The sequence below is a fragment of the Amborella trichopoda genome, chromosome 13 (assembly GCF_054954075.1).
Source record: "Amborella trichopoda isolate Santa Cruz 75 chromosome 13, AtrichopodaSantaCruz75HAP2 v2.0, whole genome shotgun sequence".
Lineage (NCBI taxonomy): Eukaryota > Viridiplantae > Streptophyta > Magnoliopsida > Amborellales > Amborellaceae > Amborella > Amborella trichopoda.
The window spans coordinates 44719763-44863941 of record NC_142348.1 but is presented as its reverse complement, the minus strand read 5'-3'; the positions used below and the strand labels follow the sequence as shown (position 1 = coordinate 44863941).

The window sequence follows — 144179 nt, the reverse complement described above, 5'->3', positions numbered from 1 at the left end:
ATAGTGCGTTAATTTGATACACTCACTTTCTTTTTTAAACTTCTCCCTTGTTTTTTGGATAATGGTATGGATGTAGACTTATGTTTCCGGGGCATGTTTTTTAATATATAGCTGTGGAATTCATTAAATAGAAAAATTGAAAACTATAGTACTCGTTTGTTTGGTTTTATGTAAAAAAAAAATTAGCACTCTTTTGTGTTTTGGATAATGATGAAAAACTGAAAATACAAACCGCTCCAGATGGACTTCCCTCCGTAAAGGTGGTGATGTTTGTTTTGGGGACAGTTTTGAAAACCGCCACACGAGGAATGAATGAGTCGAGTTAGGAGTAGCCCGAGTCATGTGTGTGAGAATGGGGTGGTTACTGTTTAATTCCACCCCAAAAGGTGTATAAAAGGGTCCTTTATGCGCCCTCTTCATATCACCTATCACATCTTTTCTCTCTTTTCATTCTTTTCTTTTGGGTCGAAAAATCTTTCCCTAAAAGGTTTGGATTACAAAGGGTTTGATGTTTTCATGCTTTCCACAGGCTTTCTTGAACATAGTAACTCAGACGGGCCTTCTCCGAATGTATCGAAGAAGCAATTTTGAGTGACATGTTCAAAAAATCTGTGGAGAAACATGGAAACAATCATAAAGCCACATTGCATGTTTAAAAGTGAAGGCAATTTTATCAGAATATCGGCCATAGACAGTTGTTAACTACATGAATTGAAGGTATTTATCTATGCGGCCTGTTGGCGATTCAAAGGTATTATGATCGCCGGATTGGTTGCACGGTAATGTGTGGTGTGTGTCTGTGCGCATTTGTCGTCTGTTACCATCAAAATCAAAAGAAAGGGAGGGCAGGGTGGTACATAACATGCAACAGTGGCTCTGGTATTTTATGGATACATGCGTGAGTTCTTCAAAAATTAGGGATTGATTCATAATTCATGCATGGGTGCTTTTGTTGGTTGGCGCTTTTCTTTATATAAAAAAAAACCATATATCGAGATTTAATTTCAAGAATATGTGAAAAGAGTAAATTTTGATGAACATGGTGATTCCAGGAGTCACATAAAGTTACAAGGCATTCTTGTAGAATTATTTATTTTCACTTAAGTTTTTATTTTGTAATCTCAATATTGGATTTGTTATAAATATGGTTGGGGTTAAAATTTATATGTAGCACCTACCATCTTTATTTCGAAAAAAAATAACATATGTATTTAATTGGGAAATTTACTTAATTGGCATGGGTTTCATTTTTCTTGTAAGATAATTATACTTAGGGCCAGTTTTCATGGACTAATTACTTATTAAACATTGGTCCGTTTTGCCCTTTTTCAATAGATGGCATAGTTGTGGCTTTTAGTGATAGGCTTGGACTTTTGCTTCTTTTGGTAAGCAATAAAAGTAGTTTGGATGGCTTAGGTGGTTGTTCTATTTTGTTCAGTAACGAGGAAGAAAGAGCTTTTTTTTTTATTTTAATTTATTTTTTATTTTTTATTTTTTTATTTATTTTTGTGTGTATCTTTTTTACATTAGATGAAACAGCTGTGGTTTTCTACGATAAAGTTAAAATGTTTACTTGTTTTGGTAACTAAGAGAAACTATGGTTGCTGAATTTCGATCGATTAATTTGAGTTGAAAATAGGAAGAAGTTTACTGTAATCTCAGAACCTCCATGGCCATGTGGGACGTCATAGACGAACCCAGAAGACCCAAAGCGTATCGTCATAACAAAAGGCAAATTGTAAAGAAGCCCCTGAAGACAGCTTTGGGGACCCTCATAGACGAACCCAGAAGACCCAAAAACAACTTCACTCCAGAGTGTCGTGTTGTTTCGATATAGTTTGCTTTGAGCTATTTTGGCCCCTTTGTCTGGTTAAAGATCGAAAAAGACTAGCATTTTACAAATTTTGGATGAAAATTGACGGAGTTTTGATGATTTAACCCTGGAATGCACAATTTTGAGTTCTAACCACAAATGCATAAACCCAATTATTATGTCTTGGCATCTTTTATCATTAAGATGAGAGATTCTCTACAAAGAGATCATATATCTTTTGTATATGAAGATCACATTATCTCCATTCATTAGATCTCAAATTTGACGGATTTGGGTGAGTCACAAAATCAAAGAATGCACATCCATGCATGGGACAAGCCATAGATGCCATTAAAGGCATACTATATGTCATCTTTTTCTACAAAGGGGCAATTTGGAAATTTTGCACTCTACACACTATCCAGGTCATAACTTTCTACAAGAGGGTCCAATTGAAATGATTTTTTATCCATTTGAAACATCTTAGAGTGCTATTCAATTCGATATCCAATTTATCGTACTTGGAATTTGAATCTAAAAACGCTGCAAATTTTCAAGCATAAGAGTGTCAATCCGGAGTCTAAACTAGTGTTTTTTTTTTTTATGGAGAAGCTTTCTATACTTTCCTTACTATATAAAAGTTATATTCTTTTCCTTATCCAGCAGTCTGATCTGAATAGACCGTTGAGTTGGACCCAATCATAATATTACACTTCTCCAGTATTTTCTTTTTAATTTTTTCTAGAAAACATTTTGACACCAAAATTTAGGTGTCTACTCCTCTCTTAAACTCACATACCATAAAATAAAATAACCAAAATGCCCTTAAAAATTTGAGAAGTATTTTGGTCATTTTACTTTATCGAAAATATTTTTTTAAGGTGTGCCCCATTGAGATGATGATACATACCAAATTTCATATTTATATGATTTGTAGAAAAATAATTAAGACTAAATACTCGAAGGTATCAGATCTAGATCAAATGATCAGGCTGGATTGGGAGAGTAGTATATAACTTCTATACAGTAACAGAAGAATAGACTTTTCTTATTATATAAAGGGCATTTTGGTTTAAATAAGATAAATAGGGTTTTCTTTATTTTAGGGCCAAAATTGGCACTAGAACATTAAAATTGAAATGGGGATGGATGAAATTATATTTTGGATCTCATTCTTTGTGGCACAAAAGTTTTTCTGCCCTAAACCTAGGTTCTAAGGATACTAGTGGATCTACAAGCGTTGCACCAAGAAACATAAGACTATTAAATTTTTTGAAATTTGGCTGTAAATCAAGGCAGTAAAAATCTCATGATAAAAAATATTTGTATATTTATATACTAATATCTCGTTACAACATAGCAAAATGAGTCATAAAAAATTCAATATTTAAAATATAAAGTATTTATAACTAGTTTTATATTTTAATTCCATATAACAGAGAATAGATAGCAATATAAAAAGACGAAAACATAATAAAAATATATAGGAAGTAATTTACAAAGAAATATAAAGCATATCCCTTTATGCTAATATAAATTAAGTACATAAAATGCTAATATAAATTAAGTCCATATAATAAATTAAGCACATAAAGCTTTGTAGTTAAATTCGTTCTCCAAAGAATAACAAAAAAGAATAACGTTGGTTTTCTTTTTTGTAGTCATGACAACAATTATTCTTATTAATTATTATGATAAGTATTAATATCATAATCAATAATATTCTCATATCAGAATATTGTGAGGAGAAAGAGTATCATAATTTATTAATAAGTATGATTAATAACAATAATGTCACCAAGGGTGTGGTTTGTATAGAGCCGAGGCTCTAAACAATGAAAGTAAAGCACACCTTCAAATGGTGTCAAGAAATGTGGTTTCAATACCAGAAATCTTTGTGAACGCCTTAAAATATAATTTCATCTTTAATTATAAAATTTAAAGCTTCAAAAATAGTGTAGATTGAATAGATCTATGAAAACTTGAAAATCTTGAAAATTAGCCGTCCAAAAATACATTACAAGATACACTTTTTCAAAACTTAAAATCCATTTCTTCCTCATGCCCATGCATCTTGATGTTGAGATGTTCAATTTGAGGATATTTGGGCATCAAAACAACCTCTTGTAGTGAAATTTTAGAGGTGGGCTCTAATTTGATTGTTTAGATCCTCGGCTCTTTATAAACTTTTTCCAAATTGTAATAGTTATGCTTATTATAATCATATCATTGTAAATTGTTATTACAATTATTAAATATTCTTATATTATTAATTAACTATTAATGTTAAAACTATAAGTATTAATTATTTAACTATATTAATAAATAAGGTTTGCTTACCAAAATAAAATAAAATAAACTCACATAATAGCATAAATCTCAATTACAAAGGAGAAAAATTTGTTTTTTAGTCAATAGGAAGCTATCTTATAGAAGAATCAATTCTTATATGAAAGTGAACAAAGAATAAAATAAATAAATAATATAAGATAATTTTTTTTTAAAATCATGGATAATCTGTACATTCCATCATGACCCAACTATTCAACATTAATAAAAAGGACCCGGTTTCTATGCGGCCAAGCCCGCATATGTAGAAATGAAGGTCTCTTAATAAATATTATTTTAAGATAGATTTTAGGACTTCATTTTTAAGGCATATAATCTCTAGATCACAAATAGTAAATAAATGCATAAATTTAAAAAACTAGAAATAATAATTATAGTAAGAAAACATTTGGACCATCAGTTTCCATTGTTTTTAGATAAAACACCTACTTGCATTCATCTTTAAGATCACCTACTTGCATCCACTTTAAGTGGGATGTTTTACACTTTCTGGACCGCATATATAGAAATGCACTCCAGTTTATTAGAAACTGGAATATTGTAGATAACTCTCTCTTTATTGATTAATAAAGAATATACAAGACCTGTATAAATCTAGGGCTAGTAACAGTTCTGGATAGACACCAACCGCTATTGATAATTACTGCTTAATCTTATCATAATCCTAGGCACCTAATTTTATCAAGAGATATATACCAATACAATTAAGAGATATATATACGCTAACACAACTGGCATAAAACAATTTTCCTAATAAAAAACGCCACCAAATATTACTTCAAAAATAAAAAAATCTTATGGGAAATTTTTAACATATGAAAATAAAAAATATACATTTCATTATAGTCCAACATAATAATTTTTAATGCATATATTAAATATCAATTAATTACTAACAATATAGAAATAATTAAAAAATAAACAGCACCCCTTGTAACCAACTTCAATATTAATTACAACCAGTAACTGCATATTGCATAAAAAAAACCAACCAGTTAGCATACAAAAAATCACAAACAAAGTTCATAAAAATCCAAGATAATGAACCGAATAATTTATCTTAAATATAAAATTTCAAATTAATGAGCCTTTGGCTCCCGAATCTTCAACTGGGCAATTGATTTCAACCAAAATTCAAGAAAAATATTTGGCAAAACTTTTAAATATGAACGAAATTAAAAATGGCATTGCATTAATAATACAGGGAAACGAATTTACAAAAGTTAAATGGTTTGATAGGCTTGCAGCCCTATCAAAGTAAACCATTACCTCATAACTCATTTGCAATTCAAGTATTGGAAAATCTTTATATCAATCATCTCAGTTTGCACATTATGGTTGTAAAAAAAATTAAATTTTCAAGATCCAAAAGTAGTGAATATTAGAGAACAAATTATCTAGACTATCCATCTCGTCCTAAAAATAAGTGTTTATAGCTCCATGAGATTTATACATTTTTTTAGTTTTAAAATTTGTTGGAGTGTTGGAATTAATTTTAAAACCATCATGGAGATTTCCATTGTCGAAAGTGTTTTTCGGATGAAGGAGGTGAAGCTTTATTTTGTTTTCATAAAGCTTAGGCCTTATCGAAACTTCATCCTTATGATAAAGACACGGTTTCTATGAGTCCACAGATTCACATGTAGAAATGCAGGCCCCTTAATAATTTATTTTTGAAATAGAATTTGATCTTAATATTTAGGGAATATATAATTTTTAACATAGAGATTATTTATAAGTACAAATAAATAAATTTTAAAAACTAAAATTGATACTTTTTGGAGAAAATATTTGAGCAGTTGATTTTACTTTTTTTTTGGAGGACTATTATTTACAAGCCCCGATTTTGGTGGACGATGTAGATCTCTACGCCCTTATAGTAATAGGTGTGGGTTTGGACGCACCAAACCATTTTCCTTAAGATAATGATCACTTTTAAACAAAAAATAATAATTAAGAAAACTTTGACCGGGTTTAGGAGACAAAAAGAAAAGGACAACTTGACAAGGTTTAGGAGATAAGAAGAAATAGAAATGGTTATTGACAAATTTGAAAACCGAAAGGTTCTCGAGAACCCTTAGCCTGCGGAATTGGGAATCCCAAACATCGAGATCTCACCCAAGATTGTGTATATGATTGACTAAAGACGAAGTAGATGAATACAACTATAAATTGATTGCGATAAATAAAACAAAGATAAAAAGCACATCACAACAACACAAGATTTATGTGATTTATCTCGTAGGGCTACATTCACGACCTGACCTCGGTAACTCGAAATCTACTATCACAACGAAGATTACAATTTTGGATTACAAGAGATAATACCTATTTCTAAACATCGGTAAAAGACTATCACCGATCTTCCCTTCTAAACCCGCTCTCTCGACCGAGCAACAAGCAACATCCTCTTTCCTACCGCAATACCGCTACTGGAAAGATCAACATCCTAGTTTGCACCGCAATACCGCTACTAGAACGGTAACCTCGAGAGTAACATAAAGATTTTTTTTCTCTAAAAGTGGAAGTTAACCAACCCAAAACTTATGGGAATACCGCTCCTCTCTCAGAGGCCATGTCTCTCTCTCTTGGAAACTCATCTCCACATTGGAAATCCATTCTAAAGGGGTGACCCTGAAAAGAGGGGTATTATTTCATCCTTCACTCTTTTATAAAGATATCACTTTCGTGGTTCTCAAAAAAATTAATTTTCTATTTTCCATAATACCCTAATCTTTAGAAGAAAATATGAGTAAGGTGATTTAGCTATCACCAACCCAACAAGAACAAACTTCTTAAGAAACATATATTTTCTTGATTTCAACCGCTTTTCATTGCCCCTCGACTTTCTTCTCTCCAAAAAAGTTAATGCCTAAGATGAAATTCTCCCGATCGGTATTTTGTCGTGGCCCCCATAGGAGGGCATTATGGAGCCCTGTCGTAGTTTTTCATGTTCCCTTTTGTGGGGGCCTTGAAATTCAGGTGAGTAGAGTCATATATTGGTTCTTGGGAAGAAGCTCTTTCACCCCCTCTTTCTTTGTTTTCTCTTCTCTTCTCTTCTCTTCATGTTAGTTCTATCTCGACTATCTCTCATTTTTTTCTCATTTCTTCTCTTCATGTTAGTTCTATCTCGACTATCTCTCATTTTTTTCTCATTTCTTCTCTTCATGTTAGTTCTATCTCGACTATCTCTCATTTTTTTCTCATTCCCTCCTGCTTCTCCTCTTACCAATCTCTTGTCCCTCTTTTTAGTCCTCTTTCATGCCGCCATGCTTCTCTTCTTATTCATATGGGCACCTTGTCAGCGTAGGCATTGCGCCGACCCAGACCCAAACCCAAACCCAGCCCTTGAGAGGTCAATGGTAGAGGACTTAGAGGTGCTTTGTGAGGTCAGGTCGAGTAAGAGCCTTCGAGCTTAATGTTAAGTTTGTGAGTCAAAGTGGATCATCCCTGAAAGTAGAGAGTATTACATGTATTTTTTTATTTCTTTCTCTCTTTATTTTTCTATTGTAATTATGGAGCTTTGCCTCTCTTTCTAATGAAACCACTTCGTCACCAATGAAAAAAAAAAAAAGGATATCCCGTTGGGATGATCCTCGACAATTTTGGGGCCAAATATTAAGAAGCATATAGCATGATCCCGTGCGAGCATAATATACAACAACTTCCTTGGGCAAAATGGGTAGTCCCAAAATTGGATTACTAGATTTTATTGTCAAGAAAAAACAAAAAAATAGATTTTGAGTTATTGAACTTCAAAATCGTTCCCTACAAAAATTGAATGGTTCTTGCTCAATCTTGGGACATCACTTTATTTGGATACATCGAGAGTGAGAATTATTTATTTATTTCCAAAAGTCAGTCCCTGTGTTCTAGAAATTACATACAAAAATTTGGGATCCAAAAAATATTCTCAATTTCAGTCTTGCACGAGGGAGCAAATAGAAAGTTTGCTCCGGTGGAAGCATAAAACCTTTTCACTGAGATAAAAAGAAATGTATGCAACAAGACTATTTGTTTTTAATCGAAGGAAGTCACAATTATTATTGACAGTTAGATTTGAAATCAGGTGTTTGAGGATGTGTCATTGTTTAGGAACAAAGTTCAGAATAAAAATTTTCGAATATTGTGACATATTTTTATCTATTAAATTATATATCCAATGACTAAAAATAATTGTGACTTCTTTGAATAAAAAATAACAGTTCCCGTACCATCCAAGATAAAAACCCTAGATTCCCACGGCCCCATAGTTGTCTTGTTGAGTCGTTCTTGACATGGGCAATTGGGTCTATCTGCTACTCTATGTGATTGTTGAAAAGCTGAAAAATAATGGGACGGAATCCATTTATTTCTTCTTTTATACGGCGGCCTGGCCCATCTATTGCTCTATATCAACGGGCCGTTATCATTTTGAGTCTCTTCCATAGCTTTTTGGGGACATTTTGTATCCACTTACATGAAATGCTTCTTTGTTTACTTGCTTTTCTTCTTAAAATTGTTCAATTTAATAGGTTAAATTATAGAGGGGGTTGTGATTTCATATCACCGTATTATTGTAATATAATGAAATCACAATTCTAAAAATTTATGTTTGTGGCATTTGTAGGACCCAAACTATACGCACTCTCTCTTCATCACAATAATCAACAAAAGAAAAATCAATTTTCACACTAGATATGGTCAAATAAGTTGCTCTCTAATAATGAATCATGACCATCAGTTTAGTGAATTTCAAGATCTAGGCTTGAAAGCTCAAAATCAAATTTGCCTTCTTTAACATTGTTCATCTAATGAAAATAAAGCCATCCAAAAATTTTGGATAGGGAAAAACTCATTTAAAGCCTAGATCTAAGCATCTAACCAAAATGGACAACCTATGTTAATTGGCTAACGAAGTTGTATTTTCAGAATTTGTTTTGTTTCTTTTTGTGATTGTTCATTAGAATGAAAAGAGTATATATTTATAAATTGAGGTAAAAAAAATGACCCTAACATAGGTTTTGAATATTATTTTTTTATATTACTATACAACCATTGGATGAAATTACTATCTAAATTAAATCTTATTTATTGCAAACCTTAATAGTGTTACGCCTGTAGACAGGGCTGGGTCCTAGTTAGATATAGGTCAATTGGACTTGGGCTCGATAGGTTGGGTCTAAATTAAAAAATAATGGTAACTAATGTATATTTTTTTTATATTTTATATATAATCTATGTATACATACTAGCTCAGGTTCTAGTCAAGGTCAACCCCAACTGAACCAGTATAATACACTTATATGCTGGGTTGGCGTCGACTCAAGCTCGATAACTCCCAACTCGATTAGGTACGATCTAGGCCAAACCCAGACCCAAATTGTCAGGTCTAAAGTTCAGTTCTAGACACGAACACGGGTTGGGTCGACCTTGACAACCTTGAGTAGTTTATACAATTTTAGAGCCCCGTATATTCGTTGGGTTTATGCTATTTAGCATGAAGAGACGTGAATCCGTACAACGTCTTATTTAGAAAGGAGAGTTTTTCATACTTCCTTTACGATATAAATAATATGCTCCCCCATCCAACCATCCAATTTAGATTAAGTGAGCCATTAATCATTTGATTTAGGTCCAACGCCTTCGAGTACTTTTTTTTTTTTAAAATTATAAATTATATGAATATAAATTTTGGTATGTGCCATCATCTCAATGAGGTGCACTTGCAAAAAGGTGCTAGTTCAAGAGAGGAGTGGATATTTAAATTTTGGTGTCAAAATGTTTTATAAAAAAAATTAAAAATAAAGTAGTGTAGAGGCATGACACTATGATTGGGTCCATCTCAACCATCCATTCAGAATGGACGGCTGAATAAGGGGAAATATATTACATCTATACAATAGGGGAAGTATAGAAAGCTTTCTCTTGAGAAAATCCTTCAAAAATATCTTCATGGTCTTGTGTGTTGACGTATGAAGGACAAAGGTGACTCACCTTTTAGAAAATAAAAAACTATATATATATATAGTAATGATCCTATAAGACCCTCCTCCATCTATGGTTATAGGACCTCTAAAAAGGTTATCACATAGGTGTGGGACTTGACTTTTCTATAAATCCATATCAAATTTAATGGCGATCTTTTGGGGTCCTACACACATGGGTGGGGGAGGTTACTATAAGATCATTTCTCATATATATATAAAAGCATTTTCAATGCCTATTGGTGAAAATGAACAGTGATTTTGTCTATGCTATAAGTACTTTCAATGCCTATTGGCAAAAATGAACAGTGATTTTGTCTATGCTCATCATCGTCCAAAATTCATTCGTACGGTCACTATTGTCCGGTAGTGTTTCATTTTTCAATTTTTTTTATTATAAATCAGAATGATCTGAAATTTGAAGCATGTGTACATCTTAGTGAGGCGCACCTAATAAAAATATAAAAAAAATATTTTACAAAATATAAATTAACCAAAATACTCCTGAAAATTTATGGGGGTATTTTGGTTAATTTATATTTTGAAAATTATTTTTTTATATTTTTATTATATTCTCATATTTTTGATAAACACACGCTCCAAAATTCAAATCATTCCAATTTGTAGAAAAAAAATGAAAATTAAAATACTACCGGACAATTGTGGTCGTGTGATGAACTTTGGACGGTGATGAGCATAGACGAAATCACTGTTCATTTTCGCCTATAGGTTATACGTAGTGTTTTCCTCTCTCTCTCTCTCTCTATATATATATATTAGATGTTTTTCACAATGAACCCACACCCTATTTTATATTTTTCTATTTTTTTGGATTTTCTGAAGCTTCTCGGACAGTAAAAATCATTTTTTTTCTAAATCCATATTTTATAAAATTTTCCAGCTCATATGAACGTGTTAGTTTTACATTGATCTTGGTTTGGTTTTTGTTTTACTATTTTATTTTATTTTAAATTATTTTTTATTTTTAAACCTTTGTTTTTCTCTGCACACTACTCGGGCCAATCCGCTGACTCAGTTTGAGCAATGGCCAAGGTTCGAACCGAACCTCGCTCCTAACTAGTTATCATATGCATGAGAGAGAGAGAGAGAGAGAGGGAGGGAGAGGTAGGGAGAGTATAGGCATGAACACTAGTTCTTTCAATGGAATGGAATGAATGAGCTAGGCATTGTCTCGTATGCATATGTGAATGAGAGGGAGAGAGTTAGTGTATTGTTTTCTGGGAATGGAGTGAATGAGCTAGGCATTGTCTCATATGCATATGAGAGAGAGAGCATACATATATATTAGACCATGCCGATATATTCTTGAGAACACCAATGTATGTATCATGTGCAAAGCCAGTGATGAAACTTTGCAACATCTTTTCTTTTTGTGCCCTTTTGTTATGCATATTTGAGATTGAGTTCGCTTTTTCCTCTCATGCCTATTGTGACTTATATTTGGGATTGGGCTCGCCATTTCTTTGGGATTGGACTCACCATATCTTTCGGATTGGACTCGCCAGTACTTCAATCTGTCATTACTTTTGCCCCAAAATATCAGAGCTCTTATTGACTAATGGATCGCACCCGATATTTCAAAGATGGGAACTATCTTTTGGAGATATATTTGGGTTAGTATTATTTGAAATGTGTGGAAGGAAAGAAATAGAAGAGTTTTGATAGTATAATTACAGATCTGTCTATATTAAAATCGAATATTTTGACACTTGCAGTTGATTGGTTCCTTGCACATAAAGATAGTGGCTTCATTCCTAAAAGTCTTATCATTAGCAATCCTTCGATAGTGGCGACTATGGGTGTTACCATCAACTCGCAGTGAAGTTGTTTGGATACCACCACTAGTGACTTCCTTCAAACTTAATTTTGATAGAAGTTCACTTGGCAATCCAGAGCTAGCCGGCTATAGTGGACTCATCAGAAATAACTTGGGACACATTATTTTTTCTTACTCGGGTCCTTCTGGTATCACAACAGCAAATGAGACGGAAGCACGAGGTTTATTAAAAGGTTTGATATTGCTATGCACTTTGGAAGGGGACAGAATTATCGAAAGAGAATCGGCAAATGTGGGATATTTTGTCAACCTCTATCGAAAGAGAATCGGCTAAGAGAAAGGCCAAAATCCCTTGGAGATTAAAGACTATTTTTCATCAAATTTGGGATATTTTGTCAACCTCTATGGTAACAGTACAACATTGTTATAGAGAGGCGAATGAAAATGCCGATATTCTTGCTAAATGAGGAGTCCATACCCTTCTCTATTGGTTACTTCTTTTCTATAATATTGTGTCATTGCTTGAACATCTTGTATTTTACACATGAATTAATAATAAGCTACCGTTAAAAAAAAAGGATATATTCTTTTGGAATGGAGTGAATGTGGGAGGGCGCCACCAAGTTAAGAATAATCAAGAGTGTTGTGAAAGTCATTAAGGTTCCTAAGGACAATTCTGATCCATCCTGTCATGGAAAATTAAGATCTCGCTCTATCTCTCTTCTACGCAACGACACGACGCACGTGCATCTGGGGCCGGTTTCGATGGACCACTAAACATGAACTATAATATTTTCCATCTCCGCTTGCGCAGAAGCACCACTGCAACCTGTTTATGTCTGTTGGTTTTGGAACCTTGCTTGTGTAGAAAATGCAGCAAAATAGTGGCTATTTGACAATAGTAGGAAGAATAGCCCTTGGGCTGAATTCCAAACTCGCCCGTTGTGTCTTAAGGAGAGCAACTACCAGTAATATGCTGTTTGGTTTGGGATCTTTTCAATTTATTGTTTAATTAAAGGCCAAAGCCAGAGCTGAATCCCCTCAAGCTGCACTTGCTCTTACTGTAATGAAATCTTCTTTGGTTTTCCAGGAGGTTTAGGGTTTAGGGTCAGCAGCATCTTTCTGCCATACAATCTGAACATGTTTGACAGCGAGAACAGCTGATGCATGTTTTACATGATCTTTCTAAGTCAATAGTTCTAAAAAATGTAAACATCAAGCATCCCTCCAAGATGAACCAATGATCGTAATATTACAATCCAGGATCTTGATAACATAATTATTGGATTTTTCTTAAGGTTCAATGCATCTGTTTGACTTTGTAGTGCACAATATGCTATATACAGTCGAAACAGATGTTTAAGATATTTAAACATTTATAAATTGTAATCACTCTTGTTTTTGTTTTTACTTTTTAAGTTTCACAAACTGTAGTTTTGTTTTTACTTTTTAAGTTTCACAAACTGCCTGCATCTTTCCAATTATCGTGACATAGACAATGTGCAGCATGTTCTTCAGCAACATGTGTGGTTATTCAAATTAGTGGGATTTAATGTAGTCAAAAGCAAGAGAAATATAATACACACTTCAATATTTCAACTTACTGTAATTAAATTTCATTTCAATAATTATTGACAAAAAAGGAATCCATATTTGATTAAATAGTTTGGATAAAAATGTGGTGTTTCTGTTCATTAGAGTAAATTAAAGATGCTTTTCTTTCATAGGAAAAATTCCTTTCCAGAACAGTATTGCAGCAGATGAAAAGATAAAGATTTATATTGTTATGTTTAGTGGGGTTTCCTTGTCAATTATATTTGGATCAGAGAGTACAGAAAGGATAAGCATGAGATACACTACCCAAACTCTCTCTGTAAGCCCCCCACAAAAGGTTCCCTACCCTAAATTATATCTTGAGGGGTCAAAGTCATGTGTCCACCCCTTAATTATGGCCTGATAATATATACAATATATACATGATATTTCCATCTCATGGTAATGTACTCCACCAAGCCATTATATACTTAGAATTAAATACTGATCATAAGACAAGCAAAATTGAACCAATTGAAGTATCAACTATCAGACTATCTTAAATTGGTACAAGAAGTAAACTTAAAGGCCAAGAACTCGAACTCGAAATTGAACAATGATGCCAACATGTTTAAAGTAACCTTCTATTACACGACTCTACCAGCCTGACCAGTTGAACTTTTATAAAAAATGTTTCCTCATAGGAGGGTATGCATGTCCTTTGTATAGCAAGAAAAGAAAAAACAATAAATTCACATCATCAAGACAAAGTAAACAAAAAAATTAGCCAATGCCTATATTATGAGATCTTATGGTCTTCAAGTAACAAATATAATCAAAATTGACCACTTAAAGTAATATTAATCTTATGGTCTTCAAACAACAAATATAATCAAAATTGACCATAAGATTAATCTTATGGCCTTCAAGCAACAAATATAATCAAAATTAACCACTTAAAGTAGGACTAATACTATGGTCTTCAAGCAACAAATATAATCAAAATTGACCACTGCAAGTAAGAATCAATCCTATGATGTTGAATCCACTCCAATTTAAATTGTGGGGCAAAGAGTTCTTACAAATGAGTGTTGTCAATATTCCATATACAAAAATGCAAGTAAAATAACAAGGAACTCATGTAGCCATGTCTACATTTGCATCCAAGCAACATAGTCACGTGGGCCACCGCCACGACTTGGTGAATCAGAAGCCCCAAAGCCTTAACACCCTAAACCAACATTGATTTTGCAGTATCATTCAAACCATTTTCAGGGATCAATCCACTACCTAATTCAGCCTCTCGTCCATCGTCTAAAACAAATGAATTATGCGGATCCAAGGTTGATATTCGTAGAGTCTCTTCTCCTTTCTCTTCCATTAACTCTTCATTGAAACTACGATTGAAAAGATTCTCTGAGTACATTTTCAGTTGGTCATCCAAGGGTGATAACTCAGTCTCTGCCCCCCTCTCTTCCATGTACTTACAACTAAAACCATTAAAACTTCTATTGAAAAGCTTCACAGAGTACATCTTCAATTGGCCTTCTAAGAAGTCTCTCTCTGCATCTTGTTTGGCTATTATTTCACGAAGGGATCGGATTACTTCTTGATCATAAATTTGCTTCTGCTCTGCCACTCTTTGGTACTGTCTAGCTTGCATTTCCACCATGCTTTTCTCAGTCTGAAGTCGAAGAATCATGCCCATGGCTTCATTGGCTGCTGAGGCAGAGGCTTTCCTCTCTTTCTCGAGTTCTAAACAAGCAGCTTTCCTAAATTCTCTTCCTAATCTCATGACCCTTTCTAGATTTGTTTCGAAAAACTCATCTTCTCCTTCCTCACAACTTTCATAGCTCTCCAACTCAGTCTCCAATTCTCTCTCTATGGAGCCTATGTCTTTATTTTTTCCATCTTCATCCAGTTCACCCCATTTAACTCCATTATTAGTGGTAGAGCTGAGAGAAAATTTGCATTTCTGGCCATCAGGCTCATGCAAATTACATGAAATTCTAGAATTGTACCTCCCCATTTTCTTGATAACAGAGTTTTTCATTAAAACCCCATGCGATGCTTTTGAACCATGAATAGGGTTTTGTTGATTACTATGAGATTTACAGGGATTGGGATCACAGGGGGAATACACATTTCTCACATTACCTAAATCTCTCCTAAAATCATCCAGATTCCTATGCATTTCCCAAAGTCTCCAAATCACCAACAAAGAAAGAAGAACCAGAATAACCAGAAGGGATAGGATTATTTCTGTTGTGTCAAAACCAAAATAACCAGAATATATTTTATCCTTCCCCGAGCAACTATAATGCAAAGAACTGTTATCCATTATTAAAACCCAAGAAAACCCATCAATTGACAGAGAAAGGAGGAAAACTTAAGGATTGATTCTGTGTTTTATGACTAAAGCTTGCACCGAACTTCAAATCAGTGCAGTGTGATGAACCCAATGACAAAATATGGAAGAAGTTCAGAAAGAGAAATGCATGAATAAAAGATTTTTCTAGACAGAGAGAGGTATAAAACTGAAGCAGTAATGATATATTATATCCAAAAAGGAGAAGAGAAGATCAATTATCAAGAAGAAGTAACCAAGTTGGCATTCGTAGTTCGTGCATTAAAGTTCAACCCAAGTTGAAATTAATGGAATTTACTAAATTCCATTGATTGAAAAAGGAAGAATAGAGGACACGGGTACAAGTAGAGCATACAGGACTCGAAACAAGAAGTATACACAGAAGAAGAACTAACCCAAATAGGCAGAATAATCCGAGATTTTGCTTTTGTGTTCATGCATTCAGTTTCAAATTTCAAACACAGATCAATTCACTAAATTAAAATGAACCCAAAGGGTGGAATCAAAGGATACCTCACAGAAAGAGGAGAGAGAGAGACTCTCTAGAGAGAGAGAGAAAAGAGGGACTCACCGGTTTTACTTAGAGAGGGAAAATTATGTGTTACAGGCCACCAACAAATGGTTGCATAAATGGCCACACTTTTAGAGAGAGAAAGGTGGGTTTTACAGAGAGAAGAACTGGGTGATGGAATCTCTATCATCTATGCATCAGGGACTGAGAGAGAGCATGTGGGAAAAGCCATCTCTTTCGGGGGAGAAGGATATGGGGGGCTGTGATCTTTGATTTTCGAGGTGTGGTGGTTTGGAAACGGTTTTTGCGAAGCCAATAAATACAGTGACGATGAGAGAGAGGGTGACAGAGTGTAGAGAGAGAGAGGCCGACAGAAACGAGGCAGACAGTGAGCAGAGACCTGAGAGAGAGAAGAGAGATGGCGCTTCGGGTCTTTGGATTATTAATCGGAGAAATTGAAAAATATTAATTGGCGTTTTTGAATTAAAAACTTGTCATAAAATCGAACACGTATACACATGTACTATATTTCTTGGTATCAACCTTTCTTATACCTGTAAGTCTTCGACTCGATTGATTAATATCTTTTTATTTTTTATTTTTAACTTTCATATCATGTGAAATTAAAAAATTTATAATATTATTTATAAACAAACAGTCTCCATTTTTTTATCTTATTACTTTTGATTATTTTGATCATAAATTTTTAATTTAAAAAAACATTAAAATAACATCCTATCAAAACTTATCTCTTTCTAAGCTCTCTTTTTCTTCATCATTCTATTCTCTGTCTTCGTTTCTCTAAAACCAGCTCCTAGTCACTGTCCGGTCTCTCTCTCATCATCCTCTCTTTATTTTCTCTCTCCTATTTTCTGTACTCTCTCTTACTCGCCTTTCCAATTTCCTCTAAAAAAATCTCAATTTGCTCTCTCTCACTCTCTCAACCAGTGTTTTAAAAAACCCCGAGTCGAATCGGACTCGCCCAGTTCGACTCGAAAATCGTTAAAAGGGGACCGGATCGCCTAAAAAATCGGAAATCGTCCGGTTCTAGAGAGAACCGGACGATTCTGTACAGTGAATCGCCAATTCACTGTACGGAATCGGCGAGTCCGAACAGTGAATCAGCGAGTCCGTACGGAAATATATATATATATATATATATATATATATATATATATTTTTTTTTTTGTAATCCATAATAGATTTTTTTGTAATACTTGATCGATTTTTTTGTAATCCATGATCGAATTGTTTTTGTTTTTTTGTAATCCATAATAGAATTTTTTGCAATCCATGATCGAAATGTTTGTTTTCTTTTCTTGTAATCCATGATCGATTTTTTTGTTTTTTTTTTTTTTTTGGTAACCCATGATAGAATTTTTTGTAATCCATGATCGAATGTTTTGTAATTCATGATCGAAATGTTTGTTTTTTTTTGTACTTCATGATCGAAATGTTTGTTTTTTTGTTTGTAATCCATGATTGAATTTTTTGTTTTTTGCTTTTTTTGTAACCCATGATAGAGTTTTTTGTAATCCATGATTGAATTTTTTGTAATCCATGATCGAACTGTTTTTTTCTTTTTTTGTAATCTACGATTGAATTTTTTGTTTTTTTTTTTTTGTTTTTTTTTGTAATCCATGATCGAATTTTATGTAATCCATGATCGAATTTTGTGTAATCCATGATCGAATTTTATGTAATCCATGATCGAATTTTATGTAATCCATGATTGAATTTTTTGAAAATTTGTGATTTTTTTTTTTTAATCCATGATCGAATTTTTTTTTTTTTAATCCATGATAGAATTTTTTGAAAATTTGTGATTTTTTTTTTAATCCATGATCGATTTTTTTGAAAATTTGTTATTTTTTTTTTTTAATCCATATTATTCAAAAAGAAAATGAGAGAGATGATGATTCTGAGGCCACCCTATCCCAGCCATATTATTCACATATCGAGTCCCAACAGCAACAGTGTAGGGATGAGTACGAAATACCATAAATTAAATGCTGAATGGCGGTTCATGTAGGGAAAGAACATATCAATATTCGCATATTCATTCAAAAACATGAAAATTCTTAATGGAATACCCTCATTTTTTATTGAATTCCTAAAAAACAATATTTATAATGAATTTTAATAATTTTTTCGAATTTTTTTTAAGTTTTATTCTGACCGATTCACCCGATTCCCGATCCGGATCGCCAATTCGCCGATCCGAATCGATTTTTTAGAAGCCCGATCCGAGTCACCGATCAGTTTTTTAAACCATTGCTCTCAACAAATCTCAATTTGCTCTCTCTCAATTAATTCCTCACATTTCCATGCCTTTGCCTACTCTACCTTTCCATTACCACAATCTCTTTCTCTCTCATCTCACATTCTCTGTCCTCTTTCTCTCTCTGCACTCTCAAGTCTCCTCACCCTTCTTTTTCCTGTCAAAGCACCAAAATGTGGACTCTCTCTCTTCATTCGGCATCGTGAAGAAGACACTTAATCTTCGCTTCACTGCTTAACCTTCCTTCGACCTAAGTGAAGATAAACAAACATTCCACTCTCCTCTTTCTTTCTAAGAACCAGCTTTCTCTCTCTAAAAACTATCTCTCTCTCTAAAAACACACGCTTAAACCTATCGTTCACTCTCTCTCTCCATGAGTAAGCGAAACACAGCTCTCAAAACACGCCTCTCTCTCTCTCTCTCTCTAACTTGAATAGAAAATCAAGCGGGGCTCCCGCTGTCCCTCACTCTCTCTAGCAATCTTCTTATTGGGTAGTTAACAGTCACTAAAAACCACCGTTTTGGTCTCTTGGCCTCTCTCTCCGTGTCTCTCTCTTTTCCCGATGGTGGTGCCACCTCTTCTCCACTACCATGTTCCTCATTTTCCTCTTTTTCTCTCTCCTCACCGGGAAACCATCAACCATGCCGGTAAACCATTTACAATCTATCGAAAGGTCCTCTACCAGCCATTTTACCCCACAAATTTTGGTGCTTCAGCCCCTCCTCTCTCTCTCCTGTCAATGATGAGCCGTTCTTTCCAACACTTGGGGTTTCGGGCATTGATCTGGAGAGAGATTTTGGAGTTGAGTTGGGCGCCTTTGGTGAGGTTGAAGGTAGAGAGAGAAAGAGAAGAGACGGAGAAAGCGGGGGCGGTAGAGGAAGTAGAAGACGGCTGTCGCTACTGCGACGGGGATTAGGAGGATGAGAATGATGAGAGAGAACCACAGGCAGCAGGACCAGCAGCGGCTGCGGCGGTAGCGGTGAGAGGGGGCTGTGGGGTAGTAAGCGGCGCGTGTGGCACCATACAATTTGGCTTTGGTTGTGAAATTGGGCGGTCTGCCGCCTGGTGTGACTGGAGGGTACACTTTGTCCGCCATTTCAAGGGGAGGATGATCAAACGCAGAGAGAGAGGTGGGGGTGCTCTGTTTTTTTTTTGGGCTCTCTAGAAAGAGAGGCACGATTTGCAGATGTAGAGAGAGAAAGGTGGGGAGTCTCTCTGTACTTTTTTTCCCTTTTGCTTTTAGATAGAGGGGGGTGAATCTTAATTTTCTTGTTTGGAGAGAGAGGTACAGAGCTCCCAACTCGGGAGGAGAGAGAAAGGCAGTTAGAGAGAGATTGGTGGCGAGAGAGAGAGTGCGACTGAGAGCAGCCAACTCGGGAGAGATAGAAAGACAGTTAAGAGTGAGTTAGGTGACGAGAGAGAGAGTTTATAGAGAGAGCGACTGAGTTTAGAGAGAGAGAGAGGGAGAGACTTGATTTTAGAGAGAGAGGGAGAGACTGAGTTTATAGAGAGAGGGCGGGTTAAATGGAGGCTAAGTTTTTTAGGTAAGGAATTTATTTAATAAGTTGTTGAGGTCACTAATACATAGTCTCGTGTATTATGCCCCATTGTAAGTATAATTTTCTTCTAAACTTGTCATAGAGGAAATGGTAAGGAAATGGGTTTTGTCGAATTACCATTGGGGCGAGAGTCAGGATACAAAACTCTCCCTCCCTCTGACCTCCGGCAAAATCGGCTCTTTGAATTACCAAGCTTGGAACTTAGCTTTAGAAATTTTAGAATTTAGAGTAAAATAAGTGATATTATAAAAAATCCTTTTACAAATAGAGAAAGGAGAGTAAACAAAACGAACTAACAAAGTACCTGAGGCCGGGGGTCTAGGCCCAGTGCTTAGAGATGGCGTTGATTTAGGATCGATATGAGCACAACTTTTCTTGAACTATCCCATATTTGTCGATTGGAGGTAAATGTGATTGTTTCGAGATCTGGGGAAAGGAGATGGTAATATTAAATGAAATATATATCTCAAATTGGGTATGATTCGGGTTTCTAGGTTGACAAAACATAGGTCAAGGGGTTCGGGATTCAAAGCAACAGAGTTTCAATAATTCTTTTGATTGGGGCCCATTCAAATGAGGTTTGAAAACGTATTTGTATACAGGTGTCACATCTGATAACTGTAAAAATTTTTGAGATTTAATCTGGACCATCTGTTGGCTGTTGTGGTAGACATCTTCAGCGACGATGTCAATGGTCAGATCATGTCAGTGATGTCCGTTGGCTGTCGTGGTCAGATTATGTCAGTGATGTTATGGCCCGCGTGATTTTTGGGCGGTGCCACATTATATATGCAACATGACTGATTTCAGCACTGGCCTTTTTTTAGAAGCTTCGATCTGGTTATTTTGGCCTTGAAATTTGGCTTCTGAAATACATAGCAAAGGTTTCATCAACACAGAGCCATGATGACATCCTCTGGCCTTCTTGGAACTTGCTTTTGGGCAGTGACTCCATCCAATTAAAATTTGTCGGATTTCGTAAATGGAGGTGACAACATCGTTTTATGTTAATGATGCGTAATCATTACGTTGTCAGTCGCCACATTCTGATGTCTGGCGAATGGCAGTTGCCTCCGTCAATAAGCATTTAGCGAGGTTTTCACCCTCATTATCCTTTTAGTGAGTAATGATTACCTTTGCTCTCATTCCAATATCAGGTGGTTAAACCAACCTTCTTGGCCAATCGGAGAGTGATGTTGTTTGAATCTACGCTGGTTAAGGTGTCACATTTGTTTTGGTGTAATGATTACCTCCCCTCATTCCAATGTTGAGCGGTTAAACTTGTTGAAGATTGATGTCGTGTATTCTGAGGAAATATATTTGCCAGAGGTGGAGTCAAAGAGACGACTCTGAAGGGCCGTTAAAAGCGCGAAGGGCTTGAGGCTCGGAGGAGTTGTCCTGGTAGGTAGATTCGGTGGACTCGGCTCCTGCGGGGGTTCGGGGGAGGCAAGCCCCGAGGGAAATTTTTGTATTTGTACATGGGATATTTTGATAAATTGTGCCATCCACTTGGGACTCTATATATTGTAGCGATGGTTTTTTTTTTTGGGTTAAAGAAAAAACGTAGATTTCTTTGTAATCAGAGAGAACAGCGAGGCGTGAGGAAGAGAGCTATTGTAACTCTATTCTCTATTACCAATAAAGAAGCTCTCATCTCCCGTGGATGCAGGCACGTTGCCAAACCACGTATATCTTTGTATTGTTTGTGTTTGTTTCTTTTTTCTTATTTTCGTGGATTGCTTTTAGGGTTTTTTACAAAACCGCCCTTTTGACCAACCAAAGCATGGCGAGATTCGAAGTTTCGTTGCCGAATAGGTTTCCACCATTTTGATTCAATGAGTTTTGTTTTGTTTGGGATTTTATTTTTTATTTTTAATTTTGATGTCAGGCAGTTAAACCGCCTATTTTGGCCGATCATAGTCAACTTTCAGTGTAGCGGAGGTGGCACCTTCATTAATTACAGTGGGAACCTTGTCGTCTTTTGATTTTTGCCTTCATGCGATGGTGAAATCTTTGTTGTTTTCGTTCTTAGGAATACTTGCTAGGCCTTCTGTTGGTCCCTTTTACTTCCCTTAGGCCTGGGTGCATTCTGCCTTAGGTCTGGGTGGTAGAAGGTGATTTGGGGTCGCTTGTTCTTAATGTGATTGGGTTGGGGATTTTGAGTATATATACAATTTTTTTTTTTTTTTAACCAATGTTCAAAACTTTATTGAAAGATTAAAAGGAAGTTACATCAGAAGAAACAATAAGAGAATCAAGCCCAACACCCCCCTTAACAAAGGCATCAGCTACCCCATTAGCCTCTCGAAAAACATGGGAAAAGGTAATAGTTAAAGAAGCTAACAAGTCCAAAATCTGTAGCCACAGAGATCAAAGTTCCCAAGGAGCAGACTGTTGCTTACTACACCACTTTATGGCATTTAAGGAATCCCTTTCAACAATACAACTGTTCCCCAAGTTACGGTGTATAAAGATAAGCAGCCCTCTAAGTAAAGCTTTCATCTCTACAAGATTCGAAGTTGCCATACCAATTGGTCATGCGTAGGAAAGAATAGTATTCCTAAAACAATCGCGAATAATACCCCCAATACCTGCAGGACCTGGGTTACCCAATGAGCTACCATCAAAATTAATCTAAAGACAGCCGAAAGGGGGAGCACACCACAGAGCATTGGGTCGAGACTTTCTCACTCCAAGTAAAAAAAGGCTGGAAAGATTGGCCATGACATCCACTTTTGTAATTCCCCATCCCTCCTTAGTCACAGAAAGACATGACCAAATAGACTGCTGAATTAATAGAATGACCTTTTGGTAGGGTAAGACAATACCTTCAAAAGTTCTTTTATTCATTTCTTTTCAAATTTCCCACAACAGCATACCTACTACAATCTTTTAAACAATTCTCCCTGTCTTAGAAAGAAAGGGCAGAGAGGACTACGAGAGCATCTCAAAAACCTTCTGCGGCATTACCATAGAAACGTCAACCAGACTAAACAGCCAGTGCTAGAACCGAGAGGAGAACGGGCAATGCAACATCAAGTCTGCAACAGATTCACCGTCTTGTTTGCAAAGTAAGCAAACATTAGGCATAATTTTACCCCTCTTCATAAGGTTGTCAAATAGTTAAGATCTTATGTTGTCCTGCTAACCAAATGAAGAGCTGAACTTTATAGGGAATAAGTCATTTCCAAATATAGACAAGTTCAGTAAAGGACCATCTATAGCGATCATGGAAGAACAAATTGTAGCAATACTTAACTGAGAAAATACCATTACTCTCAATCTCCCACACCATCTCATCTTCAGCATCTTTTGAGATGTAAACTTTTTCCAACAATTCCATCAAAGCTCACCATTGGGAGAAAATAACATTATTCGGCCGATTGTATTTGAGATTGATATTCCAAAGAATTTTGTCCCCTCTTCTCTCAACCATATTTCCAACAAACAAATCTGGTTCAGAGACCACACAGAAAAGATCAGGGAAAGCGACTTTCGGGAAAACTCTCCAAACCACTTATGGTGCCAAAACAAGTCTTGTCGACTATAATCAACATTCCATTTAAATACACAGAGATCATAGGCCTACAATTATAAATGGCTTTCCATGTGAAAGACATCTTTCCATCTACCTCCACCGAGCCATAAATTGTGATTGTCCATCCCATATTTTGAGTGCAACACCGTATACCAAAGATAATCCTTAAAATAGGCACTACTCCACCACCATTTACACATGAGAGCCACATTAAATTTCTTAATATTTTGGATACCTAGACCACCTTTACGTTTGAGAGTACATACCCTATCCCATTTGGCTAAATGAAACTTCCAATGCGTTTCTCTCGTACCTCAAAGGAAATCTCTCATCAGTTTTTCTATCCTCTTTCCCACCAAGGCAGGTATTTGTATCAAGGACATATGGTATACAGGTAGATTGGCTATGCAAGATCAGAGCAAAGTGACCCTCCCCTTAGAGATAAATATTTGTGCTTCCATAAGTCTAGCTTAACTTGTATTATTTCAATTACCTTATCCCACACGACAATAGGGAATTTAGAATCTGAAATTGGTAGGCCCAAGTAGAATATAGGAAAAGATTCCACTTTATAACCCCCCACTCTTGCAAGGTTCTCAGCCACCCTTACCCCACAATTAATAGTCAGTAGTGAAGACTTGTGGAGGTTTACTTTGATCCCCATAACTACTTCCCAAATTTCTAAGAATCTGGTGATAATTTTCAATTGCATTGCTTTCGCATCACAAAAAATAAGTGTATCATCTGCATATTGAATATGAGAAATGATATCAGAATTTGCAATTTTGAATCCTGAGAGGGCCCCACTCCTCTCAACATTACTCAGCATGAGACTAAGCACTCTGCATAAATTGTATAAAGAAAATGCGATAGTGGATCACCTTGGCGAAGTCCCCTAAAGGCATTGAAAAAACCAATGGGACTCCCTTTGAACAGTATGGAGATATGGGCATAAGAGAGGCACCCAAATATCCAGCTCCTTGAGATGAGGAAGGGTAGAACTTCTTTAAGTCTCTCAACAAGTATTTTGACAATAATTTTATAGGCACTTGTAAGCAGGCCAATAAGTCAGATATCAGAGAGCTCACTGATATTCGATTTTTTGGGAATTAAAGCCAAGAAGGTAGAATTGATACCCTTAAAGGCTTGACTCCTAATAAAGAACTCTCTGACCAAATGAGTAAGTCATCTTTCAAAATATCCTAAACTTGTGAAAAAACAGTATAGGGAAACCATCTGGACCCGATGCCTTATCCCCAGCCAAGGCAAAAACAACTTTTTTTAATTCCTCAAAACAAATAGGTATCTTCAGGTGGCAAGCTTGATCTCCTTGTAGAACCTTAAAAGGCACATTGAGAAAATTAAGACTTAAGAACACCTCCTTAGAAAAAGCCTTCTTAAAATGGTTCACAACACCCTCTTTCATGGCCAGAGTGTCCTCAGGATCTACTCCAAGGATAATCAATCCTGAGACATCATTTTGCCTACGTCTAGAGGAGGCAATAATATGAAAAAATTTGGTATTGAGGTCGCCTTCTTTCAACCATTTAATCATAGATTTCTGCTTCCAAAAGACTTCTTCATTCTTGCGTAACTCCTCAAGCTCCTTCAATTTCAGACTTCGCTCAATAATCAAGGTCCCAGACAAGTTACCACTATTATAAAGGTCAGACTCTAAGCCTTCAATATCCGAAATGACCACATCAATCTTCTCCTTAATATCCACCTTATTCACTCTTTTCCAATCTAACAACTTATGTTTAACATAGTGCAGCTTTTTATGAATTTGGAAATCTATCTGGCCAACTACCATTGTATTCAGCCATGTTCTTTTTATGATCTCCATAACCACTTTTTCCTCCAACCATCCCACCTTGTGTCTGAAAGACTTAGGCCCTTCCCTCAGACTTCCAGTATTAAGAAGAATTGGGACATGGTCTGAGGAGAGCTATACCACAGATTTCACAAAGGCAAGTGGAAAAGATTGTAACCAGCCTGCAGACACCAGAAATCGTCCAATTTTGACATAGCAAGATTACTTACACTATTATTGGACCAAGTAAACTTAGCACCAATAATAGGTAAATCAAAAAAGGCATTGACTTCAATGAAATTGTTAAACTTCTGCATAAAAATATTTATTGGGTTGCCGGCTAGACATTCATCAGGCCACCTAATAAGGTTAAAATCCCCCCCAATGACAACAGGATAAGACATCGACTAAACTACAGAATGCATATCACAAATAAAACCATATTTCAAGGAGGAAACATTTGGCCCATAGGCATTCATAAAGCCCCAAGAAAAACCCAATATAGGACCCCTCAAACCGAACAAAAGAAAATTATCACGGACAATTGTCTCAAAAGAAAAGAGAACCTTAGGATCCCAAAGTATCTAGAGGCCTCTTGAACTACCCACAACATCAATAACAACAAAGGAAACTGCCCCATGACCTGAAACTTCCCTCACACCCGCAAGTGTGGGGTTAGGAAGTTTGGTCTCCTGTAAAGCTAGAATAACATGTTTAAACTTAATCACTGAAAACAAAACATCTCTCTTTCTTATAGGGTTACCCAAACCCCTCACATTCCAGGATAGAATATTCATTCAAAAGGAAGGATAGAGGAAGAATAACTTGGTCTAGAAGGACTACCACCGAAATAGGCTTCTTTGAGTAGCCTTGATTCAAATGCTTCTCCATCAGATGATAAAGACGAGGACGGGGAGTTTGAGTCGACATCTACCACCTCTAGATCATGATAGGAAAGAGCAGTAGCCAAGTATCCACCTTTAGATACGCCACGTGCCCCCAATCTAGCGGAAGAACGAGCACCCCGATGGAATACCTTTTTCTTCTTCCCTGCATTCTTCATATTGCCACTCGGTGTTTTATCAGCAACTAACCCAGAAGCACCATCAGCCATAAAACAGCTTCATCAGACTCAATTTCTTTCACAGAGACTATAAGTTGCTTTTTTCTAGTCATCCCAGCCTTAGCTTTGCGGTTCTTACTAATAGCATCTATCACGGTCGCGAGTGGGGGATCGCCCATATGCTCATTTCAACCATCATCCTCCCCACTAACGGCACGTCATCCTCAGAGATCAAGACAAGTAAAAGATACCCGACGACACTAGTGTTGACAATGGTAGCCTCAAGAGAAACTACCAGCTGCAGTTATGAAGTGGCAATCTCCTCAATTGGATGTGGAGCCGTCTCCTCCCCTAATACAGGCTCAACAAAATCGTGTTCCAGAAGCGCACCGTCCTCCTCCCGCTCAATCACCATAATGGTGAGGGGATCGACAAGAAGATGATCGAATCGAGTCCTGTTTTTTTAGCAGCAACAAGGCGGAACAGAAGAGGATGTATCTTCTTTGAGCACAGGAAACAAACAAGGAGGAGGATGCACCACGCCTAACCATCTGGTTTGTAATGGAGAAGGAGAAGAACCAGAGAGAGAGCCGAAGGTTGAAGACTCTCGTTGCAAACCTGTGTTTGGACGCTTTTTTCAAGGACCTTAGGCCATGAAAAGGCCACCTGTACTTGAGAATATACCCCTCCCAAGAGAGGCTGATACGATGAAAGACTTTCCCTTCCCAAGCAAATCAATTGCCTGTCCTCCGCTGTCTTCTTGGGACTAATGCTGCAACCAAGCTAAAAAAAACGTGGTGGACCCTCAAGATCACTATCTTCTACTGCTGGTCCACCCAAAATCCAACAAAACAGGTCAACATTAGACCTATCTAAGGAAGACCAGAAATTCCTTGCTACATTCCTTATCCAGAATTTTCTTATTAAAGTTTTTATTAAAATCCGTCACCAAATGGCAGTTACCATAACCATATAAGAAGCCCTCCGTGAGATCCCGAAACCGTTCCACCGCAATCCACTTTTTTGAAACATTGGGAGTTACATGATTTTTTAATTCAAATTTGCGAAACTTTCACTGGGACTGTTTCTTAGCAACATCTTTTTTCCAATAGGAAATCCCCGACGATCTCCCAATTTTTGGCACCTGTAACTTCCATGTCCCTTGATTCTGATTCAAAGGCCGAGAAGCGGGAGGTTGACCATGTACCCCCCGACTACCACCATCTTTAACAATACCAACCTCGAAAGAGTCGTCTCCCATAGAAAGGTAGACTTTGTCAGGTAGCAGAGAACCACCAACTATTAAGATTCTAACCCAAATCACTTTACAGACCGCACTCAAGAAAGAGTCACAATCTATATCCACATAAGAGCCTACTTCATTTGCAATCTTTTTAACAATGGACAAATTCCAAGCATGCAACGGGATACCAGTAAGACCAATCCAAAGAGATTCCCACTGAATGAAGGATCTATGATCCGAGGGCTTCCATAAATCTATCGAAAGAAGACTCCCGTGTAACCTTCAGAAGCGGTTACGAAGAGCTCTAATGACCTCGTCCTTAGACTAGAGCTTAAAAACTACCTTATTCTCACCTATAATCTTCACATCAAGAGAGTATGAGAGATTCCCCCTCTCTTAGCCCAATCAGAGAGGCCAAAGAAATCTCATATAGGAGGTGAGAATGATCCAGTGATGGAGAACTCCTCTTTGATATTCAGCTCTCCCCATTCAGAAGACAAGATCCTAACAAAGGTAGAGCTGCCTTGCATTACCACTAATTCTTTTCCTTTTTTTCTATGACAAACTCAACCCCATCAAACCAAAACAAGTAAAACATCAAGAGACATGGAAGCAAGACTAAATCAGAATAAACACGAAGCCAATCAAGCAACATATGGCTCCTTATCTTCCAAATAAAACCTAACAAAAGAAAACACCTGCAAACAAAACCCACAAAAAGGCAACCTACCTGCCGTTTATAAACCCACCTTTCTGCTGTTCAATCTTGCTTCAGATCATCAACCAATAGCTCGCAACAACAAGGAAACCGCCCCCAATAGATTGTGTCTTCCAAAACCAGCAACAAAGCTGCCTCGCGAGAAACTCTAGAACACGAAACATATCTACAAATCCTAGACCAAGTCTTCAACAAGAAAATCCTTTCTTTTTCCTCATCCTCTCATCGCCCCAGACAACATTGACCTGCAAAATGGGCAAAACCAAGGCAGCACCAAGAATCCGAGTAATCACAACTTCATCAACAATCTGATTCCTTTGCGAATTCAACCCCCCTAAAACCACCACCATCAAATATTTCTTTCTCTCTCTAACCATAACCCCATCTGGACCCGGTGCCTTATCATTTTTCAGGGGTTTAATCGGTTGGACAGTCGAACAAAGTTTATACATACAATTTTTTCATTTGGGATTGAGGTCACAAAGAGATTGTATATAATGAGACCATTTATCTTTAAATGCGGTTTCTATATGGATGCAGCTTTATGTGTTGAACTTGGGCTGCAGCCTTCTGCTCCGTTCATCAATTTTGATGGTACGGATTTTGCTCACTGCCCAATAAAGAAAGGACCCGGTTTCTATGCGGTCAAGCCCGCATTTGTAGAAATGTGGGCCTCTTAATAAGTCTATTTTTGTGATGGATTTTAATATTTAATTTTTAAGGACAGACATGTAATATCTAATATAGAGATTATAAGTATAAAAAAAAAAAAAAAATTTAAAACTAAAAATAATAATTCTAGTAAGAAAACATTTGGACAGCTAGTTTCCATTGTTTTTAGATGAAACACCTACTTGCATCCATCTTTAAGATAGATGCGTTATACTTTCTTAACCGCATATGTAGAAATGCGGCCCCACATGAAACAATTTTCCAATAAAGAAAACTTGTAGAAGTGGGCTTCTAGTTGCTTCTGTCTTTTCCAACATTTATGTGGCCTGGAATTTTTTTAGCTATTTCCCATCCACTTTCTCTGTGTACCACTCCACCCATTTAACTCCTTGTTCACTCTCTACATCATCACACTCAAGTTTGTCTCTCAGACAATATTAGCTCTAATTCAAGCAATTTCTTCATCTTCACAAATTGCCTTTGGCTTCTACTTCTGTAACCTCATAAGGAATTCTACTTTTCAGCCATTGCAACAGAGTTTAATTGATTTGTTGCATGCTGATAACACATGCAAGAAACCTAGAGAGAGGAAATTAAAAGGTGGCTTTTGAAGAAATGATGAATCTTTGTGGCTGTAGCAATAGGTAAGAGAGAAAAATTCACAAACTGTTTAGTGCCAAAAGAGGAAGAAGAGGGAGACAAAAGTATGTAGAGAGAGAAAAACAAGAAAACCCATGGATTAGGGGCAAATGTCTTTGAATATTTGGTTTTTGAAGGACGTTTATAAATTCTATGTAGTATAAGTTTAAGAAATCAGATTCATTAATCTTGGCAATCTCAGAAAATCCCAAGAATTTGTAGGTTCCATGATCTCATATTTATCAAATAGAGTTTGATAATTTTGTTGGAGGATTGTATACAATGGGACCATTTGCCTTTGGTACAAAGAGATTACAATTACTTAGAACCATTTGACGTGAAATCTAATAGCTTACGTGTGTCACAAAATTCAAAAAAGTCGCTTTGAACTTTGAGCTTGCTCAATGGAAAATATAGCCACATAATTTGACATCTAATTATCAAGATTAATTTTGACCACCTTGTACCACAAGTAAATGGTTCCATTGTATACTTTTTCTTATCTTTATTAGAAGGTCACAATTGCTCTTAGTAATTAAATGTCAAATTAGATGGCTTGAGAAGTAAGAATTTTTTTTGCATTTTGAGTTCAGTCAATGACACTCTTACAATCATTTGATTTGAAATCTGATTGACAAAAATTATTGTGACCTCCTTATATGAAAAGTAAATAGTCTCTTTGTATACTTTTCTTTTTTTTTAATATGAAACATTGGGAACAACTTAAAAATTACTAGATAATTATTCTAAAAGTTGAGTTTTGCAATACATGGATCTCGCCATCCAAATATTAGATGATCTCTATTCAATCTAGAGACATTATTTTTATTAAGTGCATAGATGGCATAATTAAGAATTTGTTTTTATTGAGGTTAATCTATAGATTGAAGATATTACATTTCCAAAATTTAGGGACTTAAAATTAATTTTAAGTGGTTTTTTAATGTTAATTATAAATGGGGTTTCCCCGAGGGATTAAATGAGTAAAATATTTTTTTAATAAGAGTACCCGGGAGATGAATGAGAAACACAAGTACCTAGGATTCAGGGCTTAATTGGGAAGATACGAAGATATCGGGATTTGCCAATTGGAACTGCTGCTAATCCACGCGGTCCTTTGTTGGGATGGAAGGTGGATGCGTTATGATATGATCTCCTCTTCCTTTAACTCATTAAGCTTCAACCATTTTGCTTTTTGTAGCTAAATTAGCATCCAAATTTCAATTATTTATTATAATTATGGAAAATTATCAAAAGTAGCCCTTTTTTTTTCTTCAAAAATTCAAAAAATAATAGGACTTTTCAAAATTTACATCCATACCCAATTTTTCAAGTTATCTTTTCTACCTAAAATGTCTTTCATGCTTCCCTTGGGCACGACAACTCTACTAGAGCCATGATGTCACAACCTATTAGAGGCTGCATCTCGGCTCCAATAGGATTGTAGTGACCTATTATGGCTGTGAAAGGCATTTTTGGGCAAAAAGTTTTTTGAAATTTTGGGTATGCATATAAATTTTAAACAAAATTAGTATTTTTTTAATTTTAAAAGAATTTAAATTTATTTTTGATAATTTCCCTTATAACTTTAACACATAAGTTACAAGGAATTTTTCTTAAGTATGAAATTTTTGAAATCTTGCTATATAGATATGGTCCTTCAAAGTTAGAGCCCCCAAAGTAGTGTCAGTGGTGCTTCAGATTCACTTTGCTTTGGAATACATGCCAAGATTAATAACGAAAATTTTTTAATAATACCAAACGTTAAAAAAGAAAAAAGTTTTTGGTGAGTCCAACCGCCATGCATCTTTGGTTTTCGATGTTGGACCTAAGCACTTCCAAATAAGTTCAAGGGTAGTTGCTTCTAGGCAAACCTCATGGTTGTTCTCGTGGTTGTCTCCGCAGCCCTACCTCCTTTATCACTAAGCGGTCATTTAGGGGCTTTAGGTGGCGCTCAAAGCTGTTTCCCTCTTGATGATTAAGCTTATCTCCCACCGTCTCACAGGCTAACATTACCTGTTGTTATTTTCGCGTCATATCTAGTATTCAAAGTTTACCTCGATTTGGTACCATTCTCGCTGCCCACGTCAAAAAAATGTTTTACCCGTAGATTTCTAGTCAACTGTTGCATGTCAATGAATTCCGAGGAGACCTAGCTAGCTTTGGGTTCGAGTGGCATTTCACCCCCAACTACACTCATCTGTTGATTATTCAACATCAGTCAATTCGAATTTCTGCTTATTTTCACCCAAGCTTCATCCTGGTCATGGATAGATCATCCAGGTTCGGGTCTATAAATAACGACAATTGCCCTAGGTGTGCTCCTTTTGGATTAAATTTTACATTTACGTCCTCTAAAAAATGACCAACTTAGGAAGATTTACTTGATTCAAAAATTTGATGCACTTTACAATCACCAAATAATTATTTAAAAAAGAAGAAGAAGAATAATAATTGGAATGCCCAAGCACCCGCATTTAATGTCCAAAAATTGGACTTGTTGTATATAATCTTTTGGTATGATTTTTTCTTATGCACCATATCTGATGACTAAGAATAGTTATAACCTCTTTGTACAAAAAATACAATCCCATTTATGTAAAGGCCTAGCATATAATCTCTTTGGTTCAATGACGATACACAATCCAAGCATGACAAATAAATGCATTGTAGTGAGCGATCTGTCAAATAGCCCATGCTCAAAGTTATCATGGGCGATCATGTTGATTTTAGGGGGGACGTTACGGACACGTTTCCACCCTGCTAAAATGTTAGCGTAAAAATGGTTCATCTTGTACGCTCTTCTTTCAAACAATCATTTCAATTTTTCGAAGATCATTAGATTCGTATTATTTTTGGAGATCCACATTCATATATTTTGGGCCGAATAGTATTTGAAAAAAATATGGATGTGCTTTTGAAGCGTGATTCAGGTGAAAATCGAAGAGGACGCATGGGTCCGCAGTCAGGAAAAACATTTCCCTTGAATTATTTGAGTTAAATGCAAAATCTTAACCTTCCATTTTGGAATTGATGTCTTCATAAATTTTACGTGCCCAAAATTGAACAAGAACTATTAAAAAAAATCTGACGGACTTACAATAAGACATCAGATTAGGAGCATCCACCATGATGGAGGGCCCGATCAAATGATGCGTAGCCCGCAACAAGGAAAAGGGTTGGATTCAATACTCGTTAATCGGACTATCAATGAGAATGGGATGGTCCAGATGTGCCAAGCTTATGAGAAGCCACAGAGCAGGTTCATATAATCACTATGACCATGCATAATAAAAATGAAACGAGAGAGAGGCATGCACTGACATTTCAAGCATGCATTTCTACATCCAACTTTCATCATCATCCAACTTGTAAGATACCAATGACAAAGGGCTCAATAGAAAATTGAGAGAGAGAGACAGAGAGAGGAATGCACATACATTACAATCATGAATTTCTACATGTAACTTTCATCACTAATCCAACTTGAAATATCACAATTAAAAGGGCTCAATAAATATCTTATTGTAATTTATTTATTTGAAATAAGGCCAAGATCAAAAGGAAAAAAGCCTATCAGGAAGACCCTGTCCATCCCCCATTATTTAGCATAAACTATACTTGAATTTACAACTCATTACATTTGTGGCCTTGTCTGAACGACGTATATTTCTCCATCTTTAACCACCCCTTCAATGTCTTGGGCAGAGCCATAGAGGTCTTCAATTACTTTCCCAACTAATGCAATCTTTGAAAATATATATTTCTGGTAAGCTCTATCAACTATCAATCTATCAGAAGAATAGTCCACTACCACCTTATCCTCTTTATCCATGGGCACACTGTAATTAAGAGAATAAAGTGAGGAAAAAAATAAAATGAATAGACTGCATTGCTCAAGAAAGATTGCTTCATTTCAGAACCATTCTTTTTAGGATTTCAATGTTGATTTTTCATGAAATTTCACCATATATATAGGTTAAGGAAACAAAACAAACTTGCCTGTCGTAAAGCCCAGCACCAGAGTAGCCTTTCAAGTCTTCACCATTAGAGTCTGATCTGAATATGATGGACCTCTTGATAAAAAGGCCTATTTGCTTGCTTGGATAACCAAGAACCTGTACATTCCACTACATTATGTTATTGTATGCATGCCCATATTTCATGTATGTGAAAGGGCATGCGTCCAGAGGAGGAGGAGGGGCGGGGGGGAGAGAGAGAGTTTCTAAGCAGGAGTCAGCTGCACCTTGGGTGAGTTCAAATCAGATTTTTTGGTTACAAAGCTCATAGCTCGACCTGGATAAGCACTCACTAGAGTTTCTCCCAAACCTTTAACAATCTGTTATTTGAACAAAACAAAATTGGGTGAGAAGAAGCATTTTCGTGATCTAGAAGCCTTAAAAACACACAACATTACCTCAGCATAAATCTCCGTAGGGTTCCCTGATAAGGGATTTTTGGTGTGGATCACAAAAGCATAATCAGCACATATAATTTCTTGAACCAGGACAGCCATGCAAAGGCTATTATGATCCATTTTGGCTTTTTGTATGCTAATATAGGCTCTTTCATTCCACTTTGAAGCCCAAACCTGGAAAGAGAGATTATTAATTTCTAGTCTTGATTTTTCTCATGGATAGTTCTATGGTTAATCAGTAACTCGATGCTTACAGAGAGGGTTTAGCAAGACACCAAGGCGCTTGAAAATAGTATAAAAAAGATTGAGGTGTGGAAGCCTATTGGACCAAATTTTATTCAAGGAAACTCAATGAATCCCTTATGGCCAAATGTACATAGCAGACACAGGTTACTGCTATTCTTGCACTTTGAAAACGGAATGTACTCTAAATGAAACTTCTAAATGCTAACATTCAGCTAAAGTAATATTTGCAGCAAAGAAGTTTCTCCATAACAGATCAAAACCATTTAATCAATGTTTTCTTGAAATGCGTCATAGCATCCTTGGAAATTAGTTCATGGGAAGAACCTTTAAAGACAATTTATTGTTTCTACGATGCTTCCTTGCAATGTCATGTTGAAATATAAATTAAAAAAAAAGCTAAAGGAAATGCTTCCTTGCAATGTTTTTGAAAATGCAGGATACATTCAATACAATTTAAACGCTTTTAGGAGCCCATACCATGACTACTGTGAGATTATGTGTTACAATCAGTGGTATAAAAATCGCCGAGTCGGCACGGAATCGGCCGATTCGAACCGGGAATCGGCCATCCCGTGTCGATTCTTTTATAAGACCGGGAATTGCCCGATTCTAGAGAAGAACCGGCGATTCTGTACAGTAAATCGCTGGATGACGCCATGACTCGCCCGGTTGACATCATGACTCGCCCAGTTCTATGCACGCGTATGACGTCATGAGTCACAAGGGACATTTTTGTAAATTTTCGAGTTACAATGGGCACCCATTGTAAAAAACACATGCTCCATCACAAACCCACACTGCTACATGCGTTTCGCGCGCGACTAGCATTGGTAGCAGAAGACTATTTATCTTTACCAAATTTGTTCTATGGGTTCGATGTGGGACAATTGCGCCAAGGTAATAGCTCAGAAAGAAATAAGATATAATTATTGAGTGACCTCTTTGTATCACAACTTAACATTTGACATGGTGGTTAGAGCGTTGCTTGTGCGCTGGACTTCGCGGGATCAATTCCTGCCCAGGTGCCATCATTCCTCACAAACAAATTAATATTTTCCTTTGTACAAAATAATTTTTTTTTACAAAAAAAATAAAAGCTTTTTATAAAAAAAATAAATTTTTTGTTAAAAACAAATATAGGGTTCTTGTCAAAAAAAAAAAGGTAATACAACAAACAAAAAATTTCTTGTCAAAAAATAAAAGCTTATTGTAAAAAAAATATAAGGTTCTTGTAAAAAAAAAAAAAAAACGTAATACAACAAAATTTATTTTTCTTGTCAAAAAATAAAAGTTAATTGTAAAAAAATATAAGGTTCTTGTAAAAAAAAAAAAAAAAGGTTCTTGTTAAAAAAAAAAAAAAAATTAATACAACAAGCATTTCTTGTAAAAAAATAAAAAAAAAGTTATTGTCATAAGAAATAAAAGGTTTTTGTCAAAAAAAAAAGATCAAAGGTTATACAACAAATATTTATTGTAAAAAAATAAGAGTTTGGATTTGTTATTATTTGTATAATACAATAATTATAAAATGTAAACCAACAAGTTCAATTTCAGTATATAATGTTCTCCACCAATTCGAGATTTTGGTGGCCATTTTTTATCGATTAAAACCATTCTTTATTATAGTCCATCTATGATTATAGATTTCATCCATGATAATTCTATGATTTTTCTTTTGTGTGATGTAAATTTAATAGTCAAAATAAGTTCATATAGAGAAAAAACATCTCAATATTCACATATTGATGAAAACATGAAAATTAATAATGCAGTACCCCGATTTCTTATTGGATTCCTAAAAAACAACATTTATAATGAATTTTAATAATTTTTTTAGATTTTTTTAAAGCGTAATCCAACCGATTCGGCCGATTCCCGATCCGGATCGCCGATTCACCGATCCGGATGGGTTTTTGGGGTGCCCGATCCGGGCCACCAATACGTTTTTTAAACCACTAGTTACAATGCAAGCTTTATGAGGAAGGACTCTGATCATAGATAACACAGTACTGGTCTACACAAGTGTAATATTGAATACTAAATGACGATTGATTTTGTCACTCTGATGAAATGTGAAACATCATATAAATGATATACATAGTTAACATCCCTACACTAACTTACCAAAGCACATTTTCCAGATAAATATCAAACAATTCTTAGGATAATTCGAGTATTTTTAGATGATTACAACATTGTACCAAGTTTGAATCCCACTATTGAACTACCACGAAAAAAGCAAAAAAAGCATGTACGGAGGAAAGGGGGTTCCATCAATATTGAAACCTATTTTATGTGGGATTGCTACTTGGTTAAATTCTTGAAAAGTTTCACACGTAAGAAACTAACCAAGTTATAGACAAAATTACTAGAGCCAAGAATATGGAAGCAAAATTGTGAGTTTCTCACCTCTTGTAAATACTTTACAAAGTTGTCAGGGTAGAAACCTTCAGTCATCATGAAATTATTCCAAAACCCATGTTTTAAAAACCAAACTAGTGGGTCGAATCAGTGACCCAGGCCAGCTTGGAACTGCCTGAGCCGGCTTGCAGCTTTCTGGGTTTCTTTGGTACAGGAAATTTAAAGAAATAAAAGTCGCTAAGAACCAGTGGCATCCCGGGCAAACAGGGGGTCTTGGACCTGGACTGGTACCACACCAGTTCCAAGCCGGCTTGGTGATTTTTAAAACACTGCCATAGTATATGGCCAATTAACCACTCAGATTTAAAATAAATGAATCGTAAAAAAAAAACCTGCAACAGTTTATAAATAGTGCACCTTCTTTATTGCTAACCACGCTTGGTTCCATCTTCCTTCACCCTCATCACCAGGCCATGGCATCCTCTTGGTTTTCATCTTGCTACTAAGTTCATTGATCTGCCAGAAATAAAGTAGAATGACTTGCTAAAAATCTAATAGCCTTTAAATGATAAATGTCTAATACTGTTAAAAGAAAAAAAAAGATGAATATTAAAAATCAAACATCTTGCCATTTGCAGAAGAGAAGAGTTCACAATTTGTTCATGCTATTCACAATTTAAATTTTAGTACTGGTATTGACCTGATAGCCATACTTTATATCTTTGTCAGTAGGTCATTCCCCAGTAACATTGAATAAATGCACATGCAGTACATCGACAAATTACAAAAGAATGAGAACAACAAAAACTAAGTTCTTCCTACTTGTATAATCTTACCAGGAGATGACAGCAAGCACAAAAAATCCTTATCTAGGGCATGACTTACCTTTAGGACAGTTTCATAACTTGCTAGCAAACCTAGCACTTTTAACTGGTTCCTACACATATATTTGAGTTCCATGCCATAAGTGCAAAACATAAATCAGGTTTCTACCAAAATATTTCATGTGGGGCAAGCAATCATTAGTGTCCCACAACAGAAGTAGATTGAAAAATATGGTGGAAAACTCAGAAAGGCCTCCTATATACATGCGATAATAAAGACGCAGCAGTAATAAAGTTCTTTTACACTGTATATGGTTGTCTAAGAATGATGCACACATTCACCCATTTACAGTAGTCCATTCATAAAAAGCTTAAGCGGGAAGTATTATAAGGATAGGGTGGACTTAAGTACTCAGTATCAGTGCAAATTACCAGTTGAGAAGGAGCTTTCAATTGTAAAATGGTTTGTCTTATGTCATGTAGTTTGGAAAGGTTTCCAGCTGCAACAATTCTGCTTAAAGAAACAACTTGGTTCGCCACATCCTGTCAAACACAACTACAGCTAGTTACTAGAGTCACAACTGTTTATAAACTGAATGGAACATACAGAGCCAATGCAAAACATGTTATGGACAAAAGAACAAGAAGTTTGCATAATAGATTCATATTCTCAGGAAAAATGACATTGACGCTTCATTCAGTAAGGCACACAAAGATTGTAGTAAAGCAATGACCAAGGTATGGAATATAACATGGAAAGGACTTATGTTCAAAAATCATTTTGATAAAATGGTTGCTCAAGACGTACAGACAAAAATTGTAACATATGTAATGAAATGACATATTTCTAAGGGAGCTTACACATTGTACTTGTAAAACCAAGGCATAATTGGTGTGTAAAACCCAGTCAGATTTGACACTCTTAAGGTTTTGTAGTAAAGAGCAAAGAAGAGATCGTAGAAAATGAAAACTGGATTTAGTCACTGTCCATTAGAGTTTCACTGGAATAGATATGAGATATGATTACATGTTTGCCCTCTGTTTATTTTCAGTAATTACATGTGTCTTTTGCTGCAATGACTCCCTCAGTTCTACTATACAAAGTATATTCCACATATTATATATGGTATCTTCCCCTCAAGTTGGTGTATGGATGTCAGGAATTGACAACTTAGAACTAAGCATGTGCATGACGGTCTTTCTCACTACTTTCGTGAAGATAGCAGCTAGCTGATCTTCAGTCTTCATATATGGAGTACAGATGAGCTTAACAGTCATTTTTTCATGGACAAAGTGACAAAATGACCTTAATATGTTCAGTGTGCTCATGGAAATTTGAGTTTGATGCAACGTGTATTGCTGTAGTCATCACAATAAAGTGGGATACATTAGACAACACCAATTTCCATGTCAAAGAGAAGTGCCCTTAATCACATAGGCTCACATGTTGCAGAAGCCCTGACGTGATACTTAACCTTTGTAAATGGATCTGCCCACGACATGCCTTTTTTTACTTTTCCAGATTACCGAATTGCCTCCAACAAAAGTGCACCATCTTGTGGTTGAATCTCTATCAATGTATTTTACAAAGTCAAGCATTGCATTTCGAGAAACCACAGGTCCCTTGTCCGGAGATGGCTTGAGATAGCACAAGATTGTAGTGACAGCATCCATGTGTAGATGGAGGTGCATGCATGCATTGACAAACAAGGCCTGCAATATGAGTGATAACAAGTCTAGTAATAGTCACATAGATGAGCTTTCCAACAAGATATATTACAGATTCTTCCCAAGAAGTACTAGAAATGTCCCAACTTCCTTTTAGGATTTATTGGCAAGCCAATAAGTTTCAATCCAGGTTTCCCAGTTTCCTTAAGTAGATCAAGAACATATTTACTTGAGAAATGAAGATCCCCAAGTGTTGACCGAGCAACCAGAATACCAAGAAAGTTTTTGAGTGAGCCAAAATTCTTAATGTCGCAGCACAAATCACATGCGATTTGCAACTCTCATTGTCATCAACCAACGTAAAGACAATGTCGTCAACATAATTTAGAAATATGTACTCTGAGGTCGCCTTTAACAAACAATGAGAAGTCAACACCACTCGCACGAAACCAAATAGTTTACAAGGCCCTGCTTAACTTATTAAACCATTGCTTTAGGTGATTGTTTAAACCCCTACATTGCTTTACAAGCCAGAAAACAGGACTAGTAGGTGTGGGATCTGAAGGTGTAGGCACAAGATGCATATACACTTATCCTCCAAAATCTAAATCACCATGAAGGGTGGGATTCTTGACACAGCTGATACAAAGATAATTTTGGTTGCTGCAATGACAGCAAAACACGAAAATAACCCATTCTTGCTCTTGGTCCAAATGTTTCAGGGGTAATCTACAACCTAGGTCTGGGTGAATCCTTAAGCTACTAAACAGCCCTATATAATACTTGATTGCGCTTGTAGACACAACAACAAGCAGCAGTCTTCTTGCTAGGAGAAAGATTCACAAGATCCCATATATTGTCTTTTTTCATGTTCGGGTTTGTAGCCTTCAAAGCATGTAAAAATAACAAATATAGTGAACTGCGCACTTCAGTAGGAGTGTATGATTGGTCGACTGACCTAGGATTAGGCAGTCTCTAGCTTGGGTCAATGTCCAAAACCTTTTCCCTAGGCATAGGCACTATCATTGAGGGTTCCCAGTTCAGAGGATTCAGCAGGACTAAAGGATCAGAGTGTGCCACCAGTTCGATAATTAAAGGGTGGGTGTGCTAAGTCCCAAGGGGATAAACCCTAGGCAAAAGTTTAGTAAGTCTTCTCAGTTTTGGTTTATCAGTTATTTTTTTCAGCTTGATTCATAAAATTGTTTAGAAGTCCTAACAGTATTAGGAATCCAATTTGGATTAGGGTTCCTACTTAGACTAGGACTCCTACTTAGGTTGGAATGGCTAATTGTGTTAGAATTCATATTATAAGTTTGAATCACTTTTGGAAGTAAAAGTCAAAGATCCTAGATTGCAGTATGTTTATTTTCTATTTCTACATTGTTTGTGGCAATTGTAAGTAGACATTCTAGTTGTTAATAAAAGAAATAATTTTTTTTGAAATTATACCTCGGAATTCTACATAACCACACCTTTCAGTTCAATGCTTGCATCTCTTTTTCTGTGGCTTCCCACCACTTATGATGTATTACAGCCTCTTGAAATAACCCAGGCTCCAAGTGTGAATCCAAGCAAGAAAAAAATGATAAATGTTAATCAAAGCAAAAAAAAATGATATCGAGAAGGAAGAGAGAGAGAGAGAGAGAGAGAGAGAGAGAGAGAGAGAGTATACGACACAATATGATGAATAGGATGAGGATTTCCCTTTATGAAGTGATATAGGAGGAGAAGAGGAAATACCTTTTGACAATGACTTCTGGGAAGCTTCATGTGCATTCTAAGTCAGCCCTGGTGAAGGACCTAGTTTTAGATACAAAGAAGTTTGGTATGAAATGGGCCATGCCTGGCCCAAATTCTTTAGTGTTAGGCGCGAGCCTGAAATTGTCTTTGAAGACAAGACCAGAGCCCGGCCCAAATTCATGGTTTAAGGCCGAGACCGACCGGCCAGCCTCTGATCTAATAACCTTTTTGAACAAGTTCTTTCATTTTATAACTCTAGAGTCTAGACCCAATCTATTCTTTCTTTCCTCTTCAATGTGGGACTAATTTTATATTTCTCAGTACATGCACTCTCTCTTTCCTCTTTTTTTTTTTTTCCCCTCTCTCTCTAGGAAGATATAATAGGCAAGCAACAGTGATTATAAAGAATGTTTCTCTCTCTAGGAAACAACATTCAACAAGTTGTTTGTAGTGGATTTAACCATGGATTCTATTTTGGCTTTGATCAATGGCCTCCACCCTTAACTTCCAATCACATTCGATGTCTTTCCATTGAGGCTTGCTCCCTTTCTGGTATTCCTTCCTTGTTGGTGAGAACTAACCAACAAAACATTCGCATAAAGCAGGGGAAGAAGAAACTCATCAATCAGCCATAAAGATCGACTCGAAGGACTTGCCTTATCTTAATCTTTGAAATAGAGACCTCGTTCTCAGACCTCTGTACAACCTTAGTGAGGAAAAATGCTGCTTTTCTTCCTTGTGCTTGATTTTCAATTCTCTCTATGCCCTTAGAGAAAGGAACGACTTCATTCATCAATTCCCGTTGATTAGGTTTGCTGCTAGTTAATTTACCAGACCCTATAGTATATAGGCAAAGAGAGAGCCTGCAACTAAATCCCCAGGATTGCCAAAGCAAGGGTGTTTCTTGGGAACGATCTTAACACCCCTTAGGATGGGGATTGGAGAGCCAAACTCGAGTATTATTCATGCATATATCATGACCTCACTAATCCAGCAGGGGCAATTGGGTTGGGTCGACCCAACGACCTGAACCGGGTCGGGTCCAAGTGTTGGTCTATAGTTCAAATGACTAGGACCCAACCCCGGTTAGGTTCGGGTCCGGGTCCAACTTGGAACCTATCGGGTCAGTCCAGTTGAGGGTAACCCGACCCCGACCTGGCACATATCAGTATAAAATACGTAACTATATAAGATATATAATATTGAATATATATATTATAAAATAAAGTTTTCATTTATTTTTATTTCTAGACCTAGAGACGACTTGACCGATGGGTTGGGTGGTCCAAATGACTTGGACCGGACCCCAGTCTAGGTTGGGTTTGGGTCCAAGTTAGACCAAGTCAGGTCGGGTCCGAATCTAATATTCCCTCAGCAAAAGATTGTAAACTGTACAAAGGAAAGGCTGTTTGCTCACAAGTAAGGATTTGGCATCAAACAGTCTCACACTCTATGTTGAGCCCTACTAGCAACTCCTAGGTCCTTTGCTTCTCAACCTTGGAAACATGTTTTTCAAGCTCCTGAGCACACTCAATCATGAAGAGTCATAGAGTGATTTAACTCCTCCCAAATAACACATAAGGTAACATACTATGCAACCCCTCTATAATTACCCTGCTTGCAATTGGTTCTCTCTGTAAAGTTGGAACAACACAATAATCTCCTTGAGAAAATTGTTCTTCTATAGCATCCCAGATTTCTTTTGTTGTACAAAGAAACATGAGTCCAATCCTAATTTCTCTCCATTGAATTCAAAAGCCAACCATCACAATAGCATTACTAGCACGCCATTCATTGTATCTAGAGTTTGTTGGGTCAGTGATTTTGAAGACCCACCAATATGACCCGACTTATAACCCCCAAGCAAAAATATCTGGCTGATGGAGACCATGGCAAAAATCCGCCCCATTTAAGTTAGCAGAAGTAATCACAAACTAGGATAACACTCTCAGAGTGAACAATTGTAGGAATTTTAGGGTCTCCTCTCATGCCATAGCTTTTGAGATTGTGGCCCAAAGCAGAGTAATAGGACTATAGATCAGTCTACATGGCTCAAGAAAGAGTATAGGTCAGAGTTTCAAGACTTCACCAAGAGATATTGCAAGAATAAAAAAACATGGAAAACATAAATTGTTCCAATCAAAAACCTTCAAATCTTACCAGAATCCCTTCTTTGAGTATCAAAATCCACAGCTCAAAGACATAGCAAAACAAGAAATATGGGTGTCTGGCATGTCCTTAAGAATGATATCAGCATTGTACAGATGATGATGTCAGCCCTAGATCCTGCTAGAAAAGTGCTTGACCTTCCTATGCTATTGTATGATGCATACAAGCAGCTTCTATGGAATCGATCACTGCTGTCATACCATATAAAACCCAGGCAGATTTGATATATAAAAACGAGGCACATTAGCTACTCTAGGGTTTACAGTGTAGAGATACGTAAGAGATTGTAGAAAACACAAAATGGACCAAGTCACTGCCCACCAGGGTTTCATTTGAATATATGTGAGATAAGATACATGTTTGCCCTCTGTTCATTACAGTAACTATGTAAGTGTCCTTGGACTACTATTACACTTTTGTGCTACAATACATCGTATATATACTCCACAGACTACATAGAACACCATATTGTACAACAGTTAATCTTAGTTTGCTAAGCATCTTGTACTTAAAATCAAAGATGTAAAAAACATCAAAGATCAAACTACAACTAAAATCATCCACAAAATGTGGCTAGATAAAATGACAATGTTTGCAAAGAGCATGTCACTGTGGGCCATATCTATTGTGCTCACTAATTCTTGTCATAATGAGAAGGAAGACAGGAACTACAGGTCACATGAAAATAAGAAACCATACAGGTTGTAGCAGTGAAGTTATTATGGAATGTTACACGACAAGAAAAAATAAATATCTAGAAAAATAGTCAATAATAAATTAGAGTTTCCTTTGTCTACAAACTCTATGTACAAGAAAGCAATTTTGGTGATTGATGAATAGCTTAGCAAACTAGCAAAACTTCAATGCAACCAGGGATAGTGCAGGACTCTGGGATTAGGTGTCACAGTTTTGGTCCATTTCAGTTCCAATGTTTTCATTCCCGAATTATGATTTTGTGACACAATACCCCACAATACATTGTTTTTACTTCAGAGATACATGTAGCTCCTAATAAGTGCAGTAGCTCTAGTGTCATTAAAATTGCATACGAAAAGGTAGAAGTTCATTAACACATGATAAACTTATGAGATTATTTGTACAAAAATCTAAGCAACAGAGTTAAATACCAAAAAAGAGGAATACGATAAACTTTTAAAGGTATAATTTTATCGCATCATGAAAATCGGTCTTATGCTGTCTGCACATGGCCGTAGGCATTGTTAAGAGGTCAAGTTTAGCAGTTTTGCATGAGTTTTTTAAATACATCGCCCATACTGAAGTATCTATGCATCACAAAAAAATGAAGTTGAACATAGTATTCACTAGACATAAATGGATAGGAAACATGAACAATCCCAATATCATGATACGTCACATCATGTAAAATCAGAGAAGGTATCCAAATCATAAGTATTAAAAATAAGTAAACAGAAGCATGACTTTTCTCGCATCCTTGCCATATAAAATCGTCTGGCATACACTATAGAAGAAAGTTCTACCTTATTCACAACTTCTCGCAGGACAGCCTCAAATACTCCATATGGTAGAGCAACTGAGATTGGAACCTTTACCCATGATGGAAGCTTTCTTCCCAAGTATTGAATGTTAACAGACTTTGCACCCACCTAAAATGAAAGTATAGAAATTCAATGGGCCAACAACAATTCTTCTCATGCATAGGAAAAAAATGTTGGGAGGTGAAAAATAAACTGCTGCATAAAAGCATCTATACAAGAATGTTTTGTCAATTATCATTTGCAAACTTCCAATTTCAATTGTAAGCATGTTCGTTGTATAATAAATGGGATATCCTTCACATCCTTTTGCGCATTAGGACAACCAAGCCTGGGATTCCAGCCCCAATTCATTTGTTCTAAAATTAAAATGTCATTTTGGACAACCAACAAACGAAATTCCTCTGAAGTTTAAATCAGATGAAATCAAGAGATGATTCTCTATTAAAAGCATTGGGGAAGAAAAATGCCAGTTTTTACTATATTTACAAATTTTGACACATGAAATTCATAGTCATAGGCTTGAAGGCCTATCATTTCATAGCCATAGTTAAACAAGTTTGCCTATTTCATCTCATTAATTTACTTGGAACAAGTCATACAATGATTTTTCATCAAGAAAACTACAAAAATGTGCCAAGGGTTTTCCTATCGAAAACACACATGGCACACTGAGACAAGAAGTAGTTATCATTTAAAGTTCAATAATAAATATGCATGTTACCAATACACTTACCAGTTCACTAGTGAACTCCTCAAATGAGATGGCATATTTCCCACTGAAGGTCTTCTTCTTTAAAGCAATAGCAGGAATAAAGGATGACAATGACTCATTAGATAAGTCTGAGCTTCTTAGTTCACTGCAATTAAATACAAATTACGAATATATGAAAAACTGCATCATGGTTAAAGAGTTTTTTGGGAATGCAGAAAGCTTCTAATTGAGCAGACCTGTAAACCAAACTTGTTGTGCTAGGTTGAACTAATATTGCCCTCCCTTTCTTTGATTTTAGATCCCCAAGAATGTCTTTATCAAAGCAGGTGGCAAAGCAAACCTGCAGTACATCCAATACGTAAAAACCAGTGTGCAAACTTTGAACTGTGCATAACTGTTGTTCATGTTTCCTGTTTACACTTGGGGAGGAATTTGAATCATATCGAACAAAGCTTAATATCAATATCATATCAGTGTCTGGAATACCTGCATAAATCATGAGGTTATCTAAACTTGGAATCTTAAAACGTGGCCTAGATTGGGCTTTTTATCCAAAATAACTGATTTACCCAAACTCTAACATGAAAGGTGAGAAAATAACCTATGTTACATGGATTTTTCTGTTTGGGGCTGTACCTTGGACACCTATCCCCTAAGATTCCAATGCAGATTCTTTTGTATTCTTCTTCGTGTTCATTAACCACTGATTGCACCAATTTAGAGACATGATCTTTTTTGGATTTGGGTAGAAACATTACATTGAAAATGTCTACGAGTATTTCCAAAATATATACGATATCAACAGTTAAGGTATAATTTATTCTCTTGCTCCTCATCATGATATGGAATACCAGTACAACATTGCTGGATTTGGTTGTTTTCATAATACAGCCCTCTTGGCCAATCCTCTTCTTCATGGCATGAGTAATCTGACACCACATATCTGTGTCAAACACTGACACCACCCATGTCCATGCAATATATGCAAAAGCATTTTGTAGAATGAATGTGCGTAAAAGGGCCGCTTAAAATAAAATGAAGAGTTTGCACCATAGTTGTTGGGATCGGGAATGCGCTCCAGAGCAGGGGATCGTGAAAGGCTAAAAACTCACTATGGATGGGAGCGTCATCCATACAATGCATATGTAGATCAAGATCCCAAATGTTAGGGATCTCAATCCAACTTTTTAGGATCTTGATCCAAACTTTTTGGAATATCAAGTTCAACCTTTTGTGGATCTTACTCCCAGGCTAAAGAGGATATAGGACTATATACACTCTATAACTTAGGGATATTTTTATTTAGAGCCAACAAATGATGGAATTATATTAAAAGTATAGCCGCATTACTAGCTGGCAATAAATTAAGAAACTTATTAGTTTGCTCATCATTTAAAAAGTGAGATGAACATTTAATAACCTATAAAAGTGGATCACATAAATTCCATATAGACTTCTTCCTAGTTAAGAAGGTAGATCGACTATCATGTAAAGACTGTAAGGTTACCCAAGAGAGAGTTTGTGTACCCAATATAGGCTTGTGGTTATGGACATCTTTCTAAAGACATCGAAGAGAAGGGGTGAAATTAATAGGTGTCTAAAAACTAGGTGGTGGAATTTAAAAAATGAGAAAATAGACTCATTTAGGGATAAATTAAAAAAAAAAAAATAGAACTTTGAATATGAGATCAATATTATATGGAATGAGATGACTGACTGTATTAAGAAAGTGGCAAAAGAGGTTTTAGGAGAATTTAGAGGGAAAAGAAATTTCGATAAAAAAACTTGGTGGTAGTGTGATGAGGTTTAGAAAGCCATTAGCGAAAAACGAACATGTTATAAAACTTGACAATGTAATAGAAATTATCAAAACTTAGAAGAATATAAATATGCTAATAAAAATGCTAAACAAATAATAAGTAAGACTAAACTTAACCTATACAGAAACTGGGTACAAGAACCGGTAAAAGATGCCTTCAAATTAGAAAAAATGAGAGAGAAAAAATGTAGGGATTTAGACCATATTAAATGCATTAAGAGTAAAGTTCAAAGGATCTTGTTGAAAGATGAAGAGGTCAACAAAAGTGGAGAATTTATTTTCAAAAATTATTAAATAATGAATACAATGGGAATATAACAGTAGAAGTAACCGTTGGTATAAATGATAGCGGAGGTCCTAAATACATTCGTAGGATTAGGATATCGAAAGTGAAACAAACTTTGAAGAGGACAAAGATAGGGAAGGTTTTAGGACTAGATGGTATTCGATAGAGGTTTCGAAGTCCATGGGGGAGACGGGATGTTCAACAAAATGTTGAGAACAAAGAAAATGCCAGATGAATGGAGGAAAAGTATTGTGGTATCTATTTACAAGAACAAATGAGACATACAGAATATGCAAAATATCGAAGGATCAAACTTATGAGCCACACTATGAAGATGTAGGAGAGAGTGATTGAGCAATGACATAGGCATGAAACAAGTGTATCAAAAAATTAATTCTATTTTATGCCAAGGAGGTCAACAACTAAGGCTATTTACCTACTTAGGTAACGGATTAAAAAGTTTAAGACGAAGGAAAAAGACCTCCACATAGTCTTTGTTGATCCAAAAAAAGCTTATGATAGAGAGCACCTCGAGATTTGATTTGGTGGGTGTTAGAAAGGGAGTCTCCAGAGGCTACATCGACTTGACGAGAGATATTTATGAGGGAGAGTTAACTAGTGTATGAACAACTAGTGCAGAGACGAGTCAGTTTTCAGTGATAATAAGTCTACATGAAGGGTAACATTGAGCGCATACCTCTCTGTCTTAATTATGGACGACTTAACTAGGCACCTACAAGATGAAGTACCATGGTACATGTTGTTCACGGACGACATAGTTTTGATCATTGAGACCCGAAATGGCATCAACACAAAGTTAGAACTTTGAAGTTCTAAAATCTAAAGGTTTTAAAATTAGCTAGATTAAGACAGAGTATATGGAATGCAAGTTTCGTAATAGTCGTAGAGACGAGGAAGTCATTAAAGATTGACAGCCAAGAAATACCAAAAAGAGCGCACTTTGGATATCCTGGGTCGATAATCCAGAAAAATAAAAAGAATGAGGAAGATGTCGCACATAGAATTAGAGTTGGTTGGGCGAAGTTGAGATATGCAACTGAAGTTTTATGTGATCGCCACATACCAATGAAGTTGAATGGGAAGTTCTATAGGACAACTGTGAGACCAGTTTTGCTTTATGGGGTGGAATGTTGGACGGTCAAGAAAAAACATACCCATATAATGAGTGTAGTTGAGATGGATAAGTGGCAAAACAAGAAGGGATAGAATTCAAAATAAATATATTCGGGTTGATAAGATGTGAGAAAGTAGATTGAGGTGGGCTAGCCATGTGCTGCACAAACCCAATACAACATTTGTTAGGAGGTGCGAGTTAGTTCAAGTGGAAGGCTCAGAAAGAGAAAAGGGTAGGCCTAATGAGAAAAGATCATTATCATCATAGTCCTTTTTCAATTGATTGGGGTCGGTTACATGAATCCTGGTCTATCATTCTGCTCTATTAAAAGTCATATCCTCAGTGACACCAAAAGTCCCCATATCTTTTTGGATCCTTTCCAATCGCATCCGTTTTGGCCTACCCCTTGCCCTTTTCAATCCTTCCACTTGAACTAACTTGCACCTCCTAACAAGTGTTGTACTGGGTTGGCACCACACATGAACAGCCCACCTAAGTTTGCTCTCTCATCTTATGGAGACTTATATCCTCACTGACGGTATGACCCTTAATAGAGCAGAATAGCGGACTGAGATTCGTGTAGCCGACCCAATTAGTTGGAAAAAGGCTCTGACGATGATGATTAGTTTGCTAAACATCTTGGCTTTTGATGTGGTGGGGATCGAGATCCTTAACAGTGGGGATCAAGGTTCCAAAAGTTGAAAATCAAAATCCCTTTAATATCCCTTTCCTAGAGCGTCGAAACGGGATCGCCACCTAGTTGAAAGATCTCGACAACTAAGGTTCACACTATTTTAAGACTTCAAGTTTCTACAGTACTTAACACAATTCATGCAAGTGTAGCAGGCACTATCCTAATATTTTTTCTTTTGTGGATATTAGAACAAGCCAATATTAAAGGAGGAGGAGGTGGGGCCCATATACTTGGGTGGCTCTAGGGTTTTTTTTCTCTTTTTGGGGGGAGGGGGTTGCATTCTCTCCCTTTTGTGGTTTCGATTTGTATAAAAATTTAATATTAATGCCAGGCAATGTACAATTGTATAGAAAAGCAATATTAATATCACGGCTATGTGCATGAGTTATTGTGTAAATGTGCCATATATGTGTTTTTTTAAGAACTGTTCCCTCTCTCTCTTCTAAAGATGAAGGAAGTATTTTACTAAATAAAAGAAAAAGAATACTTTACTTTTTCAAGAGCCGTGCTAGGTACTTTGCTTTTTTAATGAGCAAAAATTAAAGAAATGATAGTTTTATAGAAAAAATATATTTTTTTCTCTCTATGATAAATGAATAGAAGTACAACAATAAAATGTCTCTCTGTCCATAGACCTAATTCGCTCTCACTAAATAAAAGAACAAAAAATTAAATGAGGTGCCACCAATTAGGTGCCCAGACCCTCCAAGGCGGGTGCCTTAAACAAGGCCGCTTAGAACCCCCCCCCCCCCCCCCCCCCCCCCCACCTAGGCCATGCCTAGGTGGTTTTAGAAATAGGCCGCCTAGGCAGTCCGGTCAGCCGAATTTTTGTATATTGGAATAAACAAATGTACAGACACCAGACCTTGCTATTTCTGGCTCGTACAGCAATGTGGGAAAGAACATCTGGCATATCAGGGGTCAAAACAGCCACTACCCCATCAGGAATTTCTTCATCCCCCTTCACTTTATTTGCAATCATGACAGTTGGTTGCCTATAAACATTCTCCTGAATCTTAGCTATATCTTCCACAACAGTCACAATGCCACGCACTTCCACAGGACTAATAATCTGCCAACTACCAATGTACAAGAAAAAGAAACTATACTCAATAATGAAATTGACAGATATAACAATATAACTTCAGAAATAAGGTGCAAAAGTTCTTAATAAATAACGTGAAAGTATTCTATAATCCAATGGACTATAGAAAACCGTAGTCCATTAGAATCATTGTCATCCATTGAAAATAGATGGAGTGGGGCATCCATGGGTCTTTGGTGGGTCTCCCTCCCTCTCCATCATGGTTTTCGTTATTTCATTAAATGGTGATGATCCTAATAGTCCATTGGATTACAGTTTACTCTCCATGAATCATTAGCTACTTACCTGCCCAGATTTGTGACACTTCGAAGAATGGGATCAAGACGGTTGAGAAGCAAGGAGAGACAAGCAGCAGATCCTGACCGTATTAGTTCTTCTGTGAAAATGCTGATCTAATAAATAAAAGATGGAAAAGTTTGTTAATGGCTTATAGAATCATACATTCAAATGGAGCAAATTATTAGTTAAGAGGATGCAGTGTTGTTGTTATCACAGAAAGAAATCTGGTTAAATAGGATAAAAACGTACTGCCCATCTCTCCACCCTGAGCAGAACACCAAGATACTCTGCACTTGGTTGATAAATATTATGATAGCATTCGGCCCTATCAGCAAGTATCAGGCGAATACGGTCAAGAACAGCCTTTGCTTGCAAAGCCCATAGCTCATCATTAGATTCATGCAAATCAGTCACACGATACCAGTCCTTCAAGAGAAATAACACACCAGATGTTATTAATTACATATTAGCTTTTAATTATGAAGAAAAGAGCCAAGCAAAGTACAAAAAGGTCCCATATAATAATGCAAACCCATAATGAAAGTTATCCTTACAGAAAAGGAACCAGATCAATTATGAGAAGATAGAAGAGTAACTAAGATCTTATTTCATAACAGAATCACTATCCCAGTACCAAACATGTTTCCAAAGGCCTGGATATACACATCGACATTTAAGATTCAATACAGAAGATTATTTTCAATAATCCATTTTAAATCACCAGGGCAGAAAAAGTTTTATCCTGAAAACCTTTCATATCATTTTCCTTTAAAGAATCTTTCCTTATCATAGAGCAGTACAAACTGATCCAAGGCCATTCAAGACCAATTTAGTAGAATTCTAGCAATGCAAGGGCATTGTCGTGAAAGATTTGATATTTAAAATGGCGCTCTTTATAAATAGCGCATATATACATAAAAAATGTAACAGGCACTCTTCAAAAGTATTATCATTGCCGCATTCACATTCACTAGAAGAAGGACAATTGGTGCTACCACAGAGCAGCAAGCATACTTTTTGCAGTGTGGGAGTTTGTACCTTAATGCAGAAAACCAGTTCTTCATTGTTGACAGACGAAAGGCACAGATTTTCAAGCATTAAAGTGATGAAGTACATAACATCCTGCCCGACAATTTCAAGAAAGATTAAAACATTAAATTATGAATTGCTTTAACTGCAAACGGAGTTTTGGGAAAAACTATTTTCAAGTGTGCATATACATATATTGATTGGTACAGAAAACAATAATGTTTAATTGGGAGAAGGCTATGATGATGATGATGATGACAGAAAACAATAATGTTAGCAGTGGTTCTAGCTCAATCTCTCTGCAGAAGGCAAGACAATCACCTTTGGTTGGGCATTCCTAAGTCTCTCGTGCCCACTTTCCTTGGATGTTCTAATGGAGGAGTCTAAAGCAATATCCAAGAATATAAGATCCTTGAGCCTTTCATGTGGTTTAAGCAGGAGTGGTCGAAGCTCACAGCGAGATTCCAGTAGTTTCTGAAAAGATATTTTGTCCAGATTTTCAAAAAGATATCCTCCTCCAATCAAGGAAAAGTGTGGGTTATGAAGAGAAATAAATGTCATAAGGCACAACTAAAGACAAACCTCTAATAGTGGACCAGTGTGATAATCCTCAACATGTGCTTGGACAAATTTTAAACATTCCTGCCATAAGTTATGAATTTAATGCAGTGGCCCAAATCCATAAAGTACACTAAATAAACAAAAATGTTACAGGGGGTTGCATGCAACAACTCAATGGACTATGGAAGTCCATTGGATGAGTACTGTCCATTGAAATGACAGACAGAGGAGAGTGGGGTCACCAAAAGAGGACATGAAAACAATATTAGGTCCCACTCTACATCAGTTTCCATCTTTTTAGTGAATGTGATGACCCTCTACGTCACCATCCAAGGTGATGATGCAATGACCTAAAACCATGTTTTCCCACAGTTCATAAAATTATAGTATTTTTATTTATCCAAAGTTAATTTAGGTCCATATACGTCTTAATGATCATGTTGAACATGTACCCAAAGATAGTATGCTATTAGACTGCACAAAATCAAATTTCATGCACTTTACCGTAAGCTTTGCAGACAATCCACCAACAGGGCGAATGGCAACTCCACCCATAAAATCATGACCCTGCAATTTATTGTATAGATATTTAAGCCATATGAGTGACAAAATATGACTGTGAAGGGAAATCTGGAGGAAAATATCCTCGACACACATTCTTTGGCTTACCTTTGAGGAGTAACCCAAACAGGTTGCAATTGCAGAATCAAGATCAGCCCCAGAATGTACGGCCTGCAACATGTAAACATTTCTAGAATAAGTAAAACTGACCGCAACTCTATCTATTTAGTTTGGAAAATATCGAGTGCTTATTTATGGAAAAAACTTCCTTCAAGGAGGGTTACAATATGAGATATGCTAGCTATCAATGTCTTTGATGCATCGAGAACCTAAAATCTATCAATGGTTTTAACTTGACAATAGAAATTCAATGGGTTAATTTGCTTCAGAATATATCATTTTTAGTGTACTCAAGGCAATGACATGCAGACCTTTGTATGTTGGTTGCCGTAGTACATAGTCCTTTGCATAGGGCTATTTAAATATTTTGTATCAGTATTTTGTATCACATATACTTCATATATAAAGCATAAATCCCTAACATTGTAACAACAAATATGTGAACGAGAATTCTACCCAAGTTGCTCTGATAGTCTCTAAGTCCAGTACTGAGAGATAGAACATGGAACGATGTCCTTTACCTATGATAAGGTTTGTGGCTTCACGTGTTGTTAGCCAACCCAGGGGTATGCATCTCTTCAAACACACCTTTATGGTGATAATATCAGTGCTATCAAGTTTTCTATTAACAGGCTATATATTGACAAAACAAAGCATATCGAGGTTGATTGTCATTGTACTCAAGTCTTGTTTGTGGTTCGTGGTGTTCTTTGATTGCCATATATAACTTTGAGGATCTGATAGAAGATTTGTTTTATAATACATTAGTTATCAGGCACCAAGATTATTACTTAGTAAGCAAGCTGACACTAAAGTGTATGCACCAATTAGAGGGAGTTGTTGACATGCATACAGCATACTTTCGTATATTGAGTATATTTGTACATGGTCCTTTATGCAGGGTTAGTTTAGGCTTTTGTGTCACATACTCTGTATAAAAGGATGAATCCCTACATTATATAATCAACATAAGGAAAAAGTTTTGGTCCACCCTAGGGTGGACCACTATAGTGTCTGTGCTACATCATTTTTGAGGGACTTTAGAGATTTGTTCGGGCCTAAGTTAGGTACACACGCTCTCTTGGATCCGATGAACAATACCGTGACCTAAAAAAAAAGATACAAAATGATTTTTACAAGAGAGAAAATGCAGTGACAGGGCAACAATTTCAGGTGTTCTATTAGATCAAAGCCCTAGGAGGATTTGTTTGACCCAAAATTGGAAATTGCCTCATCATTATCAGATGGACAACTTAAAAGATTGAATTTGAGCTTTTTAAGACCTAGATTTGACCGTCAAAAAGATGGAAAGTCCGTGTTCATGGATAGTGCAGTTTTAAGGCACTTCTTAAGGTGCATACTTAAAGAAAAGGGGGGAAGAGCTTGGGCTCAGAGTGCATAGAACTTATCCCCAAAATTTCGGGTCCAAAGGGTCCCCCTGCTATGGTTTTGAGCAAGGGCGTACATTGCAGAGGTAAACCTTTTTGTTCAAACTAAACTGTGAATGAGAATTCTGATAAATTTTCATTCTAACAAGTGGATCAAACAGCTCTTGAAAAGAAGAATTATTCTAGTGAGGACAAAATAAATAGCCATCATGATTAAAATACAATTTCCAATGAATCAGTATTTATGCGAACCAAGACGTTTAAGATTGTAATCTTATTAATTTTATTAAACAAGAAGTATAATTTATGTTAAACCCTGAATCCTGATCCACATAGCTAGCCATATATAAAGCTCGGTTAACAATTTTCAAAAAATTTAATTTGATCTCAGAAAGACAATAGATAGCTTTCAACAATTCAATATTAAAACAAAGCTTTTGTGGAGATCACTAACAATGTGGCCACAATATTTAAATTATTTTTGTTTGGCTAGTTCTATCAATGAGGCTTCTCAAACTGTGGTAAAGGGCTAAACCAAACCTTTAACGTTCTCAAGTAGGATGTGAGGTCCCGAATGAATCCGTCCTTAACATTCCTCTTGATTTGAGGTTCTGATACAATTGGTCGATCATAACATGCAAGCCTTTCCTTTGTAATGCCATTTGAATTCAACGTTTTCCAATAAACAGCAATATTGAAATCACTCTTGGCATAATCCAAGAGAGCCTGGGCCATATCAACATTGTCATTATAATATAATGAAACCACATTTTTATAAAAAACCATGTTTTTGGCATTTGTATAACCCCAAAAATTGTACATACCTTCTCTTCATCTCAATAATCAATCCCAAACAAATAAAATTCAATTGCACCCTAGATATGGTCAAAATATGTCCCCCTCCAACAATGAATATGGACCATCCATTTGGTGAATTTCAAGATCTAGACCTTAATGAACTCAAAATCATATTTCTTTTGTTTTTGTTAAAACTGTTTATCTAAGGGTGTAGTTTGTATAGGGCCGAGGCTCTAAACAATCAAAGTAAAGCGCACCTTCAAATAGTGTCGAAAAATGTAGCTTCAACATTGGAAATCTTTGTGATGCCCTGAAAATTTATTTTTATTTCTGATTACAAAATATAAAGTTTCAAAAATAGTGTAGATCGAGCAAATCTATGAACACTTGAAAATCTTGAAAATTGACGATTGAAAAATGTATTACAAGATGCACTATTTCCAAAATTTGAAATTCATTTTTTCTCATGTCCATGAATCTTGAGGTCGAGATGATCAATTTGAGGATTTTTTGGCATCGAAACAATCTCTTCTAGTAAAATTTTTGCGGTGCACCTTAATTTAATTGTTTAGAGCCTCGCACTTATATACAATTTTTCCTTTATTTAATGATAATAAAGCCTTCTAAAAAATTTGGAAAGGGAACAAATCCTTCTAACCCCAAGATCTAAGTGTCACACCAAAGTGAACAACTTATGTTAACTGTACTAAAAAAAATACTTTCTAGTATGTGTTTTCAAATTTTGCTTTTTGTGTATGTGTGTGTGCCTGCCATTTCACCTGACAAATGATGACATCATCTGGGCTTGTGTTGTTATGCAACTTTTGATGCCACTCTTCCATCATTCCACCCTTGCAGTCATTATTTCTCTGAAATCAATAAACAACAAAGTTGAACATGAATGCAATATGTTTCCCTAGGAGATGACGCATTTTCTTTGGGGAAAAAAAAACTTCTTGTTACCTGAAGTACCAATATTTCATCCCGTATACGCTGCCCAACATCACCTTCACCACCACGGCCTATACTTGACATAATTAAACGAACAATTTCCCTGTAATTTGGTTCGTCCATATATATTCTTTGCAGTGAATCTGTAAGCTTATGTTGAGCTGCACTGATCTCACTAGAACAACCCATACCGCAACAAATAAACATGTTATATGCCATTGACAAATGTAACCTTTCTTCAAGGTTTTGATACATATGAGTGTCATATTAGAGCATGCTGAAGTCATTTAAATGTTCAAATTCAAACAATATCAGAGGAAAATCGTACATCATGCAATGCTACACAAAAGAAAGAAGCTAAAAAATAAGGCCAAGAATCATTAAGATCATCCCAAGTTCAAGTAAGGTCCCAAAATATCCAAACATGGCACTCCTAAAAAGATTTAAGAGACTTTCCGTGAGATACATCATACATGTATACAAAGCCTTAGCACTCCATAATAGAATAAGTATTAGTTTTCTGGGACAACTTGAGATTCCGGTATTCTAGGAAATGTTCTTTAAATCCATCAGAAGAACAAAACTGAAAGGCACAAATAAAATCCCAGCTCCATACCGTGGTTTAACGTTGTAATTTTTATTCCATGTGAGTTGTCTGCACGCCATGAATCTCAACCAAACCAACATTCCAACAAGGCCCAATTCCCCTTCATTTTTGGCCCTTTCAATTAGGTCTGTTGCAATACTAAACCTACACCACAGATCACAAGAAGATCAGCATTGCTATTAATGTGGAGAAGTGACAACCAAAGTTATATACAATGTCTTCATGCGTCAAGCCCACCTGTGCATGAGTGATCTCTCTGCGTCCTTCTCTCTTTCAGATATTTCATCAAGCAACTGTTTGACCACTCCTTTCCCATCTCCCACACTCTACCAGATTTTCATTGTATCATCATGGCAAAATCAGGGTATCAAAACAAATAAATGTTGGTGGTATATGACCAATGGGCTAGATATGCAATCTTTTACAAAAAGTCCATTATATTAAAACTCAAGGGTTTAAATGCATGAATATCTCAACACAAAACCATAATACATATATTCCAGCCTACAAATATAGTTTATACACATTTGAATAATAAAAATCCAACCCTAATAGATCCGTTACAAATCCCTTACTCAAAAATACAATTAAACTCAATATAATGTCCAAATACTCACAATGTACATCTCTACGACATATTATATGACTTGCACTCAAAATTCCTCATTATATCAAAATTACATAATAGTTTCATTTTTATTCTTCATCCTCATCATGTCTCATACACATCATACACTTGATCATACTAATCCAATGAGATTTCAATTCACATAAACAATAAAGCATAGCATTAAAGCTCATACCACAAGATTAAAGAACAATCTCAATATTTACATAACATACTCAATTCTACCAATCATGAATCACTAAATAACAGTAAATATATCAAATTACCATGCAAACATACATGGGGGGAAACCATGGTTCGAACCCCTCGTGCCCGGGCTACGAATGAGCCTTTTGAGGACTTAATTTTGTCCCATTGTCTAAGGCACGAGTGATAATAATAACTCAAGGAGATCAATCAAATGGGAAGCAAATGATCATTTTTTTTTCACTTAATGGAGATCAAATCATGAGAGAGCCATGTATCAAGACAGCTCTTTAAAGTTTGAGAGAGACTACACAAAATAAAGAAGATATGGTGAAACTACACCATGTGGTTCAAGAGGGACCACACGAACTTTTCATTATGCAAAAAAGGGTTCAAGATATTATCTCATATGCTCAAATATAATCACATGAACCTTTGATCAGATGTATACTCTAAATAAAAATTTCAGAAAATTTGGATCAATAATCTTAAAGTGAAACTATTCAAGGTTATGGAGTAAACACATTAGTCTACACATGCTATGTGTATGGACTTACACTATTGCTTGGAAACTCTACACTGTCTTCATGACCAAAAGATGGAGACAGTTACTATAAATTAAAAAGTACAACAAGCTTTGATAATGGAGATGTAGTAGGAATTGAAATATAAGAAGAAAAATCAATACCTAAGTAAAGCAATAGTATGAGCTTGATCACACATGAAGGACTACTCCATGGAAGGGTTGCAAATGAAAGCTCAAGGAATAAGATTGTCTGATGAGTGGCCACATTTTTGTCAAGGGGGCTCTCTCTCTCTCTCTTTAAAGTGAATACTCGAGTTAGGGTTTTGAAATAATCTCGTAAGTTACTTTTATACTTAGATCATAAAGTAAATTTGATCTTGACCATTGATGCCTTAGATCAATGGCACATAAAAGGCTTTTATCCAAGCCACTCATCTATATCTTATCACTAAGATCAATGGATGAGCTTTTGACATCCTTCACTCCTTAAAACTTAGGATTATAGTCATTTTACCTTAAAGCCCTTAGCTCCATATATTATTTTCCATTAAGTCCAAATTCATGTTTACACTTATGCCCATGGTTTTTAAATAATTTGTGAGAGTCAATAAAAGACAAGGACATGGACATAAAAGTAATATGGGACATCCACACACGTGAATACTATATTTTATGACACCACTAATAGGATTTGAATAGCACCAAAGCAAGCCATAAGGTGGTGCCACCCACATACCACAAAATCATATGTGAATAATAACATAAATCAAATTAATTCTCAAAATCCCATGACTTCACACATGCCAAAAATGGCACATGTGAGCAAAAAAAAAAAGTGACTAAAATCAAACTTAAGTCATAATAATATATAACAGTTTAAGTAACAAGGTAACATATTATAATATAATACTAACAAAAGAACTAATGACAAATAGGTGCCCACAAGGATATGACATCAGCATGATGTCATCCACGAGTGGGTAGGTAGGGTTGCCACGTCACATCCCTATGGCCACTTGGGATCCATGTGGCATCCCCATAGGATGTTCTTGTTTGGTATTTATGTTTAACAAATTTGAAAATCATATTTTTGATGATTTAAAAATTCTGAAAATTTTTTCAAAAATCCGAAAGATTCTCCAAATGATTTTTCAATATTATTATACATTTTTTCATCAATATAAAATCTTTTCTCATCAATTTTAAATTAACTTGGGCCAAAGGTATATGAGATCTCTAGACTTATAACACTAGTCGAAGTCTTCCATTGGACCAACCCGAATGGCGTTCCACCGATATCTCAAGTTGACCCAACGGACCTATGCTTCACAGTCTATGGTAAGGACACATAATTTGTCACATCAAAGTCGCTGAGCCAGAGCTTCCCGTCACCGGGGTTCAATGGATTACTAGTGCACTCTTATGGAATATGTTCCTACTCAAATACAGGGGTCCTCTCAAAGCACATGTGCACTAACTCTTCTAAGTCAAATAATACTATAAAAGAGTGGCTTCCCCATATGACTGTGGGTGCATATGCTAAGAAACAATCTCGTGTCGCGATACGGGCTCATGTCCCATGAGCCGACCATTCCATACAAGACGAATACTCTTTTAAATACTCGAGTTTTATTATTCTCGATTGGATTCTCCAACCTCGGGCTTATCACATCAACTATGAGGCATTCTAATCAATTTAGTCCTGACTAGGAGGTGACCCTCACAACTTCCCGAGAGTTCACACTCTCAAAACGCATACTCTCAATGCCTTAAATACTCGGGGTATATGAATGTGGGCCCCAGTGCACTAAATACCCAAATTCAATCTCTCTTTAACTTCCACTGAGAATAAGACTTTTGGCTTTAAGGCCACTTAGACAACAATAAAATCACCTAATGAAGATAACAGTATAAAATGCACTCTTTCTAAGAACACCACAACAATACAAAGACATTTAACAAGTATGAAAAAGATTAAATTATTGTCTTGACACCATTCCTTAGCTATAACCCTTCAATCAATACGGAACTGCCTATTGTTTCCTGAAAGTGCTTCAAAAGCTACAAATAAATATAAAACAATAGACTCATGGTTAGGTTCTTAACAGCTCATCCATTCATAATCTATGTTGAAAGAAAGAAAAGAATAAAAAAATATAAAATTAAAAGTAATATCCAACTTGGATGCATAGGTCCAAGGGAGACTTTTCAAGCCAAGAGCATTGATAAGATCCAATCTCAACGTAGATGCAATAAGAAAACAGCAAAACACAACAAAGATGAGTCTCAAGGCAGAACTGTTAGAAACCAAATTGAAAACATCTCCAAGTATTATACTCACCAACTTTAGGTTTATGTAAAAGTTTGAGCCCTCGTTTTTAATCCAGGTTCCACCAGACCAAAGGATAAAATGCAATCCGATGAACTCCGTTTGCCTCAAATTGATATCCAGACATTGCTTCAAAGAATGAGCAAACAAAGATAAATAGAAAAGCAAACCATAAGCATCACATTAAACAGAACAGTTTCATTTCATGAAAAATTATTTTTATAGTTTTCAAATTCATTGATGAATAGCATTATACTACAAGCTATATTTGGAAACTCACGACTTGACCAATTTGAGAATATTGATAACTCACATCAAGTAGCCCCCTAGAACCCAAGTTAGAGTACTCAAAAGGGTTTTGTTAGGATACTCCTAAACATTGATTATTTCCTTAATATACTCAACATTTTTGGACTCGTAAACCATCCATCTCAAATATAGATGTAAATGGTGGTCCCTCTAAAAAATATTAAAACCAATGTTCCAAATATTCCATTAAAATTTATTATTTTTAGTTTTTAAAATTAATTTTTTACATAATAATGATCTCCATGTTAGATATTTTAGATTCGCTAAAAACTTAGGGAAAAAATTCATTTAAAAATTTGATTCTTAAGAGGGGGTGCATTTCTACATATGAGACAAGGACTCATAAAGACCATGTCCTTTTTATTATAACATTTATTAATATTGTAATATTATGTTAATACTAATAAAATAAGGGTGTGCTTTGTATACAGCCTAGGCTCTAAACAATCAAATTAGAGCCTACCTTCAAATAGTGTTGATAAATGTGGTTTCAATATTAAAAATCTTTTTGATAGCCTTAAAATACATTTTCATCTTTGTTTATAGAGTTTAAAATTTCAAAAATAGTGTAAATCTAGAGATTTATGAAAACTTCAAAATCTTGAAAATTGACGGTCCAAAAATGCGTTACAAAATACGCTATTTCCAAAACTTGAAATCCATTTTTCTCTCATGTCCATGCATCTTGATGTCGAGATGATCAATTTGAGGATATTTGGGTATCAAAACAACCTCTTCTAGTGAAATGTTTTAGGCAGGCTCGAATTTGAATCTTTAGAGCCTTGGCTCTATATAAACTTTTCCCATAAAATAATATCATATTATTACATATTTATCATAATTATGATTTTACAATATTTATGTTTATTATTATTTAAATATTTATTTTGGAATAATGATGATTTAAAGACTTTATTAAAATATATATTATAAGTAATAATATTATGAGTGGTATATATCTTGTAGGTCATGTTACTCATGATTAATTATTACTATTTTTTGGGTAGATAATTAATTATTATTATTTAAGATTATTATTTAAAAATTACATATTCATATATGATTTTTTTCAAATAAGCAATATATTCGAAAACATTCTTGAGAGAGAGACCGAGAGGGAAGGGACGTAAATCAAAATTTGACCATAAGTTGTTTTATAAAATAAGATTTGAATTCTCTAATTTGTTTCTCATACTCTAGATAGCTTATTTTGAAGGAATTATATTTTAATTACTAAAAAAACTGATATGTAATCATCAAATTATGAAAGGAACGCCTAAATTGATTTACAACAAATTGCCAAAACATCGTTTTACATTTATATGAGCCAAACAGGGGATTTGATATATACTAGATTCATCTAGAAGCTACCCAAATGGCATTGTTCCTAAAACCATGTTTTACAAATACCAGAATTTGTATAGCCAAGATTTGATGCATAACGAGGTTTTGCAAAAGCGACGCATTGATGACTAAGTCGTAGCTTGCCAGTGATCCACATCAGTTTCCCTAATGCAATGGATGCATACTCAATTTGTATACCATAACAGAATAAAAAGAGCTCAAAAAAGCCCATTTCCATTCTATTAATGGGGAAAGGATTGGCACTTTGCAGAGTTGCTCCATTGTAAAAGGTGATGGCAAACACCTCCCTGTTGACCACTATAGAATCTTTTAATGCAATACGAAAGCCCTTCCACTCACAGACAAAATGATACTCACAGACCATTAGAAAAACAATCCACAAAAGGAGAACTAAATATGGAGTTCAAACTTTTCAACATGAAAGATCTAAAAAGAGAATTACGTTGGTAAAGTAAAATACCACCAATATTGGGCCCTTCAAATTGCTCAGAAAACTGACCAAGCTGAGGGATCAGGAGTGCACACAGTGGAAACCATGACAAAACTAATAAGGGACTTCAAAACCTTTTTCTCGCACGTGACGTTGAGCAAAATAACAGGTACACTGAGTCACACTTTCAACTTTTGTCCTAAATAAAAGTAGGATGAACTTTTCCACCATTACTTTTAGCATAGAAGCTAATATATTTCAGGTATTGGTGATTTTAAGCCACCATAGTCTTGAATCCTACACTTACCTTACTTGTTTTCTCTTCTTCTTCTTTATCATATTTCCTTACAAGTGAAGAACTAAAAAAGTGATTGACAGAAGATTTTAGCCACCATACTTCCTCAAGAAAACAATGATATTCTAGACAAACTTCTGAGTCAATCAAGTTTGTGAAAATTCAACCTTCTGAGTCAATCAAATCCAACCTTCTGAGTCAATCAAGTTTGTGAAAATTCTTCAACTGGATATAAGTTTAAAAACAGAACAACTCAGAAATGGCCTCACAAGTTTCAGAATTGCCATTATGATGAGAAATAACCTTATTTGTGTATTGAGGCTATTACGTTATCTCTTAGATGGCTCACATAGTTCAAATTTTATTCTTGTGATTTACATGCTATATACCATAAAGGTGAGTGCTGGAAAAAACTTATTAAAGAAAGAAGACTAATACAATTGAACCTATATGCAGAAGTAATCACCTGAAAAGATATTCCACTAGTGGACTTCTTGTCGAAGTATGACTGGCATGCTCCATCAAGCATCTTGGACCTTTGAGGCACAATTTCTAATGGAGGAGCCTGAATTAAAAGAACATATATGGATGATAAAAGTTAATGTGTGAGCTTCCCAAACAAAATATTTATAGGGGCAACTTCTATTTTCAATGATACTATTGAACAGCAAGAAAAGAAATGGGCTCTCAACCTACCAACCATTCACCAGATGACTGCTTCGAGACACCCCAGTGGAGCACTGCATAATCTTCCATATCAACACCAAGTAGTAAGTGCTTGTCATCTCTTAAAGTCATTAGAAGCGCCTGTTCCAGTAATAGTGATTAGGCTTATATGCAGTGGGAACACTGCATTTCTGTAAAAAAATTCGGGAAAATATCAGGGAAACAGCTGGACCACATACAAGGTTACAATGATCATGCAGATGGTCCAGAAAATTGGATACCAGGTACTTAGTTTGACCCATAAATCAATTTTAGGATGACTATTTTAAACCCCAGTTTAGAAAATTTGTTAAACTCAAGGTAAATTAGTCATTAGTACCTGCATGATCTATGCAGGTGTTCCATATATTTTCCTGATATTTTGCCTTAAAATCGAAGTTTGAGAACCAACCACCACTTCATGGCTTCCAACTTTAAATATGTGCCTTCGGACCACGTTGCCTTGATCTGAATCTGGAACCAACTTCTCAACCAGAGCTAATAAGCTCGAAGCTGGCAAACATGTGCCCTTGGTTTGAGCATTTGCATCAATACATTTGTTTATCCATTGATCAACATTCCATCGCTTATGAGAAACAGGAGTAGTAGTATATGTTTTTTGATAATCAGGAGAAGGGGTAATATTACTAGCCAACGTCCGGTTTCCTTTGTTTTCAGCATTCCTGTCGGTATTTGTGTTTCCTTTGTTTTCAGCATTCCTGTCGGTATTTGACGCCTGCAAACTACTCCTGATATCAGCTAAGCTAAGTCCCATTGATAATTGAGCCTGAAGATCCTTCAGGGCAGCTTCATAGTCTTGCTGTACATAGAGAAAAAAATGCAAAATTCAACAAATTTAACATACAAAGAACAAAGCTGAAGTCAGAAGCTACGTAGGCCAACAAAGGCAGACTAAATTGATCACACTTGATTGTGTTTTAATATGAGATTGCGTGACTCAATCCAGTATATTTGCACATCTCAGGAAAGATTATACGATACTACCTAATTCAAAGACATTTTATTATCAAAATAAAATATTAAACCCATGAAATCGGGTCCTTCCACCCTAAGACCCATGCATGTTTTATTATATTTAAGGGATCCATTCAGCACTACAGGAAACCTTCTTGGTTTCTTGCAAATATGCAAGCATTGATCCAATTTGTCTCTGTCCACACAAACCACATTCTATGCATCACAATACAACAAAATGTTCCAAATAATATGTCCAAGAACAAAACTTAAAGCGATTGACAATCAACGCAATTTAGGACTAAAATTCAAACTAGATTTATAAGTCAATAAAGCCCCATGTATAACACGACAAGGACCCCATTGAAAATATCAGATGGTAAAAGGCATAATGTCCTATTATCTCAACAATACTATTTAATAAAATCTCATATGCCTGTCAATCCTAGTATCACCTAATTACAAACCTAAATTAGTCGCTATGGAGAGCATTAAAATCTGCCCATAATATCATTATTTCATAAAACAACCCTTCACAAGATACAATACAGCATAAGTTAAGGCAATTCACTTCATAAGATGTCAAAAAAAAAGATATGGCCATTGATCGAGTGGAATGGCGGAACAAGATTCGTGTAGCCAACTCACAAATAGTTGGGATAAGGCTTGGATGATGATGTTCGCTTTATAAAATATAAGTATACCTTTTCCTGCTGGGGTGAATTTCTTGGCTTTCCCTTTCTTTCCCACGATAAATATGCCTTCAGTTGTACTAATTCATGAGGTATTGATGAAAGGGAAGCATAAGGATCACATCTCGGAATCTGAATTCGAAAGTTCCCTTGGTTGTTCTTCAGCCTAGAAAGATGATAAAGAAAACTTGAAGCATTTTATAAGAAAAAAAAATTAAAATAAAATAAAATACACACCAAACATATAACAAATGAACTGCCAAGAATACAAGACCCACCATTTATCCTGTATTTCATCTTTCAAAACAAACTCAATAGCATGGATTCTCGTGTCTCGCATTTCAATTGTAAGCAACCAAGTCTCTCCATGCTGCACAACGCAAGATGCAAGTCACTTCAAGAAGCATAATAGCATTACGTTTTTTGGACGTTTAAGAAAAAAACAACAATACTCCCCAAATCTTTTACAAGAAGATGACAATCACCAACTTCATAAAAGTTATTTGACCAAGAGCTCTCAATTGGAACAAAAAAACAAACAAAAGAAAATGAAAATCCCATCCAATTCCAAACCTACCAAAAAATCCACCTTCTCCCAAAACAATTACCCCTAAAAAATATCAACTTGTCGATTCAATCGAGTTTCTATTGATAGAGCCGAGCACATGCCAGCCGATGCTAAAAACTTATCATTCTTAGACAGAACTAGGACACGGTTATAGCATCAGTATTATGATTCTATGCACATTTAAATAGTATGATATGGATGCAATACCCATTTTGAAGTATCGATGCTTCATAGGCTAAAATTCTCAATATATAAAGCACACAGAGAACACTGTAACAACCTTAGCAAACGGTGTTTGCAATGCGTGGTCTTTCCAGGTCCGAGTTCCATAAGGGCGACGATCAGATGGAAGAACCCAATTCCTAAAATGCAAGAAAAATGGTCATGTCATGTCTTCTGATGAATTATATAAGCAAAACGACAAAGGAATAAACAGTCGAGATTTTATAACCATAAAACTCACGTTTGGCCATGATATAGGCCACCCCATTGAAGAAGCAACTCTCTCCTACAGTATGTAAGTTGAAAATCAACTCTTGTGGGGTTTCCATTTGAAGCGGCCCTAACATTAACCTACAAAAACACATAAAAACCAACTACTCGTTTTAATAATTCTTCGTAAGTGACACACAAAAAAGTTGAAAGCAGCACACTGTTGCATTGACTCTCTCTCTCTCTCTCTCTCTCTCTCTCTCTCTCTCTCTCTCTCTCTCTCTCTCTCTCTCTCCAACCTGCAGCTTCAATCCTCCCTCAAGTTCAAACTGATGAGATATTTGCGGTATTGGAGAACCATTAGAGCCTGAATATGACATTGCAGTGCTTTAACTGCGGAAAGCACAAAACACAATGCCCAACTTCCAATCCCTACAATAAGCAAACGGAGAATGGTGCCTATAATATAAGCAGATTGTTCAAAAACTTCCCCAGTTTTCTCCAAATTTATACACGCAACAATGCAGCACACCCACTATCAAAACTAAGGAAAATACAAATACTCAGAACCAGATTCTCTTGAATTGATCCCATCAACAGCTCAATGAGCTCTTTCAACGGATGAACTTTAGAGAGAGAACAATATGATCAGAAAAAACTTTAGAGAGAGAAAGAAAGGGAGGGAGAGGGAGAAAGGCAGATACTCCGCCAGAGAAATTGAAAGAAAAAAGTTGAGAGAATGAGATTCAAAAAGGAGATAAGCGTGATAAACTACCTGATATTTGTGATTGAATAATTGGCCATGAATGGTTGGAATTGTGCTCGAACCAGTGAAAATTAGGGTTTGTGTCTGTCATTGTTGGCGCTACAGAACCGCCATTTTCTGTACTTATTCATACTGAAATAACCGGTGCAACGGTAACTTGTCATGCAAAGAGAAATTGGGAAATTGTTGGGACAATTGAGATACCCCAATGGACTCCCCCGACCGATCTTTTCTAAGCAATTTTTACCACAAAACAAATTTTTTTAACAAATAACTCGAAGAAAAAAAAATATTTATTTATTTTTATTTTATTTTTTATTTTTTATTTTTTATTTTTTTTTGATAAAAATACTCTTATCACGGCACATTCCCATAAGATGCTCAACAATTAGAAAGAATGCCACATATTGTTACACAATAGGTACTTGACCGCGTTTTGGGCCAATCGCCGGACCACATAGGCCTATTGTCAAACCGCTCTTTGGCAGTGCCGTTGATTGTATTGGCCTATTGTCGTACCTCGCTTTGGTAGTGTTGTACCGCTCATTTATACTATCGGAACGTCTTTTCGTGTGTATTATGGGAAAAGATAAGTAGTTTGTGTTAAAAGAGAAAGAGGATATTTTGGTCCTAAAATTTATGACTTTTTGAGTGGGGGTATTTACTAGAAAAGGTTGCTTTTGGATGATAATCGTGATAAAAAAAATTGTTTAGAAAGTCCTAGCTTGGGGGTACGTGCAATTTTTCGAAAATTGTTTCATGCCGTGGCGACTACATTTCTACATTTGTGGTCCCTAAGGTATAAAACATATATCCTAAAGATAAACATCTATCCTAAAGATAAAAATAATTGAAACTACCAATCTAAATTTTTAATATAATTACTATTTTTTAAATTTATTTATTTGTTCACATTCATGATCTCTATGTTAGAGTACATGTCCTTAAAAATTAGGTCCAAAAATCCATCTCAAAAATAGATTTTTAAGAGGTGACTCATTTCTACATGGACTCATGAAAACCGTGTCCAAAAGAATATTGTCACCATGGTCCAATGGACTACGAATGTGGTGTTTCCCAAGACCACATCAGCCACTCGTTCTAGTGAACGAATGGTTGGATCTTTATCCGATGGCACGGTGGAAAGGAGCCTAGTTGTAAGTACGCATTCCATAGTGATTTACACTAGGAAATAACCCAAAAATTGATGATAAGACCGTCCTTAAGTCTGATCAAATATGGGGATGAGCCACCATGGAATTTGTTGGCCTCATTTGCCCCAAGCAATCACATTTGCATAATCTCTTTCAATGATTAGGTCTTCATTCACCTTACAGAGCATAACAACCTCTTATGGTTCTGCTCCTGCAAGAGAACACAGTATGTCAATTATGCTGGTTTCATTAGAATCGTTAAGCACCCCTCTGCAACTAGCCGGCGCTGAGGTTACCCATGGAGCTTTTGTCAAAGTTAAGTTTGATCTTCCTTGTGGGGTGGGAATCCATTGGCAACTTATAATATCAGTTTTCTGGTCAGTTGAAGCATCATGTGCATTGAGAATAATGGCAGCTCATAAAGTGCCAATGCATTCTTTGGTCGAGGCCCATACAGCTATTTGTGGTAAAGATTGTTAAGGAAAAGTGTACATTGTATACAGGGTTAGTATTTAGAAGGTGTGTATCATAATCAATAACGGTAGGGGAAGTATCCTGTATTTTATAGTAAGTGTAGGTGTAGTATAGGTATCAATAATTTATTTATATTCTTATCATTTGTTTTTTTATTATATAAGCAAGTTTATATATCCATACATTAATAGACACAGACAAATCTCTTCGGAGAAACCTAAAACTCTAACATGATATGAGAGCTAGATATGTACGCATGTGATTGAGTTTGATGCTTTGCTTGATCATGTTATTGCCTGCAAGCTATTGAATCGATATCACATTTGCACCATTGAAGAATAGTTATATTGGATTTCTCAAGCCCCTTCTCATCCTGTTAGGTGTCTCGATTGTTTTCCTAGCTCTAGCAAAGATCTGAAGTTCCTTTTGTCCGTTGTTGAAGTCTATCGATGAGGTTTTCTAGTTTTTACCTTCTAATTCCTAAAGCTTGTTGATATGCCGTTGTTCGAGTCTGCCCGTCTTCTATTCCTAAAGCACGTTGATCAATCTTAGATCTCACCGGTCCAATTCTATTAAGCAACTCATAATTAAAGCCACAAAATTCACTACAGTGTTATGTGTTCCTTAACCCACCTATATATTTTGTGTTTACATCTTTACAACCTTACCCCCCAACATACTTCTAGGGTTTTTATCCGAGGGACTGTGGACCCACCGGATCATATAATCTATTGGCCAAATAGGGGTGGCAATGGACGCGGGTTTGATTCAGGATCCGAGGGGTAAAACTGATTTGAATATCGGTATAGGTCTAAAAATTAGACCCAGTGGCTCAAGTTTGGATCTAAATCTTGGATCGAACACTATTGGGTATGGGTTTGGTTCTATAGGTTTCAATATATTAATTATATATAAATATAGTTGAATACATAGATATTTTAATTTTTGTGGAGGATCCAGATCGGCGAATTCGACTCCATTCCTATCCAAACCCGGACCCAGATCCATAACCGAACCCAAACCCTACCCGTGGCCGGTTGCGACCCCTATCGAGCCAAGTGGCTCCTCCTGATACTAGTGAACAAACTTAGATCTCCGTCCACATGGCATCAGATATTGTAAGCGTGGCAGCAACACACGGGCATCATCTACACATCTCCCTTCTGCCCTTTTTATCTTAACCATAAGATTTGTTACTCTCGCGGGAGGATATTATTCATTTCCTCCCTCAGAGAATATATATTACGGATATATTTCGGATTTCAAATTTGGGGATGTAATCTTTATAACTAAAATAGCCTCTGTAACATGGCTTTTCAAAATAAATTCTTATTTACTAGAAAAAATTTGTCTCAAAATTAAATAGAGACCGTTCAATTTTTTTGAAGGGACAGATCTAAATCTCAAAAAATTTAATATTAAATGGCAAAATTTTAGACTAACCAGGAGTTTTGAGCGAGGGAGGAGATACACAGTATGCTCCTATGGGAACATAGCATATGCACAATGTTTTGGGCTGTTTTTTGTTAAACCGCCGTTCTTCCTTTTAAAAACCCTCAATTCAAAACATGTTGCTTAAAATTGATTGCAGACATGGACAGAGGTGAGGTATCACTTACGGAGCGCTTGAAGAACAAAACCTTGGCCTTCTCAGCTTCTTTTACAGAGGGTCTTCGCTATATTAAGGCAACCATCTTAGGCCAGGTTTTTCCTTCTCCCTCTCATCACTTCTTTGATCTCTCTAAGCTTTTGTTTGATTCATCACCGCCGTCGTCAAAGTATTTTTAAGTATTCTTTCAACTAATTGAGATTTGCTACACGAATCTTAATTTGTTATTCTACTCTATTATTATTTCAATATTTATTGATTTTAAACTAAACTTGTAATAGTATTTCTAGTTTTTCGTTTCCTTTCGAATGCTATAGTCTTAACAACTTGCAAATTTTCATGTAGGTGCGGAAGATGAAGGCCAAAGATGAGAAGGAAGCCTCCGAGGCAGATTTGCTCACAGCTAAGATGCAGGTTGATGCAGCAAACACAGCAGAGGAGAGCAAGAAACAATTAGAAAATTGAAAGATGGAGACTTTGTTGAGCTTTTCTTTTTCTTTTTTTTTACAACATTTCCCAAAACAAGGCAGAGCATGATATTAGTTATCTACAAAACTTAAAGGGAAACCCTAGTTTAGTGTGATGCCATTGTCTATTGGAAATAACATCTTAACTCCTTTAGCTTGTTGTCTCACATGAAACTTATTTTCACTTGGTTCGTATTTTTTTTAAGAAAGGAAAAGTATACAGTGATCTTTGGATAAGGTGGTCAGTTAATATTGACCGTTAGATGTAAAATTAGATGGTTGTATTTGTTCCATTGACCAACTTTAAACTTCAAATGAAATTTTATCGTAACATACCTAAGCTATTAGATATTTATAAGGGTAAATGTGACTATCAAAGGTAAATGATCTGATCGTGTAATTTTTTAAAAACAAATCAGTGGCATTTTTCACAAATCTTAGGAGGCTGTTAACTTCATATTTGTTGCTTTTAACTTAATTCTGAATTTATTCCTTGGAAGCACTTATTTTCAATTTCATTGCTTTAACTGAATTCTAAATTTTTTCATTGGAAGAGGAAAAGATAAGAGGAGCTTTTTGAATTTTTGAAATCTCTAATCTTTATAGAAGAAGTGAGAGGAATTCTCAATAAGCCACCTACTCATTCTAATCTTTGTTGTTTATAGAAGAAGTGAAAAGGAAATCTCAAGAAGCTATCTACTTAATCTAATCTTTGTTGTATATCGGGCTGGCGATGGGCATGGTGGCTTGCCTGCTACTTTAGGGGCCCTACCTTAAAAAAGTTTAGGGCTTGGGCTTTTTTTTATTTTTTTATTTTTATTTTTATTTTTCTCTCTAATTCTTTTCATTTGTTTGTAACCTGGCCTGGTATGGGGTTAGTGTAAAATCAAGGGGAAATATCTTTGTGCCTTCTATTTATTTTTTTACTCGAAGATTCAAAATATATCTTCTAATCCTTTTAATTTTACTTATTTTTACTTATTTTTTTAGTCTTAATAAATATAAAAAAACACGTTCCTTCTGATCCCTTCCTCTCATTATTTGATATATTTTTTTTCAAATTTTTCTCTCTAATATTCACCTTCCGTCTTGTTAATGGGAGAGAGAGAGATAGGGGAGCAGAGAAAGTGACTTGTTAATGAGAGAGAGAGAGATACGGGAGTAGAGAAAGTGACAGGGAAAATAGGTAAAGAGATTTAAAAAAAATTAATAAGAAATAGTGATAAAAAAGGATATGTTTTTTTAATATTTATTTGGGGTAAAAAATAAGTAAAATTAACTTTGAGTTTTAAAAGATATAAAATTTAAAATTTTTATGATTTAAGATATGTTTTGAAATTTTGGATGTATTGAGATACAAAACTTAAAAATTGAAAGTACAGAGTTCTTTAAAATTAATGGGATTGAAAACTATAACAATATTCGTTTTTGCGCAAGGAGGTATGTGAAAATTAATGGGATTGAAAACTATTAACAATATTCGTTTTTGTGCAAGGAGGTATGTGAAATCCGGCGTATTTAAGTTTCACAACATTAAGAAATTTTTAATTTTAGGCTTGTGTCCAATCAATGATACATTACTTTGATGTTATGTCCAAGGGTCAATGATACATTACTTTGATGTTACGTCCAAGGGTCAATAATAATTATGATTTTATCATATTAAAATGATTATGACCTCGACAATTTTCGAGTAAATAAGCTAAGTAGACGAACTTGATTCTGATTCGTGGTTCTAAAGTTAAATAATTATGGAACGACGAAAAACTTTCAATTTTGATATGCCCATGAAGCAAGGGCTTAACATTTGTTTGTTCGACCCCCTTGAAAAAACTGGGCAGTGAACACTAAAAGATTATGGGAAAAGTTTATATAAGTTGCAACTTTAAAAAAACTTTATCGAAAATTGTTTTAATGTTAAAAAAACCTTCTAATCGATCATCTTTTTGATATTGAGATGTATGAATATAAAAAAAAAAAAGTTTTTGAGTTTCAAAAATAGTGTATTTTGCAACAGGTCAATTTTTAAAATTTTTATATATTTATAGATTTATTTGATTTTAATTATTTTTAGAATTTAATTTTTTTTAAATAGGTATAAAAATAAATTGGTGCGCCTTGAATGGATTGTTTAAGGTTGCATCCTTGTAGAAACCGCAGCCAAAGATTATTTGGGGTGTATAGATTTACATTATTTGGGGTGCATAGATTTTTATGCAGCAATCAGAAACCATGACCATGGTGACGTTATAATGTTATGAACGAAATTAGTTCTGGAAATGCATACCATACAAGAGCCAAACACCTGTTTGAGTACATGGATTTTAAGGCATGGAAAAAATCGTGAATTTTTAATATATTGGATATTATCAAAATATACTGATTGGATTGTTTGATGATTAAGATATTTAAAATCAAAAAAATCAAAATTATGAAAATAAGATATGTTTTTTTATGATTTTATTTTTACATCAAAATCTGTTTTTTTACATTTTCAAGGTAATGGATTTTATTCATCGGTTCCCTCGACCTGAAACATAGGGAGCATTCTGTAAGTATGAAAATTTTAGAGAGAAGAAGCATTTAAATTTTTAAAAAGATAAACTATTTCAAAAAATTATGAGAGAGAAATTGTCTTAAATTTTAACTTTTAGAGAGAGGATGTATGTTAAACTTATAGAGAGTGTTAATTTTTTTTAGAGAGATGAACTATCTTAAAATTTTAGAGAGAAATTATTTCACATTTTAATTTTTAAAGAGATTAAGTATGTTAAAATTTTAGAGAGATAAATTATGTTAAAATTTTAAAGAGAGAGAGTATCAATTTTTTTTAGAGAGATTAACTATCTCAAAATTTTAAAAAGATAAATTATCATAAATTTTAACTTTTAGAGAGAGAAAGTATATTAAAATTATAGAGATAGAAAGTATGTTAAAATTTCAAAGAGATAAAGTATGTTAAAATTTTAGAGAGAGTATCAAAAAAGTTTAGAGACATAAACTATCTTAAACTTTAAATTTTAAATTTAGAGAGAAACTATCATATTTTAGAGAGAGAAAGTACATGAAATTTATTAGAGAGAAACTATCTGAATTTTTTAAAGATGAACTATTTTTAAAACTTTTAGAGAGAGAAACAATCTCATATTTTAGTTTTTAAAGAAAGAAACTATATCAAATTTTAAGTTATAGAGAGAGAAAGTATTTTTAAAATTGTAGAGAGAGAAGGTATTATTAAACTTTTAGAGATGAATTATTATAAATTCTAGAAAGAGAAACTACCAAAAAAAATTTAGATAGAAGAATATCTCATTTTTTAGAGAGATAAACTATCTCGAGGAATATTTCATTTTTTAGAGAGAAAAACTATCTCGAATTTTGAGTTTTAGAGAGAAAATATCTCGAATTTAGAATTTTAGAGAGAAAATATATTAAAATTCTAAAATATATCAAATTTTAGAGAGAGAAATTACCAAAATATTTATGAGATAGAAACTATATCAAAATTTTTGGAGAGAGAAACTGTCAGCAAAATTTATGTGAATTTATGTTTTAGAGAGAAAGTATCTTAAAATATTGGGGAGATAAACTATATCAAATTTTAGATAGAGAAAATGCATGAAATTTTTAGAGAGATAAACTATATCAAAATTTAAGTTTTAGAGAGAGAAAGTATCTCAAATTTTAAACGTTAAGAGAGAAAGTATATCAAATTTTAGAGAGGTACTATATCAAATTTTAAAGAGAGAAACTATTTCAAAATTTTAAAGAGAGGAACTATTCCAAACTTGAAGTTCTAGAGAGAATGCAACTTAAAATTTAAGAGAGTAACTATATCAAATTTTAGAGAGAGAAAGTACATAAATTTTTTTAGAAAAAGAAACTATCCCAAAATTTTTAAAGAGAGATTATCTCAAATTTTAGCTTTTAGAACGAGAGAGTATCTTAAAATTTGAGATAACAACTATATCATATTTTAGATAGTGAAACTATTTAAAAATGTTTAGAGAGAGAAACTATCTCAAAATTATTGAAGAGGTGAACTATCTCAAGTCTTAAGTTTTAGAGAGAGAGTACCGCAAAATTTTAGAAAGGAAAACTACACTAAATTTTAGAGAGTTCAATATCTAAAATTTTTAGAGAGAGAAATTATCTCAAAATTTTTAGATAGATAATTTCAAATTTTTAATTTTGGATAGAAAGTATATTAAATTTTAGAGTGAGAAATCATATCAAATGTTAGAGAGACAAACTATGTCAAATTTTGAGTTTTAGAGAGAGAATTTATATAAAAATTTTAGAGAGAGAAATTGTATCAAGTTTTGTTACTAAACAGTGGACATGGAAGTGATTGCAAAGAATCTATAAATTTCATATAGTTTATCCAAACAATAGATTTGAAGAATCCATGACAAAAATCCTTGATATTGAAAATTCGTAGATTTTTTTGGATTTCAAATATCTAAGATTCATAATTTCCTCATATCCAAACGGGCCCTAAGATTATTTATTTTTCAAAGGTCACAATTATTATTGATCATTAAGGGTGCGCATGATGACGCTCTCGCAATAATGGAAGACTACTCTTCGATTATTTTTCATGGAAAGGAAGTCTTCCAAAAATTAACTCGTTTTAATACTACAAAAAGAGCTACATCGAAGGCTATATTTTCATTTTACAGCTTCCACACGTTAATATCAAACATAAAAGTGTGACGTTTTGTAATTTCAAAAAATTAGGGGGATATTTCATAGGATATTTCAATTATAATTAAGAGTTAAAGGAACAAAATATTTTTAAATATTAACTTCATTTTATTTTTTGGAAAAAAAAACAAAGCAACTTCCATTTAAGATGGTTGCTTTACGGTGAGGTGAACGACGCCGTGTAAGGAAGAAGTTCTGTCCCCTTCTTCAAGCTATCAATTCGACATTGTTACAATAAAAATTCACTAATCTTTTTAAATTTGACGGTTTATAGGGAGGAGGAAAGAGATGAGTCTGTCTTGCTCTTTCGTGCCAAACGCCAGTCTGTTGTGTACCATTTGTTCTAGTGTGAGGAAAATGCCCCCAAGAAATTCGAAGTTTAAAAAATAGTGACGATCTAGTGTATTTATAAATATTTAAGAAGGAAAATATCTTGATACTCTTTATTTTTAAATTTTATTTCACAATAGATCCAAGGTTTTAAAATATATATTGAGACATAAAAATTGTAAATTTTATTTCTTCTGACTTCTTGAGCTACTTTAAACCTATTTTTTTAAGTCAAAAAAATCTTTTTAAGCCAAACAAATATAAAAAGATATGCATTTTCTAAAAGCCATTTTCCCAAAGTTCTCTCTATCTCTTCCCACACCCCTTTTGTCTATCTCCCACTTTCCCATCTCTAACTCCTAACTCTCTCCTCCCGCTCTCTCTTCACGTTTCTCATGTCTCTCCTCTCGCTCTCTCTCCTCCCAAATAGAGTGGGTATACAACGAGAAAGATAGGTTTGGACAAACATAGGAAGAGAAAGAGAGAGGTGTTTGGTGGTGAGAGGTTATCGGATGAGAGAGAGAAGTGTTTGGTGGTAAGAGGTTATCAAGAAGAGAGAGATAAGTGTTTACACAGAAGAGAGAGAGGTGTGGTGTTCGGATAAATACAGGAGGAGAGAGAGGTGTGGTGGTAAAAGGTTAAGAGGAGAGAGAGGTGTTTGCATAAACGCTGAAGGAGAGAGATGCTTGATGGTGAGAGAGAGGTATTTAGTGGTAAGAGGTTCGCAAGAGGAGAGAGATAAATGTTTAGATAAACACATGAAGAGAGAGATAGGTGTTTGGATAAATGCAAGAAGAGAAAGATGCTTGGTGTGGTGAGAAGTTATCAGGAGGAGAGAGAGAGGTGTTTGGATAGAGATGCTTGGTGGTGAGAGGAATATTTGGTCTGGTGAAAGGTTATTAGGAGGAGAGAGAGGTATTTGGATAGAGATGCTTGGTGGTGAGAAGTTACCGTGAGGTGAAAAAAAGATAGAGGTGTTTGGATAAACATGGAGAGAGAGATAAGTGCTTGGATAAATATGGGAGGAGAGAGAGTGAAACACGCAGCACAAAGAGATAAAGAGATAAGTTTGGGGTATATAAATGAAAAGAGAAAAAAAGATTGGGTTTAGAAAGAGCCTATCTTTTTCACATTTGTTTAGGTTAAAAACTAAGTCTTAAAGTGATAGAGGGTTGGAAGATATTTTTTGAAACCTTGAGTTTATTAAGAAATAAAATTTTAACATAAGGGATATAAAGATATTTTCCCTATTTAAAAATAAGGTCCATATTGAAAAAAGGACTTGTGAGTATATATTCTTTTCTCTTTTTTTTTTAAATTCCTTTTCTTTTTCTTCTGGGCCTATATCACTTACAAGTAGTCTTTTTACCATAAAATAACTTTAAATAAAAAAAAAAAAGAAAAAAGAATACAAGTAGGATCTCAATAACTTGGAGTCATTCAAAACCTTTCTTTCAATAACAAAGAAAAATACACAACCAGTGCTAGGGAATAAGAGACACGATAAATAAATACCCAAGAAATAAAAGAAGTTGTCATAGATTATTTCAATCGAACTTTTTACGCCTCATAACAAGTCCCTACCTTCCAATAGGGTGAAATCAATGGCCAAACCAATGGAACATGAACCCCTTTTCAATCACAAATCTCAAACATAGGTGGACCCTTCATAACCTAGTTGAGAGAGATATAATCACTTTTACGACACCCTAAACCTTAGCCCCAAGACAAGATGAAAGATGGGAGAGATGAGAGAACTCCAAGAGATCAAGAGAGTGGGACATGTCTCCTAATTTGCACAAGGGAGAGATAACTCTTTCCAAGAGAGAGAGTCTCAAGATATGGGGCACACCCCTTTTTTACAAACTAGAGAGGGAGAATTCTTGCTAGGGGTGTGCCCCTTCCTTTTTCTATGGGAGAGAGAAGAGAGATTTTAGGTATAAGATTATGGTATAGAAAATATTGGGTATGGTATGTCTTTAATAGTGCATCAATGATTTTAAGGTTTTCCATTGCTTGTCTCTTCATTTGATATTCAATATGCACCATTGATATTGAGTGACTTGGGGTGAAAGATATGGGCCGGCCATTTCATATATAGGTCATTAATACCATATGGAGGTGTTCCAACCATTATACCCCACTTTCTAAACCATTTTCCTATCAATTAATTCAAATAAGAAACTAATATATGATAATATCTTTCTTATTTTATGCGTTAGAACTATTATCCTCCACTTTCTAAATTATTTTATGCAAGGTGTCATAATTTGTGCTCGCCTATTAAGACGTGCAAACTTATTAAGTATAAAGGCACTTTGCGGGTGCAAACTTTCTTTTAAACAAAGATGCGTGTGTTTAAAATATTATAGTAATATTATAATTAATAATTATACTATTCACATTAATAACCAAATTTTATATATTATTTATATTATAAATTATATAATATTATTAAACAGATTACATTAATAACCAATTTTATATATTATTTATGAATATTATTTATATTATAAATTAGATAATATATTATGTTTTGTTATAGTCATAAAATAGATTTTTAAATTAGATGATATTATAAGACAAATTTCAAATTTGTTTTTATTTGCTTAGTAAATGATTATAAAATGTAAACCGATAATTTCAATTTCAAGGTATTATATTTTAGTTAGTTAAGTAGTGATAATTTTAGACGAGTAAAGATAATTAGTAAATGTTTGATGTGATACTATTATTTTTTATTTTTTATAAATAAATTTTTTATATCTATTTTTATTTTTATATAATTTATAAAAATAAAGTACATATAACTAAGTTTGATTTACACATAAAAACAGAAAACGAATTACACATAATAAATTTACAAGAATTAATATAATTATATGAAATTGTTGTTATTTATGCTAATAACTCAATATACTTATGTTAAACTTATGTCACTATAATTATGTGAATATGAATACATTAAAATGCTATTAATATTATTATGTTGAATTAATATAATTATGTAAATATTGTTAGAAAAAGCAGTTCGGTGACGGAAACAAAATTAACAAGTGATAGTTATATGCAATATGCGCTTGCCTATCTTGTTACTTTCATATATTGTTACAATTTCTGAATTTTGTTTATATTACACCCCCGCCCAAATACTTGAGCGTCTCTCTATAGTAATAATTTTAGTTACATGAATATGATTACAACAAAATTAATTGAATATTATTATGTTGAATCAATATAATTATATAAAAATGTTAATTAATTTAATATAATTATGTTAAAATTGTGATTGCTATATTTAAATTTGTATTGTATAACTACATTAAAACATCACATATTTTAATACATTATTATTGTCATATAGATTATGTTATTTCATATTTCGTCTAGATTGTATTTTTAAATAATATATTTTAACTTTCATGGCCATTAACAAATAATTTATTGTTAATTTGTTATTATATATACAATGATAAAAATTTGGTATAATTCTAAATTGTGTTAAGTTGTCATATAGAAATTCTTGAATCATGTTTATTATAATTAATAATTATATATTGATAACTAAATATTATATTTTATTTATTAATTATACATTTAGACAGTAAAATAGCATCTTAGTATTCTTCTATTTTTATAAAACAATGAAAATAATCTTAATTTCTTTTAGAAACTAAAATAACATTATTTTTAGAGATTTAGAGTGTTTTTTGAAAAAAAATTGAAACAAAAATGATCGACTCTGTCAATCCGATATTCTCCAATTCCACATTGGTATGTGTGAATCCGATATTCTCCAATTCCACACTGGTATGTGTGTGATGCAGTGATTCAAAAGTCGGCGAGTCGAACCGGATTCATTCGATTCAACTCGGGAACCAGCAGACCCGATCCGGTTCCAGTGAAATACCGGAAATCTCCCGGTTCTAGAGAAGAACTGGCGATTCCATGCCGTAAATCGCCATGTGACGTCATGATTCTCCCGATTCATGGCCCGTCGATTCTTCAATGGGCATTTTTGTAAATTTTTTTCAACGTCATGGCCCGTCGATTCTTCAATAGCTCTAGAACCGGCGATTTCATGCCGTAAGTCGCCATGTGACGTCATGATTCTCTTGATTCATGGCCCGCCAATTCTTCAATGGGCATTTTTGTAAATTTTTTTCAACGTCATGGCCCGCCGACTCTTCAATAAGCATATGCCACCGATTCTTCAATGGCCATTTTGTCGATTCTTCAATGGGCATCTTTGTAAATTTTTTTCAACGTCATGGCCCACCGATTCTTCAATAGGCATTTTTGTAAATTATGGCCCGCCGATTCTTCAATAGGTAAATTATGGGCAATAGGCATTTTTGTAAACTATAAATTATGGGCAATAGGCATTTTATCATGGCCCGCCGATTCTTCAATGGGCATTTTTGTAAAAAAATTTCAACGTCATGGCCCGCCGATTCTTCAATAGCTCTAGAACCGACGATTTCATACCTTAAATCGCCATGTGACATCATGATTCTCCCGATTCATGGCCCGCCGATTCTTCAATGGGCATTTTTGTAAAAAAATTTCAACGTCATGGCCCACCGATTATTCAATAGGCATATGCCGTCGATTCTTCAATGGGCATTTTGCCGATTCTTCAATCGGCATATGCTACCTACTCTTCAATGGGCATTTTTGTAAATTTTTTTCAATGTCATGGCCCGTCGATTCTTCAATAGGCATTTTTATAAATTATGGAATCATGGCCCGCCGATTCTTCAATGGGCATTCTTGTAAAAAATTTTCAACGTCATGGCCTGCTGATTCTTCAATAGCTCTAGAACAAGCGATTTCATGCCGTAAATCGCCATGTGACGTCATGATTCTCCCGATTCATGGCCCGCCGATTCTTCAATGGGCATTTTTGTAAATTTTTTTCAACGTCATGGCCCGTCGATTCTTCAATGGGCATTTTTGTAAAAAATTTTCAACGTCATGGCCCGCCGATTCTTCAATAAGTTCTTCAATGGGCATTTTTGTAAATTATTTTCAACGTCATGGCCCGCCGATTCTTCAATAGGTATTTTTGTAAATTATGGCCCACCGATTCTTCAATAGGCATTTTTATAAATTATGGGCAATAGGCATTTTCGTAAAATATAAATTATAGGCAATAGGCATTTTTGTAAATTATGACCCGCCGATTCTTCAATAGGCATTTTTATAAATTATGGGCAAAAGTACACGTACGTTAAGGTCTGTACACCTCGTCACGTGACTCTCCGCACTTTGCACGCGTTATCCTCATTAACTACAAAGAGGTATTTATTCACTACAACTTCCTTCTACCTCTTCGATGTGGGATAATATAAAGGTATTAACTTGAAACATTAATATATTATATATTTTGTTTACGCTTTTAATATTACTAAGTAGCATGTGTAGTACTGGTTATCAACTATTTTTCTTGTCAATTTTATTTTTTTGAGGTCAAATTTTTTTCTTATAAATTTTTTTCTTGTCAATTTTATGTTTTTGAGGTCAAAAGTTTTTCTTATAAAAAAAATGAAAGGTTTTTTTATCAATTTCGCTTTGTGTCAAATTTTTTTATTATAAAAAAAATGAAAGATTTTTTTATCAATTTCGTATTTTGTCAAATTTTTTTCTTATCAATAAAATAAAAATTTTCTTATAAAAAAAAAATGAAAGGTTCTTATCAATTATGTCTCTTGTCAAATTTCTTTTTTTTGTCAAAAAAGTAAAAAAAAATTTTCAAAAAAAAAAAAGTAATAAAAAGTTAATGTCAAAAAAAAAAAGTTCTTATAAAAAAATAATAATACAACAAGTATTTTTGTCATAAGAAAAAAAATGAAACTTTTTTTATCAATTTCACTTTTTGTCAAATTTTTTTCTTATCAAAAAAATGAAAGGTTTTTTTTATCAATTTTCTTTTGTCAAATTTTTTTTATTAATAAAATAAAAATTTTATTATAAAAAAAAGAATGAAAGGTTCTTATCAATTATTTTTCTTGTCAAATTTCTATTTTTTGGTCAAAAAAATAAAAGGCTTTTGTCAAAAAAATAAAAAGTTATTGTAAAAAAAAAAAGTTCTTATAAAAAAAAAATAATACAAGTATTTTTTTGTCAAAAAAAGGTTCTAGTTAAAAAAAAAAAAAAAATGTAATACGACAAAAATTTTTTGTAAAAAAATAAAAGGTTTTTGTCAAAAAAACTAAAATGTTTTTATAAAAAAATCATTCTTTATTGTAGTCCATGTATGATTATATACTTCATCCATGATAGTTCTACGATTTTTATTTTATGTGATGTAATTTCATAGTTAAAATAAATTCATGTAGAGAAAAAATATCTCAATATTCACATATTGATGAAAAAAATGAAAATTAATAATACAATATCCCGATTTTTTATTGGATTTTTAAAAACCAACATTTATAATCAATGGTAATAATTTTTATTTATTTATTTAAAAGCTTAATTCAATCGATTCGACCGATTCTCAATCTGAATCGCCGATTTACCAATCTTCGTAAATTTTTAGGGTGTCGGATCCAAGCTACCGACGCGTCTTTGACGCCACTGGTGTGACGTGCTCGAGTAACGTATTCGAGTAACCAATCGGCCTTTTTTAACGGTTTGGGAACAATGTATCATATACTCCCACTCCCTTCACTCTCCCTCGTATGCGGGCCCCTTTTCACCACGGGATGCGTGCCACATTTCTGACAAGTAACATTGTGAGGATGACATCACACCCTCTCTCTCGTCAAATTCCTCTTTCTCTCTCTACCAAATTCGTTTATGCTCTTTCTCCCTCTGCACCAGCCCCTCTCTCTCTCTCTCTCTCTCTCTCTCTCTCTCTCTCATTGATCGAGCTGATTCACCGCTCTCGACTGCAGTTGCGCCTATCATAACTCTGTAAGTGATTCTTCTAAACACCATGCGAAGATAGAGAACCTGCATATTCATTCTTATTGCAACTTCCTCTTCTACATACCAATGGAAAGAGTTAGAACCTGCGTATTGTTTCTTGTCGTAACTTCATTTTTGGGAGCCTTTTGAGTTGAGATCTATATTTGATCCCAAAAAACTTCTCCTCTCTCTACTTTTGTTCTATTCGTCTATTGCTCTGCTTCTGTTCTGTCAAACATGGTGGTTTAAGGCATGAGTTATTTCATTCTGTTCCATTCCTTTTTTGCTTAACTTGATCGCTAAATGCATGAATAGATCTATTTTTTATATGGCAATGGAATTTGTGAACTATTTTGTGTGTTAATTTGTGCTCACTAATTCATCTATTTGAGAGCAAGATGTGATATAATTCTTGTTTTTATCCTTACAGTCGGCATTTCATTTTGTGGGTTCTCATTGTCTTTGCAGTTTTGATTGAACTGCTATATGCTCTTGTCAAATTTGAAGTATTAACTTCTAGATTTTTTAAATCTTCATCATCACCATTATTTTAGCCTTTTCTCAATTAATTGGGGTCGGCTACCTGAATCCCGGTTCCCCATTGTGCCACATCTCAGTGAGGCCATACCTTTTTGGACTATTTCCAACCATGTCCTTTTGGGTCTACCCTTTTACCTTTTCAGTCCATCCACTTGAACTCACTCGCGCTTCCTAACTGGTGTTGTACTTGGTCAGCGTCACACATAGCTAACCCACCTAAGTCTACTCTCTCTCAGTTTATTTCCAATTAGTGCCTTCTAGATTTTTTAAATTTATTACTATAAACATTGTTTTGTAAGTTTGGAATATACGTTTATTGAATGGAGCATGGATTTTGAAATTACCATCTTCTTGTGGGTGTCATTTTGGCTGATAACAATGCATCTTTGCTGATCAGGATCGTCACCTGGTCTGTTTAGCTCTAATTCCTTCTCCTATTCTTCTAAACAAAGAAATTTAGCACCTTTTAAGAACTTTAATTTGTTTGGAACTTTAGATTACCGATCTATCCTAATAACCTTGTAAAATGCTATGTTTTTGTTTTTAATGTCTATTTTAGAACGGCTATGGATGAGATTAGGCATCTATAAGGTAAGGTCCCATGGTTTATGTTATTTGCAGATGAGATAGTTTTGATGGATGAGGCTAGAGACAGTGTAAACGCAAAGTTAGAACTCTGGAGGGATGCTTTAGAATCTAAAGGTTTTAAAATTAGCTGGACTAAGCCAAGATATATAAAATGCAAGTTTAGAGATTGTTAGAACTCTGGAGGGATGCTTTAGAATCTAAAGATTTTAAAATTAGCTGGACTAAGCCAAGATATATGAAATGCAAGTTTAGAGATTGCTTTTCAGTATATTGAGTTGACAATCTATGAGAATACAAAGATTGAGGAAGATGTTGTTCATAAGATTAGAGTTGGGTGGACGAAAGGGAGATGTGCTTCTGGAGTCTCATCTCATTGTCGCATACTAATGCAACTAAAGGGAAAAGTTATATAGGATGACTGTACTGCAAATCATGCTTTATGGGACAGAATGTTGGGGAGTCAAGAGACAACATATTTATAGAATGAGTATAGCTAAGATGAGGTCATTGAAATGAATTAATGACAAGAAAAGGAAGGATAAAACTCAAAATAAATACATTCAATAGAATTTATGAGTAGCTCCAATAAGCGATAAAATGAGGGAAAGTAGACTTAAGCAGTCTGGTCATGTGCAACGTCGACCTAGAACAATATTGGTTAGGAGAGATGATTTGGTTTAAGCGGATTGCTCTAAAAGGGCAAGGAGAAGGCCCTAAAGCACATGGACGGAAATCAATGAGAAAAGATTGGCAACTTATGGTGTGATTAAAGGTATGGCCCTTCATAGAGTAGAATAGCGGAAGAGGATCCGTGTAGCTGACCCCAAATAGTTGTAATACGATTCGGATGATGATGATGAAGAATGTCTATTTAGAAGCTGTGAAGTTAGACATATGATTCTCATTCCTTGGAAGTTATATAAGGCAAACTTGATCTTCTATTCTAGCCGTGTTTTTAATAAGATAACAGTTGGAATTTGGGTCGACTTAGCTTTTATAGGCTTCTCATGTTTTGCATGTTAATCTCTGAAAATAAGACTGTTTAAGTTGAACTCTTGGCTTGAGTTCTTGGGTTTCTTCATACTGTCTTTCATTCTAGTTGTGCATGTGACTTTTTATTAACTTTTGAATTGATTCCATATGTTCAAATCGCTGGCATTTCTAATATTTTATTTCTCAATTTGGAACTTGAATATAGCACCTTAATTTAATAATGGATATCTATGATAGACAGGTACTTCATGACAGGAGCTGTATCCATGTTGGATGCTTCAAAAACCTGCATAAAATCACAATAACTGTTGTTCTACCTGTGTCCACAACTGTAACCTTTCATCATAGCATAAGATCTGTCCATCAACATTATTGTCGGCAAGGTTCTTGATAAATGTGCATTTAAGAATAGGATTCCATATTGGGTCAATTGTGCAGTCTTTCTTTTTGACTATCAGTGGGCCTAGGTCTGGGGAGGCAGCTCCAAATTATTGGATAACTCCATAGCCACTTAGCTGCCCTTGATTTGGATTTCGTATAAAATGTTAGTTGGATTTAGCATGTTCCTCTTCTTTTCTAATCAAATTAGTGATTCAGTGGTATCATATTTCGTTTTTGTTTTTGGTAAGTAATCTGAGGTGTCAGCCCCCACCCATGTTTTAATCATAAAGTAATCTATAACACGTACATGACTACACAAAAAAAATGTATAATGTGTACATACCATTTAGCGGATGGGAAGAAAAGTAGTACATGACTGCCCAAAAAACATGTATAATGCATATATAACATTTAGTGGGTGGGAAGAAAATAATGAAATAAAAGCAGATCTGCTGCTACAAATTTCCTGCTCTTCACTCTTTACCTTTCCTTTTGGAAGAGGAAGGGTTCAATTTATGCATTTCCCTAATTAGTGGCATGCTGTATCGATTCCAAACATTCATAGAGAATGAGAATGAAATATCAAGGTTTTTATGGAAAATTAAAAGAGGTGATTTAGTTGATTTGTATCGATGTTCAGAAACTCATTCGAGTCCACTTGGACTCGGCCACTTGCCGAGCTGAATACTCAGGTTAATTGAAAATAAAAGTCAAAATAATAGTAAATGGTGGAATCAACATATAAATATTTATATGTAATTTAGAGTTTTTTGACAATATTTTGAGAGTTTTTCTTGTGCTATGCCTATTTTCATATTTTCCTCTGTATTTAGTTTTTTCTAAAACGTCTCCAACTGTGAATCTTTCTTTTATGAATCCATGTTTGATTATTTTTTTTTCAGCTTATTTGAACTTTTTATGTTTGATTTTTTTATTTTTTATTTTTTATTTTTTATTTTTAATCTTTTATATTTTTATTTTTTTAGGGCTTTTTGCCCCTGTACACTACTTGGCTGAATCCACTCCCACTCATCCGAGTAAGTTGGCTTGCGCAAGGGCCGAGTCCGAGGCTCAACACGAGTTCCAGAACATTGATTTGTATATTGGACGAATTTGAAGGTTTGAACCCTTAACCTCTGCTAAACTAGGTCTATACGTTTGTCGGTTCATTCTTTTTATCTCTTTTCTTTTGTCTTCTGCCTACCTGATGTGATGTCTTATCGTACAATAATCATATGACAGAATTTGGGCACATGATTAGAATCATGCACATCTTCTGAAACTTGAATGTATGGATGCATGCTTTTTACAAATCAAATTGATAAAACAGCAAATTTTATTTGTAGAAATCATGTGGATATATAAACCCTTATTTTGTTGTTTAACCTCTCTAGAGTTGCATCGATCTGTGTGCTTGAGATTGCCGAAGGTTGACTCACAATGGTGAATTCTAATTTCAGGTTAAGTGTACAGTTATGTTTCAGAGTGGGCATTGGTCCCCATTTTATAAATTTCTCTCCTTCTCTCTCATTCTTTTGGATTCTGTGAGATTTGGAAGTGCGGGGACTACTAGCTCTTTTGTTCGCTCTGAGTGGCCATCTGTTGACATCCCTCTTGACAATGAAGCTTTTGCAATTCCAAAGGGATATAATGCTCCAGAACAGGTTTTATATCAGTACCTATTGTTAAACAAAAGTGGTATATATTTCTACATTTTGTTGTGGTTCATGTTGTTGAGAGCTTGTAGTCCTTCTCAAACCTGTAAATCGTGATTCTGAAGTTATCTATCATATATGCAAAATATTATATGTCTCTGTCTACTAGTAAGTACTTGGTGCATGAGCCATTTTACTGACAAATGGGATCTTTTATTGAGATACCTGAATTTGGTACTGTACTATTTGGAAGCAGGACTCATTTGCACAATTAGTGGCCCACAGAACACACATAACATAACTTTTTCTTCCGGAATGAAAAACAGTTACTGCCTGTTTTCATCCCAATTGTAAAAAGTGTCAATTTTTACAAGTCTTCCAGTTTAAATGCTGTTTTAAAATGGTAACATAGGTCATTGTGTACATTGCATTGACTACTTGTGTGGGTCTAAAACAACACCAAGTAGTTTTCAATGTGGCCTCCAAACTGGCCCTAATAGTAGAGTACATATTTGAAATATATGGAAAATCTTCTCCTTGAAAAAACTTTCGTTATGTGTCACTGTCAATGAGTCCAAGTTATTGTCAAGAAACAAAAACCAGTTGAAGATAAATTTAACTATTTTCTACCTTAGTCACTGGAACCAACTTTTTAAGTTATTTACCTTTTTCTGACCTCTATCGTTGTAACAGGTTAAATTTCTTAGCTCTCATGTTGTATTTCGTAATGACGGAGCTGATAATGATATCCCCCAGTTTCTTTTTGCTTGATGCATATTCCAAAAGTTAAGTTTACTTGTTAATGAGATTCATCCTTCATATTCTGATATCTTAGTGTCAAACTATACCACAGGTGCATATAACGCAAGGTGATTATGATGGGAAGGCTGTTATAGTCTCCTGGGTAACTCCAGCTGAACCTGGGACCAGTGAAGTGTTCTATGCTACATCTGAGAACGGCTATGATCATCATGCAGAAGGAAAAGTTACAAACTACACCTTTTACAATTATAAGTCTGGTTACATTCATCACTGTCTTATTGATGGCCTTGAGGTACATTAACAAAAGGCAACCCTTTACAAGTTTTGTTATTTATGAGGGAATATGCAAACAAATTTATCCCCTTTAAAGGTTTTCTTCGGCAATTTCTTATGAACTTCTTATGCAATGGGGTAGCTTTTACCATTTATAATACATGCATAATGTAATTTTGATAAGGCTTGGATGATGATGATAATACATGCATAATGTTGCATTGTCTGAATAAGATGATATAGGTTGTCAGCAATTTCTTACAATGATTTGGAACTTTAGCCTTTTGAACTTTGATTGGTAAAGTGAAAATGTTAGTTGAAATTCCCAAAGGCCTTAAGACATCCACTAATTGCAAACAGTACAAAAAAGGAACACAAAACTCTTCATCTTCATGCATCTTCAGCCACAAAAAAAATTAGGAAAAATTACAAAGACCCCCCCAAAGCAGACTTTCTAGACAACCTCCCACCAATCAAGTTTTTTTCGCAACTTTTACCCAAAATTAACTTTCCTTGCAATTACCCCCAAGTCAAAAAACTCATACTTTTTTGGACGAAAATGCTCTTTCCCATACAAAAGAAATTATGTTGGGCCAGACATTTAGTGTCGGATCGAGAGAAAAAAGTGTTGGACCCATGTGAAGATAGCCTGAGGCCAATATTGCCTATGCCGAACCGTGTGACCATATTGCCGGACCCCGTGGTCAGTGTACCAGGCCACAGGCAAATCACATCGACTTTCCAGACCAAGAAAAGGACATACCGGACTGCAATTTTTCCAGAACGCCATTGCCGGACCCTCTTTATAAACTGCCGTACACCTTATTTTCAGGCACATTTTGTGTTGGACCGCCTTTATAAAGTGCCGGACCCCATTTTTTTTCCGTAACCCAATTGTCAGACCGCCTCTATAAATTGCCAGACCCCTTATTTTGTTATAAAAGACTTTTGGGTGAAAAGTAAAGGGTAAAAGGTTCTAAAGAAAGCTTGATTGGGGGAAGGTTGTCTAGGATGTCTACTTTTGGGGGGGTGGAGTTTGTAATTTTCCCAAAAAATTAAGCTTGGTTTAGATTATAGGTTTTTTGAGCCTAATGTCTTAAAAAAGGGATATCTTGATTGGAGAATAGAACGTCCCTACTATACCTTGGTTAAGCAAAACCCATGCCCTTTTATGATATTATTTGAAGCTGCTAAACTCAAAATCCTATTCTCCTTTTTGGACTGTCATCAATACCATGCCCATTTTTGTTGAATGCCTCAAATAATCTGCGCATTGCAGTCTTAAGCTTCTACGAGCCTGTTCCCCATGTCTTAAGGATTCTTGGTGACCATATTCCTCCCCATGCCTCAAATAAGTTTCTTGTCATGTTTGTCCATGATCGCTACTCATTTTCAGTAGATACAGATACCTCCTTGTCCCCTCTGGCTTCTTACCCATGTCTCCGATGCAAGGGTATTCAGTGTTAGTGAATCTTTTATTTATAGAAGTAGCCTCTACCCTATTCCTTAAACAGAACAAATAGCCCTTTCTCTCTAGCACCCCTGTACCTATTGGACCCTGAATTGGTTCTTGATCACCTTCTTTACACTCTTTCCCTTTCTCACCAACCCTAAGCAGCAAAAATAAATAAAAAATAAAAATTGAGAGCTTAAAAAAATAATTACACAAAGCAATTTAGAATATTAAAATACAATAGATAATGTTATTCATAGTGTTAGTTTCATTGTAAGATAAATCGATGTTTTCAATGACTTAATAAATGCACAAACATGTTGCAATGTTGGACATTTTCTGCATCACTCTATTGGACAAGTGCTACATGTTTTCGAAGGCTAACACCTGCTGATGTCCTTGCAACATTAGTTGCAATATGTAGGCCTTGTGGCCTTAATTTTCTTGATGTTCCTCATGGTTCTTCTATTCCTCTTCGATATATATAGAATCTTGTGAATCTTAAGCTCCTTTGTTGGAGAACTGCATTTATATCCATGTGTTGGTACAGTTTTTGCTAACCACATGTCATGCTAGCTATTGGTTAAGCTTTTAAACTTGTGCTTCATTAACTTATTCTTTTGGAATAAATAATTTATTAGCCTTTGGAGTTTTTATTTGAGTTCTGCAAAGACTATTAGAAATTTAAGTGATGAAAGTTTTCATTGTGTATATCTAGTATGATACCAAGTACAATTATAAAATCGGAAAGGACTCTTCTTCTCGGGAGTTTTGGTTCCATACCCCTCCAAAAGTTGATCCGGGAGCTGCTTACACCTTTGGTATAATAGGTGAGCAAGTATAATGTGAATACAAGTTTATTTGTGTAGATTTACATTTTGATTTTATCATTTTAGTTTTATTTGTTTGGATTTTCATCTTTGATTCTTTTTGTTTTAGTTACTCCAAATGTGTTGAAACAATTGGCATGGTAGAGGTTATCCTATCATTTAATGTTTTAATGGGTTAGTAGCTTTTCTTAACGGATTATCCACAATGGGCTTAAATTTATTTTTGAATGAATTACAATATCACACCTATGGGTTTAACCAATGGTTTAAAAAGCGGATCGGTGACCCGGATCAGGCATCTCAAAAACCGATTCGGATCGGCGAATCGGCGCTCCGGATCGGGAATCGGTCGGATTAAAGCTTCAAAAAAATCCGAAAAAATTATTAAAATTCATTATAAATATTGTTTTTTAGGAATCCAATAAGAAATGAAGGTAGTACATTATTAACTTTCATTTTTTTCATCAATTTGTGAATATTGAGATGCTCTTTCCCTGTATAAACTTATGTTAACCATTAAATTTGCATCACATAAAAGAAAAATCATAGAATTATCATAGATAAAATATATAATTATACATGGACTATTATAAAGAGTAGACTAATCAATGAAAGAATGGCCATTAAAATCTCGTTTTGGCGAAAAACCCTAATCCGCTAAAAAAATCCAAATTATTACAGCCTAACTAACTATAATCCAAAATTATTAAAATCTAACTAATTATAATATTATATACTGAAATTATAATTATTAGTTTACATTTTATAATTATTTTATTAGACAAATCATAACAAATTAAAAATATTTTATAATATTATCTAATTTAAAATGAATTATTGACAACTGTAAGAAATAAATAAAATAAAAATATTTGGTTATCAATGTAAAAATTAATAAAATGCGTACAAATTTTGGAAATAACGCTTCAATGTTTTCAAAAATTTATTTTTTTAGGTTTCTATAATAAATTTAGTGAAAGAGATTGTTAGTAGAAAGATGAAGATTTCAAATAGAATAAACTTTTTATGTTTTATTTTTTTATGCTTTTCATATTATTTAAAAAAATAATTATACCACTATATACAACAAAAATTAACTGCTATACAAAAAATTAACTTTTTTATTTTTCATTTTTTTATGCTTCTTATATTATTTACAAAAATATTTATACAATTTATACAACAAAAACTATACAACATAAAAAAATAACGCTTACGGGGGGACTCGACCTTGAGACATCACATGAAGAAGCAAAGGACTTAACCACCACGCCACCTCACCTTATGTGGTTATAACTTGATGATTAATAGAATATATTTAAATTCCCTTTTCATTTAATGATGTTTGGGAATTATCCCACATCAAAAGATGGGTATTCCACTTTGATATATTAATACCTATGTAATGTAGATTAAAATATTTGTGTAGAAATATGAGGGTAACCTCACACGTGTCGCACGCGTGCACGTGCGTGTCGCACGTGTGCAGGGAGGGAATTGGGCTAAACCGGGTAGAACCGGTTAGAACCGAATTGGAACCGGCAGTTCTTCTCTAGAACCGGGCGGTTCTCGATTTTGTATCGGAACCGGCACGGGCTGTGCCGGTTCCCGAGTCGAACCGGGCGAGTTCGACTCGCAGATTTTTAAAACACTAGGTTTAACTATTTAGCAACTCATCCACTTCTTTTTTATCTAATTATGAATAGCCCACAATTCTTTAGATCAAATTTCAAATAGCCCTCCAAAGGACATTATCATTGGTCATAAATTGTTGGATGGGTAACATGTTAAATAGTTGATCTCTCATCTGTGATTATATAAATTTTCCTTATTCATGATATTTAATGGATTAACGTCTTAAAATTGGCACCTACACAATCTTTTTGATACAAAATGTTACAAGGAGCCTAAAAAACCAAAAGAAAAAAAAATGAGGCTTAACAATTCATTTTATGCTCATCACATAAATGTTGTCGTCTTGTATGTTGTCTTTGTTACCAATAATTTTCTTAATTGTCAGGATGGTAGAGGATTACAAGAGAGATGTTATGAAGATACTATTTTATTGTTTGCCTTTTTCTAGACATGCGTGTGCAAAACCAAGCCTAGAAGGTTTCCTTTTGCCAATCTCATCATTGGACCCAACTAATATTATGGAAGTGATCCATGGAAAGAAGCAAAAGAGAGGCTTTTTCCTAGCTGATGGGGGAACTCTCCATTTCCTAACTCTCTTTCACTTTGCGTTACTTAGGGCACTCAATCCTATTCTCTTCTATTTTCTTGTTCTCACTTTGGTGCCTTTGAACTGATGAGAACTTGCTTTTGCACCTTACTTATCTTCTCACTTATTCCTAACTTCCTTACTCGGTCACCATTTTGACCCTCGAATACCGTCTGTCTTTCCTTTTCCAAACCAATTATCTCCCATTGTCTTCCAATTCCATTTATTTTCTCTAGCACGGGATTAGAATCAAGATACTATATTTTAATTACACTAAAATTTGGAGAAAATTAAGGGATTTCGTGAGGTGGCTCTTTCCAGTCCATGCACTTTAATATTGCTTGTACTTTTAAGGGGGTTCTAGCAAGAATAGTGCAGCTTGTGAATCTATAACAATTTGGTATCTAATACACCTAGTGAATTTTCTGAACTTTAGTTTCTTTCTGCTATTTTTCTTATCGTCAATGTTTTCAATAACTCTAATTTTGGCATATCAATCAAAAAGAAAATCTTCAATGTTAAAATGATATCATAGTGCCAATAGTTATAATATTTTTTCACTCGATGGTAAGAGAAAAAAAAAAAGAAAAAAGAAAAAAAAAAAAGAAAAAGAAAAAAGAACAAAAAAAAACTAAAGTGATCCCCTAAATTGCTTTTCGTACATTTATAGTCTCATATTGATGGAATTCAAGTTTTTTTGTCTTATGCAAAACTCATGTATGTTATTACCTTTCAGGTGATTTAGGCCAAACATTCAATTCCCTTTCAACACTGGAGCATTACATGCAAAGTGGTGGACAGACTGTATTATTTGTTGGGGATCTCTCCTATGCAGATAGGTATGAATATGACAATGGTATTCGTTGGGATTCATGGGGGCGCTTCATCGAGCGGAATGTTGCATATCAGCCATGGATCTGGACTGTGGGTAACCATGAGATAGAGTACAAACCCGTTTTGGTAATATTCATCTCTAGATGCCTTTGAAAAATTTGTGTCTGGTAACAATTCCCTTCAAATAAACTATTTATGCAATTGCCAATACACACATTACTAATGCATGTTCTTTTACAAATAAACTATTCATGCAATTGCCAATATTGCTAAATTTGGAGATTGAAAAAGAAAAATAAGACCTGGTAGTCTAAAAATTTTTGAAAAGTTGAGAATTAAAATTTATGAGGTGATGGCGCCACTTATTTCTTTTTCTTTTTTTTTTAAGATCAAATGTTGCAGCTGTACAAATTTCAAACCAAATTGATTGTACTTTTCATGGAAAGAGCAGCAGAAGTGCAGCCCATGAAAATGAACCTCAAACACAGAATGATGAATTATCAAGAAAAAGAGAGAACAGTATTATGGAAGTGCATAGGATACTAATCAGCAAAGGTCAACATCAGACTGAAAAAATAAATTTGGTTGGAGAAGGAAGGTGCCTTGATGGCTGAATACTATTTCAAAGGATTTATTAGATAAATGGTTCTCGAAATAGAAAGGTTCTGATCCTTTTGACCCAGATGTGGACATCTAAAGAAATTACACAACTTTGTGCATCCATAGATCATATCCTTTTGGCATTTCAAAAAATAGAATATAAAATAGTTTATAAAGTGTGTGAAAATTTATATACCTGTCAGGTTTGATCATGTCTTGTGGGTTATGAGCCAACAATTGTTCAGCACCTCTAATTTATTCTCTTGATTCATTTGTGGAGGTTGGAAATTTTAATCTAATTCTTTTTGGGAAGTTTATTAAAATACCCACAATACTGTTATCCATTTGCAACTATTCAAATTCATGATCATGTGTCTTTCGATGTGTATTTTGAAATTAAATTAAAAGATATGGTTAGAATGTTAAATAGTTCATCTGTCATGGCTATTTGGGTAAATTTCCTGTTTCTTTTATGACCTTAATATTTTGCTTCAAGACCCATTTCTTTCTTGATATGCTAAATAAATACTTTCTAGGTACTATGTATTGATCATAAAGGAAATATTTGTTGGGTCCTTAATCCTTTATTATTCAACCTTCATTGTCTTGCTAAAGAATTTATGAAGTTTTATACAGTGTTAAAAGGTTCCTTGTAGTTTTAGTTGGTATATGTCTGCAGATGATGTTGACTATAAATGATTCTCATGTTTAGTATCCAGTTTTGTAATATAAAGATATTTTCAAAATAAAGCATCAGCTACATTTGTTCTTACTTTGTTCAAAATGATTACTAGGGAGAATCGGCTCCATTTAAACCTTATCTACATCGGTATGCAACACCTTACATGGCTTCTGAGAGTAGTTCTCCTCTTTGGTATGCAATTAGGCGTGCATCGGCGCACATTATTGTTCTTTCGAGCTACTCACCATTTGGTAATTGCACTTTACTCATTTGTTATCATGAAGAGTTATTTATCCTTTTCATACAGGGATCATTTTTTTCAGACATGTTTTGAGATTATCTTTTAGTTCTTTCTTATTTCGTATCCTTGAGTAGTAGTACACACAGAATATTTGTTTTTTCTTTTTTTTTTCATTTTGCTGGATATTTGGTTAATACAAACTCTTTTGGTGACATGTGGTGTAATATGTAATTCACTATCTCGTTTGTGGTTGGTAGTTTGTCTTCAAATCATTAATTTCCCTGATGAAATCAGGATGCATAAATGTGTTGTATGGTCTTAGATTCTTCTTAACTATTTGTACATTGTCCTAAGAACTAGGCAACCGGTTATAAGAGCATCAATACTAGTGGATTCCACTGACCGTATCATGGTGGCCATAAATCCTGGAAATCATGAACTTACAAGCTCTTGGTCATGTTTCGAATAACCTGTGTTCAATTATTTTGAAGAATGCGGATAATATACTTCTATGAATAGTTTTCATCCATTTTCTATTATTAAAAAAGTAATTTTTATATATTTATTATAATTCGATTTCCAATTTCTTTTGCAAATTAAAATATCATGCTTAGACCACTTTCACGTCTTATTTTCCATGGAAAGCCACTTTAGAACTTAAACTTTTATTACCTTCCTCCATTAAACAGTGAAATACACTCCTCAATGGCTTTGGCTAAGGAGTGAGCTACACCGTGTGGACCGGGAGAAGACCCCTTGGCTTATAGTCCTCATGCATGTACCAATGTACAACAGTAATGGAGCGCACTACATGGAGGGGGAAAGTATGCGTGCTGTGTTTGAGAAGTGGTTCATTAAATACAAAGCAGACCTCGTATTTGCAGGTCATGTACATGCATATGAAAGATCGGTAAATCCTAATACTTATGTTTATATTTTTTGTTGCATGTGATCTATACCTGATCCCATTTATCCAACATATCCAATTAAAAGCTTTGGAAATAACATAAGACCGCACATAGCATTGTCCTGCCGGAGCACACTATACACTTGCTCCCTCCGGCAAAAGACCTGGTTAGGAGGTTTTACCTGATCTTAAATTGTTAGAATCAGCAAATGAATATTTTTAAAAGCAGAAAAATATCATTTAAGGGATCAAAACCCCTTATAAAATTATTAATTGGAGTCAAAAGATCCTAATTAATGGACGTAATTTACTTTTTACTTTTCATTTCACTCAGGTAACCCCTCAAAAAATATATCTAAAATACCCAATTTGTCCTCGTTTAGGGTTGAAACCCTGAGCAAGCAAGGCCCTTTCAGTGATTTGAACCACCCTAAAGAAGCATGGATACCCCAATCATTTGGCTAGGACCTCTTGGATAGGTCTAATTACTGAAATGCGTCTACTTGTTTAAGACTTCCAACCTTGAACAAAGGCAATTTTGGTATTTTTGAAAATAATGTTTGAAGAGGTATCTAAGTGAAATGAAGATTCAAAAAGTAAACCCTCTAATGTTGGTTGGGATGTTTTGCCCCCTTAATGATTTTGTAAGAGGTTTTAACCTCGTAAATGATATCTTTTCTCAAAAATATATATAATTGGATTTTGACCTCGTAAACACTAATATTTGACCATCAAAAAATTGGACAGTTTATGCTCAATCTTATTTTGGGCACATATAGATCGCACATATTTTTTTTTTCTTTTTTCTTTTTTTAGGTTGGTCACTAGATTGAGGAGGTTACATCCCAAAATTTGGGATCCTAAAAATACTCCATTTAGTATTTTGATATAATATAATATCTATTCACATCTACAAGATGTTTACCTGATATGGTTCTTAATAAGATTGAGTTATTTCATGATAATATGGATATTTCACTGTATTAATTGTGCATGCTTAATTCTTGGTTTTGGTAAATTGCCCCCTTAAGAGTTCTTTACTAGATGCATGTAGATTTGCATAGGAGTTATCTCATCACCCATTTCATGGAGTAACTTTTGTATGGTGATTAACAAAGCAATATCTTCCAAGTCTACATGATTCCCAAAAGGGAGAGAGCATATGGCCTTTATGGCCTTAGTGGTGAACCTTTCAAGGACCTCTCTCATCAGATCTGTACTTTGATCAGTGTTTGCTTCTCATTGTTCAAATTCTTGGCTTTTTTTAGAGTTACTTAATTGCGTTTGTAAATGTATTACGTTGATCTTCACCTATTAGTGGAGACACATGTCCATAGTTTATGACACATCAACAGACCATAGACACAAACACGATTGGCATGTCTGACACTTTAGAAACTGAAAACACTTTCACTTAAACTTTTAAGAACCTAACCTTGCTTGTATGGATGAGATCTTTAATAGACAAGTTTGTGTTTTTTTACTGTCGCTTCATATTGTTTGAAGATAAATGTCTTCTAGTGTTTCAGCTAATTACTTTAATAGTGACAAGTCATTATCAATAGATAAGAGCACTGTTCTAGGCTGCACCATGGACGTGTTCCCCATGATCCCACATTTTTCTTTGTTGAATCCAATTATGTATTATGTTTCACACTCCTTCAAGATATGAAAACTGTACAGGTTATGACTGTAAATTATGTTTTCAGCATCGTGTCTCCAACATTCGTTACAATATAACCAATGGAGAACGCTTTCCAATGCGTGATGAATCTGCTCCTATTTATATAACTGTTGGTGATGGAGGAAATCAGGAAGGTCTAGCGTCAAAGTAAGTTAAATCCTCTCTAGCAATTCACAACAAAAAGTGGATTTTAAAGTTTAGAGAGAGAGAGAGAGAGAGAGAGAGAGAGAGATATTGCAGTTCAATGGAATATCATTGGTTAATTATTCTCCTTGCTGCATTTTGCAGGTTTTCATACCCACAGCCAGACTATTCCGCTTTTAGAGAAGCAAGTTATGGCCATTCCACTTTAGAAATAAAGAACCAGACTCATGCTTTCTACCATTGGAATCGCAATGATGATGGGAAAAAAGTGCTTACAGATTCTGTCATATTGTTCAATCAATATTGGTGAGTTGACACACTAAATCACATATCCATCACTAGAATTATATGACAAATTTGTACTTTCTTCTATTACACTTGATCTGGGTGGAATCCACTTGTTAAAAACAAAACGAGGTTCCTCAAAACAATTGAAATGACCTGTTTATACTAAATGGGAAAACTTGCTATACATCCCCACCCCTACGTACTTTACCTACATCCCTTGTCTTCCAGCCGTCTGATCTGAATGGATATCTGAGATGGTCCCAATCGCAATGCTATGCCTAAAACTATTTTATTTTTATTTATTTAAATGATATTGACCCCAAATTTGGGGCGTCCAATCCTATCTTAAGCTTGCACCTACGAAAAATATAAAAACATATCCTTGATAAAATAAAATGACTGAAATACCCCTTAAAATTTCAGGGGTATTTTGGTCATTGTATCTTTTTGAAATATTTTTTAATATATATTTTTAAGTGTGCCCCATTGAGATAATGTCACACATCAACTTTCATGTTCATATGGTTTGTGGAAAAGAATTAAAAATAAAATACTTTGAAATGCCATTGTGGTTGATGCTATCCCAGCCATCCGAGATGAGGGACTTAGGTAAAATATATAGGGGTGGGGATGTACAGTAAGTTTTCCCATATTAGATTATTATTAAGGAGAACTTCTGTAATGCTATTAGGTATAGGAAACTGATATATACCACCAATCTCCCAGCTGTTTGATCTAAATAAACAGATGTGATAGCTTCTCTTAATGTCACAAGCTGATCATTTGATCTTGATATGACGGCTCAGAGTATTTTTTTTTAAAAAAAATTCTACAAATCATATCAATGTGGGGCATGTCATCCTCTTATAGAGGTGCACCTAAAGAAAATTTTAAAATTATCCCTAAAAGTTTTTTAGGGTTAATTTAGTCATTTTTTTTATTAGAAATATTCTTTTCCATATTTTCTTTAGGTGTGGCCCAATGACAAGATGGCTCACCCCAAATTTAGTATCAATATGATTTGTAGAAAAATTTTGTAAAATGGAATAGTGTTTTGGTGTGACATTGTGATTGAAGTCATCTAAGCTGTCCAATCAAATTGGATGGTTGGTAGAGAGGTGGCATATATAATTATTGTGTACCTAGTGGCATATAGAAAGGTTCCCCTATTACTAAGTTCAATGTTGCCCAAACTTGAATGCATATTTAGCCACGTTTGGTACGCGTGAAAATACTTCCCGGGAAGCATCTTCATGTGAAAAAACTCTCTCATGTGATTAGGTGTTGAGAGTATTTTTACACCAACGGCTGCCAATTGGTGTGACAAAATGTACTGGGACCAATTGGTGTGAAAAAACTCCCACACTTAATCACATGAGATAGTTATTTCACGTGAGAACACATACCAAATGTGTTAATTTCGTATTAATTCAGGGAGTATAAGGGTTTTTCTATATGATTGAACAGGGGGAGTAACATGGAGACACATCCCAGGAGGAGGCTGAAGAAACATCACCTTAAAGCCGTGCATGGCCTCCACTCTGCAATGTGAAAGGCTTGGTTTGAGTAAGCATTCACCAGTTGGTTATGAATCTAGAAATATGCATTTTCACTTCTACATGATCTTCAATTGCATATGCTTTTGTTTACCTCAAAACAATAAAGAAAAAATTGGAATCATGTATTTGAGGTATGAATAAGTTGGGAAGATATTTGTTAATGGATGCAAATGATCTCTCTGAGAGTATTTATCAGTGAAAATGCAATATTTTCGACCCTTGTTTAACTGTTACAGTCTCTCTCTCTCTCTCTCTCTCTCTCTCTCCAACACACGGACACAAGATTTGAGGCATTCTATCTTGAAAAGAATGATCATGTTCCCAAGAAAACCAGTGTACATAATGAAAAAAAAAACACACGTGTTAAGCTTCATCACCATCGGGCCTATCAAATGTACAGCACAGTAAAGATGAACGTCTGATATTAGTTTTTCACCGCATTTCGGTTATTGGACCTATGGTTCTTGCAAACAATATATTATACTTTCCATGAGTACCGCATTGGATGCTTAGACCTGATACCCATTATCCATAGTTACTTACGTGTCATGGGCGATGAGTTGTTTTCTAGTTTTAAGGGTTACGATGTTTTAATCCTTATTCATTGCACCTCTCGAGGACAACTATGACCGATAGATGTTTGATATGACTATTCAGTACCATACTTTGAACTTTGAAGCACTGTTTTAGAACTTGGAATTAATTATTACATAGGCTTTCCATTTCATCAATCGAAATTGGATGGCTGAGGGTTGAAAATATTAAAATATCAGAAAAAAGATTAGAAATTAAAGTTTAGGGTGACATCTAGCTTGCCTGAGTACAACAATCTGCAATTTGAATCGCCTAATTCTCTAATAGAACAGGAAGCTTTCTTCAAATTAAAGCAATTCTTTACTTTGTGAAGGAATCTGCTTTGTACCATTGAATTTGAACCGCATGAGCAATTCTAGATCCAGAGCAGCAAATTTTAAGACCTCTGTTCATTCGTACTATGTGGTCCTAAGTTATTGACCATTGATCATTGTGGATGCCCCAGTATGGTCCTTGGTTCTTGATTAATGTCTGTACCGCTTTGCACATATTATACATAGGTATGAGATGTCAATCTTATATTATAAAAGTACGGTGCACCACAAAAACTCATAGGAAAAAACCTCTTTGGATGCTGGAAAATTTTCCAATTGATCGTCTTGACATTGAAAATATGATTAAAAAGAATTCAAATGGTCCATCTTGTAACACATTATATAGACGGTGCATATTCAAAATTTTAAAATATTCATAGATTGCTTGATTTGCAGTATTTTGAAGCATTAAATTTTGATAATTATGTGGGGAAATAGGTTTTTAGGTTACAGCACTTGTTTTCGACACCTAAATTACATCTTATGGCATTGGGAATCATGTACAAAAATCCTCCCTGATGAGTTATAAATATCTCAGAAAAAATTCTTTGACTTAAATAGGCATTTTCGTAGAAGAAATTATCATATCTATTTTATGGCTTTATATTTTTTTTGAGAGAAATTCAGTACTTGTATTAATCAGAAATTAGAAAGAGATTACAATATCTGAAGTTAAAAAGGACATAAGGGTCGAACCACCTTTTGCAAGATGATCGGCTAGCACATTAGCTTCACGAAAAACATTCACAAACGAAGTATCAAGAGTCCTAGACAAATCCAATATCTACAGGAGGACCTAAGCTCCGAGGGGGGCTTATGAGTTCTATTACACCAGTTAATAACGTTTAGTGAATTCCACTCCACAATACAGAACCGGCCCAGTTCCCTTTCAGTGAAGATCTTTAAGCCATGAAGAAGGCTCTGCATCTCCGCATAGTTGGCTTTTTTGTCCCCAAGGGCCTTGCATAAAAAAACACCACCGTACCATTCCAATCTCTTAGAACACCTCCAATGTCAGTCGGATCAGGATTTCCAAAAGAACTTCTGTCAAAAGTAAGTTTAAAAGTTCCCTCCAAGGGGGGCACCCATCTACCCTTCGAACTACTTTTGAAGACATCTAGACGGAAGAGGATTGATAGGTTCCTCTTGAAATCAACTTCCAACATATCAGACCGATCCTTCGACACAGAGCAGAAGAGCCACAACCCACGAAGAATATTGTCAAACACATTCGCAAAAGGTAGGCTGACACCATTGAATACCCTACGATTCCTTTCCTTCCAAACTTCCCAGAGTATTAGGCCTCTCGTCATCTGCCATAAGATCAAGCAAGCCTTGGGTAGGGGAGCCGACAAATTTGAGATGATCCCAAGTGCTTCAGCGGGCATCACCATGGCAAGATCAAGTTCATCAAAATACCAGCACCAAATTCTAAAAGTGAAAGGGCAATGAAGAAAGAGGTGCGGCCATGTTTCAGCATCCAGTTTACACAATAAGCACACATTAGGCAACACCTTACCTCTCTTGATAACGTTGTCAACAATGAGACCCTTATTTTGCATTACCAGCCATAAGAAAGCTTGTACCTTTAAAGGTAAAGGCTATTTCCAGATCAGGGCAATCTGAGGCATCGACCGTCGCCATTGGTCATGGAACAAGAGATTATACATGGACTTAACTGAGTACTGTCCATCCAACTGAATCTCCCAAATGATTGTGTCAAAGGCATTTTGTGGAACATAGACCTCATGGAGAAGGGAAAGCAGCCCAACGAATTCCTGAAAAACAGCATCTAGAATCCTACTATAGGGGAGAGAAATATCCCAATTCACCTCGCAGCCCCTACGTACAGTCACATCAGCCACAGTAGCATTGGGGTTAACCATACGTCGAAAAATAGCAGAAAAGAGAAGTTTCAAAGGCACATCTCCAACCCACTCATGGTGCCAGAAAGAGATACTGCAACCATCACCCAGGCACCACTGGACATCCCTATGAATCAGCGTCCTACACGAATGAATGTGCCTCAAAAGAGAAGACATTGCCTGTGTACCACTTCTGCCTCCTACCCACATCTAAAATCCATCAACCCCATATTTTGCAGCAACAACTTTGTACCACAACTGGTCTTTAAAGACCAAGCTTCTCCTCCACCACTTAGACATAAGTGCTTGGTTAACCAAAGTAATTCGCCTTAAGCCTAGTCCACCTTTCATCCTAGGGGTACACACCCTATCCCATCGCAAGAGGTGAAACTTTTTAGAATTGTCAAAAGAGCCCCACAAGAAGTTTCTCATCATAGTTTCAATCATAGATCGATAAATTCGAGAGGCAAGCTTTTATCAAGGCATTTCGATTAGTAAAAAGAAAATGAAAATTGAAACACTATTGGACAATTGTGACCTTGCGATGAAGTTTGGATGGTGATAATGGTAGGGAAAATCACTGTTCATTTTTCACTTAAGGGCATTTTCTAGTATCTTCCCTATATATATATATATATATATATATATATATATATATATATATAGCGTTAGCCCACTAGCTAACGCTACAATGTTAGCCAAACGGCTCAGATTGAATCTAAGTCGATCCAATGGTCATAATTACATTTTATATTTGAATTTTTTTTTTTTTTACAAATCCAAATCACTTAAAATTTTGAGAGTTTATTCTTTAAAGATATTAAAATCTAATAAATATAAAAATAATAATATGTAAAAAATAAATTAACCAAAACACTCACTAAATATTTCAAATGTATTTTGGTCAATTTATATTTTGTTAATTATTTTTTTAATATTTTTATTAGATGCACTTTAATGATAATAATGAATATCTAAAATTTCAAGTGATTCAAATTTGTAGAAAATAAAAATAAAAATTCAAAACAAAATAAAGTGATGGCCGTCTGATTGACCCAGATTCAATCTGGGGCATTAACTAAAATTGTAGCTTGGGCTAACGTCAGCCTTTCCTTATATATAAGGATTGTCTGCAAAGAGTCTATTTACTTTTTGTACAAAGAGGTCATAATCATTCATGTCTTTTAGATTCCAAATGGATAGTTGTAATAGTGTCATTGATTAGACACAAAGTTCCAAAAACAAATATTCTCAAACTTTGTGACTCAACCCAATTCATCCAATTTGACATCTACTGAGTGGAAATAATTATGACCTCATTGTACAAAAAGTAAATTGTCTATAAGCTTGATTTTGTGTTTTTATAGGAGCAAAGTACTTATTTAAGTAAAAAAAGAGTTAATGAACACGTCTTAAAGGGATCTAATTCCTATAGGATATCACAATGTACATTTTCACTATGCATCTCTTCAACCCAAGTATTAAATAGGGATGGATGATGTATCCAAAACCTGATGGATGCCATAGATAAGGATGCGGTTTGTCTAAGGCTGACGCCATAAACCATCCAAGTAAGGTGCACAATAGTGTCAAAAGATGTTAGAAATTTTTTTGATGATCTGAAAATTTATTATCTCTAATTAAAAAATTTAAAGTTTCAAAATTAGTGTAAATCAATTAGATCTATAAACACTTGAAAATTTGGAAAAGTGACAGTCTAAAAAATACATTACAAAATGCACTATTTTCAATACTGCAAATCCATTTTTTCTAATGTCCATACATGTTGAGGTCAAGATGATCAATTTGAGGATTTTTGGGCATCTAAACAATCTCTAGTGGATTTTTGAGGTGCACATTAATTTGATTGTTTAGGGCCTCACCCTTGTATAAACTTTTTTCAAACAAGGGTCTTGTAATTTAGATTGCTATATATAGAAGGGATTGTATACTATGGGACCATTTAATTTTGTGATTGTATACTATGAGACGATTTACTTTTAATACAAAGAAGTTACAATTATTTTTAGAAAAAAGTTAGTTTCTCAAGAGACCGCTGATCATATATTTGCACACATTTCCCCTTGAAAGTCCATTTAAAGATGGATTCTGGACCTAAATTTTTACAAATCTTCATTCTAAATCATGGTGATCATGAATGTAATAAGTAAATAAATAAATTCTAAAATTTTTAAATGGTTTTATTGAATTATTCAATAAAACTATTTACAATATCTAATTTGTGTGTGTTTTATACACCCAATCATAAGCACTTGATGGCATGCTTCCACATTTATTGTGCAAAATATGTTTCGGTCTATAAGCTGTACACTTGAGGGGCAAAATATTTGGACCACTTTAATGTGGACAGGTTATTTGTATTTTTGTCCATTTAAATTTTGAACCAATGAGGATAAATAAAATGGAATTATGTAAATAGATAAAAAAGATTGGTCATACGATATTTAAAATCCGAATTTGGAAATGGAAGACAAGAATCCTCCACAGGAGTAAGAGTGCTTTATGAAAGGGAAATTAGTGTAAATTAATAAAAACTAGTTTTGAAAGACAACCATAGAAATATTTTTTTTTTTAAGTTTTGGAAAGGTAATCATAGAAATTTTTTTTTTTTTTTTAGAGAGTGTAACAAGACAAGAAAGTGTATATTATAGGTAACAAGATAAAAAAATGTCAATTATGATACAACTGTTGCATTCAATCATAGCTCTATATACGATAAAAGAACCACCACAATGATTAATATAAGGTACAATTGCTTTTTCGAAAAATGTCTTTCTCTATCTCAAATTCTTCGTGGTATCATAGCATTAATCTCATTCGTTTTACCGATCGCTATCTCCAAGTAAGTCTCTTTGTTTTTATCTCTTCGTCCTTGTGTATTTTGCATATTTGCACTTGAATATTGAGCCTTTCGAATTCATTCGTCTCTACCTTGCTTCTCTTCTTTTGCCCTTCCTCACCCTCCATCATCATACAATCGCACGTTACTTGCTAGTCACCACATAACCTCTAAACCTACGTCTAGCATATTTCACACATACCACTCTTTTCCCCCTCACATAAAATCTACACTTCTTTTTATTACACACCCAAAATCTCCAAACCCATTCTCTCTTACCTTCGATCGGTATTCTTAGTGATCCAATGAGTACTCTATCCTCGATATCCAAATATCCCTATCCCTCCACTCTTACCATAGGAAATTTTGTGTCCATTAAATTTACACATAATAATTATTTTTTACGGGAAACCCAAATACTATATCTTATTGAGAGTCAAAAACTTTCTGGATTTATTAATGGTGATTGCCCTATGCCAAATCAAAAGATTTCCTCTCCTGATAGCAAGAGTGAAATTAAAAACACAGACTACAAATTATGGCTAAAGTCTGATCAGCTTCTTAAAGCTTGGATTATATGGGCCATGTCAGAAGAGCGTCTCAGTCTTGTGGTTGGTTTTAAGACTTCTGCAGAAATATGGAAAGTTCTGAAGAATGCCTATGTAAGTAGTTGGAATTCCAACTTACCCAACAACTCCAATTATGCAAGAAAGGGAATTCGACGATATAATAATACATATGCAGATTCAAGAGTATTTGTGATGATTTGGTTGCTATTGGTAAACCTGTACCATATGAAAATAAGGTATTTTGACTTCTTAATGGATTTGGTCCAAAACATGAGAGCTTTGCTACCACTATGCTAAAGCCTCTGATTCCTTCATATTTTGAAATTATACCACTTCTTCAAAGCTATGAGATTAGAAATCAGCCTCATGTCTCTGAGGAACACTCATCCAAATCAAAATATGGCCTTTGTTGAACAACAGAGAAATTTTGGACTTAACAGAGGTATTATAAATTACAGAGGTAGAGGCAAACATAACTATAGTAGTCAACAGTTTTTCAATTCTCGGGGCCATGGATTTGCTCAAACATGCTAGAACAATAACGGGGGACGTGGTGTGCCTTTGACAAACCAAGAAAGTGGTGGCATACCTATGTAACACATGAATCAAAAGTTCCAACAAGATTCACAAATAGAGCAATCAGCTCAAACAACCCAGGAAAAGTGTCAAATTTGTAGAAAATTTGGACATATTGCATTAAAGTGTTGGCACCAATTCAATCATATATACCAAGGAAAAGACATTCATCAAGCTCTTGTTGCAGTGATTATAACAAATTCCCAATGCTCGGAATAGTTCCCAAACACTGGTACAGTAAATTGCAAAACCTTCGTCCTTATAGTGGTAGAGATACAGTCATGGTTGGCAATGATGAGCAATTTGGTGTTTTACATGTTGGTGATGCAAATATTGATGTTGGGTCTGGAAAAATTAATATTTCTAATGTTTTTTTGTTGCCAAAGATAAAAAAGAATTTATTATTTGTTAGCCAGTTTACAAACGATTTTCTTTGTATTTTTGAGTTCTCATAATATAGTTTTCTTATTAAAGAAATGAGCACATGGAGAACTCTAGCCAGCGAGAGTAGAAAGGGCGGACTTTATGCATTTGAGGATGTGAAAGAAGCTTTACTTTCTAATTGAAATAAGAGAACATCAAAAGATGTGTAGCATCAACGACTCAGATATTCTCAAGATAAAATCTTCCGTTACTTAGAATCTAAACAGTTGATTAATGTTGATGGATGAAATAAAGCACACTCTGTTTGTGTTAAGTTGTCATAAGGGAAAAAGTTGTAAACTCCCATTAGTAGTATTGATAAAACCTCTACAACACATCTTTTTAATATTCATTCAGATTTATGGGGTTTTATTGCAATTTTATCTAATCAGAGTTATCACTTTTTTGTGGTTTTTGTGGATGATCATACTCGTTTTTCTTGGATTTATCATTTGAAAAGAAAATCTGAAATTTTTTTTTGAATTTATGAAATTTCATGATATGGTTAAAAGGAGATTTGAGAAACGAATTAGAATTTTTCAATGTAATGGAGGTGGTGACTTTGCAAAGAAAGAATTTATTTCTCATCTTACTGATAATGGAATTGTGCAACAGCTATCATGTTTGGGAACCCCTGAACAAAATGTAATAGCTGAAAGGAAATATAGAACTATTGTAGAATTAGGTCTTACAATGATGTTTCATGTAGGAATCCCTAAATGGTTTTTGGTTGAAGTTTTCCATATCGCAGTCTTTATAATAAACAAGATTCCCTCAGTTAATTTGCAAATGGATTAATTATATCCTTTGTTGTTTGACCGCCTACCAAACTATTATTCACTTCGGGTTTTTGGGCTCGGTGTTTTCTATACCTTCGAGATTATGCAGCAGATAAATTTTGTCATCGTTCTCTTCCAAGTGTATTCTTGGGGTTACAGTATTCAGCATAAGGATTACAGATGTCTGCATCCACCCACTGGGCGAGTCTATATCTCTAAACATGTTATATTTGATAAAAATATTTTTCCATATGCTAATCCAAATTCTTTGTTTGATAGTGCACATGTTCAGGGGAGTTGACTACATATGCAGAATGGTCTACATTTTTTGGCTCTGACATATAAACTCTTTCTTCTAATTCATCACCACCACATAGACTGCCTATAAGGGATGCTCAGGATCTGTCTGTTCCTCCAGTTGATTTGCTTACCAATAATGACAGCTCTCCACCTTCTCTTATAGAGGAAGATGTTACCACTTCAAGACCAATCCTAAATGTCTAAGATAATGCAACACACAATCATGATGATGAAAATGTTGCCACTCAAAAAACCACTCATTCTAATTTTTTACCTGCCTCTTAGCATTCTCGCCATCACATGGTAATAAGATCTCAAGTGGTACTCGAAGACCTCGAATTCTCCCATCCGTAGCAGCAATATCAGGTGCTCCTACTTTTGACACTATCTCTTCTGAACCTAAAATCATTAAGTCTGTATTGGGTCATCCGGGTTGGCATCATGCAATGGAAGAAGAAATTGAACGTGTTAACTCAATTTGGGAGCTAGTTCTACATCTTCCAAGTATGAATATTATTGGTTGTCATTGGGTCTATAAGATTAAATTAAAGTCTGATGGTAGTTTAGAGAGACTTAAGGCCAGACTAGTTACTAAATGATACAATCAGGTTGCTGGAATTGATTTCTCTGAAACATTCAGGCCTGTTATTAAGTCTGCTAGTATTTGGATTGTGCCCATAGCTATTGTGTGCCACTGGGCTATCAAATAGCTTGATGTGAAAAATGCTTTCCTGCATAGCTTTATTAAATAACATGTATTTATGGAACAACCTATTGGACTTGCGAGCTCAAAATATCTAAATCATGTTTGCAAAGTTGAAAAGAGTTTTATATGGTCACAAGCAAGCACCATAGTCTGGTTTGATCGATTTAGTTCATATTTATTATCATTGGGATTTTATTACAACATAGCTGTTCATTTCTATTTGTTTCTCGCACTACTCAAAGCATTATTATCATTCTCATTTATGTTAATGATATTATTGTTACTGGTGATAATTCAGATATTCTAGAATGATCCATTTCCCAACTTGCAAGGGAATTTACAATGAAAGATCTTGAACCTCTTTATTACTTTAATGGTATAGAGGTATCTTATTTTTCAGGTGCAATTTTTCTATCACAAAGCAAATATGCTTGGGATCTTCTTGATCGTGTTCAAATGCTCGGTGCCAAATCTATTTCAACACCAATGGCAATGAATTATAATATTCATGAGATTTCTTATCCATTTCCTAATCCATCACTTTATTGGAGCATTTTTTGTGCACTCCAATACATTACCATAACACGGTCTGACTTTTCCTATCGTGTCAATACAATGTGTCAATTTATGCATGCCCCTACAATTGTACATTTTCAGACAATGAAGGGAATTCTTCGTTATCTCTGTAGTATACAGTCTTGTGATATAAGAATTTTATCTGATATTTACCTTGAGTTATATGCTTTCTCTTATGTTGGTTGGGCTAGGTGTTCAAATACTCGCTGTTTAACCACTAGTTTCTGCACCTATCTTGGTTCCAAGTGCATATCTTGGAGTTCTAAGAAACAATTGACTGTGACTCTTTCAAGTACTGAAGCGGAATATCGATTTATGGCATCCACTGTTGCAGAATTGACATGGCTTTATTTTATTCTTTGGGATATTGGGGTGCCTCTTCCTCAACCGCCAACGCTTTTTTGTAATAATATTAGTGCTCTCTACATGACAGGTAATCACGTTTTTCATGCCGAAACAAAGCACATTGAGTTAGACTGTTATTTTATGCGAGAAAATGTTGTTCTTGGGTTACTTATCACTCGATTTGTTTCCTCCCGCAATCAAGTAGCTGATATCTTCACTAATCCATTGCCTTGAGGTATTTTTCAACATTTTTGCTTCAAACTCGGACTTCAGACGCCTCCTCAGCCGAGTTTGAGGGGGAGTAATAAAAACAAGTTTTGGAAATGCAACCATAGAAATATTACTGTTTCCTAGTTTTGGAAAGGCAGCCATAAAAATATTACTCTTTCTTTTTAAGAGAATCTAAAAAGATAGGAAAGTGTATATTGTATGTAACAATATAGGAAAGTGTTCATTTATATCATTGTATCACTATTATATATACAATAAAAGAACTACCACGATAAATAGTGTGTTATAATTACTTTTTTCAAAAGTTTATTTCTCACTCTAAAATTCTTCATAAATATTATTTAATTTTTGTCATATTTAGAAAATGACCATATTTTCATATTTTACATTTAATGACCTTTTTTTTGGGGGGTTTTCTAGTTTCCTAATACTCAGTGAACTCCAAGTCCAAATTGGGGTCTTTGTTTTTTTGTTTTCCCCTTATCCAGAGGTCGATTCAAAATTTCATGTTCCAAATTGAGTTTTCATTTACCAACCGATTAAGAATTTAGAGTTTCAAATTAGTGGTAATTTGAAAAAAAAAAAAAAAAAAAAGTATAAACCATGAAAATAAAAAAAGAAACTTTTTAAATTATTGCAAAAACCACAAGATATTGGGTGAGCTTTGTATAAGGCTAAGGTGCTAAACAATCATAATAATGTGCATCTTTAAAAAATATTGAAAGATATCATTTTCGTACCGAAAAGTTTTATGATGGCCTGAAAATTTACTTTCATCTCTAATTAAAATATTTAAAGATTCAAAAATAGAGTAGATGAAGTAGATCCTTGGACACTTGAAAATCTTGAAAATTGATGGTTTAGATAATGCATTACAAGATGCAATATATCTAAGACTTGATGTCCCTTTTTTTTTATGTTCAGGTATCTCAAAATCAAGATGATCGGATTTGAGGGCTTTTGGGCATCGAATAATTTTTTTCCAGTGAAGTTTTAGGTGCATCTTAGTTTGAATGTTTAGGATCTCAACGTCTATAAACTTTTTCAGCAAAAACCTATTCCCCTTTAATCAATTACCTTTATAATATTTCCCTTCAATCATTTATCATTTTTTGAACAAACCCTTCAATCATTCATCTAGAATCTATCAAATAAAGTGCCATGAAATTCTGGTCCGATGGATTTTAATAATAAACGAAATGGACAGAAGAGAAGGAGAGAAGCGCTTGGACCAAAAAAAAGTAAAATCAGAAAATGCGACAGCCAAGGTGGGGCTCCATTCGAAAAAAACAAAAGTGAACTCATACTGCATAATATAAACATACATAGATAAAAATAAAATAAAAAATTCCATATAAACCAAAAACTAGGGGTGGCAATGGGCCGGTCGGCTGGCCTGGCCCTAAAAAACTAGTTGCCGGGCCACAAAGTGTTGCCAAAGGGCCGGGCAACCACGGCTTGAGGGTAGTGTCGTGCCCAGCCTGGGCCAACACCGGCCCGACACTTTATTTTTTTGTTTTTTTTTTTGTTTTTCTTTCAATTTTACTTTGCCAAACTTGGCCTTTTGGGCCAGGCTTGACCCAAGGCCTTTTTGGTCCGGTTAAGGCCTGGCTGGACCTATACCGGCCATATTGGGACTGGGGCTTAGCTAGGGCCATGGGTAGCGTGGGCCCGTGGCCACCCCGACTACAAACTCGTATTATGTCAACAGCTCATACCAGGCCCATTATGGCAAGAGGTTTCTACACACGTTGGTTCTTTCTCTCTCGATATAGAGGAGAATTAGCTGGTTGCTTGGACTGGGACCACGACCCAGGGATGCATTACACAATTATGCGCTCTCTCTCTCTCTCTCTCTCTCTTTCTCAACGCGCAGGAAAAATCCGGCGGTTAGAACTTTAACCCCTGGTTAATCGGAACGGGCCAGTTCTGATTTTGGTTTAGGCCGATTTTAGTTACCCGGCCGGAATATTTTAAAATTTTTTAAAAATAATTATATAAAATCTCAAAAAATAAGGAATTTTGTTTATAATTTATTTTTTATTGTTTTTCATCATTTTAACAAAGAGTGGAAATTTTTTTTTATCATTAATAATTATCTTTACTTTTTCTTCTTTTTTTAAAAATTTCAAAAATACTTCTAGGTAAAAACTGATTATTTAAAATCCATGTTTTTCACTAATTTTCACTTCATTTGGATGTGTTTTTTTTAATTATGTTCTAAATATATTTTTTATATTTTTGTGTTTTTAAAACTTTTTTGATTGTGCAGGACTTGCTCGATTAGGCCTGTTGAACCAGCCGGTTCACTAATAAGACCAGTTAAACCGCTTCCGGCCCCAAGTTCGGTTAACTGTTCGATTTTTCTTAGCACATCTTTCTCGATCTGAAAATTCTTGTCTATATGTGCTTGCTCTCTCTGAAATTCTTATCTGTACTCTTACTCACTGGAACAGTGTTTTTGGATGGTATGCATGCATGTGGGCTCCTTGTTAACGGTGAGAACCTATCATTCCCGAGGCCAGGTGAAGAACTAGGGCCACACAAAACTCGCCTGCTTACTCCATGGACCCAATTACGTCCAAAAAAAAAAAAAAAATACAAAAAAAGTTAAATTGATTAAAAAAAGGACATGGTTTCTATGCGACTAGCCCACATACGGTAGAAATACGGGCGTGACAATAAATATATTTTTTAAATATAATTTGATCTTAATTTTTAAATTATATATAAACTTTACCATGAAGATCATGAATATGAAAAAAAAGAAAAATTAAAAACTAGAAATAATTATTATATTAAAAAAATATTTGAACCGTTATCTACAATTGTTTTAGTTGGACCACCTATTTGCATCCATATGTAAGATGGATGCTTTATATCTCTGGACCATATATTGTATAAATACGGTCTAGCCCGCATGAAATAATTTTCCTTAAAAAAAGTATAAAAAAGGTCGATTACGGTAGATTTTTTTAATTTTTCCAAAATGCACCTCGCTCGAATACTATCCCCAGACTGGTTTTAATTTAATTCTTTTTTTATAAGTTTTTTTGTTGTGTCCTATATTTTAGGACAATTGGTGGCCAGTTTGAGCTCGCCATACTCGAACTGCCCACATTGTGGTCTAACATCATATCACAGACGATTCGATGTCTACCCAGATTGTAGTGTTACATCACATTATCCTCCAACTGCCTATAATACGGTCAAACACCACAATGGGTGGTCTTGGGATGGGGACCTCAAACTACTAGCTAGATTGCACCTATGTAAGTAGTTGGATCTCCATTCTCATGCTATCTATAATGTGGTATAACACAGCCATAGTTTGGGCGGTCCAAGAATGGAGATCTCGGACTGGTTGTCAACTGTCCTAAAATATGTAATATAATGAAAAAAACTAAAAGAAAAACTTAAAATCAATATGAAGATGGTATCCTCGAATCGATAGATATTTTTAAACAAATTTAAATAGTCTAATATAACAGACATCCGGTGTAATTTAAAGTCAACTCTTTTTGCGTTTTGCCTTGTTCTTTTTTTTGTGCGTAGATGTAATTGACTCTCGTCCGTGCTCACCTCTCTCTCTCAAACTCCCAATTAGTGCATGGGATAATTTCTGTACTCTCTCGACATATGCTTCAACCGTCTCTCTCCTCGAGAAGATCCATGGTGCGTATAAATCATAAGAAAAGCATATGATGAGATCATTTATCTTTAGTACAAGGTGGTCACATTAATTTTGACCATAATATGAAATTAGGTGGCTGTAATTCTTTCATTGATCAATCTCAAATTTCTAAAAGAAATTTTTTCAAACTTTATGACACACCCAAACTATCAAATTTCACATGAGATAGTTGTAAGTAATTATAACTACCATATATCAAAAATAAATGTTCTCATTGCATACAATCCCCATACCATATCGTCTAGAATTTTTGGAAAAAGTTTATATACAGATGCAACCTTATAACATAGAACTACATATGCACTTAAAAAATCCATCGGAAAAGGTAGTTTTTTAATTAATCATATCGACATCGAGATGTATGACCACGGAAAATAAAAAGATTTTAAGTCTAAAAAATAGTGTATTTCACAACACATTATTTACACAGTCTATTTTCAAGATTTTCATATGTTTATAGATCTACTTAATTTTAACTATTTTTAAAATTTAAAATTTTATAATTAAATATAAAAATAAAATTTAAAATAATATTAATAACATTTTACATCAAAATTATATAACATGATAAAATTTGAAGCTCCACAATACCTCAACAGCTACGAATGCATCCGTATGCCAACTGCACCCCTCTGTCCGCATTGCCCATTCAGGGGGAGTGTAAGTACAAAGACAACACACTCTCTGTCCCGTCCCTCCTCTCTGTAAAACCCCTTCAGTAAGTGCAAGTACTCTCTCTCTCTAACCCCTTTAGTACGTCTCTCTTCTCTTCTCTTCTCTTCTCTCTCCTAAATGAAACACCCACCTCATAATAAAGTAACAAGTCTAGGATTCTATCTCTCTGTCTATAGTACCAAATCCTGCGGGAACAAGGTATCGATCTAAACACTAAACTCGTCTGCACAAATGTGGGGTTTCCAAAACAAGGCTCATTTCTTGAACACTGGTTTGCGTTCCTATAGATCATTATATCTCAATCCACTCAGTGAGCTCAATCATGGGGATAGCAGTGAGTTGGATAGCAGTGAGGAACTCAGGATGGAGTTGCGGAAGGACACTGTTATGTCTTCAAAGGAGGAGCGATTGAAGGATAGTAAATCAGAAGAGAGAGGAAAGAGGCCTAAGTTGCAGAGTCATGGCGCTTGCAGCGATAGAAAAATGGGTCTTGAACCCTGTAGAGAGAGAAAGGAGAGTGATTCAAGAATTGGGTTTTCTAAGACTCCAATGATTCATAAAGAATCAAGGTCTGTGTGGGACTGCAATGGTGTAGCAGCCCCTGATACTTCCTCCACCCTACCTAACATCTCTCTCTCTCTCTCTCTCTCTCTCTCTCTCTCTCTCTCTCTCTAATACTTCATATTGGTGCATTTTTTAGAGGGAGCAAAATCCCCTTTGCATAAAAATGACCCATAATTTCATTCAATATCTTTCAAGAACTAGTGTCAACAGTTGTGGAGTTTATTGCTTCTATTTTCCAGTGAAAATTGATACTTTTTCATGTTCCCATATGGAACTTCAAGTGATGCCATTTTTCTCAGAGAAGCTTTTAAGCTTCATCTGAAATTTAACCACAGATTAATAGTAACCAAACCAATTTATGATCAAGTTTTAAACATATTTCATATTTTGATTCGTATATGTTCACAGAGCCCTGCTTCACCATCCTCTTCCGAGGGATATTGAATGTTGCACTTGTTATATAGTTCAAGAGAGATCACAAAGGCTTCAAGGAGCTTCTCTGTACTCTCTTTACACTGATGTAAGCTTCAATTTCAACCCAGTTCTTTGATGCCAGTTAATTTACAGACACATACAATTAGCAGTTTCTCTTTCTCAAAGCCAATTATTAGAGGCCCTCTCTCTCTATATGAAAATTCAAATGTGTTGTAACAGACTAATGGTGGACATTGTAGGAGGGCAGAGGGCGAGAGAACCGAAAACTGGCAATTGCGAAGCACCAAAGGAAAAATGGAAGATCCCACTTCATTTTAGCCCAAAACTTGGAGGCCCTCAAGTCTACATCCAGTGAAGGTTTCCATGGAACTGTGACTGCTAATCTCATGGGCACTCAATATCATATTTGGGACCAGGTGATAACTCAGTGCTCAGGAATTCAATCTATTATGTGAATTTGCTGCCTCTATAAGATACCCATCTTTTTTTTCTTTTCTTTTCCAATAAGTTCCAATAATAAAACATGATTGGCATAAGAAAAAACTCAAGATTACTAAATAGAAAAACAATGTCACTGATAAGAAGGTGCATGGATTTTTTTACTAAGACACAGTGTTCGCAAACTCGGCCGGTCAAACCGGCCTATTCAGTTTTCATGTTCTGGCCGGGTATTTTAAACAAAATTTAAAAAAAAAATACAAAATACCAAAAAAATCAGGTATTTGTTTGTAATATGTTTTTGAATTTTTTTATCATTTTGGCAAATATTGAAAAGTATTTTGGCCATGAATACTTATTTTTACATTTTTTTCCATCTTTTTTTAAAAAAAATAAAAAATACCCCAGGGCACAATTCGATTTTTTAAATATTTTTTTTCACTACTTTTCAACTTCATTTGGATGTTCTTTATTTAATCATGCTTTAAATATACTTGTCATATTTTTTTGTATTGTTTTCAGTTTTTTTAACACTTTTTGGACCTGTCAAGACTCAAGACCTGCACAGTTAGGCCGGTTGAACAGGCCAGTTTACTGCTTATTTGGACCTAGCTCTTGGCCAGTTCAATTGTTTGATTTGAAAACAATAGTTTTGCATTTATAACTATGTTTGATATCTGCTTAATTGTTTGATTTTGTTAGCTTCTTGCAGGAAACATGCCCACATTTGCAAAGAGAAGATTCGAAGAAGCTTCTCGCTATCGTCATGTAAATTCGAAGACTCTCTCTGCTGCATAATAATGCATCAATATGTTTGAACAGTTAGACTTGAAACTAAGATGAAAAATGCGTTTTTCATTCTAAATAATAGGGAGATAAAAGACAACTTGAAATATAATGTAGAACTCAGTGAAGTTAATGTATCTTTGTGATGTTCAGGTTCAGGCCCACCATAGCCACTCTGACTGGGAGTTTTAGAAGGATGCGAGCTTACATCCCGAAGCATCAGATGCTGCACTCGAGGAACCCTTCTCAGGTGATTTGGATGTTCAAAGAAGTCAGATTTTGGTTGTTTAATTGCAGGTTTAGAGTTTATGATGGACCAAAACATCAGTTTTTGTGATTAGCATATGCCTTAGAGGATTTGACATAGACGTCGACACACCTTGTAAATATATCTGCATAACAAAGTAGGATTTCTGTCAATGGAAAGCTTTCAATGTGACCCCATCGCCATATACATTACATGTGACCCTACTTCTCAGCCGTTTGGTCTCAATGGATGGCTAGAATTCCCCATGTCACAATGTCACGGCAAATACTCTTTGTTTTTATTTTTTATATATAGTGAAAATAAATGACCAAAATGGCTCGAATGTTTTAAGCGTATTTTGATAATTTTTCATCAAAGGAAATACTTTTTTATTATTTTATCATGTGCAACCTTCAAAATGTATGCATGCCCCAAATTTTGCTGAAAAATAACTTATAGAATAAAAATTTAAAATAAAAGACTGAGTAGTGGGATTAAGATCCAATGCTCTGGAGCCAAATTTTGACATTGACTCAAGCCAGGGCCCAGCCTACTTAGATCTGAGGGCTGAGAGCAGGGGTTACATGTACTTTATATGTGGGTGAGATCACATGTAAAGCTTTGTCTTCTGTCAAAACCAATGGCGTATTGCAAAGCTATGATAGCCCTCTCTCTCTCACACACACGTAAAATGCACACACACTTCCTACATTCTTATTTGTCACTCCCGAGTTGTTTCAGACATCAATTGCATATGGCTGCAGATGCAGAATTCAAAGGGCTTGCCGAAGGACTGGAAGGAGGACATGCATAAAGTGCACCAGTTGTTTTCTAAATCCCCCAGTTACAATAAAGTAGGTTGTTTCTTTCTTAAAGTTACTGTTTCATCCTTCTAGTTCAAATTGGCCAAATGAAATAAGCTTTTAAGGCCTCTTCTGAATGCTACACTACCATTTTGTTTCTGGATGAAAACTGGAAATACCAGTTTCTTCCAATTCAGAAATCTAGGGCACTAGATCAAGCACCTACTAGATGTCGACGAAAACCCTTGTTAGCATCCAAATTCGGAGTAACTTCACAGTTTTATGTTCTTAGACACAGCTGCTCCATAGTGAAATATGTTTATCAGTACGAATATGTTTGGATGGTATCGTCTAGAAGTTCCATATTTGCCTAGCCTGTTAAAATGAAGATACCTGTGTTCTCTTTTCCACTGTCAAATTTTTGTTTAAGCATTACATTATTTCTCATCCAGAACTCGAAGTGTTATGAGCTCGACTTCAGGGAAAGAAGCAGATCAGATATTCAGATTCAAGCATCAGCAAAGAATTTCCAACTTGTAATGCAGGTAACCTAATTGAGCAAATTGGCAATGCTTTGCGGTGGCTCGCTCTCTCTCTCACACATGGAAACTCTGTTTCATTTTATGTGGAAGTAGGGTGAGAATGGAAGGAAATGTGTTCTTCTCCTTGGGAAGATAGGCAAGTCCAAATATGTGATGGACTACAGGTGAGCATAGTTCATGGATTTGGAAGTGCTCAGTTATTGTGTTCATGTTAATTCTTGCAATGTTTTCTTACCCTTTTCAAGGGGCTAGCCATCTCATTTACCCCTACGATTGGGGTTTTTTCAATAGCCGACCTCACTTAATTGAGAAATGAGGTTTTCTTAATAGCCGACCTCACTTAATTGAGAAAAGGTTTCGATGATGATGATGATTGGGGTTCTCTCAATAGCCTACTTCAATTAATTGGAAAAAAAGCTTTGACGATGATGATGATGATCGGGGTTTTCTCAATGTGCAGATTTCCTTTGAGTGGTTACCAGGCCTTATCCATATGCTTGGCCTCCATTGATTCAAAGTTGTGTTGCTCCCTCTAATCTCAGTGAACATTAAAGGGGGAGTACTCATTTTCTCGCTCTACATATAATAAGAGAAAACCGACTTCCAGCTATTACAACTTCGATGGAAAAGGTGCTTAATACACTAAAACTTTCGAAAATTTGATTACCACATTCTGTTATGTAGTCTTATTTTAGAAGAGCCTGCCATTTAAATTAGTAGTTATCTTCTTGAGTTGTTTGTATTCATATTCTATATTAGCTAAGCCAAAGTTATAGTGTCCTTGATGCATTTTAAACAAGGTCTTGAAATACTTGACAGTGGTAATTTATAAATTATATATTAGGCTTTACTTTTTGTGAGAGAGGTGCGTATTATTGAAGCTGGGTTAGGCAAAAACTTTTTTTTTTTCAATTAATTTTTGAATTAGGTAGAATAAGATTTTGAGTCGAGACAAGATCATAGATTTGAAGCTTCTATAGCCACCAGGGTTTTAAAAATTGCTGATCCGGATCTAGATCAGCAAACCCAGATCAAGAGTAGTTAAAAGCATGGTGGTTCTTTTAATACATAAAGAATTAGTTGGTTTTAGAAAGAACCATATTTGTTTAATACATCAAGAATTGGCTGGTTCGAGAAGAACCGTCAAGTCTTTGATAGATTAATACATCAAGAATTGGTTAGTTCTAAAAAGAACCATCTAGTCTTTGACGGATCCGACTAGTTTTATCAAGAAAATAATTGGCTAGTTCTAGCAATAAAGTAGTTGGGTTTCCACTTTTTTTTAAAAAAATTCAAATTATTTCTTTTAATTTCACAAAAGGCAAACCACTCCACCTTTTATTTGGCAACCTCTTCCTCGTCAGTTTATGGATGAATTTTTCTTAGTTTTTAATGGGGAAAAATAACTCTCAAGAATAGACTTCATATGCAACTTACCTCAAACCAAACTTTTTTTCTCACGTTTTACTTAAAATTTAACTTTTCTAACAAATACCTTCTAAGGCTTAAAAAAGGAAAAATGAAGACCAAAGCAAATACCCTCTAAGGTTTAAAAAAGGTAAAATGAAGATCAAAATACCCTCTGGAAAGCATAAGGTCCGACACAAATTGGGGGCAGTCCGGCACTTTGCTTCTGGAAAGCATGCGGTCTGCTACAAATTGGGTAGTCCAGCACCTTGCTTTTGAAAAACATGAGATCCGGCACTTCAGGCATGCAATTCAACACAAAATGAAAATGGAGGCGGTCAAGCATTATAGGCATTTTTATCAAAAAAAAAAATTGACTATTTTAATTTGGACAGATATTTTGCTTGAAAAGTTTAATTTGGGGTAAAAATTTCTAAAAATAAACTGTATTGAGTTGTCTAGAAAGAGTCTCATTTTGTTTTTTTTTTGGGCTTTTTTTTGTTGTTGTAATTTTCCCCTTTTAATAAAGCTTGGGTTCCCACCTGGCCATACATGTGAGTGCCTTACCATACCTCAACGCTTTCAAATGGCAAAACACCCTTTTCAAAGTTGCTTGGGCTCTGTCGTCCATCCCATGTCTTCGATGTAGGACTAACCTTTTACCTTTCCAAAGCTCTCTCTCTCCAAATGTTTTATGAAACCACATGATACTTTTTTTAAAAAAGTATATAAGGATATTATTTACTTTTAGTATTTTAGTACGAGAAGATCACAATTTCTCATCCATTAGATTTTGAATTGGCCGACAGACTCAAAGTTAAGAAAAAAGCAATTCCTCAAATTTCATAACAAACCCAAGGCGTTCAGTTTTATAACTAGTTTATTAGGAGTATTCGTGATGTCTTTTTAACAAATATAAATAGTCTCATACTATACAATCCCTAATTTTAAAACCAGCCTTGGACCTATGCAATGTATGAAAAGAAGAAAATTTATAGTGTATTAGAGTAGATATATCAATGATATCATTTGACAATAAGCTCTATTAAAAATAGGGAAATTATCATTAATATATTTTAATTTTAAGAAAATCACAAAAAAACTTTCAATTTCTCAAAACTTCGTCCACACCTTTTTTCTCAATTTTTTGAGATTTTTTGGACGAAAATACCATTTATCATAGTCTTTCTACCGTAATACATTTTGAATGTGTGAAGATACATTACGGTACTTCAAGTACCGTAATGAACATTACAATAATTTAAATACCGTAAAGAACATTATGGTACTTTAATTACCGTAATACATAAACATATTATTCATGACAATCTTAGTACCGTAATGGTTTGAAAAACTTCAAACTGAAACTAATGTCAGGCATTCTTAGTACCGTAATGCTTTGAAAAACTTCAAACTGAAGTTAATAGTCTTTATACCGTAATACATTTTGAATGCGTGAAGATACATTACGTTACTTCGAGTACTGTAATGAACATTACAGTACTTAGAGTACCGTAATGAACATTACGGTAATTTAAATACCGTAAAGAACATTGTGGTACTTTAATTACCGTAATACATAAATATATTATTCACGGCATTCTTAGTACCATAATGTTTTGAAAAACTTCAAACTGAAGCTAATATCAGCGCTACCTCTCTCCTCCCGCGCTCTGTGAAATCAAAACCAAGGGACACATTTTTTTCACAAAATCTCAAAAATTTATCTCTAATAATTCATTTTCGAATAAATACAAAGCAAAATTGGAACAAATTCGAGCTTTTTTTTTTTTTTTTTTCTTAATGTGTATACCATATACAGATTACCCATCACCATGTGGGTATTTTGCAGAGAAAAAAATGGTTCAACAAATTCCTAGAGAGAGAAAGAGACTCTGGTCTCCTACGCGATTTTTATTAGGTTTCCATAATCTTAAAGACCAATTGTTGGTATCTAGGTTTTTATCAATGTTACATGGTGGTACCTCGCCTTTAACAGGATGATCAGCCCCTTCCTGACCCAGAGAATCAAGAGCAAATTTGTCTTTACTTGCCCACCAGAGTCTCTTTCTCTCTCTAGGAATTTGTAGAACCATTTTTTTTCTCTGCAAAATACCCACATGGTGGTGGGTAATCTGCATATGGTATATATATTAAGAAAAAAAAAAAAAGCTTGAATTTGTTCCAATTTTACTAAATATTTATTCAAAAATAAAATATTAGAGATAAATTTTTGGGATTTTATGAAAAAAAATGTGTCCCTTAAAAAAGGGTAACCCTGATACTAACTTCGATTTGAAGCTTTTCAAAGCAGTACGTTACTAAGAATGCCGTGAATAATATATTTATGTATTACGGTACCATAATATTCTTTACGGTATTTAAATTACCGTAATGTATCTTCACACATTCAAAATGTATTACAGTAAAAAGACTACCGTAAAAAGTATTTTCATTCAAAAAATCTCAAAAATTGAAAAAAAAAGGGTCTGAGAAGTTAGAGGATTTTTTTACGATTTTCTTAAAATTAAAGTATATTAACTATAATTTCCCTTAAAATTATAAGTTCAAAATTTTCTAGAAATATTTTTTTAATAGATTTATTTGCTTGTGAATTAATTCATTGAAAGAACTAAATAATTTTAGGCTTCAGAAGAAAATTCACAACAAACTAAATAAACATTGAAATGAAACTGCTTTTGGTAAATATTGATAAGTTTATGAACGTGTGTTGCATTGTTCCCCCGAAAGTATATATATCATATAATTCCTCCCTTGGGTAAAATAGTTAAAGTCTATGTTAGAGAAACGTCTTTAAGGTACCCAAACATGAGTAACATTTTAATTTGGAAAAGGTTTCTATACTTCCTTTTTACATGATAGAAGATGTGTGCATCCCCTACCATCTAGCCATCCAATTTTGATCAAAAGAGTCACTCTTCGTTTGATCTTAAATCCGACGTCCCAAGTATTTTATTTTATTTTATTATACAAATTATATGGATATGAAATTTGGCACGTGCCATCTTTTTATTGGGGCGCACCTATAAAAAATATTAAAAATAATTTTTTAATAAATATCATGACCAAAATACACCTTGAATGCTCATTTTATTTTATTGAAAATATTTTTTTTATATTTTTTGCTAGTGCGAGTTTAACAAAAGATTGGACATACAAAATTTGGCGTCAAAATAATTTATATAAAAAACATTAGAAATAAAATAATACAAACACATGACATTGATTGGGGCAATCTTAACCCTCCATTCAGAATGGATGGTTGGATAAAAGAAAGTATATAAGTTTTATGCCATAAGGGAAACATAAAAAGCTTGCCTTTTTAATTTAAAGGTGTTTTAAGTAATTAATTAGGAGTAAAGTCAAAAAGTGCAGTTGGCATGCATCCGTCGTAAAGATAAAGTACACCTTCAAATTTTATCATAGTATATAATTTTGATGTAAAATGTTCTTATGATTATCTCTAAATCTATTTTTATATCTAATTATAAAATTTAAAATTTCAAACATGGTTAAAAATAGATATGAAATTTTAAATTTCAAAAATGGTTAAAAATCAAGTAGATATGAAAATCTTGAAAATGAACGGTGTATAGATAATATGTTGTAAAATACACTATTTTTCAAACTTAAAATCTTTTTATTTTTCATAATCATACATCTCGATGTCGAGATGATCAATCAAGAATTTTAACATTAAAACTACCTTTTTTTCAATGGATTTTTGAAAAGCAACTATAGTTCTACCTTATAAAGTAACATCCTTATATAAATTTTTTGCAAAGTAAAAATTCTTGATAAAAGACGAAAACATATATTAATGATAGGAAATTATCAGATCACCTACATGAATTGTCACATCACTCAATTCTCACATCACTCACATAAAACAATGAGCGCCTCTTAACCATCGGTAAAATATCATTAATTTCATATAAAAATATATATCTTATCTTGCCTCTCCAAATGACAAAAAATTGCCTTACTCCAAAAAAACAAATTATTACAAAACAAAAAGCAATAAGTATCTAAAAATATTGAGTATTTTAAATAATTAATTAAAAATAAAATAAAAACTCTTGATAAAAAAAAAACACATTTATTAACTACAGTAAATGATCATATCACCTACATGAATTGCCACATCACTTACATGAAACAATTTGCCTCTTTAACCATTGGTAAAATATCATTAATTTCATATAGAAACATCTATCTTACCAACAAAAAATGACCTTACTAAAATAAAAAAGGCATTAAAAGGCAAAGAGCATCCAAAAATGTTTGAGTATATTAATGAAATATTCATATATATGAATAACCTAACCTATAAGTTTATTTGGGAATTTTTATTTTTTTAAAAAAAATTTAAGATCCAAATAGCACTAAATGACCATTATAAAAGAAACTTTGTTTGCTAGGTGTGCTAAATACCCATCAATTTGCTATGTACAAAAATCATGAATAATTAGAAATTGTTGTGCATTGAATTCTGAAGAACATTTGCATAAATAAAGATGAATTTGAGAGAGAGCGATAAAGATTTTTTAAAGAAAGATTAAAAATATTTGCCTAAATAAGATCAATTTTGTATGTGAAAGAGAAGAGCCATTCATAAAAATCAAAATTAGGATCAAGTACAGCAAATAATAAAAAGATAAAATGAAATTAGTATAAACAATCACAATTAATATCACGTAATTAGTGTTAGAAACCACAAAAATCACTCTCTCATCTCTTCAAGAAAAATCACAAAACAAGTATCACAAATTTTATAAAAAAATTGTCTCAAAATTAGTATCAAAGTGAAATCAATAGATACTCAAACAAGAAACGGCATCTCAATATTCATTTATTAAAATCTTAATAAGTCCAAAACACATCCCCCATTATCTGTTTCTGAAACTCAAAAAAATAATTTTACGAGTTCTAATATTTACGTTAAAATCAAATCAGGTTGATCTAGCCAATCCACTGAACCAGATCACCGGTCCGAACCACAGTTCAGGATAGACAATCCGCGTCACCAATACATATATATATTTTTAACAATACTAGCAACTAAGCTGAAGCAAACTCACACACTCTCCCCGCACCAAAATAAAATACTAAAATTCAACTATTCCGCATAGCAAACCTAACCATTTAACCATTTTTAGATTCTTCATCCATGGCGTAATTTAGATGGTAAAGCCAAGGCCTCTCCAACTAAATTAAATGCACGATTAGAAGTGAAACTATGGGAGCTCCTAACGAAGCATGCAACACACCTGCCCTCTTCATCCTAAAGACCTAAGAATGTCAGCTAAATACCACCAAAATAAAGCAAGACAAAAGAACAATGAAATGCATAAATGCTCCTATCAGTAATGAAGATGCTTATCTAATCATATAAAAGGTCCACGATGGACATCTTTAGCCAACATAATAACGGATGACAGTGCACAACATTGTCCATTCATGAGCACTAAAGCAAGTTTTCAAAAATCGATCCGAACCAGAATCACCCAGTTCCGATCAGGTTTAGCAAGTCAGCACCTCCAATTTGAGGAACCCAGCAGTTCTTGTTTTTTCTAAGTTCTTTGGGATATATAGCAGTCAACATGGAAAAGCGGAAGAAGGTGAACAGGAATAGGACCCGCTGGCAATTCAGGGACCCTGATTCCAATTCTGAAAATACTGTTCGGTAGTGCGTACAAGGCAATAACAATGAAGCACATGTCTTGGGCTTTGCTTTTTCTATGTTTTATTTGCACTCTGGTTTTCATCAAAGATACAGAGAGAGAGAGAGATCCTGCTGGGTAATAGGATAAGAATGGAGGTCCTTGGATATCCCTCTCTAAAGTCACAAACAAATATTCTATGCCATGCATACAATCAAGGGTCATCACCCCTTACTCTTCATGAAGAATAATAACAGTTTATTCCCCTTCACTGTATTACTTTATTTTGATCAGTCATTTTAGTCATTCTCACCTCTCTAAGTTGTATACAACAGATGGGAATGAATCAGAAAACAAAATTCTTATTTTACACTATGGACCATGCTACTAGCACCATAAAAGGTCATGCCTCTCTATATGAACTGTACAATCCACAAATGGGTGTGGAGATAAGTTCAAAGAACACATAACACCAGTTTCGAAATACTTACATAAAATGATTTTGGCCTGAATTCCCCAGGGACCATCCAAACCATATGTGGCTCGTTGAACACTACTGGATGTCACCTCAAACGCACTATAATCAAAATTGATGAGTCTTCCGTGTTGTTTCTTTCTTAACAAAAGTGACGAGACTGAGAATTTCTATACTTAACAGTGCGATGTGATTGCTGCTACATTTTCCCCTGAGATTAGGAATCCCGGTAAATGGGCTGTGGGGTCCACTTGAGACGCAAGTTCAGACATCCAGATTTCGCACCCTCCAATGGGAAGCTATCTTCGTATTCTACTTCAATTATTACCCTTGTTAGGGTCAGTATACATCTGCCAATGAAGTCCTGAGATGACAACATCATTTTGTTAAAACGGTAAAAAACCAATCCTCATAGGGAACCTTAAAAAAGAAAAGCAAAAAAAAAAAAAAAAACATCCTACAGCACCAAAGAACTAGATGGTTATCATTCAACTATAGCGAAGAATCAGATGGTTATCATTCGATTATACCGAAAAATTTGATGCCATTTATAAACTTAGGGGATCCAAAATGCAAATGATCTCTAAAACTATTAGAAAACTGCCACCGGTTTCAGATTTACATGCAAACACTGATTTTCTGAAAATCCCTGTTAAATAATCGACAAAAGAGCTTTATAAATTCCAAAAATCCTGTGCAATCTATAGTCAAGAAGAGAATGAAATTGCATCAATAATGCTCAAAAAATAGGAGGAAATCCATCTTTGTGGTTCAGGATCCCCCTCAGGATGCTGGGCCCGTCCCGCTCATTAACACCTCTAAAGAAGAGAGTTAGGGTTAACCGTTCCTCTTCAAAAGCAAGGCAGGTTTCAGTGCTTCTGAAAAGAATTGCAAGTATGAACATTTCAATGTATTGCTGCTAAGTATCATAAATGTCTCAAAAACACTCTTAAATTCTGAAGTGCATGTATCCAATTTGGAAGGGAAATATTTGCTTTGGAAAGCCATCACATATTTCATTCATTTTCTTCAATTTAAGCTACAAATTTGAACCTGAAACAAGAAAGAGTACAGAAGGAGATTCCAGTAATATCAAACTCCCACAGCATCACCAAAATAACCACTATAAATCTATTAAAGAGACTTGAAAGCAAGGTTAATACCTTTCCAAAAGTATCATGATCATAAACTACCAAAAGCAGCATATCATGCAATCCATCCTCTACAACAAAATCAAATGTTTGATTCCAACCTGGATTCAGAGTTTCATTCACAACCTGCAAAAGCATATAAAATAAGGTAAAATTACATACTGTATTGGTGCTTTAGGCCTGGAGAAGTAGGACCAAAAGATTTAAAGCCTACATTGCGCAAGCACAAAAAGATTACCCGGGTTTTGTATTTAATATCTGCTTTTTTCATATGGAGCACAACATACGGATCGGCTTTTCCCATGAGATCCATCTGAGGCAAGTCTTCAGCACCAATCACTGTAACAGAAAGAACTCCTCTAACAATGACATCTCTTTTCCTTTGTAGAGATGTTGCTTTCTTCTCCAAATCGGTGTTCTCATTTCCATCTGTGCCACTTTTCATAGCCTTTTCCAGAGAGGTCATGGAAAACATTGCCTTGGCAAAAGGATTAGTAAATCCATTTGCCATGCCAAAAGGAATGTAAAGAAGTTCCAGGTGCACCTAAGCCAAGAAGTATAAAGAGGCATAAGAGCCAAGAGGTAAGACCACACAGTACAAAAATATCGAATAGATGAGATCCTAATACAAAAAAGAGAGAACATTATTTTTCTTTTTCCAGAATGTAAGCTAAGCTTGAACCCAGAACCTGGAGATCACAATGCATCTATTAATGCCATATGAACTAAGTGTGCTGATTGCCCCAATTAAGAATAAAAGAGATTTAAACTACACAAACATTTAGTAAGTGAGAACAATAGTAGGCGAAAATTCTACGCAATTGGAGTTCAATAAAGAAATTCATTTGGCATTTTTCAGATGAAAACAAATAAATAAATAAATCATTTGGGGTGGCAATGGACCCCGACCCAACCTCGGAACCAACGACAGGACCCAATGACCGGACCTGACCCGGGTCCGGGTATGGGTCCAAAAATTGGACCCGGTGGGTCGGATCCAGGTCTAAATCTTGAACCCGAACACTATTCGGGCCTGGGTCCATATAGACCCGACCCGAATAGTATTAATATTTAAATAATATTTTAATAATATTAAAATAAATATAACTATATGTTTTTAGTTATAAAATAATACATGAATATATCCAATATGATATTTAAATATATATAAAAAAAAAAAAAATTATTTTTGGGTCAGGTCTGGGTCCGGATCCAGGTGCAGTCAGGTCCGGAACTGACCCGCTGCAACCCCTATGTATCATGTCAAATTGATGATTTTAGGTTGTGATCTACTACCATATTGTGCAAGAAGAGATAAGCTACCTTCCAGTGTTGAAGGTCAGGGAACGAAACTCTAAGCCCTTGGATAATAAACTAATCACACCAAAATAATCTGCAAGTCTTTTGAAAAATTAAAACAAAAAAGTATCATAGTGCTCTGGGAAATGAATGTATGGCATATCACCAAGGTGAAACATGTCAAAAAAGGAAACCAGGAATATTTCTTGATCTATAGGATTCCTACCTGACCCCTATACTTAGTATCCCTCTGAACTTCCAAATCTTTGACCAACTTTAACCACACATCCTTCACCTTCCCTGGTTGAAGGTCCTTTAATGGAAATTGAGCACAGCCAATAAGTTCAGGTGGCTGTAACCCTTCATCATCGTAAATCTTTACGGTTACATATTGAGTAGATACATCTTCCACTATAAACTCATAGTGTTCATTCCAAATAGGATGCAACTCATTGTTCTGCAAAATGATAATATATTAGAGCTAAAAGACTAAAATACAAAACGCTGCGCAATGATAACATATTAGAACTAAAAACAAAGCACAAAACCCCAAAAAACTATGCAAACATGACAAATGAGCACTCACAATTGTTTTACTAGTTTTCGTCCGGTCGCGTAATGGACGTACGTAAACAATGGCAAAAGGATCTGACTTTCCAATGATGTCCTTATTTGTCAAATCCTTTGCTTGCACGAGTTTCACTTCCAATATTCCAACAGGTTTCATCTCAAGGTCACTGAAAAAATAATATAGTTTAGACAATTTCATTTCAAAAAAACAATCAAAACATCAATATTTAGCAGTCAATGACCATCACTAAGTAAGTTGTGGCCTTCAAAGGCTTGCCTGTAGTCCCCAGGCAAAATGGGAACAACTTTCCGGACCGGCCATGTTAGGGAGTCCTCGATGGCATCTCTTATTGTTTCCTAAATGAAAAACAAACCATATTAGAACACTTTATATTACCAACACAAGAAAAACAGCTAAATGGATTAAAACATGGAATGATGCACCACAAACTACTAGTGGAGAGTGAAAATTTATCCAAAATCATTTTGAAGCTATTTTGTAAGCAACTTGTAGATAAAATGAGCATGTGTGGGTTGTGAACTGCTAAAGCTATAACTACATGAAAACAAAGAAATATTGTGTTATATAATATCAATAAATAATGGACTATGAGAGTGAAACAAGCTAATAGAACAGCTGAGAAAGACCTCACTCTATTATTTATCTAGACAATAAATTCAAGTTTGAAACAACCATTTAAAATATAGGTTGAGATAGAATAACCACTTCAAGATGCATCACTAGATCACACCTTTCAACCAATACCAACTTTCAGGAATAACAACTAAAAATAAATATTTCAGTAGAATCATCATCATCATCATTCTTGGGGTCGGCTACGTGAATCCTGGTTCTCCATCCTACAAAAATATTTCAGTAGGATATTTCTCTAATTCAAGAAATTCATCTTATGAGGAATTACTTAGTACTTGATTGTGCACTAATATAACCACTCAACAAAATCACAAGCTGAGTAAGTTGTTGGACCTCAACAGCAGTATATAATCCTGGAATAGTTGATATGTCACCTCCGACGACTTTCAAGGTAAAATCCATTTGTTTCTGCACCAAACAGTATGTCAAGCATTGTACCGGATCGCAATTAAAGAAGTCATGTTTCAAGCTGCAAACTCTAAATAAGAAGCATGCAACCCACCTTTTCCCTTAAAGAATAGCAAACAGCCCCGAAGCATGGCAACACATCCACCAATGGCTTGAAAATGATCCTGAAAACCCCAGTGAAGCCAATATTCTTAACCTGTAATGACAGAATGCAAACCTAGGATCATTTATACCAGTACAGTGCAGGGAAAGGCAAACCATACAGCATCAAAATAAACAAAACTGAAAATTAATGTTCTAAACTTTAAGTGCACACCTCGCTTAACAAGGCAAGAGTAATCTCTACTTTCTAGATGAGAAACATGCAATTAAAAAAAAAAGTAACATGGAAAAGACTAACAATTGTTCATGCTGCTCTCATGTATTTACTCACCATTGGCACTTTAACCATTTGCATGCATACCTAATTTTGTCATGTATCTCATGTTGAGCTTTACTCTTGCTTTAGGCAAATGTAATCGACTTTCTTACTCTTCAGTTAGAATAAGTAGTTAACTCGAAATGGATTTATACAATAGCATCTGTAAACATGGAACTACAAGCCCACAATTTCATCCTCCAGCAGGTTATCATCTTGCCCTCCCTCTCATGAAGTACAGTACTAATATAAAGATAAAAAGATATAAGAGTTTATGAAAGACAAGCATCTAAGAGAGGCTGTACAATTTGCCAGATAAGCATCCAAGAGAGGCTGTACAATTTGCCAGACAAGCACCCAAGAGAGGGTGCTCTATTTGCCACCCATGAATCAACAACAACCAATACCCTCACCCACAAAAAGAACAAAAATAAACAACCACTTATCCATGGTGACACACATTGATGTGTTACCGTTAGTCTCTTCTCCATCTAACTAAAACATTCTCAGAACTGTTTAAAGGCTACCTCCAGTATATTCTCTTCCTAATCCAGTACCTGAGAAAGTCTGGTGCCCTCTCTCAAATAATCATTTTTTCATATATCATCATCATTCTTATCTTAAGAGAGCCAGTAAAAGATTAAAGAGATGGATGTTAATAAGGCCCCTTCACAGCAAACTTCATAGTAAGCTCCATATGAAGCACATGAAGGTTTTTGATACTATACACACCTAGTTTGTATGCCAGCTTCAAAAAGCAATTTGTGGACTCAAGCAGAGCCCCTTGGTCATAAATGAAGCGCCTAAGCGGCCAAAATAGGCTGTCCGCCCCTAGGAGGCCGCCCAGGCACTAGGGTGCCTAGCCCAAGGCCAGCGCCCCATCCAGGGGCATCTTTGGGTTCTTTCTTAAAAATAAAAGGCGACAAAGGTGGGTTTTAGGTTCATTTAAAACCTAAACCCCATTAGAGCCCATTTTCGAGAGGAAAAACCCTCAAAAAATTAATTGTCATAGGATCGAGGGGTTTCTCAAAGTTATGACAAATCGATCTAGATATCACCCATTGATATTAGATTTAGTTTTGGAGGTTTTATAGGTCTATTAGAGGGTGGTTTAGAAGACTTTGACATTAAAAAATATCTCAGAGGTGGAAGTTTGGAGATCGAGCAATCAAGGTTAGTGAAAAATTTTATTTTTTAGATTGCTTGTAATATTTTGAGACGTCTTCTTCAGGATCTAATTGAAATGGTGATCTGGGTTTGAAATATGGCGATAACCCGAATCTTTTGGATAAAAATTGCATAAGATGCAATTATTGTGAAAATGATACAAAAGGAGGTATAAACCAGATTAAAAAACATCTTGTTGGTATTAAGAGGAATGTTTTATTTTGATAATGGTATTAAGAGGAATGTTGCCCCTTGTAAAAATGTTCTTGAAGCTATCAAAGAGGAGATTAAACGCTATATGAGTTCAGTAAAACACAAACATAAACAAAAGCCTTATCATTTGGATAGGTCTAATTCTGATTCTGCTAGAAGAGGTGATCCAAGTTGGAAGTACGGTTATAACCCGAACCAAACGAAAAAAATTGTATAAAGTGTAATTTTTGTGGAAAAGATACCAATGGGGGCATAAACCGATTCACGAAACACCTAGCCGATATTAAAGGGAATGTTTCTTCTTGTGAATAAGTTCTTGAAGCTATTAGAGATGAGATTAGACAAGATCTACATTTAGTAAAATCAAAAAGGGAAGAAAATGAGCCATGTTATATGCAAATATCTTCTCCAGGTTCTTCTAGAAGTGGTGATCGAGTTGGAAGTACGGTCATAACCTGAATCTGAATGACAAAAATTGTATAAGGTGTAATTATTGTGGAAAGGATACTAATGAGGACATTTACCGGTTCAAGAAACACTTTCCCGGTACTAAGGGGGATGTTGCCTCGTGTAAAATGTTCTTGAGGCTACCAGGGAAGGGATCAAACAATATTTAAGTTCAGTGAAACGCTAAAAACAAGAAAAGGGTGAAGAGGCACCAAGTAGAGCAGCCAAGACCCATAAGGCCTCATCTACACAGAGTAAGAGGGAGCACAGAGTAAGAGGGAGATAGAACACGAGGAAGAGGTAGATTCAGAAGGAACAGAGGACTAGCATTATGTTGAAGAGGGAGATGACTCTGATGATGATGACTTCGAATACGATGCATATGATGAGGCTTACCCTACTCCTTATAATTATGATGGTGACTAAAGACACTAGACTCATGGTGTTGAGTCTTAGACTGTATATTTTCTTTTTCTTATTTTTAGTTTCTACTATCTCTTCTTATGTGTATGCTTGTATGGTTGTATCATTGTATGAAAATATGGATTGTTGAATGATATGAACTATGGATCATGGAGTATGGTCTATGGAGTATGGATTATGGGTTGTGCCTGTATTACTAATTTAGTGGTTACTATTACATCTTATTTTTGTTTGTGCTAGTAATCTATCCATTATGAATATACAATGGTTTGGAATTTTTTGGATTATGAGATTTTTAATGTTTTATGTTGTATACACATATTCTCCTGCCCCTTGATCCTCTTCTTCAACTTAGGTTCTAGGCTGCCACCCAATGTGTTTTTGGAACACTAGAAACAACCCAGTTATGTCATCAATATGATAGCTGCTATCTCCACCCTCGGGAATTGAGGTAATCTACTCTTCCAAGGTACCACCTCCTCTATACAAAACAAAATTTAAGATTTCCTCAACAACTTCCATACGCTGGAGTGGAAGCCTCTACAGCCCGTCTAGTACCCTCTTTCAAATCATCTCCCCTTAAAGCAGTAGTAGTTATTATTATGTGAGGCCACAATGATTAAAGAAATGGATATAAAGAAGGCACTTTCAAAGCATACTTCATGATAGGCTCCACATGGAGCAACTTAAACGTTTTCGAGACTATATGCCCCCTGTTTGTGAGCGTCAACTTCAAAAAGTTAATTTATGGACTTATGCAGAGCCCCTTGGTTATAAATCAATCAGCCCAATCAATATAATAGCGACTATCACCATCCTGTGTCATCGAGGTATTCTACTCTTCCAAAGGTAATTTCTCCTATCAACACAACAAAAACTTACATTTTCTTAACAAATTTTATATGCTGGAGAAGAAACCTTTACCAACTCCAAGAGTTTGTCTACACAAGTTTCGGAGAACAACCCAAGACTCCACTAATGATAAACATTCAACTGCTTAGCTAATAGATCCTGACTTCGTAAACGATGTATATAACAGTTCCAGTAATGCATTTTAGATATACCAAGGTAGCCTGATGACAGCATTATAGCAGAAATTTGAGCATAAACATTCGCCTAGTGGCCAACATTAACAAATAAGTGAGTATAACATGCAAGTTATTAGCTAACATAACGAACAATGAGATTTCATTGAAAAACACAGCATTTCTTAAATGTTGCGATAATTGCTCTCCAATACACTAACAAAGATGACAAATAAAAAACACTTCTCATGAGTACCTGAATAGGGAGAGAGACACCAAGTTTTGTTTTAATATCCAATACAATGTTTGGGTTCCCATCCCACTGCACTTCTAACTCCATGGTGATCCCATTCTCTCCATCTTCTACAATTGAGATTCCTAAAGCACATTTCTAAAACATGAGTATCACAGAATTCATATATGTCAACAGTAGATAGCTTTTTAATAATATAAAAAGGTACTTTAATATTCACATGATTTTAATGAGAACTATGCAGTTTGAAAAAACATTAACCACCGCGAAAGATCCATAACTTGGCTACATTTTCATTTGTATAGGTAGAAGCTGCCAATCAATCGAAGAATAAAATAAGACGTTTTCACTGTAGCAGGTGGGACAACCAGATCCACTTTCTCTAGCATGTACAAAGTGCAAAAAATCCACATTGTTAGATGCATGTTCACCCAATCATGGACATGTGAGCTAATCAGATTTGAAAGTCTATTAACCAGAAAGATAGAAGGATCATACAACAAAGGGAACTATTGGAGTGCATATGCAAGTTATTACAAGGGAGAATACTAAGATATGATTACAAGTTTTAGTTATTACAACATAAGGGCACACATCATGCAGCAGTCAAATGAGTGCTACACCATAAAAAGGACCACACCCATTCAAGATACAGATGCATATAAATGTACTTCTTGGTCCTACTTCAGTCCCACCCCGTAATTATTGGAGTCCCCGTTCCATTCGATATATGCTTGCATCATGAGTGGACAGTCTCCGACGTGGCACAGATTGCATACACTCTCCTACAATGTACCTGAAACTGAGTAATCGCCCTAACGATAATGATAACAACATAGACAATGACAATGACAACAGCAACGATAATAATAATAACCACCACTAGTATGCAGCAACAATAATGCAACAAGACAACAACAATAAATCATCATTATCATCAGAGCCTTATCCCAATTATTTGTGGTTGGCTAAGAAAATCCTCTTTCTCTTGCCCTTTTAGAGCCTTCTACTTGAACCAAATCACACCTCCTAACCGGTGTGAGAGTGCTTCAACTGAAGCCCGCCATGGGCTACATACATGAGGCAATGACCAGGGCAAGAACAGAGATAAAAAATGTTTTAAAGGATGATGAAAATGAGCGCAAGGCTATACTTGAAATAATTGGTAGGAGATAGGATACCCAGCTTCACATGCACCTCCATTCAGCCGGTTACTTTCTAAACCCATCTCTTCACTACAAGCACCCATCCATTGAGTCAGATCATGTAATAAATGGTGGGTTCTTAGATGTGCTTGAGAGGTTGGTGCCTAACAAAGATATCCAAGATGAGATCCAAAGCCATGAATTGATTAAGTTCATGTTAGGCTTAGGAAACTTTGGGAGAGAGATTGTAACTTGAAATAGGGACACTACAGATCCAGGTAAAGGCCAAAAGTACCCTTAGTTGTCTATGACCTTATGTATAGTTCCATTGTCTATTTGTTTGCCCTTCATTTTTATCTACAATCTAAATTATAAGATATTCTACAACTGCATGGTGGGTATTATAAGGAAGCGAGACACCAAGTCTACAACATTTCACTATTCGAGTGTTGAATGTCACATGTAGCTCATCTGGTTGTGAACGCAATTGGAGTGTATTTGAACGTGTAAGTCCTTAATTCCTTATTCCTTAATCTTTATTTCTTGAATTTCAATTTCAATTTTCAATTTTCTAATCTAAAATCTAATTTATCTAATTTCAATTTTATACCACAGCTCCATACCAAAAAAAAAAAATAGGTTGGAGCAGAAGAAGTTGAATGATTTGGTTCATGTGCGGTATAACGAGCGGCTTAGGGAGAGGTATCAAAATCGCATGAAGCTCAACCCTATTCAATTGTATGAAGCTGATGGTGATTACACAATCAAGTGGACCACGGATCCAAGACTAAAACATGTGTTTGAGGGTGAGGATCTTACAGGGCTCGATGTCGAGCTAGCAACAGGGGCTAATGAAGAAGATCGACTTAACACTAGAGCACAAGGAGTAGAGGAGTTGGGTCTAGTCGCACTCGCACATTAGCTTCAGAGGTCACGGAGGAGGAGGCTGACTCAAAGGAGACCGAGGAAGAAGAATACGTGGAGGCCGTTGAGGAAGATATTGACGAGGCACACGAAAACTCTCAAGATGACTACTCTGATTAAAATTTGAAATTTTGACTTCAAAATTGACTCTCAACATGACTTATATGATGAATGGATGATTGCATTAACTCTTCTTGACCTTGACTTCAAAACTCTTTAATCTTCATGGAGACATGGACTTTTGGTTTGTAGTATCACTATTTTGTAACTTTAAAGTTTGTAGTTGCAAATTTGTGCTTATGGTTATTGATTGTTGAATGTTTTGTGAAGCTAGTTTCTAGTTTGTATCAGGGGATAGTGGATTCAGAATCTCTGATAGCTAATTTTTTTGGAGTTAATCAGTAAACTAAAATACCTATTATCATATATATCACCTCCATATATTTTTGATGCATTAACCTATTTTTTGAGATTTTTTAGAATTTTTTTATATCTATTGACAGCATGAGCGCCGATGCACCACATCGAGCTGCATCGCCGTATCGGCCCCCCCCCCTACCACTTTTGGCCACATCCCGCATTTTAAAACACTGTTGTAAACCCTTCTCGGTAGTGCCACATGCCCAAGGGCAAGGGTTTTGAACATGACTAAGGCTATAAACAGCCCAAGCCTTGATCAGTCAACCCACGCACTCCCACAGAAATGCATATTCAACTATAAGATATCATATTTACAAGTTCTCTGTGCCTTTAAAGGCCACAAAACCCAACATATTTTTCACTGCAACTAGGAGGCGCCGCATTGCCTATGGGGAACGCCTTAGCTAACTCTTGCTCATTTCTCACTATACCCGAGTGTCGATACAGTGTGTCGCTTACAGGTAAATTCTCTAGAAAGTTGCGACAAATTTTACGATGGCTGCCTACCTAATACAACCCTCCTCTACCTGGGCTTAGAATTGGCATGACTGGCAGGGAGGCGGCCAGAGTAGAATTTTGACAACAATAAACGACAAATAAAAATAGTTCCATATAGAGATCAAGTAGCAAGACCCTCACTACAAATAAAAAATGCTTATCTCTAATGATAGCTTCTCTAGATGTATCTACAACTTGTTTTGATTATCAAAATGATGCTCGCGCCTGGGTTTGAATTGAAGACCTCTTGGATAGGAGGCATAAGCTCTACCACTCTCTGCTAAGCAACTTTCTGTAGCTCCAGCTTGTTCTCAGGTAGAAACATTAATATGTACAGTGCTAAATACAAAACAAACTGGCACCAAATTCAATGCATCGGAATAATGAACCCGAAATGCAGTAATATTGTCCAAAAAAAGACATTGCATAACTTGCTCAAAGAAAAAAAAAAAAGAATTCGACAAACACCACCACATTAGCAGCAGGTCCATGTACCCGTGCTATAGATTCACCCAAATTTGACAAACAAGCATCCACAGGGATTCCCCCCGGGGGAGTAAAAAACCATATAGAAGTCTGAAAAGTTATATATTCTCATAATTTGGAATCTTAGGATAAGGGATAGATAAAAAATAGTTCAGGGAGAAAGTTGTGATGGTGAGGGGGATTTGGTCGACAAGAGAAAAAATGAGCACCGATCATGTCACTTGTGATAGAAGGGCAGTCGCTTCGAGTAGGAAGGCGTCTACCGCTTGGGAAACAACAATCAAGTAAAGGATAGGAAACTATGCAATGATTTTTTTGCTCTTCCAACTCCACTTTGAACAAGAGGGATGAAGATTACCAAAAAATGCAGTTCACAGAATGTCTGAGGTTTCTCTATTCTTGAAAAGGTGGCATCCATGACTTGAGATGAAAGATGAATGGACCATGCAACAGTTTAGGTTCTTCCAAATGGACATCTATGGAGCTAGTCTAAAGCTAAATTTATGATACTAGGTAAGCTATATGGATTGTGGAAGGTTCATTGATGCAGACAAGGGTTTTTATTAATAGCAAATATTCATTTTTGGGAGATGTAGCCCCAACCTCTCTTTGTCAAAATGAAAACCATTTCAGAAGGCAGATGCCTTAGGAGTGTTTGTTGAGGCAAAGCCTATTGTAAACGGGACTACCCTTGGAGAAGGTAAAGGGCCAAGCACTAAGAGTAAATCAGAACATCCCAATGAAGAAGGAAGATACAAACAATTCACTAGACTTACACCAGATTCCAGGCATTAGTTATGAACTTGTGCACTTCCTAGGGAAAACCTCAATGTAAATGGAAGAACGCGCCAACAAGGAAAATATGGCAGCAGCTAAAACTTGCCTTTTATGTCAAAAGGTATCTTTCATTCAAGTTACTGCAAATCAATTAATATATTCCATAACAGTTCTCTCGATGTTATTATCAAAAACAAAAATTCTCTGGATGTAAGAACTTCCAACAAGAATCCATGCCAATAGTCATCGGTATAAGAAGATACATAATCCAGCATTTGTATATGCAATGCAACAGACAAGATTTTTTTTAAACAGGATTTTCATTTAGTTTTAATCCTACAAGTACTCAAAGCTCACCTGTAAATTGGGGAGCAACAGTGCCAAGAGTCAGCTTAGAAAATTTCAAAGAAGTTAGGAAGACCGTCTTGTACTGGTCAAGAGTAGGTTCTACTGAAGCTTTTATCAGCTCTGATCCGGCCTGTTATGACATTTGTCAAAAGTGAGAACTTCACTAGCACAGAAAGTAAATCTTGCCATGCCAAATTATAGGAAGCAATAGAACCACACAGAGGAACCAAAGATTGGACCGACCAATTAAAATGGACAACACAGACATGTGAGAATAAAATGTGCATAGGGTGGAAGCCTACCTCATTCACATAAGGCCAGAGCTTTATAAGCTCATAGTTAAGCCAATTCAACTGCAGAAGACAAGAAGCATATCAGCATCTAAGAATGAGGAAACAAGGCTGCACCAAAAAAAAAAAAGGGGTAAAGGTTATCGACAAAGCATCATTCACTCAACTTCTGTCGCTGGGAGAAAACAACCCATGAAGGATAAGCTTCGCGAGGAAGAAGTTTTCTTGAATCTTCCACTGTCATCCTTGCAAATGATGCCAGAGCAACAGCCTGTCACAAACTGTGTCAGTCAAAATTTTAATTACCTTAAATGAACTAAATACGAGCAAGATAGATAGAAATATAATCACAAGAGAATTGCTAATCCAGTAAAACAATCATCCCAATCTGATTGGCAAAATGATATGTGGATGTTTTCATTTTTTATTTTTTTTATTTTTTGAAGAGGAAACTAGACGTGAACATTCAAAACGAGAGAAAGTAGATGAGAGATGATAAAAGAGTAGTTGAAAGATCATGAAATGCTTGCAACACCAAATGCAGGGGAAGACATGAAGCAGGTGCAAATGCCTTGTATTTTTGAAGTTTTCCTATTAAAATTCAAGGATGGATTTTTCGGGTTTATTTTTTTAGTTTTTAAGTTTTTTATGGATTTTAGAGTTTTTTTTTAGTTTTTTAGGATTTTTAGCAACGGCTTGGAAAAGTAGTCAGAGCACTTATGGATTGTTTATTTTATTAGAGGTAAAAATCTCATTACAAATTTGGTTTTAACTAGGTCATTTATTTTAATAATAATTTAAGATTTCTCGGGGTCTAAGTAAGGTCTTTATTATAAATAGGAATTGGAAGAGAGTTGTGAGGAGATTGACATGATTTTGAAATAAAGAAGGATGCTCTGAAATCCCTGGTTAGGGTTTCCTGTAGGACAACCCTCGGACTTCTCCAAGAGATTGCTTGTGTTGGCCTGAGATATTGCTGTTTCTAGTTCTTCTTTGAATTTCATACATCAAGAGACTAGTATTTTCAATGCTGAGGCAGATTTGTATGCGACGCCATCCTTAGATACACATGCATGCTCCTATTAGGTCTATTTCCTTCCTTTTACTGCTATTTTGTGTTCTTCTCATTGTAACCTTGTTCATGCTTTTCTAGTCAACCTAGACGGAGATAAATAACATTCACTTTTTCCAGACTTGTCTATAATCCTGGATTTTGCCAATTTTTTTACTTATTTTATATCATTACACCACTCACATGAATTCCAAGGTTCTAGTGCTGATGTGATTGGAGAGAAACATTGACCACCAAAAGGAAATTTAGCCTATTCGTAGACATGGATTGTGAAATACGAATAGTAAGTTCCAAGAAATGAATATGATCAATGTGAGTTACATTGAGATAGAGAACCTCTTTCAAAATCTTTCCCTTTCTGTTTTGTTGTCCGTGTTAGTTTGTGTAGAACCCTCTTAGAGAGGAAAGTTATGCCTTTGGCTATTTGTCGAGTGTAATGATTGAATATCAATATGTTCTGAATTTCCCCGGCCACTGTATTGGTAGGAGAAATATCGTTTACTATGGGCACGAGAAGGTCACAGTCACCCTAAAATATGAAATCAGATGGTTCTGAAGGATGTGTTATAGACAGTTCTCAAAGTCTAAGAACTTTTCTCTTGAATTTTGTGAGAATCTCTAGCCAGAGATTTCAAATCTGATGGCTGGGACTGACAATCCCTAGCCGCCACATGTAGTTCTTCGAGATTTAATGACTTATGTCCACAACATCATTCAAATCAAACTTGTCAATAATGCCATCCAAATCAAACTGATGGTCTTGTTTTCTTCTGTGACTTGTTGAAACCAAACTTGACGCAAGTTTTTTATCAAATCGCTCAACAAGATTCTTACAAATTCACTGCATGGAAATGTATGATAAGTTATACTTGCAATGTTAGCATGACTGATCCTGGAAATGATAAACAGATTGCAGACAACACAGAAATGATAAAACATTCCCTCGGGGGGGGGGGGGTGGGTGTGTGGTGAGAATAATGCAGAAATGATAGATATAAAATTCATGAAAATACCCATCAAACAATAGTATAAGGTTCATTATATGGATCCCAGTGGATGAGGGGAAGTTGCAGGCACAATGGTAACAATTTCACAATACGAACAGACGTCGATGTCATTTAAATTTCAAAATTATGGATGTTTTGAAAGGGAATTCAAATCTCTGATAGTATCCACAAATTCAAATTTCTCACAGTATCCACATATGACAATTGAAGCGTGGCATCCAAACAGGTATAATAATCATGACTAAACATTAGACAAACCTTAAACATGCAGCTTTTGCTAAACAGGACTGAATCATTACATAAAACTAAGCAGAGAATAGTAGAGACAGAAAATCAATTACAAAAAAGCACTTACAAGTTCAGTGCGTCGTTTCGAACGCACATTTTCGCAATGCACAAAAGCGACTACCAACGCAACACCAAACACAACACCTAAAACCAAACCAACAACAAACCCCATGGCCAAATCTTCCTAATCATAAAAAACAAAACAATCCCATCTCTTCCGAAATATCTAACAGTTCTCCCGCAAAATAACAGCAAATCCTGCGAATTTCACCGAGTCCCTGGAGCTCAATCACCCAGCACTCATGAAATGAATAAACACCAGATACTGTAGAGTCTGAAACACCAACTTAAAATCCAAAATGAACTACCTCCTCTGACCTGTAAAGATCCTAGACGACTAAAAAACCTCAAAACCCAAGCTGAAAAGCCACAGGTATCCTCTGGTCTGTAAAATCCTAAATATCAGAAACCTAAAAACTGAGTTCAGAAGCCACAGCACCCTTTCCCCAACCTGCAAAACCCTAGATCACAGAACCTCACAAACTCAAGCTCCAAGAAACGATCCTGTCCAACGTTTCAAAAAAACCCAAAAAGCAAATGAACTTCTCCAAAACAGCAAACGCCCAGATTACAAGCACTCCAATCGCATTAAAAACCTAGTATTAAAGCGAAAAAGGAAGACAACGCGAAAAACGAACATCTGAAAAGCTTGTGTACAAGGCATGACAGGGTTCAGAATACGATAAAGGAAGCAACAAAGAGACTAAAAAATTTACGGTTTCAGAGAATCAAGGCAAACGTCTGGGTCAGAGAGAATAGAAAAATTAGGGTTAGTGCAAAATCTGGCATCTCTGAGCTTAAAGAAGCCGACCATGGCGGATCACCCGGTGCCCTGTTTTAGCCGCTTCAGCTGCCGACATGTATGCACCTACATGCATGTCCCATCTGTAAGCATTCATGTCCTATCTCTGCATATGGACAAGTATGAAGTGACACGTGGATTTTCGGATAATATTGAAATACATTCTTTATCAAAGTGACAAGTGGATTTTCTTATTCTATTGAAATAAATTCTTAAATTTAAAAAAATTGGTGAGAATTGTAAGGCGCAGGGCTTATACTGTAGAAGTAAGGCACACTTTTCAAATTTTGCCAAGGATATAGTTACAATTTCCAAAAACTTATGATCTTAAAAATCTATTCTCATTCCTAGTTGTCAAATTTAATTTTTTTTCAAATATTACAGAACGAGTAGATCTACAAATATTTAAAAATTTAAAAAATAGACATCCTAGAGAACTTATTAAAAGGTGTGTTATTTTTAGGATTTAAAATTCTTATTTTCTTCAAAAATCTATATATCTCCAATGTTGAAACGCTCGCTTCTATATGATTTTTTATGTATACCTTATTTCAATAATATGGAATTCACATACTATATAAACTTTTTCCGATAAATGGCTCTTTATTAATTGAGAGGCAAGGGCAAAATCATTGTAGAAATCATATGAGCATATTTTTTTTCCCTCTTTGGGAGGCAATGAATTGCTTTTCAAAAGATATAATATTTTTGTTTTAAATATGAGAACATGGTGTCTAGAAATCAAAGAAAAAATTACATAAATATTCATTATATTTGTGTTATTACGGATGTAGCAAATAGATTTTGTTATTATATGTATGTTTATTTTTTACCTTTTATAACGTAATTTTTTTTAAAATATGACTTTACCCTTTTTCGGATATTGAACAACCGAATTTGAGGGTTTTTCGGATATTCAATATTAGAAAATAGGCCGAAAGTTTAACGTTCACATTCCCATTTTCGGGTGTTGAATATACGAATTGAAGGATTATGTCGATACATTGTATTCCTTGTGAAAATGGTTTCAGATGTTGGACGTCCGAAAATATTACATTTTCGGAAGTTGAACATCCGAAAATATGACATTTTCGGGTGTTGAACATTCGAAAATGGTTTCGGATGTTGGATATTCGAAAATGACATATTTTCGGATGTTCATCATCCGAAAATGACTGCGAAATTCTATATACTTTCTGAAAATTCAAATTCATATTTTCGGATGTTGAACATCCGAAAAATATGACATTTTCGGATGTCCAACATCCGAAACCATTTTCGGATGTCCAACATCCAAAAAACCCTTCAATTCGAATGTTCAACACCCGAAAATGGGAATGTGAACGTTAAACTTTCAGGCTATTTTTCGAACGTTGAACATCCGAAAAACCCTGCAATTCGGTTATTCAACATCCGAAAGAGGGTAAGATAATCTTTTTTAAAAAAAATTACGTTATAAAAGGTAAAAAACAGGACTTGTAATAACATAAACTATTTGTTACATCCATAATAATGCAAAGTATAATGGATATGTATGTAATTTTTTCAAAACCAAATTTTGTGCAATTGCTAGTTGAGGTAAAAAAATGTGCCAATTTTGGGAAACAAATTTCAGAATAAAAAGGTGATATTTTAGGAGCAAATGGGAATAGTAGGAACATGAAAATAAATATATTTGAGAATATTGTTTGTTTTATAGATCCCCGAACAAAGTGGTTTGTTGGATCAAAATTGTTTTATAAATAAAGTAATGAGTTGTCTTATATATGGTGCACCCGGGCAACTACCATTCGTTTCAATCAAATAATACGGCCCAAATAATAAGTTATCTTATAAGGATTGTCTATAAAGAAACTATTTATCTTTTGTATATAGAAATTGCAATAATTTTTGTTCTTTAAATTTCAAAGTGGGTGGTTGTCACACTGTCATTGAATAGACATAAAGTTCTACAAAAAGTATCGAATTTCGTGACTCACCTCAAGTCATCCAATTTGACATTTAGTGAATGAGAATGATTGTGATACAAAAGATAAATGGTATCTTTGTAGACAATCCCTATCTTATATACGCTTATAGGAATATATTGTACGCATACTTCCTCGGGTAAAGGCTTATTTAAGAACGGCGAGGTTTATATAATGTTGCAATGTTTTATATGGTCTATTATAGTTTGACTTTTAGATTTAGCATGTCTTTTAAATGGAGAAAAAGTTTATATAAGGCTAAGGCCCTAAACAATTAAACTAAGGCACACTTCAAGTATTGGAAATAGTACATCTTATAATGCTTTTTATGGGTCGTCAATTTTCAAGTGTTTATAGATTTCAAACCATAACAAATAAATTTTATAATCAGAGGTGAAAATAAATTTCAAACCATAACAAATATTTCTATTACTGAAACAACATTTTTCAATACTATTTGAATGTGAGCCTTACTTTGATTGTTTAGGGGCCCAACCTTATACAAATCACACCCCTGTAAATAGACATATGGATTAGTGCAACTTCTTATTTTACAATCTTGTATAAACTTTTTCCATTTAAGAAGAAATTTTCTATATTAAATTATAAGATCTACTTTCAAATAACTAAAATAGTATTATATTAAGAGTTTGACTAAATATAATTCTAAATCAAGAAGCTACTTTTTTTCAAACACTTAACGTGATGCTTATGAATTTTTTGTTCTTTGAACTTCATTGTTAGGTCGTGGAGGTTAACATCCTCAATGTTCCCGGATTGAGTTAAACCTGAGGGAACAATTAGCGTAGGTCCTGTATAAACTTCGAAT

At 34.9% G+C, this 144179-nt stretch overlaps 6 protein-coding genes across 27 annotated transcripts; 2 read left to right on the top strand and 4 right to left on the bottom strand.

Annotated features, from left to right (window-relative positions):
* Positions 1-14493: 14493 nt before the first annotated feature.
* LOC18442601 (uncharacterized) lies at positions 14494-16852 on the bottom strand. Its single transcript, XM_020672393.2, has one exon. It carries the CDS (start codon positions 15798-15800, stop codon positions 14691-14693), a length of 1110 nt encoding a protein of 369 aa, XP_020528052.1. The 5' UTR covers positions 15801-16852; the 3' UTR covers positions 14494-14690.
* Positions 16853-33286: 16434 nt separating this feature from the next.
* Positions 33287-67323, bottom strand: LOC18442600 (alpha-glucan water dikinase, chloroplastic). Of its 8 annotated transcripts, none has more exons than XM_020672418.2 (32): positions 67068-67323; positions 66592-66724; positions 66324-66433; positions 66141-66222; positions 65571-65662; positions 65305-65458; positions 64038-64445; positions 63617-63727; positions 63387-63485; positions 60534-60650; positions 57090-57178; positions 56862-56996; positions 56258-56420; positions 56074-56163; positions 55037-55222; positions 53097-53159; positions 52932-52994; positions 52449-52508; positions 52188-52340; positions 51876-51959; positions 51087-51263; positions 50844-50950; positions 50319-50532; positions 45756-45859; positions 45541-45664; positions 44790-44915; positions 38146-38256; positions 37307-37405; positions 34283-34456; positions 34112-34204; positions 33868-33983; positions 33287-33707 (listed from the first exon to the last, which is right to left on the bottom strand). In XM_020672418.2, exons 2-32 carry the CDS (start codon positions 66670-66672, stop codon positions 33503-33505), a joined length of 3990 nt encoding a protein of 1329 aa, XP_020528077.2. In that variant the 5' UTR covers positions 66673-66724; positions 67068-67323; the 3' UTR covers positions 33287-33502. The 8 variants fall into 8 exon arrangements, 6 of the variants coding, with proteins under 6 accessions (XP_020528077.2, XP_088711965.1, XP_088711964.1 ...); XM_088855839.1 differs by having other exon boundaries at positions 63966-64445; positions 67068-67153; XR_016047559.1 differs by lacking the exon at positions 66592-66724 and having other exon boundaries at positions 50844-50945; positions 67068-67299.
* A 15359-nt stretch (positions 67324-82682) lies between these two features.
* PAP26 (purple acid phosphatase 26) lies at positions 82683-99567 on the top strand. 4 transcript variants are annotated; one of them, XM_011628116.3, is made up of 11 exons: positions 82683-82720; positions 86203-86335; positions 86677-86880; positions 87725-87925; positions 90078-90189; positions 93147-93370; positions 94639-94777; positions 95457-95677; positions 97384-97505; positions 97647-97808; positions 99258-99567. In XM_011628116.3, the coding sequence occupies exons 3-11, from the start codon at positions 86692-86694 to the stop codon at positions 99340-99342; spliced, it is 1455 nt and encodes a 484-aa protein (XP_011626418.1). In that variant the 5' UTR covers positions 82683-82720; positions 86203-86335; positions 86677-86691; the 3' UTR covers positions 99343-99567. The 4 variants fall into 4 exon arrangements, with proteins under 4 accessions (XP_011626418.1, XP_011626417.1, XP_088711962.1 ...); XM_011628115.3 differs by lacking the exon at positions 86203-86335; XM_088855836.1 differs by lacking the exon at positions 86203-86335 and having other exon boundaries at positions 82683-82964.
* A 1592-nt stretch (positions 99568-101159) lies between these two features.
* LOC105421291 (uncharacterized) lies at positions 101160-101819 on the bottom strand. The gene has a single exon (XM_011628158.1). It carries the CDS (start codon positions 101817-101819, stop codon positions 101160-101162), a length of 660 nt encoding a protein of 219 aa, XP_011626460.1.
* Positions 101820-113742: 11923 nt separating this feature from the next.
* On the top strand, positions 113743-118521 carry LOC18442597 (tubby-like protein 4). Of its 9 annotated transcripts, none has more exons than XR_016047553.1 (9): positions 113743-113899; positions 114829-114940; positions 115095-115271; positions 116006-116061; positions 116233-116329; positions 117091-117180; positions 117582-117674; positions 117762-117835; positions 118132-118521. XR_016047553.1 is itself a non-coding variant. In XM_088855833.1 (9 exons), exons 1-9 carry the CDS (start codon positions 113787-113789, stop codon positions 118205-118207), a joined length of 885 nt encoding a protein of 294 aa, XP_088711959.1. In that variant the 5' UTR covers positions 113743-113786; the 3' UTR covers positions 118208-118521. The 9 variants fall into 9 exon arrangements, 5 of the variants coding, with proteins under 5 accessions (XP_088711959.1, XP_088711961.1, XP_088711958.1 ...); XR_016047552.1 differs by having other exon boundaries at positions 113743-114425; XR_016047555.1 differs by having other exon boundaries at positions 113743-114425; positions 115996-116061; positions 117765-117835.
* Positions 118522-125003: 6482 nt separating this feature from the next.
* Positions 125004-141445, bottom strand: NTMC2T2.1 (Calcium-dependent lipid-binding (CaLB domain) family protein). 4 transcript variants are annotated; one of them, XM_088855830.1, is made up of 13 exons: positions 140589-141445; positions 138323-138435; positions 138167-138219; positions 137874-137994; positions 133270-133391; positions 129415-129516; positions 129246-129320; positions 128535-128614; positions 128274-128424; positions 127914-128144; positions 126627-126932; positions 126401-126514; positions 125004-125601 (listed from the first exon to the last, which is right to left on the bottom strand). In XM_088855830.1, exons 2-13 carry the CDS (start codon positions 138396-138398, stop codon positions 125455-125457), a joined length of 1578 nt encoding a protein of 525 aa, XP_088711956.1. In that variant the 5' UTR covers positions 138399-138435; positions 140589-141445; the 3' UTR covers positions 125004-125454. The 4 variants fall into 4 exon arrangements, with proteins under 4 accessions (XP_088711956.1, XP_088711954.1, XP_088711957.1 ...); XM_088855828.1 differs by having other exon boundaries at positions 138323-138425; XM_088855831.1 differs by having other exon boundaries at positions 141298-141445.
* Positions 141446-144179: the final 2734 nt, after the last annotated feature.

What these genes read in the sequence shown, in the direction of transcription:
- LOC18442597 (XM_006852812.4), top strand. Translation starts at nt 114,088, where the DNA reads ATGTGGGGTTTCCAAAACAAGGCTCATTTCTTGAACACTGGTTTGCGT. An exon ending in TGTACTCTCTTTACACTGAT is followed by an intron (nt 114,941 to 115,094) that starts GTAAGCTTCAAT and finishes TGGACATTGTAG; the next exon opens with GAGGGCAGAGGGCGAGAGAA. An exon ending in ACTCGAGGAACCCTTCTCAG is followed by an intron (nt 116,330 to 117,090) that starts GTGATTTGGATG and finishes ATATGGCTGCAG; the next exon opens with ATGCAGAATTCAAAGGGCTT.
- PAP26 (XM_011628115.3), top strand. Translation starts at nt 86,692, where the DNA reads ATGTTTCAGAGTGGGCATTGGTCCCCATTTTATAAATTTCTCTCCTTC. An exon ending in GTCTTATTGATGGCCTTGAG is followed by an intron (nt 87,926 to 90,077) that starts GTACATTAACAA and finishes GTGTATATCTAG; the next exon opens with TATGATACCAAGTACAATTA. An exon ending in CAGGAAGGTCTAGCGTCAAA is followed by an intron (nt 97,506 to 97,646) that starts GTAAGTTAAATC and finishes TGCATTTTGCAG; the next exon opens with GTTTTCATACCCACAGCCAG.
- LOC18442600 (XM_020672418.2), bottom strand. Translation starts at nt 66,672, where the DNA reads ATGTCATATTCAGGCTCTAATGGTTCTCCAATACCGCAAATATCTCAT. An exon ending in ATTCACCCCAGCAGGAAAAG is followed by an intron (nt 64,446 to 65,304) that starts GTATACTTATAT and finishes CTCTATGTACAG; the next exon opens with CAAGACTATGAAGCTGCCCT. An exon ending in TTTACATAAACCTAAAGTTG is followed by an intron (nt 57,179 to 60,533) that starts GTGAGTATAATA and finishes AAAATCTGGTAG; the next exon opens with AGTGTGGGAGATGGGAAAGG.
- LOC105421291 (XM_011628158.1), bottom strand. Translation starts at nt 101,819, where the DNA reads ATGCAAAATAAGGGTCTCATTGTTGACAACGTTATCAAGAGAGGTAAG.
- LOC18442601 (XM_020672393.2), bottom strand. Translation starts at nt 15,800, where the DNA reads ATGGATAACAGTTCTTTGCATTATAGTTGCTCGGGGAAGGATAAAATA.
- NTMC2T2.1 (XM_088855828.1), bottom strand. Translation starts at nt 140,693, where the DNA reads ATGGGGTTTGTTGTTGGTTTGGTTTTAGGTGTTGTGTTTGGTGTTGCG. An exon ending in ATTTTGCCTGGGGACTACAG is followed by an intron (nt 128,425 to 128,534) that starts GCAAGCCTTTGA and finishes TTATTTTTTCAG; the next exon opens with TGACCTTGAGATGAAACCTG. An exon ending in ATCATGATACTTTTGGAAAG is followed by an intron (nt 125,602 to 126,400) that starts GTATTAACCTTG and finishes TTGTCATCTCAG; the next exon opens with GACTTCATTGGCAGATGTAT.